This window comes from Trachypithecus francoisi, unplaced genomic scaffold (genome assembly GCF_009764315.1).
Source record: "Trachypithecus francoisi isolate TF-2019V2 unplaced genomic scaffold, Tfra_2.0 Lachesis_group7, whole genome shotgun sequence".
Lineage (NCBI taxonomy): Eukaryota > Metazoa > Chordata > Mammalia > Primates > Cercopithecidae > Trachypithecus > Trachypithecus francoisi.
The window spans coordinates 87,030,742-87,152,637 of NW_022681472.1; the positions used below are offsets into that span (position 1 = coordinate 87,030,742).

A 121,896-nucleotide genomic window follows, 5' to 3' on the forward strand; every position below is an offset into this window, starting at 1 on the left:
CCCACTTTCTACTTTACCCTGTCTTCTCTGATCGCCCTGGGCCTTGGCTGCTACTCAAATGCACAAGCAAGTTCCCACTACAGAGACTTCGAACTTATGTTTCCCTGTGTATCCAACACTCTTGCCCTAAATTGCCACTGAATTCAGTCTTCACTTCATTTGGTTCTCAGCTTAAATGTCACCTTCCCTGAGAGAAGCCTGACTACTCTATTTAACTAGAAAACCACCCATCTCTCCAACATACTTTTTGAACTTCTATTCTTGATCAGGCTGAGACCAAGGAGCGGAAAATTCACAGAAGCATGAGGCACTACACCAGCCCTGCCCAGAGGATCTTACAGTCAGGTGCAAACATCGTGTTAGAATAGTATAATTATATATATAATACTATAATGAATAAGTCCAGCCGAGCACCTGGTGGCTCACTCCTGTAATCCCAGCACTTTGGGAGCCTGAGGCGGGTGGATCACTTGAGGTCTGGAGTTTGAGACCAGCCTGGTCCACATGGTGAAACCCCATCTGTACTAAAAATACAAAAATTAGCTGGGCGTGGTGGCACACACCTGTAATCCCAGCTACTTGGGAGGCTGAGGTGGGAGAATTACTTGAACCCAGGAGGCAGAGGTTGCAGTGAGCTGAGATCACACCATTGCACTCCAGCCTGGGCGACAAAAATTAAACTCCATCTCAAAAATAAATAAATAAATAAATAAATAAATAAATATCATGACTAAGTCCTAGTAACAGCCAATATTTGTTGAACCATTCATGTTGAACTAGTTGCACAGTCATAAACGTGAGCACACATCTTAGAATAGAAAGGGAAAGAGAAGCAAAAAGGTGGAAAATAATAACCAATTCTCACGCTTATGTTTGTCAGATATCTGACAAACATCCACATCTCCCCAGCCGGCTACATATAGCAAGGAGGAATACTGAGCGCTAAGAATTAGATAGTGATACCTTGACAGACCCCCTTGCAGGACATTTCCTGTCTGGAAATGGGTCCAGGAACAGCCATGTGTTGGGAGCAGTCATTTAACATAGCTAAATAATTAGATTTCTAGCATCCCAGGACCCCGTGTTAGCTTCCTGTCATATGGGTCTCTGACACACCCTGGTAAATTGAGTGTGATTGTTAATTTTATGTGTCAACTTGACTGGGCCACAGGCTGCCCAGACATGTGGACAAATACTATTCTGGGTATGCCTGTGAAGATGTTTTTGGATGAGATTCACATTTGAATCAGTAGACAAGTAAAGCAGATTGCTCTTCCCAGTGTGTGGGGGCCTCACCAATCGATTGAAGACCTGAATAGAGCAAAAAGGCTGAGTAAGAAAGAACATGTCCTGTCTGACTGCTTGAGCTGGGATATCGGTCTTCTCCTGCCCTTGCACATCATTGACTCTCCTGGGTCTCTAGCTTGCTGATTCTTTGCAGATTGTGGAGCTTCTCAGCCACGCATGAGCCAGTTATTATGAGTGGATGAATGAATGAATGAATGAATGAATGAGTACTGTTGGTTCTGTTCTCTGGAGAAAGCTGATACAGCAAGCGTGGAATCTGATCTGACTTCTGTAGCTTCTGTGACCTATTCCCCATAGGAATAAGGGTGGCTGATGAGGGTGATTCTGTGAAGCCACATAGGGAGCTACAAGGACTGCCAATGACAACAGCAACCTCTGCTGTGGGCACAGTAAATCCCAGCCAGCCACTTCATGAGATGACTACAGCCCACTCGGTGCAGGAACTGTTCCATAGTACTTCATACCTGTAATAGCTTGGAGAAGGGGCCCCTAACCACATTTCACTGTGGAAGAAATAAGTCAGGTACTTATCCAAGGTCTCGCAGACCTATTCCTTGGACAAACTAACACTGAATATCGTAAGTCAAAGTGCTTAACGAATTCCCATAGTCCAGCAAGGAGCTTGACCTGGTGGTCTGTTGGGCGGATTAACTGACATGCACTGACGTGTGCAATCAGTGACTCAAAAGGAAATGAGGTGATAATGTTTAAAAATTGAGAAGTTTCACAAGAAATTTGTATTTCCAGCTTATCATGGAAAATGGGAAAATCTGGCAAATGCTCTCACAGTCTTCGTATAACAGTTGGCTGCAAACGAGTAACGGCTGACCTTCTGGGCACAGTTTTTGGACCTTCAGTTTGCCATGGGCTCTTATTTCTGTCTCATCTATTACTGTCTGGCCCTGCAGGCTTTTTGTTTGTGTGTGTGTGTTTGTTTGTTTGTGTGTGTGTTTGCTTTGAGACAGGCTGTCACTGTTGTCCATGCCGGAGTACGTTGGTGCGATCTCAGCTCACTGCAACTGCCTCCCAGGTTTAAGTGATTCTCCTGCCTCAGCCTCCCAAGTAGCTGGGATTACAGGTGTGTATCACCATGCACAACTAATTTTTCTATCTTTAGTAGACACAGGGTTTCATCATGTTGCCAGGCTGGTCTCAAACTCCTGGCCTCAAGTGATCTGCTCATCTTGACCTCCCAAAGTGCTGGGATTACAGGTGTGAGCCACCATGTGTGGACACCCTGCAGGTTTTTGAATTGACTACTCTTTTTCTTGCCTTCTCCCTCTTCATTTTAGCAATACTAACGCATTTCTCTCATGATCTCTGAGAGTTTTTATGCTTTTTCTTGCTGTTCTCTTTGCCTGATGGAGGAAGAATAAATTAACTCTTGCTGAAGGGGACTCAAATCACATTTTCAAGTGTGGAAGGATTTGGCTGGACAAAGCCATAGGACAAATGACACATCATCCTCTGGATAGTTTTAGCCTATTAATTCAAAAGAAAACAAAGGGGGGTGGTGCTTACTGTTATTGTTAAAACGGGAACATTTCTGCTTTTTATGTGTTGTTTCCCTCCAGGTGGAAGGAGCACCATCACAGTAACACACCTGGGGTCTCCCAACTTTCACTTAACTCTTTCAGGGAAGAGTGCATTTGGGTGAGTTAAGAAGGAAGACTTGCAAATTCACAGCCCAGCCCCTTTGTCTCCCCTTTTCTGCTATGGGCTAATTTGCCTACAGAAAGCATATGTTTTGTTTTGTCTCTGTCACATGGTAAAAGGAACTTACCTCAGGAAAATAAAAAAAAAAACAAACTGCAGGTTCCCAGTCCTCACTGTGTCTAGGAGGGCAAGGCTGTGTGGTAGATTATTTGCTAAAGTGGCTACAATTACTCCTTGCCCTGTATGCAGCCCTGTTAAATGGTCCACACACCTTCTTGGGGCAGAGAACTGGGGGCAGAGGTGCAGGGGGCGAGGGAGAGATCATGAGGTTTCTGGATATTACCTTTCAATTCTAACCTTATTTCTGTTTAGAGTGATTAGACTCTTCATTCTGAAGAGGACAATCTGTGGTCTTTACCCATCCAACATTTAAGCTCTCCACAGATGAAGAAGCAGCCACCTTCCACTCTGGAATCTGAAATGCCAAAAATTTGCTTTTCCTTCCTTCCCTGGAGCAAGATGGCCCTCCCCACTCCAGAATCTGAAACAAAAGTCTTCCCTGCCCAGCAGTGTTCTGCCAGCAGGTCCAAATAATTTCCAAACGCCTATTCATCATCAAACCATTACACTCCACATTGCTTCTGAACAAGAATCGTATTTTACAGTGAAAAAAACAGAGACATTTAAGTCCATGGGATTCACTAATCTTGTCATATACCCTACTTCCTGAGCTATCCTGACCTTCTTGGACTACCTTAAAAGACTGAGTTGCAGTTATGCGTATAAAATGTAGTATATGACTATGAGCCAGATAGTAATATATCAGCTGTTTCTTCTACAGTCAGAGTACATTGCATTCCATTACCACAACTCTGGACGTCAATGGTTTAGGAAATTTAGTGTCCAAGGAAGAATATTCCCCTTAGGACACATAACACTATTTTATGGGAAGCTGAGCTGCCACCTCCCTATGCAGGTTCCTTCACTGGAGGAGCAGGGGGAAATGAGAGTTAAGGTGTTGGTTAGGGTGATTAATTCTGTCAAGCTAAGCAAGGCGGCACTAATTACCCCACAATGGGAAATGGGAGATCAGAGGCAGTAGGAAATGTGTAGCAGAGAAGTCATAAATGCATAAACACCAAGCACGACCTTATAAAGAGTGACAGTAAATAGTTCTCAGCATCTACTGATACTTTTTGCTCGTTTTCTTGCATGTACAGAAATATATTGACTAATTTTCTTCTTTCTTCTCTGTCCTGCTAGTTTTATGAGGTGGATGAGTGATAGTTAACTTCAGCATTTACTTCCATGGAAGGCAGAATATTGAGATGGGATTGTGACTGGACTGGAATAAGAATAAAGAACCTTCAGACACCCTAGACTTGAAGTTGAATTCAGCAAGTTAAATGGCATTGTGTTGGCTTTTCCATGGGAGGAGATAAGAATGTTGTCAAGTTTATGAGGCATGTTTGCATTATATTAGGTGATATGTTTGTTGACTGGTTTATTTTGTTGTTTTCTCTTGTTGACAGTGAAAATGTAGAGAAAACAAAGTGGATGTCGTGATGTTGAGCAGTCAAATTGGTGTGCATTTGTCGTAATTTTCTGCTGTCCAGCATGTAAAGCCTCCTTTGTATAGAAAATCTGCCCTGGTAAGGCAGACCCCCTCTCCTGTTAGAATCTTAATATACCATCTGTGTGCTTTCCCACCATTCTTACAGCTAGGTACTTGACCTCAACATTACCTACCAGGTTTAACCACACCAAACTTTGAATTAGAAGATAGTGGAGCGAAAGAAAAAAAAAGGGCAGGGCCTCTCTGAATCTCTGCTTGTGATGGGAGGCAGCAGCAGTAGCAGCAGGCACCCTGGGTAGCCAAAGGCTCTAGGAGCAATGTCCAGTGTCAGTGAACAGTGCTAGTGACAACCATGTATCCATAAGCAGCAGCCCGGTGATGCTTCACAGCTCAGTCTCATGTAACTTGTCTATAGTCACTGAGCTGAAATCTCAGGCTTTCCTGACTACTCCAAGAGTTACCCAGTTATCATGTCCTGAATTCCTTTTTGGTTTCAATCAGTCAGACTTGCTTTCTATTGGTTGAAATTTAGAACTCTGACTAATACATATCATGTATTTAATGAAGATTAATTGAACTTTTATCACGTGCCAGGCACTAGGGGCTATCAGATGCCACAGATACGATAGTGAACAAACAAAGATGTGGTTGCTGCCTACATGGAACTTATAGGCTAGAGATGGAGATATTAATAGAATAATTATGAAAATACATTTGATATGAATTCTGTTGTTTTTTCCACATTAACAGTTCCTTGAAGTTCATGACATTACTTTCTCTTGGCATTAAAGCAAGAGTATTTAGATCAGATGGAAAGAGGCAAAATGTTGTTCATGACTAGGGGAGAGGTGAATTAGACATAACTAGTATTTTTAAAAATACTTTTCTGCATTTTACAGTTTCTCTATAATTGGCATGCGTGTCTTCTTAAAACATCATTTCCATTAGACAGATTGGACTTTACTCTCCAGCTAGAATCTTTGAAACCTGCAAAGATTTTTAGTTAATGCTATCAAAAACTGCTTTTCACTAGCCTGCCTCATTATAATAGCAATTGCAAACTGTAGTTGGTCTATGTGAGATTATACTAAATTTATTAACATAATATGTCTTAATATGATTTAGAAGATATGCTTTATTTTCTTGTTAGCACTGTTATAAAACAAGTAAAGCAGGCCAGAATATATTAAGAACAATTTTATTGAATATTGGAATAAATGACCATGGAGAAAAATTACTCTTAAAAGATTTGCAATTAAATTAGACAATTTTAGAACTGACTTATTAAATGTCTAAGCTCTGTCACCTGCTTAGTTATGTAAACTTGTATTACTTTACCTCCATGGTGGGAGAACAGTCATATCAACAGAAATCAATGACATTTTTCTCTCTTCTCTCTCCCCACAGCTCATTCTTCATGCTGTGCTTGTTTATTTGAGTCATCTAATGATCCCTTATGTTCAGACTTCTGCATCCTACCAAGCCTGCCTGTAGTGGTGCCATTTAAAAGTATACAAACTTCACTGTGGTTTTGGACAATTAGTTCAAAACTAAGTTTGAGAGCAAAGTGGGAAATTCCACTGGCCATATATTATGAGTTCATATGGTTTCCTTGAGACAACTAACCTCTTTGTTGGGAAATTAGATTCCTTTCCACTTTGCTGCTAAAATTCTATTTCTATAGCCTTCTTTCCTTCCTATCTTATTTCTGTTTCATTTATTTATTGTGAGTTACTCAGTTAAAAAAGCTCACTCTGTGGTTACCAGTAATATTTTTCTCTCTCTTTTTTTTTCTTTTTCTTTTTTTTTTTTTTGAGATGGAGTCTCACTCTGTTGCCTAGGCTGGAGGGCAGTGGTGCAGCCTCCGCTCACTGAAACCTCCGCCTCCCAGGTTCAAGCGATTCTCATGCCTCAGCCTCCTGAGTAGCTGGAATTACAAGCACACACCACCAAGCCCAGCTAATTTTTGTATTATGATTAGAGACGGGGTTTCGTCATATTGGCTAGGCTGTTCTCGAACTCCTGGACCTCAAGTGATCTGCCTGCCTCGGCTTCCCAAAGTGCAGGAATGACAGGCATGAGTCACCACATCTGGCCTCTCAGTATCAATTGGAAGTATTTAGCCATAGAAATCTGGGTGATGAATGGTTGCTTGCTGCATGATTCAGTCGCACCATCTCTCCTAGCTTTGAAAATTATCTATTATTATGCTCTATTACCTGTAATCTAAACAGATCTGTGATTTAGGGAAAGCCATTTTTTACTGACTTTAGGCTCACTGCCTGCACACACAATAACTTTTTGTTTAAATGCTGCATTATAGTGTGGTATTTTTGAACCAATTTAAGAAACAATTATTTGATTGAATTCAAATTTACATTAAAATTCAATCACATGTGACGACACTAGTGAAAATAACTGTTGGGACAATTGCCTGGATCTAGGCATGGTTGAGTCAGACAGTGACAGCTACAGTGCTAGGGCACAGAAATTTATACCTTTCCCTCCATAGCTGGCAAGTTTCAGCTGACATCAAATGTCAGGTGTATTCTTATTCCAGAAACATTTAAATGAGAAAAAAATACATCTTAGAATTGGGCAAATCTGGTGTTTTGATTTTACAACTTAACTCTTTGAGTTCTGAGCATCTCTTGTGCTCACATTAGACATCTCCACAGTAGGATACTGGCTCTCGGATGATTCCGTCACTTCCCTGTTACCTCAGTGCATGTTTCTGGATCTACCAAGGCAGTTCGATTCCTGCACTTGTCAAAAACATTGAGAATTTATTTTGCTGTGTTAGGCCTAATTCTTGCTCTTTTAAAACAAATACTTTGTTGAAAATCTAGGACACAAAGAGACTTATAGACCACTGAAAGTGGTCTATAACATAACAATGCCCCGCTTCTCTAATAGAAACAATATGATACAACAACCAGAATTCCACACTAGTGTCAGCAATCTGCTTGTGAGATGTATTTCTTCGTATTTCCAAGCAGGTCTACCACCTCTCTCCCTTATTTCATTAGGTATAAATAGGATTTGGTTGAACTGGGTTTCTGTTTTAAAGGTATTAAGTGTTCTGGCTTTACTTCTAACTACTTCCTACCCCCATCCCCCAACGACCCCTGCCAGTTCAAGATTCAAGGTAAATATAATTAGTAGTGATAATAGCTAATCATAACTCTATTACCTTATTTGAGGCAAATTTAATAACTATCCTCCTCCCACTCATCATTTACTAGCTACATTAAAGACCAAGATGGAACAATGTATGGACAAAGATTTCTCATAGGAATGCACAAGTATTGAATGTACAAGTATTGCAATATTTTAAAGTTTATTTTCTGAGAAAGATGAAGGTTGATACAATTAGAACTTGCTTGAAACAACAGTTATAGTTTGAAACCAATAGTCAACAGTCACAATTTCTTATTTCTATCTTTTTCCCAAATGAGAGAAAAACAAACGATTACATGGTGATTGTAATTCAGCTTCAAGCCTTTAAAAGGAGACTCAATACAAAACCTACTGGCATTTTTTAAGGAATTAGAAACATGGAAAGCATGATTCTTCCTCTGGAGGGTTTGACATTCTTTCTGCAAAACAGATTGGAAAAAAAGACAATAATTGCCTCTAAATCCACCCATTGTAAGTATGCATCTCCGACTGGGCCTTCTAATTTGCTCTTCAGATGACTTTGCATACTGTCTGTGGTGAAGATCTTGGGTTTGCTGGTGGGTGGAGGGGGCAGACAGGCCTGAGTTCAAATTCCTGGGTCATGACTGACTTGTGTGACTTTGGGGAAACTAACCTCTCCATGCTTCGGTTTCCTCATACTAAAACAACGGGTATACTGAAGCTTATCCATTCAGTTTTGTGAGGATTATGTCAGAAAATACACTTAAGGTACTTAGCATGATACTTGGCACATACTAACAGCTTGATAAATTACACCACCCACGATTACTTTTATATGCTAATGATTATTAGCGATAGTTATAGTGAAAACTAGTAATCGTGATTAGGGGATACATAACTAACACACTCCAAAACTTAGTGGCTTAAAGTAACAGCTATTTCTTCAGCTCATGCTCCTGTGTGTTGACCATTTGGACTGGTCTCAGCTGGATGGTGCTTACGTGGCTTTTGGCTAGGCTGACTTTTAAATCCTTGTTTAGCTGGGTGACCAGCAGGGGCTGGCTGATATATGGTGGCCTCATCTGGGATGGTCAGGAGGATTGGGGCCTCTGTCTTCGAATAGAAAGACCAGGCTTTTTCACCCTTTTGAAGTCTCTGCTCACATCATGTTTGTCCCTGTCTCTTTGTCAAAGCAAGTTACAAGGACAATGCAGACTCAGGGATGAGGAAAAAATTATCTCTTCGGAGGAGGTATCCCCAAATCAACTGCAAGAGTGTAGATACAGCCAGAGGTCAAAAAATTAAAGCCATTTTTCTCATCTACCACAAAGATCTCCTTTCAATCCTTCAGTTGACCTCTCTGTACTGCTTGTCTTGATACCCTTTATGTTTTTCCCCTTCCTCCCTCCCTCTCTTCCTCAAATTCCCACTCTTCCTCAAATATTTATTAAATAAAATATTTCATGTACAGGAGATACAGCAATAAATAAGATTTGATTTCAATTGTCATAAAAGTCATGTAAAAAATCTCACTGTCTAGAACGAGTCCATATTTAGAAGATTTTTTTTCTCTCCTTTTAGCAGCTCCCCTACACTCTGTGTTAAATGCTAAAGCTAGCTAACATTTTCATAAATAACAATGAGAGCTAATGCTTTCCTCTAACTGTTTAAAATGATAGTGTTTCTAAGGAAGGGTTTCCAGCTGTTTTGTCTGATTTAATCAAGAACTCTTAACCTGATTATCTCAAGATTTTGCTCCAACCATTTGCAAGTCTCTTTATAAAGCAGAGATGACTGAGACATTTGGCTCAGGGCATGATCAGGAGTGTCTACCTTGCACAGCATCCTAGTTGGCACCGAAAAGGTTGGGTAATGACCTTCTGGATTAGAGGCTGTTAAAAAGTAAGCTGGCTGGGTGTGGTGGCTCATGCCTGTAATCCTAGTACTTTGGGAGGCCAAGGCGGGTGGATCACCTGAGGTCAGGAGTTCGAAACCAGCCTGACCAACATGATGAAACCCCGTGTCTACTAAAAATACAAAATTAGCTGGGCACGGTGGCACATGCCTGTAATTCCAGCTAATTGGGAGACTGAGGCAGGACCATTGCCTGAACCTGGGAGACGGAGGTTGCAGTGAGCCGAGATCATGCCATTGCACTCCAGCCTGGGCAACAAGAGCAAAACTCCGTCCAAAAACAAAAAAAAGGGTTAACTGAGGCATAATAAAATTTTAAAGAGTTTATTTGCACAAATAGCGATGCATGAATAGGACAGCTCCGGAACCACTTCTGAGGGAACGCCACGGGAAGGTTTCTATAGGATGGACATAGAAGTAAAGCAAATAAAATATTTGATTTATTTTAATTATACAGTCTCCGTACTTGGTTTATTCTGTTAGAAAGTCCCTAGTTACATAAATGTGTCGGTAACTTCTGATTGGTTGAGCTTAAGTTCTGTTTTACTTGAATTTCAGCATTTACAAGAAATAGCTCAAGTTAAGTTTTACTTATGTTTGCAAATCAAGCAAGGCTTAGTTCACTTACGAGACCTACCTGGTTTTATCTGCTCAGGGGTTCTTTAGACCTGGTCTGCATCTTAATTTACTTTAGCAAGACTTACCTTTTTCATATGTTTTCGTAAGTGTTTCCAATTCCTTTGGGGGGAAAGCAGAATTCAAACTCAGGTTTTCTATGTCTAACGGGTGTTTTTTTATGCCTCATAACAACTGGAAAGCCTTAAGTTACGATTAATCAATGGCAAAATGAAATGGAATGAAATGAAACAAAAAGGGCATATTATTGGTATATACTGTGAGAAAAAAACTAAGCAATGAGAGCATCAAATTGCATCATTATGACTTTTTTGGAATAAGCTTTTAGGAGGAGTGAATGTATAGCCTTATTAGTTATTTCCTATAAACTGTAAATTTGCTGGCAATTACCTTTGAAGCACTAAAATGCATGCTAATTAAAAGTGAATTATCTCAGTGCAGGATTTAGAAATTGGAACAAATACTACACTAAACTGGAAACAGAGCTATTTTGGACAATTTGAGCTAAAAGCTAATGCTCTAATAGGATGTCAACAACGACATTTCTAATATTATTTTGACCTCTCATTTTCTGAGAAGGAATAAAAGAAGGGACAAAGAACTTCTATTTTTAATGGCATATATTCTGAAAATGTGCCAGAAAACATAAAAAAAGAAAGTACTCTCCTATTTAAGTGCTAGTGAATGTCTTTCTTGATTTGAACTCAACGTTGGCTTTTGAAGAGTTTAAACAAAATAAACAGGTACTATTAGTAATGATTAATATATAGGTCATGAGGTAACAAATGTTCCAGTCCTGACCAGCCTGTAGGTCTAAATAAGGACAAGTTAATGCCCACATTACCTTGGTTCTTTATCCCACCTGCACATGCAGGCCTCGGCAGCCCACCTTAGGATCCACCCCAGTTACTGGGAGTCCGCACTACCTGCTATGTACCATAAGAAGCACTAGGGCCCTTTGGAGACAGGATGGAGGTATGCAAATTAGCTCTGGATCTTGAAAGAAGCACCTCAAAGCCAACTTAGAGGTCTTGGAAGGTTTTTTTGTACTTAGTGATATTTGAAAATAATTTATTCCTTTTTTAAAAAAATCAGTTGCAAAGACTACAGCAATCTCACTCCTTTTTCATTGTACACTGTCATCTTTCTGTTCAAAGCCCTTTTTTTGTTAATTTTATTTCCCTATTCTCACTCCCTTTCCCTTTACCTCCTTATATATCATTGTTAAGATCCATGTTTTCTATGTGCATGTTTTTTAAAAAATTGACACAAATAGTACCGTGCTATAAATATTGATGCCTCTTAATTCTGCCTTTTTTCTTTTTTTTTTTTTTTTTTGAGATGGAGTTTCGCTCTTGTTGCCCAGGCTGGAGTGCAGTGACGTGGTCGTGGCTTGCTGCAACTTCTGCCTCCTGGGTTCAAGTGATTCTCCTGCGTCAGCCTCCCAAGTAGCTGGGGTGACAGGCACCCACCACCATGCCCAGCTATTTTTTGCAATTTTAGTAGAGACAGGGTTTCACAATGTTGACCAGGCTGGTTTCAAACTCCTGAGCTCAAGTGATTCACCCGCCTTGGCTTCCCAAAGTGCTGGGATTACAGGCGTGAGCCACTGAGCCTGGCCAATTCTGCATTTTTAAGATCAAGCCATGTTGCTGATGTGCATCCACAATACTTATGAATCCACCATGTTCTGCAAGTGACAAACGCCTAGGTGGCCTCCAACTCCCCATTAGCATGAACAACACTTCAATGAACCTTTTATCCATGTTCCTTGTGGACCCTGGTGAGAAATTTTCTGGGATATACTCCCAGGAGGATGATCTCCAGGTCATAGGGCATACTTAATGACACTACACACTAACAAGGACTTTGGAAGTTAGCTAGAGCAGGGGAGAGAAAGCCCACTCCAGCAGGGGAAAGAGCATGGACAAAAGAATGGAAGAGTGCTACAGCAGAGTGCTTTCTGAGAACTGTGCACCAATGAGTGTAAGTTGTGATGTGGGGGAACTGAAGAGCTCTCAATGTCAGACCTTGAAAGGCTTCCTGTGCTAAGCTAAGGGGTTTGAATTGTAGATTGAACACTCTACTGAGCCATAGACAAGTGTTAGCAGTTGAGAGGTCATAGTCCATTTCCATTCCTATAAAGGAATCCCCGAGGCTGGGTAATTTATAAAGAGAAGAGCTTTATTTGGCCCACAGTTCTGCAGACTGTATAAGAAGCATGGTGCCAGTGTCTGCTTCTGGTGAGGGTTTCAGGGAGTTTCTACTCATGGTGGAAGGGGGAGGCAGGCATCACATGGCATGAGAGAGGGAAAGGAGGTGCCAGACAATTTTTAGCAATCAGATATTGCAGGAACCGACAGATAACGTATTCATTACCTTAAGGAAGGCACCAAATTGTTCATGAGGGATCCACCCCCATCACCGAAACACCTTCCACCTAGGCCCCACCTCCAATTTGGGGGATCAAATTTCAATATGAGATTTGGAGGGAACAAATATCCAACCATATCAGAGGTATCATTAGATTTGCATGTTAGAAAGGGCACACTGCCTGCCCTGCACTCTGACAAAAACATCATCTCAAATACCAAGCTCAAACACTAAAGTGGCTCAAATGCCAAGACAGTGCATCTTCTCTTAAAGGGATCTGGTGGCTCATCTCCATGTCTACCACACACAACGTCCAGGACAAGAGCTGGGCAGTGTGGGCACCAAGGGAGATGGCTAAATCCTAGTTCCTGCCAGCCCAGGCTGGGCTCCAAGAGAGGAGCACTGACACATAGGGGATAGACAGGGGAAGGGTGTTTGCAAAAGGGGACAGAAGAAGGTGCCCCAAGAAGGGCTAAGACCAAGTATCAAAGATGATGGCAGACTCACTGCTCTCAGAAGTAGGGGGTGGAGGGCCAGGCGTGGTGGCTCACACCTGTCATCCCAGCCCTTGGAGAGGCCAGGCAGACCACTTGAGGCTGGGAGTTTGAGACCAGCCTGGCCAACATGGCAAAACCCCATCTCTACTAAAAATACAAAAATTAGCCAGGCGTGGTGGCATGCACCTATAGTTCCAGTTACTTGGAAGGCTGAGGTGGGAGAATTATTTGAACCCAGGAGGCGGAGGCTGCAGTGAGCTGAGATCGCACCACTGCACTCCAGCCTGGCTGACAGAGTGATACTCTGTCTCAAAAAAAAAAAAAAAAAAACCCAAATCAAAAAAGAAGCGGAGGCTGGCTGCGGGGGATACACCGGCAGAACTCTGATCCAGAGAATAGGTTAGGGAAAGGGTATGGTAACATTGCTACCGATATGCACAAACTAGGGGGAAAAAAACCCACGTAGGTACTGTATATATAATCAAAACATTATGACACTATTATTCCTGACATTCAGCTGTCCTTCCTCAGAATCTTTGGCTGTGGATTTTTATTTCTGGCAACAATACAAAACCAAAAGACCAAGAGGATTAAAAACAGGAAAAAAAAAAAACCCAAAAACAGTATGTGCAAGACAATTTCAGGGCCTTTGGGATCTGCATCTTTTTCAAGGTAATGTAAGCAGAGATGTCTGCCTTTTGGAGTTGTGTCTTCCTTGGCTCCTGGGGCACTGTGCCCTGTAGATCTCATCTCTCTCTGTGCCTTCACTGGCTCCACATCCTCCCTAAAAGGGCTCTCTTTGACACCCAGCTTCAGTTCCTGTCCCAGGACCGAAGATTTCCAAATCTCCCACCCTGAGATCCCTCAGCCCACCTTCATCCTGGCTTTCCCAGCTGCCTTCAGATTCATTCACTCGGATGTCTCCCTCTGATGTCACGTCAAGCTCAATATGTCAAGGAGAAACTCACATCCTTTCTTAACACCCCTTCCCTAAAACAGTATTTCTTCCTGACTCGTCTACTGCTCTCCAGCGCCACCACTTTCCTTGTTCCAACCTTGGAGTTACATAACTAACAGATGCCTCTCTATTGCTCCCAAGTCAGCAGCCAACAAATCCCAGGCATTCTTTTTCTACAGTAGGATTCAGTTCTTTCTTTTTCCAGAGCCACCACCAAGACTAAATACCTAACACTCTCTCCTGTATTGAGGCCTTCCGATTTGACTGCCTACCTCCACAGTTTCTCTACCACACACCATTTCCCCTGCAAGGCCCTGTTTCTGATCATTTAATGCTACTGTTATGCTTTTTGTAAAAATCACAGAACAGTTTCTTAAAAGACAAATTCCAAGGTTGAATGTAAAGTTGTTTATTAACTAGTTTTATTTACCTGTTTTTGTTTTCATGCTCTTGAATAAAATCCTTTATTTATACAGTTATTGAATTAATATACTCTGGCCCCCGACTGTGTGCCAGCCAAGGATACATAAATATGAACAGAATATGGCTTTTGCCATTTTCTGAAAAGCATATAGGCCCATGGTAAAACACAAGCACTCATGACAGTTTATTTAGGATGCAGTGGGAAAAGTGCTGTAGCACAGAGGAATCAAGATAATGCCAAAGTCTTAGGGAGAAAACCGGGAGCAGGAAAGATTTTATAGATGATAAAATATGCAACAGGGCATTGAAACATGAATAAGTGCTGGCCAAGCACTTGGTAGTTTGGTCTTTACTGTTAGCAAGGGACAGTCTCTTTCTTTCTTTTCTCTCTCTCTCTTCTTTCTTTCTTATTTTTGAGAGGAGTCATATTCTGTTGCCCAGGCTGGAGTGCAGAGGCCCGATCTCGGCTCACTGCAACCTCTGTCTCCCAGGTTCAAGCTATTCTCCTGCCTCAGCCTCCCAAGTAGCTGAGTGAGAATGCAGGCATGCGCCACCATACCCGGCTAATTTTTGTATTTTTAGTAGAGACAGGGTTTCGCCATGTTGGCCAGGCTGATCGCGAACTCCCGACCCCAGGTGATCCGCCTACCGCCCGCCTCAGTCTCCCAAAGTGTTAGGATTACAGGCGTGAGCCACCGTGCCCCGCTGGACAGTCTCTTTTATAGGTACAGTACACACGCTCCTCTCCCCAGCTGCTATGACTCACTCTAAATTACCCTCCGCCCTCTCTCCAGCCTCTTTCAGGTCTCCCTTAGGCTTTGCTAATTCAAGTTCTGCTTTCTTCCAAGTCCACCTCAAGCCAAGACTAATTTCTCCTCAGCGCTTCCTGGCTCTGATCTTCATCTTCTTCATCTTCTCCTCCCAGTACTGCACAATATCATTTCTTAATCAGAATGTTAGCGCTACTTTTTAGGACAAAGTTTCTCAAAATTAAAATTGTATTTAAATCATCTGTATATGTGTTCGTAGGTTTGGTTCAGCACCTAGGAATCTGCTTTACAACAGGTCCCCAGGGGATCCAAGCACAAAAGCATCCTGGACCACTTTGACCCACTTTGAGGAAGGCAGTGTTAGACCTCTGCGGGTGACTTTTATATCTCCATATGGGCTGTCCTCAGCCCACGGCGCCTAGCATAGTGTACGTGCGTTGCTCAGCTCTCTGGCTCCTGGTGTCTGCTCAACTTGGTGACTATTAGATACCTCAATTATTAATGACACCTAGAGTCAAGAAGAGTAGCTCAGCCAAGTGCACAGAGCTGCCCTCTCCAGGGAAGACTAACTCCTGAGGCGTAAGGTCGCTCTGAAAGTCATAAGAGCAAAAGGAAATTACATTTTCTGTCCTCTCAAAAAATGAGTAGCCATCACCCCAAATGACCTTAGTGCATCTCAAATAAACCATGCTTTCAGAGTATGCAAAACGCATTGCAAGTTAACCGATTGCAAAAGAAACAGCCCACAGGTACTCCGTGCGCTCAAAGCCATCATCCTCACAAACGTAAAGTGATGTACTCCATATAGAGATCAAGGAAAACGAATGCAACTCAGGTCACCAGGCTTTGGCAACAGAAAGCACCCGAAGTTGTTCTACGTGGCTGTCCCCAGTCACTCAGTCCATCCGCTAGACAAGGGATCCTGGGCCGAGCCCGGCCGTCCGCGGGGGCGGGGCCGGGACGGCGGCGGCGCGGTGACGTAACGGGCGTGGGTCGTCCGTCGCGTCGCCCGGCGGGGAGCGGGCTGGCGGCAGTAGCTGTCCCCCGCTCGGTTGCGTGACCGCGGGGTCCGAGTCCACGCCCTTCGACTCGTCTCGGCCTCCGCGGCCGGGCAGCGGCCGTCATGGTGCCGTCGGCGCTCCCTGCGCGACCCCGCTGAGCCTCGGTGCCGCGGCGAGCGCGGTCGAGGTCGCCATGCCTACCCGTGAGTGGCCGGCCGAGGGCCGGGGGCGTTGGGAGGCGTCTGCCTGGGCGACGCGCTTGGGCCGGGTCGTCCTCCTGGGGCGGCTGGGGAGGCTGGGCCGCGCTGAGCAGAGCCAGGAAGTGCCAGCGAGCGGCGGAGTTAGTTTCGTTTCCGCTCAGCCTTCCGGGGATGGCGTGAGCCCGTTGCACGGATCGGGAAACTGAGGCCCGAACGTTAAGGGAACTGCTGGGACGCGCTGTTAGGAGGCGGCAGAGCTGGTGGTAACCTAGACCCGTGGGATTTCAAAGTTAAAGCCCTTTTCCCACGGCCACACGGCTTTGTGGGACTTTATGGAAATACTGAAAATAACTGCGGTGCCGTTGTCAGTCCCTTCTCACTTCAGGGGCCGGATGTCGCTAGCTGACGCGCCGGCCCCGAGCACCTTCCCGCGGCCCCCAGACAGACCCCTGACAGCCTAACGGCGTCCGCATGGCGGCCGGGGCGGCTGACGTCGGCGCTCTCTGTGGAGCTTGTTAGGCAGAGGTGCCTCGAGTGTGGCTTTTTGGACCACACTTCGGGTTCACCCGGGCAGATGATTAAAAATGCTGGTTTCGGGCCCCTCCCTAGTCCCATGGAATTAGAGTCTGGACTTTGGGCCCCGGAGTCTGCACATCTAATAAGCGTCCCTGGGGTTACCAAGGCACCCCAAAGTTTAAAAGTCACTCCGTCTTGGAGGATTTTTAGACAGACGCGATACTACAGTACTACTAATGACCTATTTTAAAATGACCCAGATAATCGCAGTGTGACTTTATATCCACTGGTCAATATGTATATGTGCAAACTAGGGAAGCTCCTGATCTTGGGTAGAGAGGAAGCAACTTGGTCATTGATTTGAGAATCCAAGTAGGACTCTTTTGACTAAGTGTCCAATACCGTAGACTCTTTACATACTTGTGAATATATTTCCTAGAATTCATAACTACTTCTAGTTGTCCTTATTTTTGTAGCCATATGGGACACTGAATTTCCAGGTCAGTCTCAAATGCCGTTTCGTCTAGTGGTGGGAAAAGATGAGTTATTTCTTGATATTAGAAAGATTGATGTTTTCTTGATGTTTAAGGATGTTAAATTTAAATTGATACTAAAGATATTTAAATATCTTCTTGAGATTTAAAGATTTTCCTGTGGCAGATCTTTAGTCCTGATGTAGAGATTACTTTTAACTCCTCATACATACGTGGGTACTGTGGATTTTGTTTTCTTGACACACTACTGTGTGTCCTTAACTCACGTTCTTGGACTTTGTATCCAGTAAATATGTCCAGTTTATATTTGTTTTATTCCTTTTGGCTGGAGGAATATCATTTACAATCATCTTCATTGTTATTGCCGGTTTATTCTAAATTCATGTTCACGTTATTCAGTGAATATTTGAGACTAACGCTATGCTCATCTTTTATTTTATGAGAAACCAAAAGGGAGAAGGTAAGCACTTATTGAAAGTTGAGGCTTCGAGTAGAATTTATTGGTAACATGCCAAAATTATCCTGTGAAATAAAATTTTTAGTTATGTTCTAGGGTTATCTAGCTTCATAGAGTGGATATTGTAAACTTGTTTCTTTTCAAATGTTTAGTTTACTCTGCAAAATGATTTTAGAATGGGCCATGGTGGAGTTTGCATAGTTAAGAATGCAGATTTCACACCCTGACCGGAAGCCAAGTTTAATGTTTGCTTTATCTGTCATTGTTAATATTTGTCATGGTACGTTTTTTATGACTGAATAAAAGTGTGCTGTGGATTGACTGGGGGTACCCGTGTGAGGTGCGTAGTGTTCATATTTGCCTTTTCTCTTCTTTGGCTGTCACAGCTGCCAGAATTGCTGGGATAGTGCAGTGGACAAGAATATCTCTTTGAAATTCTGTTTGTAGAATATATATCCAACACAGAGATGGCACAATTGTTATTCTCTGAGGGAATTTAGGAAGAAGTTCACAGCTCTTAGGAGGAAAACTATGCTCAGATAAGCTAAGTGTTTTTGTTTGATTGGTGGTTTTAATGTTAAATGGTTGAGAGGCTCAGTGATAAGCCCAGGCCAGTTAATCCATAAGAGTTTTAATTAAAATCAAGGGTTGGAGGTGGTCACTATGGTCTCTCAGACTCTGCAATTCTGAGAGCAACCCTTGCTGTAAGTCGTAGAATTATTCGACTTTTGCTATTTTGTTGCTTATTTGGAATATTGGTACTCGTTGAAACTGTTGTTAATAACTAGAATCCAGTGGAGCATGCAGTAAGCCCACTGGCTAAGCAATGATATATCTCATGAATATTAACAGCCACTTCACTGGAATTATTTTGGAGATCCATAGACTCTTTGAGAAAGCAACCACCTGGAAGGATGCCTGACAGAAAACTGCCAGGAGACAGAAACAATTTTGTGGTCGTGTTACAAGCCCGTAGTCTGAAACAATCCTTAGGCACAGATTTCAAGACTATGTCACTGAATGCTATTTCAAACCTGTAAACCTAGAATTTGACACGTCATTTTTCTAGAGGCCTTTATTTCATTCTCCATTCAAAGGACCATTAAGAAGCATTCTATTTTAAAGATTCTCAAACTCTGAATCGGAATGTGAGTTGGAAGGACTGTTTAAGCTTCTTAATCATTTTATTTTGTGTATCGGTAAGCTGAGCCTTCTGTGAGTTTCCATGGATTAAAACCATGACTTAAACACAGAACTGGACCCTATAATCAGTAACCACAGCGAGCACAGTAACATTAATTTTTCTCTAGCACTAAATTGATGATAGTTTAGCCTTTTTTTCCCCTTGCGTTACTTTAAGACAAATGTAAGCTTGGTCAAAATTTAAATCATTCCGTGAACTTACAAGAATGCCTTTGCTTCCATCCTGTGACAGAAATCTTGGGAAAAGCTGTGGATCCCACTGGTGTGCTAAGTAGATTCTTGTTTACATAGACACGAACTTAAACTTTTAGTAAACTCCTTATGTGAAAGTAGCTCCTGAGGTCACAGATATTTTGCCTCAAAACAGGTCCAGTAAAATGTACTCTTTTATTTTATATGAGAATTTATTCTATATTTTCTAGGGAAAACCAAAACTCTCAAATATTGTTTGCTGTTAAACTATACTTTGATGTACTTTGAGTGATTGTGTGTGTTGAATGCTTTCTTTTCTCGTTTAGGTACTGACGTTGATGTCTAGGCAAATTTCTCAGGCTGTAGTAATAATATGGTTACTCTATGTTTGTTTTACTTTTGATGACGCTGATGACATTTAACTTATTTTTAAATTCATTTTTATGAAAGAAATGCAGAATGAATTGTAAAAGTGCTGATTGAAGTGTTTTCCTTTTAGAGACACATTACATGCAAACTTGGCCTACGCTTTCGTATTACTGGATTATTAGCCTTTTGTGTTCATTCATATTCTCATTCTTTCTCTCCTCTTTTCCCCTCTTCCCCCCTTTCCTAGTTGTCCCCTTGCTTCCTTCTCCCTTCCCCTCCCATCTCCTTCCTTCCTCCCTTCTTCTGTCCACCACCTATGTGTCCTGCCAGAGCTGTAGCTGATGAATTTTCTTTTTTGCAGTGACCTTTGGCTTGACACTGCCCTGTTTGCTGCCCAGATCTCTTCTTTCAGTCTGTCCCCACTCATGGGGACATGGAGCTACATTAAAGATTATGTAGGTAGTAGGAGATAATGCTGGAGAAAGAGAAAGCTAGAATTTGAGGTTTTTGTTTTTCTTGAAACAGAGTCTTGCTCTGTCGCCCAGGCTGGAGTGCAGTGGCACGATCTCTGCTCACTGCAGCCTCCAAATCCTGGGTTTAAGCAATTCTCCTGCCTCAGCCTCCCAAGTAGCTGGGACTACAGGCATGTGCCACCACGCCTGGCTAATTTTTTGTGTTTTTAGTAGAGATGGAGTTTCACCATGTTAGCCAGGATGGTCTCAGTCTCCTGACCTCATGATCTCCCCGCCTTGGCCTCCCAAAGTGCTGGGATTACAAGCATGAGCCACCGCTCCCGGCCATTTGAGGGGTTTCTGTGCTCTCACAATCGCAGTTATAGTGGCTTTTTTATAGGCCTAGTAGCAGTTTCCAACTTCTTGATTGCTTTATGAAGACTTACAGTTTGCTATGCTATTAGTAATAGGAAGTAATTACTGAATACTGATTGTGTGCTAGGCAGTATGCTTTGTGCTTTACCTGATTTATCTTATTTAACTCTTGCACTTTGAGGGAGGCCCTATTTGACTTGTTTTAGAAGATAGACAAATTAAAGTTCAGAAAAGGTAAGTAACATTCCTAATGACAATAAGTGGTAGAGCTGGGATTGCAACTAGATGGGGTCTGACCTCTAAGTCCCAGCTCTTTTTTCATACTATAGTGCTGTGAGCCAGACAGGAGTTGAATGGGATCCCATCAGTTTAACACTCACTTTTGCTGAACACTGTGCCTGGTTATATAATAGCTGCTTGGTAAATGTTGAATAAATTAATAATTGAATCTTTAAAAAATTTTTAAATTGATACATAATTTCACATTTATGGAGTAGGGTACATGTGATATTTTGTTAAATTCATACAGTGTGTAATAAGGTCAGGGTATTTAGGGTGTCCATCACTTTGAGTGTTTATAATTTCTGTGTGTTGGGAACATTTCAAGTCCTCTCTTCTGGCTACTTTGAAATATACAGTACATTGTTGTTAACTATAGTCATCCTCCCCTGTTATCAGATGTTAGAACTTACTCCATCTGACTGTATGATTTACCTATTAACCCACCTCTCTTCATCCGCCTTGCTCCCCCACACCCTTCTGGCCTATATGTAGAATGGATTCAATTGTAACTGGAGTCAGATAAGTTATTCTCTGGATACCATAACTGGAACTTTTTTTTTTCCCATAAAGTTAGTATTATAAAAGTTTTACAGTTTGGCGAGGCGCAGTGGCTCACACCTGTGACCCCAGTACTTTGGGAGGCCAAGAAAAGAGGATTGCTTTTGGCCAAGAGTTCTAGACCAGCCTGGGCAACTTAGACCCTGCCTCTACAGAAAAATGAAAAGTTAGTCAGGTATGGTGAAGGGGTGGCCTGCCCCTCCACACCTGTGGGTGTTTCTCGTTAGGTGGAATGAGAGACTTGAGAAAAGAAGACAGAGACAAAGTATAGAGAAAGAAAAGCGGGGTCCAGGGTACCGGCACTCAGCTTACAGAGGACCCACGCCGGCACCGGTCTCTGAGTTCCCTTAGTATTTATTGATAATTATCTTTACCATCTTAAACATAAGGGAGTGGCTGGACAATAGGATCATTGTAGGGAGGAAATCAGCAGTAAGACATATGAACAAAAATCCCTGTGACATGAATAAGTTTAAAGGAAAATGCTGTGTCTTGAGATGCATATGCAAACTCTCCATAAACCTTTTAGCAGCATTGCTCCAGCAAGTCCCACCTTGTTCCTAAAGGCGGTTTTCTCCTTGCTCAGTAAACAAAGCATACAATCGGGTTTTACACGGAGATGTTCCATTGCCCAGGGACGGGCAGGATTTTTAACCAGCAAGCTGCCTTCAGGCACTTGTTTAACAAAAGACACATCCTGCACAACCCAAAATCCTTTAAACCTTGAGTCACCACAGCACATGTCTCTTGCAAGGACAAAGTTGGGGGTAGGGTCACAGATTAACAGCATCTCAAATACAGAACCAAATGGAGTCTCTTATGTCTACTTCCTTCTATATAGACACAGTAACAGGCTGATCTCTCTTTCTTTTCCCCACAGTGTGGTGTTACTTGCTGTAGTCCTAGCTACTTGGAGACTGAGGCAGGAGGATTGTTTGAGCCCAGGAGGCTGAGGCTGCAATGAGCTATGATCTCACCACTGTACTCCAGCCTGGGCAACAGAGTAAGACCTGTCTCTAAAAAGGAAAAAAGTATATGTATATAGTCTGTGATTGTGTTCTTTGCAGGCCTGTCTGTACCATACTTGAGGTCTGAGACAAGAATACAAATGGAGGTCTGCAAATCATAGTTTAAATCAGGGGTTTTCAGTCTTTACACTATTGATGTCTGGGACAGGTTTAGGGGTTTCAGGGGCTGTCCTATGCACTATAGGACATTTAACAGCATCCTTGGCCTCTACCAACTGGAGGCCAGGAGTAACCTTCCTGCCCCAAGCTTGTGACAACCAACAGTGTCTCTAGACATTGCTAAATGTCCTCTGGGGGACAAAATTGTTCCTGGTTGAGAACCACTGGTTTAAGTATTTAAATGTTATAGATCATACTATGCCCGCAGCCTGACCTGCTTTCCCATGCAGGGTCCCCAGACTGCTCCACAGACATTGCCTTCTCAGTGCAGAGGTCCAAGTAGCTTGTAGGCTTGATCCAGTCAGTAGCAGTCTGTTGGGGTACAGCAGAGTCTTGCCGGACCCTGACCTGGGATTGACTGTCAGTTACCTTCAGGAAGCCAGGGTGAGCAGGTTCCCTCCTTTGGTACTGTAGTCTTCCATCTCAGGATTTCTAGATAGTTAGTTCTAAGCACCTCCCAGAACTATACTAGCTGAGTAGCTGGACAGATGGAAGGTGGAAGGAAGCCCAACTTTCTGGGGAACTCAGTCTGCTTATACTCCAACTTTAGGTGTCATGGAATGGGAAACTTGAAGCAAAAACAGCTGCAGCCATCTTTCTCTGGTGTTTTGAGATGGAGTCTCACTCTAGACCAAGCTGGAGTGCAGTGGTGCGATCTCGGCTCACTGCAACCTCCGCCTCCTGGTCTCAAGCTATTCTCCTGCCTCAGCCTCCTGAATAGCTGGGACTACAGGTGTGTGCCACCACACCTGGCTAATTGTTTTGTATTTGAGTAGAGATGGGCTTTCGCCATGTTGCCCAGCATGGTCTTGAACTCCTGAGCTCAGGCAGTCTGCATGCCTCAGCCTTCCAAAGTGCTGGGACTACAGGCGTGAGCCACCGTGCCCAGACATTCTCTGGTTTTCTAGGGCAGTGATTTTCAGTTATCACTACCGCATGCACTGTCCCACCCCCACACACTCCTGTAAAAGGAGAGACAGTCCTCTGTGTTTTGCAGGGCAGAGGCCCTTTTTTAATGGGTCAAATAAGATACTGATTTTTAGGATGAAACCACATTTTACTCATTACATGGCTCAACTCTGGTGTGGAATGATCCAGTTATCATTTGCAGTGTATCTGTTGTGGGATGGATTGCAGTGAATGAATCTTCATCCTATAGTGGGAGTAGAGAGGTTTTTATTGGTACCATTGAAGGAAAGGAGTCCCAGACAGTCTCAGAAATAAAGAGGAGGGCACAGAAAATCCCAATATGGCCCCCACCTGCTTCAGAGAAGAAAGGGTGGACCAGAAGATAGAACATGAGTCGTTTGTCTAGGTTAAGGAGTCTTCAGTTTTTTTGCTAAATGAACCCTTTTGAGAATCTGATGAAAGCCATGATTATTCTTCCCCCAAAAAATGCAGATTCTTGCCCAAAGTTTTGCATATAATTTGAAGAAATTCAAAGGCATACTAAGATGGAAAAATGAAGTGAATCACCACGGTGGCAGTTCTCTGAGAAAAGGACCCTAACTGAGGTTGTGGAAGAATATCATTTGCCAAATATATGATGCCAATATAAGTATGTCTTTTTTCTACTTTTTTGTCTGTTTTCCCCCTAACCTTTTAACATTATCTTGTTTTTTCTTACCTTCTCTGTTAGCCTATTGAAATCTTTAAAGTATTATATAATATATAGATGGATATTCAGTAAGGCTTTTCTAAAATTGATATCTATGAAGAGAGTTAGTTTAAGAATTGCAGGATCACCAGACGGAAAAATTAAATTGAGTAGAATTTGAACTTAAAAGGCTGTTTTATCCAATCATTAAGGGGAAAGTGAAACCAAAGTAATTTTGAGGCCAAGGGAAAAGTTCCCCTTTGCCCTCTGAAGGTTCACTGAAAAATCAACTGACAGAAGGCAGATTAATTGGAGAAATACATACAAATTTATGTAATGTATATACACACGGGCGCCTTCAGAGTGAAGACCCAAAGATACAGGAGAAAATGTCCATTTTTATGCTTAAGTTCAACAAAGTATGTACATTGTATAGAAATATTGGCCAAAATACGAATGATCTAATGTTAACAGACTGAGTGGGGAAACTCAGCAAGGCCCATCTAGATTTTTCTGGGATTCTCTGCGCATGCATTCCTTTCTTCTCGGTATGCGGCAGGACCCTGTCTGGCTTGGGGTCTTGTGACCCACAGTCAAACAAGATAGGTCAGGTAATTTCTTTATGATCAGTTTTTACCCAGAAAGACCGAGGGAAAGTTAGAGTAATATTTTTCAGTTTTATGACTGGGTTTGGGGAAAAAGGATTCTGGTTTTTGTAACCCACCTTGGGGAATAGTGATTCTGGTTTCTATAGCTAGCCTTGGGAGAAAATGGGACTGAGAGACAGGAAGGCAGGAGAAGATCAGAGAAAAACTTGATTTTGAGGCCTTCATTTTGGAGTATGTTTTCTGAGGCCCAGCAATAAGTTAACTGTGTCATTCAGCTAGGTAATGGTGTGGTACTAGCACCCAGCTCATCTGAATCCTGGGTGGGTGTGCTCACAGCTACGTACTTCCTATAATCTGCGTGGCACATGGAAGGGGTGGGAGATAAGCATGATAGAAACCATGGCTGACAGTATGAAGAAGGATTCAAAATTAATATCAAATAGGAAAAAAATTATTATTTACAGCATTTGTACAAATCTGAAAGCAAAATACTATGAATACTACGAAGTGGTTGGAATATATTTTTGGTCTCTTAGATTACCAAAAGACTTAACAATAACATGCAGAGGCAGTGAAGTACAGTAGAAAAGGCAGAAGTTTAAATTGGTACAGCATTTTTGGAAAGCATTATAGCACTATATTATCAAATACGCAAATGATTCTTAAACTATTGACACAGTAATTTCACTTAGGGGATCTATCGTTTTTCTTCTCTATAATTTGTGTTTTCCTTCTATAGTTAGCATTCTACAAACAGAGAAGAAGATTCTTAAGATGTTTTTACAGCTTAACATAATTTTTTCGACATTTTTATAATTCAACATTTTATAAAACTTTTTATAGTTTTTTTCAAAACCTTGAAATGACATGTTAAAATGCTGCATTGAACTGGTTTTTCTTTAGCCTGCAGAAAAGAACTTTGAGTTACCGGTCTAGTAGTTTTGACCATAGTGGGTTAGGAAAACAGTGCATTAGCTGTCTGATTGCTGTCATGTAAAAATCTGTGAACGACTTTGAGCAGGCATTGGTGGATTATATTGTTCAGGAATAGGAATGGGGCTTTTTTCTTATCACTTGTATTTTTTTTTTTTTTTTTGAAAGGAAGAGGAGGAAATAATTTCTGCCTTATTAAGTGGTGGTTTAAATCATGAAAACCTGAAAGGTTGAGATGAGTCATGATGTGGGGTTCAGTTTATTGGGAACTGGCAGGTTTTTTTTTTTCTTTTTTTTTTTTGAATGATCTTGTGTTGTAGAGTTGAATTGAATACAGTTCTAGGGAAGTATGATCACGAAATGAATGTTGGCAATTCCTCCTATGATTAATATGTCAGACTTGTCAAAATTCTCTCATCATGTGTATTTGCCAGGTTTATGCAGCTCTTGAAATGAGGCAGCTCTCAAGTATATTCTAAAGCAAGCAGGAACTAGTATTTTTCTTCTTTCCATATAGAGTATTGTCTTCTCCCTTTTGCATATGTATTTCTTGCTCTTTGACTTTAGGTGTTCATAGATAGTGTGATTCTAATTTTTATGGAGGAAGGAAACACTAGTCAGGTTTTGTTTTGTTTTTTAATTTTACTTCTGAATCAAGAGTTTTCTGTATTCTTAAATTAGGCGTTAAGCCATTTGCTTTGTGGTCTTTAAGAGGAATTCTGTCCTCCTAAATGCTACTTTTGTTTTTATTCTTAGTTGGTGAGTTATTCAGCTGTACCTTTTTATTGTTATTACCTGAACTCCAGGGTATTTCTGCTGCAGTAGTTTTCTGGATAATGCTAAGTGTTCTTCACATCCCCGCTATTTAATTGGTGTTCTTGAACACCTGTCTTGGCAATTAACTACCAAGTTCCCTTGCTGTGGTTACAGTTAACTTTAAATGAATTTCACTCCTGATGAGCCGAGTGAAATGTAAGATGTCCAAGATTGGCATTGTCAATTCCTGGAATCTCATAAACTTTGCAGAAGGTACTGTGCCAGGCTAAAGGAATGGCCCATTTATGACATCTGACTGGGATTGTTTTATTAACTTAATTAAAAATAATTTTATTAGCTTTTTAACCCACTAAATGGAGAAGATTATATCTCCTACGGATATTTAGGTGCAATAGAATTTGCGTAACTGTGCTTTAGAGGTGGTAATGCTTTATGAACATGTTGTTGGAATCAGCAGGTTATCAGTTCTTGCATTATCATCCCACCATCTGCTGCAGCTGGCTCTGGAAGGGCATCTACAGCGGGGAGGACACTCTGGGCAAATGTATATAACACCTAAGATTCTGGCTCTAAGTCCCTATGGCTTCTCCTGTTTTCTTAGCTGGGCTGGAGTTTGTGAATTTCAGAGGTCCGATTACTTTTCATTTCACAACTCAAATTGGAAGCAGACTTAAGTGACTTGTCATGACCCCTTTTCCCTTAGTTCCATCTTGCTTCTTTGTTTGGTCTTCCAATGATGGGGATATCTGCCCCAGGACAGTTCTATCTCTAATACCTATACAGAAGCTCCTTCCCTGGCACAGCATCCTCATTGTTGGTTCCTGAGGATTCCATGTTGCTCTTGACCCACATTGATGCATACAGTCAGTGAGGGTGGCCCAAGGGAAGCTTGAACTGCCTTTAGAGCCAGATTTTCAAGATTTCTTCCACAAATCATAATAAGGACTGTTGTATGGGAAGGATCCCGACAAGACTGTGCAGGTGGCCCTCTCTATCTGACCACCTTCAGCTGGAGCAGCTCTATTTTTTTTTTAACTTTTATTTTAGGTTCATGGGCACATTTACAGGTTAGTTAATAGGTAAACTCGTGTCACAGGGGATTGTTGTAGTATTATGGTATTGTGGTAATATTATTGCACCCAGGTACTTAGCCTAGCACCCAGTAGTTATTTTTTCTGCTCCTCTCCCTTTTCCCACCCGCCACCCTTAAGTAGGCCCCAGTGTCTGTTGTTCCCTTCTTTGTGTCCGTGAGTTCTCATCATTTGGCTCCCACTTATAAATAAGAACGTGGTGTTCGGTTTTCTGTTCCTGTGTTAGTTTGCTAATGATAATAGCCTCCAGCTCCATCTGCTCCCACAAAAGACATGATCTTCTTCTTTATTGTGGCTGCATAGTATTCCATGGTATATATACACCATATTTTCTTTATCCAGTCTGTCATTGATAGGTATTTAGGTTGATTCTATGTCTTTGCTGTTGTGAATAGTGGAGCAGCTTTATTTTTATCTCTTTTATTTGTGACATTCTGCATTTGGTTTCAGTAGGGAAATAATGTTGGCTACTTTTAAAAAGTTTGAGGTTTATAGTATTAGATATTAGAATATGCCCTCTGACAAGAATTTAAGCTCTTTTATAATCAGTAGCTCGGGAACCTAGAGGCAAAAATAAAAGCTATTTAGCTGATAGTGCCTCACCTGTTTTGCTCTCATGCTCTCCAAGATTGGAGATTTTATAATCTCTTCTTGCAGTCATTTCAGTCATAGGTACTGTCAGTATGTTCCTAGATTCACAAATGTTCTTTCAGTTTTTCTTGTTGTCCTATTGGATTTCTCTTAGCAAATATTTTTGGGCCTACATTTGTAAGGCAGTGCTGGCTGGAGAATACAGAAGTGAATGAAGCAGTCCCTAGCTTCAAAAAGTTTACCTTATTTATAGAAGGGTATAAATTGCTGTAACACAGAGAATGGCAAGTGCGAATAGAGTGGTGCCAGTGGGGGCCCAAGGGAGAGACTGCACCTCTGATTGGAAGAAGACAGCAAGGGGAAGATGAGTGGAGGACAGCTTTCTAAACCTGAGTGCCTTAAAGTATGCTACAGATACAGTGGTCAAAGGAGAAATGCTGATTTGGGGAAAATGTTTGAGATGAGTTATGCAGGTGGAAATAACCATTAAGCAGCATAAGTGAGACAGTAGTGCTAGGGAAGGTGAAGAATTTAAGGCTGTGTATGTGTGCACACATGTGCGTGGTAATTTTGTCTTTTATTCACATTTATTGAATGCTGTGTGTCATTTATTATGCTAGACACTGAGGATACAGTGGTATCCTCATACAGGACATATGGACACCAACAGGGACGTCATCCCTGCCCTCATGGAGCTTGGTCTGATGGGGAAGAAAGGTGCGCAGCACGTAGTTACGCTGATGAGACAGAGAGCTTTAGAGGGCCTGTGGTTTCTTTCCTTTACTGCTGTGTTGGTAGTTTTGGTATAGTGTCTGGACCATGGCACACATTCAGTGTATGTTTATAGAGTGAATCAAAGAATTGTAATAGATGTTACTAAAAAAAGAAACACAAGTTGCTATGTAAACATGTAAGTGAGGCTGGAGGGAGAGCAGTTAGAGGTTATTTGAATACAGTAGTCTAATTGGTGGGGTTTGGACTTGGATAGTGGTTGTAGGAAGGACTGCAGTGAACAAATGTGAACACTTTTGAGGAAATACAGTTGATAGAATTAATTGGATCAAAGGATTGAGGGAGAAAGGGGAGTAAGGATTTACTCAGGTTTCTGGCTTTATCATATAGGTGAATGGTTCTGGTTTGCTACAGGGACTTTTTGGAGGAGGAGCAGTTTGGGGAAATCGAGATGGAAGATGAGTCCATTTTAGGATATGATAAGTATAGTGCCTTAAAGACATTCAGGTTATGTTTGTAGGAATAATAGTGCATAAAATTACAAAAGGATAGGTTGTATAGAGGCTAAAGAAGCTGAAGGCAAACTCTTGAGGAACATGCTTATTTCAAGATGGAGTGAGGCACAAGAACGGAAGAGGGAGCAGGTGGGTCATTTTTTAAACAAATACCATTGCAACAAATGTTTGCAGGATGAGAGTTATGCAAGACTCAAATGACTCACACTTATTTTTAGTAGCATTTGAATATTCCAATGTAGCAAGAAACAGAAACACTGGACAGTGTCTTACAGTTTGATCTGCTACGATGACAATAAAGGTAATTTATGAAACATTTTTTTTTAAGCTTTAGGACTTAAGAACAATTGTTGTGTCTCATCCATGGCAGTTCTGTCCTATACGTCTGGCCTTAACTATCTTTTCACAGCTTCCTGGCTGGGGGAGGTGATTGTCAAATTATAATTGGGTGAGAGGATGTAAACTGTAAATTGTGCAGTTTGCAAGTAGAAATTAGGGTGGCTCCATATATGTAAGCTAAAATAAATAATATAGAACTAAACTGTTAGTAATTTATCAACCCCTTGCCATCTTGAGAATCATAATAATGTGTATTTGTGAAACAACTGAATGATTTGCAGGCAGCAGATGTAATGCTTATGCAGAGTTGCTGGGAAACTGCTTTATTCACACAAGGAACTGAAGGACGTTAGAGACTTGAGCTGTCACCTGAGAGTATCAGTCAGCTCTTGGAGTTTTCAGTAAGATTTCTTTCCGCTTATACAGCGAATACTGTTCTCCTTTCCTCCGCATCCATTGATTTCTGGGTTTCTACTTGGTCTGACACAGTAAACAGGCTCTATTCTCTCTTTTCAGCAACACAGAAATATTGTTCAGCGTGTCCTGATAGAGTACAGCAACCTGCTGATTAAGGGATGAACAATTTTAAAAGTATTTTGTACAGTGGTTCAGAGAAGATTACAGAGGATTGAGTATAATAGTGTGGTTTGGATGCTTTGCTTTTGCCAAAATTGGCAGTTGTTTCAACCATTCTTAATTTTTTCATCTAAAATTGCACAGTAATTCTACCCTGCATAGTATTTGCATAGAGGTGAGATAATTTTCTATTGATTCTTTTAATTTGTAAGAGTAAATTAAGTTTATTTTTATAGTTTCAGTAATAAAATGAATTCTACAAATATATACAGATTTCCAGGTTCTTTGTGTGTAATGCTACAGAAAAACTGGTTGGTTTGTCTTTTTCCCAGTGCATCAGTAGTAGTAACCCTTAGTTTGAACTTGAGGTAATTTTGTCAGTTGGTAATACATTGAATTCTTAGGGTAGCATCAGATTTTGGTTAATGAGCCATTTAAGAATATTGGTTAGAAAAGATTTTATTTTCTTCTTAGAGGCATATGATTAACATAAAAATACCTTGTTCGCGTTGTGACCACACTGTGTGTTTGTGATAAATTAAAAGAATAGGGGCCTGGTGCAGTGGCTCACTCCTGTAATCCCAGCACTTTGGGAGGCAAAGGTGGGCAGATCACAATTGTGGTCAAGAAGTTGAGACAAGCCTGACCAACATGGTGAAACCCGTCTCTACTAAAAATGCAAAAATTAACTGGGTGTGGTGGTGCGTGCCTGTAATTCCAGCTACTCAGGAGGCTGAAGCAGGAAGGTGGAGGTTGCAGTGAGCCGAGATCACCCCACTGCACTCCAGCCTAGGTGACAGAGTGAGACTGTCTCAAAAAAAAAAAAAAAAAAAGAATAGGTTAAAATTTAAAGAAGTTTCAGGCTTTTGACTTTGTGTTATTGTAATTTAATGTATAGAGTGAGTATAAAATCTTTAGGGTTTCTTGGTTTTAGTTGGAAGATTGGAGAGAATATATCAGGCATTGAACTTTGAATGTTTACATTAGTAGAATAATTTTTTAATTGAACATTTTACTTAACTAGTCCTGCTCAGCAAATCCTGTGTTATGTGTTGCTATCTTCAAATGTTGGATAGAGAAATCACTTAAAATATATTTTATTTAGATACGTAATTAGACTGCTACTTATCTTTTCAGTTACTGTTTAATCGGAAAATGTAATCATCTCAGTTCAAATGAAAATCTCTAACATATGGCATAGATGCTGTGGGTGTTATGGAATCTATAAGAAGAATCAATGCTGTTGGTATATTAAATGTATTTCCTCTAAAAATAATTTTGGAAGTTACAAACACTCCTACAGATTTAACACTTTTGTTGCTCTGTGACTAATGAGGAAATAATTTTTTTTAAAAAATTTATGTAGTTAGGGTTTTAAAGCTGTTTTAAATTTTGCCTGAGATAACTCATATCCTATTTGTGAATTATTTAGAGGACTTTTAATTAAAGTAACTCAAACCAACTTGGTTAGCTAAGAAAGATCCTAGTCTGTGCCTGTGATAGATTCTTTATGCTCATAATGGTAGCAAACTAATATTTTTTGATTTAGGGGTTTTTCTAAACGATAGTGCTTTACTTTGTTTAAGCAGACACTGTCCTTTGTCAGTGATTGTTTTTTCTAAAAGCTTAGCTAAAAATCTGCGGAAAGCCCTAAATGTTTTTTTCCCTCCATATTCAGCTTTTCATTTTGGACAATAGGCTAGTAGAATTTTAAACTGTGACCTTAGTATTACTAATGCATATTAAGGTCACAGCAAGTATACAGAAGGAAATGAATGATTTTTTTAAAAAGCTTTTTTGAGATATAATTTGCATACCATAAAATTTACCTGTTTAGCCGGGCGGGTGCGGTGGCTCACGCTTGGAATCCCAGCACTTTGGGAGGTCTAGGCGGGCGGATCACAAGGTCGGGAAATAGAGACCATCCTGGCTAACACAGTGAAACCCCGTCTCTACTAAAAATACAAAAAATTAGCCGGGCGTGGTGGCAGGCGCCTATAGTCCCAGCTACTTGGGAGGCTGAGGCAGGAGAATGGCCTGAACCCGGGAGGCGGAACTTGCAGTGAGCGGAGATCGCCCTCCAGCCTGGGCGACAGAGCAAGACTCCGTCTCCAAAAAAAAAAAATTACCTGTTTTAAGGATATGGAGATACTTGATTTTTACGTTAAACAAAATCCCTGGGAAATCACCTGGACGGTTACTTTTAACAAATGTGAAGTTTCAGATGCTCCACCTTTTCTTCTCCCTAGAGTTTGGTTCATCAGGACTCACACTTTCGTAAGTATTAGGAGACTTGTGAAAACGAAAGTCTCTGAAATCCCCGTTCTTTTTAACCTTTTAATTGTGAGGAAGATACATCTATTTCTGGATTTTATATATATATTATATTTAAGTTTAAAAACCTGAAAGCTTCCGGTATCAGATTACTGTAGTGAGAAGCATTTTAATATGTGCAGGAAAGTGTAAATGGACTTTTCTGCATGCTGAAGTTACAGTACAGCAGAGGATTCTCACCGTAGTTTTACAAAATAAAAATAGGCTTTAGCTTCAAAACTGGATTTTGCTTGGGGATGGATTTACTGCTAGAATTTTGTAAAAGATTATGTACAAATATTTCCATTCTTTTCCTTGTCAGTTTTGTGATACTTGTGCCGGAGTGCTTTATTACTGTAAGCTGAAACTTCAGTGCACAGTGCACTGTGGGTGGAAAAGCTTAAAGACATTCTAGACCCTAAACAGCCATGGCCATTTGGCTGTTGAGTTTGTAAACTAAAAACGTTCTCTCCCACATTTCCTAAGATGTGCCTGTAGCAAGGACAGCAGAGTCCTCCCTGTAGCTCTTGCTCGTGGTCTTGGTATGCGGAGAGTTTACCTGGAACTTCTTATGTGGACCCTCTAACAGCATAAAAGCTTCTTTTTTCTTTCTCACATGTTCTTGTATTCTTAGGGACATTTTTTAGCTCAGAGTAACCTATGATAGGAAAAGAAGATAACTTCTAGAAGTGGGAAGTTTTGTAATATGACAGATTCTCAAGCAGGATGTCACTTCCTCATTCTCTACCATCTGATTTAAGTTTTGTACCTCTGGAGAGCAGTGGCAGTAATTGTATAATTTTTTGGCAGCTGCACAATGTTTTGACTACGTTGCTTTAGTCTCCAAAGTAGACAGTTCAGACTTTTTTTGAAAAGAACTTTCTCAGAAAGGCAGTATAGTGTATAAAGTGTTGAGAGTACAGGCTTAGAGGCCCTTAAAGAGGTCTGTGCTCCATGCTTCTCGTTGTATGGTCTTGGGGATATTATTGTCTTTCTGATTCTCTATTTGTAAAGTGTAAATATCAATACCTACCTCATAGGGTCATTCTGAGGATTAAATAAGACCAAACCTAGAATTTAGTGGACACTCAAATATTTGCTAAATACATTTTGAAAGAATCAGACTGGTAGATGAGGGATAGATAGGAGCAGGGAATTCCTGGAGTAGATTGGATCTTGTTGCCATTTGGTTAAGTCCTCTGGTTTCCCACTGTATTTGCACAATATCCATGGCCATATTTTGTGCCTTTGAAAAACACTTGGATTAGAATTTCGTTTATAAATTTGCTGAGCTGTTGTAACGAAGTGCAACTAACTGGATGATTTATACAACAGATATTTATTGTCTCACTGTTCTGGAGGGTAGACCTCTGAAATCAAGGTGTTGGTAGGGTGGGTTCTTTGTGAGGGCTGTGAAGGAAGGATCTGTTGCAGGCATCTCCCTGACTTTTAGATAGCCATCTACCTGGAGTTCTGACTCTAGGAGTGTCTGTCTCTACATTTCTCCTTTTTATAAGAATACTTGTCATACTGGATTAGGACCTACCCCGATGGCCTTACCCTAACTTGATTGCTACTACAAAGACCCCCCTCTCTCTAGATATGGTCATTTTCTGAGGCACTGGAAATGATGACTTTAACATATGAATTTTGAAGGGACACAATGTAATCCATAACAGATATATATCAGACATGAAAATGAAACAGACTTTTACTTCCAACATTTTCATTTTTTAAATTGTGCTTATTTATTAAACTTTGATGTAAATTAATGGTATAATCTTTTTTCTTTTCCTGAGACCAGACATTCATTTACCTAAACTTAAGTGTATGTAGCACTTGAAAAAAATTGGTAGAATTGAACAAAAATTCCTTATTTCCTTGTCTTAGTTACTTTGTATGTTACTATTGAGATGAGAGAGGAATGTTTGAGTTTGAGTGACTGAAATATCAAGGAAGGAGTTGAATTCTCTGGAGGCTGACTTAAAGTCATTTTGGCATTTAAACTGGTTTCAGGAATGGTACATATATACTAAATATAGAATTTACTGGTGTACGTGTTGTGTGAAATCTTACGTGTATTAGTTTTCTAGGGCTACCATAACAAGGTAGCACAAACTGGGTGGCTTAGGACAACAGAATATTTTTCTCTCACAGTTCTAGAGTCCAGAAATCCAAAATCAAGATTTGGGCAGGATCACGCTTCTGAAGGCTCTGGGGAAGAGTACTTTTTTGCCTTTTCCAGCTTCTGGTATTTACTGTAGTCCTTGGAATTCATTGGCTTGTGCAAAATAATTCCAATCTCTTCCGCTGTCTTCACGCGGCCTTCTGGTGTGTATCCATATCTTTCTTTTTCTTATATAAGGATACCAGTCATTGGATTTAGGGCTTACCCTAATCTAGCATGACCTCATCTTGATTATATCTGCAAAGACCCCATTTCCAAATAAAGTCACAATGGCAGGTTATAGGCTGAATATTCCTAACCTGAAAATCTAAAATGCCCCCGAATTTGAAACTTTTCAGCTCCTTTTTGAGCTCTCAAAAGAAATGCACTTTGGAGCAATTTGAATGTCAGATTTTTTTATTAGGGTTGCTCAACTAGTATGTATTTTGCAAGTACCCTTAAATAAAATAAAAATAAAAATTCTGAAACATTTCCGGTCTTAAGCATTTTTAATAAGGTAAATTCAGCCTTTACTGGGGTTAGGACTTTAACATATTTTTGGGGGAACATAAATCAACCCACAACACTTGTCCATTGCTTCTTAAAATCACATTTACTCTTAATTTCTCTCTTAAATTCTCCAGTTGTTCTGACTAGTAAATGGACAGCCTTGTTCCCACACATTAATGTACTTGAGTGTGACAACTGAGAACTCTCCCACTTTCCTGTATGTTAACCTATTGGCTTGGTTTTCCAGGTACATAATCACGCTTCATGTTTTCATTCTTTGTCCTTCTGTTCCAACAGTTTGTTGGAAATTCTTAGGTGGTTTTTGGTTTCTTGTTTGCTTTACCAACTCAGTATCATAAGTTGTATTTAAAATTATTGAACTTCCTATTTTATGACTTATAATAGATTTTTATCTCCAGGAACTTTTTTGTAATTGGAATGCATATTGACTTACTACTGAATACTTATTATTAATACCACTTTCTGTTGAGACAACAATATTCTCCACAGAATGAATGGTATGAGCAAATGCATTGGAATGAAAACGTTTGAGACTTGATTTGAAAGCTGTATTCACAGCTTTTGCTGTGAAAAATGTTATGCTTTATTGGGAAGTAAGGCTGAAAAGGTAGAGATTTTGCTTAGGTTCACCTCCAAGACCGGCCTGTCAATGAAGCATAAATAAATTGGGGAGATCGTTATTTTGACAAAGTATTACGTGACTTTACTGTTTAAAATATGTTGGTGTATGTGTATAAAGCGAAAATAAGCTATTGATCATGTATACTTTTTAAAATAAGTGATTTGAGTTTTCGTGGGTATGCACTGAAGGAATTATCTTTTAAATTGTCTAATTGTGGATATTAATTATCTTTTCCATTCTCAATATTTGTGTGACATATAATAAAATGTTTTGTACTCATTTTTTCTAATGTGTTCATTTTGCTCTTTATAAACTTCATGGCCTTTTAAAAGGCATCTGGGAAAATGTCAGGGCTGTTTCTTTTTTTTTTTTTTTTTTTTTTTTTACAAATTGGAAATGCCACATTCAGATGCTTCTTAGGAAGAATAAAACGTTGTTATTCTGAGTCTAGGTTTGAACTTTAAACATTCATCTCATTTTAGTATAAAGTGTTTTCTTTACCAAGAGCTTCAGGAGGCTTTCTTGTCACCTGAATGGCAAGTTAATTCAGAAGGAACATATCAAAATATTAAAATGAGAAAAGTTGGGAACCAGCATTAGCTGAGTCACAATCTCCTGCTTAACCTCATTTGCCAGTGTGCACTGAGAAGAACTGCTTCTTGCCAAAACATCTGTCTCTTCAGCTTTCAGTAGGAAGCAGTGTCCTTTGGCTTACAAAGAAGTGGTAACAACTAAGTGAAGACGAATGAAGCAATTTGAAATTGGCATTGGTAGATTTAGTTTCCTCTTTTTTTAAGCAATTAAAATTAAGCCTGCAGCACTGTGATTGGCATTTTTGACATTTAGCTTGTGCTGAACTAAGTATCAGGGACTTAATGTAATTGCTGTATCTTGCTAAGACCTGCTGTACAGATAGTTCTTAGGTCATAAAATGAATGCTTATTAGATTGTTTCTCATGAGCACTAAGGACCAGTGTAGAGATCATTTATTACCAAAGTATGATTATTAGCATTTTATGCCAAAGGAGTTATTTCTGCATACCCCCTTCGGTATTTTTATATACTCAGAAATAACATTAACAAATATCTAATTAAACAGATGAAGGCAATTTCAATAGAAATCTGAAAAGCTGGTTATATTTTATAAAGTTTACTCCTTATGCTATATTAAGTATAGTAAATCCTTTTAGGTAAAGTTGTCTTAAAAGAGATTTTTAATAGAAAGATCTCCTTACTGTACTTTGTCCTTGACTCTGCATTTTTCTTCGTAGTTATTGATATAATTATCTTTAATTTTTTCAACAAGTAATTTTTTTATCCTTTGACACGTGAAAAGACTAATCACATAATTACAGTGTTTTCATCATGCTACTGCCCTACTCTAACATTTTGAGTTGTTTACAGTGCCTACAAAGTCCAAGCTTAACATCCATATATGTACAAGGTTGTCTAAAGTTTTGAGGAGAGAGAAGTATATGTTATCATATATGCTTGTACAGCTACTGCCAATTTGTCTTTCCGTTTCTTCTTCTCTAGGCCCCAGAGCTAAATCTGCAGTTGAGCTGGGCTAGTCATTTTATTACTGCAGAACATCCTGTTTCCCTCAGCCTTTCTAGAATACTCTGTTCCCTCTGTTCGTTTTCTTCCTTTCTTCAAATGCTAACTCAAAGCTCAGGTTTCTTGAAAGGAGAAACTTGTCCTAATCAGTCCAACTCAGAAAAGTCTTTTCATCTTCTGGTCTCTTAAGAAATAATCTGTTCTACTCATTTCGTGTTCATGCTTGGCTGAGCTCATCTTTTACATCCTCTAAGAAGCTTTTCTAGACTTTGATTTTTCTCATTTATCTTATATCTTATTTCTATTGTTTATAGGTGGGTCCTTCTACTCTTTCAAGCATGTAAGTTCTTGTTAAATAATATTTTGCATTACGGTTTTTTTCTTTATCTTCCACAGTACCTTATATACTACTTTCAACAAAAATTAGTTAATGTTTGTTTGCATTTGAGTTGGAATGTCGTGTGCTTGAGAGAATGAACCTTAGAGAGATTCCTTAGTCTAACCTCTGGTTTGAGTCTCAGGAATATATTTACATCCAGGTTCTGTCCTTTGAGGATATCACAGACTAGTCCCTTTTTCACATGATGTCCTTTAAATATCTGAGTAATACCTGATACTTACATTTACTGTGTGATATGTCCTGTGCTAAGCATTTTGTAACTAAAATAATGAAGATTTTTGTTATGCATTATAAATTGTACTTAGTAGCCTTCAAATACACCACAATCTGTGCAGTTAGTCAAATTCAACAGCAGTTCATTTTTGCAGAATCTATGAAGTGGGGCAAAACGTCCTTCAGTTATCAGTAAATTTAGCTCTTGCAGGCAGGTAATGCATTATACTCCATTTCCAATCAATAATATGTGATGAAGCATCCAGAGAACTATATAAAAATGATTATGAAGAAATATCTTGATTTGATTTGAGGACATTAAATATGAAAACACAAAAGTATAAAAATGATACAAATATACTGGCTTCTGCAAAAATCTGAATAAGGAAGTTCTTAATAAGTAATATGTTTCCTGTGGCACAGGGAAGTAATTTTTTTTTTAATAAGGTCTTCTCTCCCTGAAGACCTGATTATAATTTTTAAAAGATAAGTCTTTATGCTATATTAAGTATAGTGAGTGCTTTTAGGTGAAGTTGCCTTAAATTGGGTTTTATTAGAAAGATCGCCTTCCTGTACTTTGTCTTTGATCCTGTGTTTTCCTTCACAGTTGTTAAAATAATTATCCTCGTCCCAAATGTTGCTAAGGCCTAAAGCAGAACAGTAGTGTATACAGTAATGAATATGCCAGGCCAATGTTGGTATTCATTGTGGCTAGATTTTTTTATTTTAATTTAATTTTATTATGTATATTTTTTGAGTTTTAAAATAAATGCAACAAGGTCAGTAATCACACTGTCAAGGCTAAAACCAGATCAGTCAATGAATAAAATAGTTAAAATCTATTATAGGGTTATAGTTGATTATTAGCTTTCTTGTGTTGTAAGACTAGAAAAAAATGTATACTATTAGCTTCATGTTATAAAAATTATAAACAATATACTTCAAATATTAATGTGAATTGGCTGTCTCAAAGGCTAATTCATTGATCAAGAAATCTGGTGGTATATTAGTCACAGAGTTTCAGAATGTATTATGGTGACTTTAAAAACCATTTGTATTGTCTATGATTTCAAATTTCTTTGTAAATGTCTATGATGTACTATATAGTTAAAATTAACAGACTGAAGTATTTTTTTTTTAATAAGGTCTTCTCTCCCTGAAGACCTGATTATAATTTTTAAAAGATAAGTCTTTATGCTATATTAAGTATAGTGAGTGCTTTTAGGTGAAGTTGCCTTAAATTGGGTTTTATTAGAAAGATCGCCTTCCTGTACTTTGTCTTTGATCCTGTGTTTTCCTTCACAGTTGTTAAAATAATTATCCTCGTCCCAAATGTTGCTAAGGCCTAAAGCAGAACAGTAGTGTATACAGTAATGAATATGCCAGGCCAATGTTGGTATTCATTGTGGCTAGATTTTTTTATTTTAATTTAATTTTATTATGTATATTTTTTGAGTTTTAAAATAAATGCAACAAGGTCAGTAATCACACTGTCAAGGCTAAAACCAGATCAGTCAATGAATAAAATAGTTAAAATCTATTATAGGGTTATAGTTGATTATTAGCTTTCTTGTGTTGTAAGACTAGAAAAAAATGTATACTATTAGCTTCATGTTATAAAAATTATAAACAATATACTTCAAATATTAATGTGAATTGGCTGTCTCAAAGGCTAATTCATTGATCAAGAAATCTGGTGGTATATTAGTCACAGAGTTTCAGAATGTATTATGGTGACTTTAAAAACCATTTGTATTGTCTATGATTTCAAATTTCTTTGTAAATGTCTATGATGTACTATATAGTTAAAATTAACAGACTGAAGTATTTTTTTTTGGGTGTAAAAGTGGCACATTTTAAACACAAGAACCACATAAAAAATGATGAAATTGAAGAAATAAAAAAATTTGTATCTTATTATTTTGTGTAGTCAAAGCTTTATTGTGACACAGTGATACAAAATGACCTAGATTATTGTGGCACAGTGATGCAAAATGACCTAGAATGCCATATGTGTGGTACCAGATACTAAAAATGACATTTTAAGATGTAAGTCTACTGACTGCCAAAATTTATTTATAGCTGAAGAAACACACCTGTAAGTTGTTTTTTTAAAAAAAATTTTGGAGGGTTTTTTTTGAGACAGGATCTTGCTCTGTTGCTCAGGTTGGAGTGCAGTGGCGTGATCATAGCTCACTGCATCCTCAATCTCCTGGGCTCAGGTGCGTCCTTCCTTAGCCTCCCAAGTAACTGAGCCTTATGAGTGTGTGCCACCATGTCCAGCTAGTTTTTATGATAATCAGTTTAAACTTTCTATGTATTTTCAGTGTGGGAGTCAAATGTTTTCATTTTTTATTATAGCATTTTGACTGTAACTAATTGCAACTTATAAAATGATTAATAGTTTAGTCTAATATATTAGAGAGGACCTCACATTTCCAAGGTTGCAATTTTCTTTCACAGAGGGGAAAGATGTACATGGTAACTGTGGACTTTCTTATCAGTCATTTCTGGATTCCTTTTCAATGTAACATTTCACCCTCTGAGTCTTTCAGAAATGAATAAACCACAGCTCTGCCCTTGAGGAGCTTATAGACCTCTGAGAAAAACAGATCAATAGGTTATGAACCCAAATGGTAATCGTCGTGGTAGTAGAGAGAGTAGCACCTGCCTAGCTTTATGTAGGTCGTGGTTAGGGACAACTTGAAGAATTGTGCTGGGCTGAGGCTGGGAGGTAAGTTAGCTGAAGACAGGGACAACAGCAGAAGCCTGGCCTATTCTTCATACATGTTACTTTGCCACTGCCTTTTTTTGTAATGTGACAGACAGAACATTGCCTATTTGCTTGGTATCCAAACTATCAAATTATTAAGCAAAAGCACTAAATGCAGAGCTTTTTGTGGCAGTGACTAGAAATCTTCCTCTAGGTTACTGTTCCCCAAACTTGAGAACTCCAACCATTAAAGTGTTGTCACACTCTACGTCAAAAAATTGCTGCATGAAAAGTTAAATATTGTTATTTTTGGTGATTATTTGGTGCTAATATGATTTTAGACACAAGTGAACATGGACAGCAAAATCGGTATAGCATTACATGGTTCTAAGGTGGTAATCCATATACTCATATACAAAATGAAATGGTTTTTAGCAAGACATTTTTTTAGGAACCAGAATGTGTGTGCCAATCAGTTACCAGCTATCAGTTAATTTTTTGGTGTTGAATTTATTCATTTACAATTTACAACTTCTTTTATCTCTTCACTTACTGGAAATTGAATTATCGTTTATTATTTTAGAAAAAAAAAACCAAAAAATTAAAAAGTGAGAGTACAAGAAGATGAGTGAGAAGAGCCCTTCCCTTATGAAACTACCTGGAAACAAGTTAAAGAACAGATACAGGTGTGATGAACTATGAAAGCCTTGTAAATTCCCATCCTTTTAGAACTTCCTGTTCGTCATGATTTTGAAAGCATTGGTAGTAATTCTGCAGCTATAATCTTAAAATTGTCTGCTGACTATGAAAAATAAAATCTGACAACTAGAATTTTTTGAATTTTAGTCTTTCTAGTTTGGGAACTTCTTGAAGACATACATGTTGCATTCCTGGAACTTTGCATGTAGTAAATACCGTATAAACCTAGTTGATTTGTTGATTAGTCATGAAATACTTAAAATGTTCTTGGAATGTCTCTCCTGTAAGAATGCGTCAAATGTGGAACTTTTGTTACTGTGTGTATTAGAAGAATAAGACCACTGCCCAACTCTTGATCCTGTTAGAACAAATCTCTGCTTTTCTCATATGTTCCACATTAAATGCTACATGAAGGGTGGGGTTTCTGCAGACAATTATACAGATTTTTTTCTTCAGATATTTATCTTCAAACTTTCCTTTTGTTGTTATTCTAATCAATTATTTTATCCTTCAACATTTACTAGGAATTGTAAAATGTAATCTTAAATTCTGTTATTTAGGTAGAAGACTTAACCTTTCCAAAAGCTGATTAAAGTGGCAATAAGTTAGTAACTCCTCGTAAGGGAAATTTTATATTACCTAAATAATAATCTTGTTGTAAACTATGTTATCAGTCTCTCTTTTTTCCATGTCAGATGTGGTCTATAGAACAATGATTTTCAATCTGGGTATTCTGAAACTGCCACTGTTGTGATTTATTTTGGTCACAATATTTAGTCCATCTTGAAATTTTAAATTACTTTATTATAAAATCATGTTTTCCTTTTTACTTGCGTTTTAAAATGTTCCTAATTTCTTTTTCTGATGTTTCCTCATTACTGGAGCATTTTTTAAAGTCCATGTATCTTATCTGTATAATTGGTACCTTTGTAAAAAGTACACTATTTGAAACATTATTCTTTGCGTTTTCTAACACTATTCTTTTGTAATTTTCTTTCTGTTTATTCAGAGGTCTTCTCTTTCTGCTTTTATTGTGCTGATCATCCCTTAAATGTTTCCTTTCTTTGGGATTCTCTAAGTCTCTCCTATGTGCCCTTAGTGATCTCAGCTAATCTAGTTGCTTTTGCTATCACTTAAATGCTTTTGTTTTTTAAATTTGTTTCTAGTTTAGATCAATTATTGCTACAGGATATCCCACCTTCAAGTTTACCTCAAATTTAATATGTGCAAAACAGAATTCATTATCTCTTCTTGATATCCTCCTTTTACCCCAGAGTATATCCTCTTGTGTTTCTTGTTGGTCAGTGACACCGCCATCCAACCAGTTGTCCAAACTTTCCCATCACCTCCTCTTTACCTTCTATACTCAGTTGTTTCCAAGTCAACTTCCTGCAAGTTTGCCTAGGCGTTTTTCTCATGTTGCAGAACTTCATGCTTACTTTCAAATTAAAACCACATTGTTCAAACCTCTAAAGAGCCTTAATGTGACTCCTTTTGCCTGGGAATGATAATCCTCTCCTCTTTGCCTAATTTCTACTTTTTCTTCAAGACTTAATTTAGTCATTACTTCTTGCAGAAAGGTTCATTATCCCATTAGCTATCATCTCATAGCAACCTGTGATAGTTGTTGTCACAGAGATAATTCTCTCTGTATGTGATTATCTTTTCCCACCAGATTACAGCTCCTAAAAGGCCAGGATTATGGCCTGTATTTGTATTCCCTACATTTAGTTTAATGCCTAGGGCATGGTAGGCTTCAGTAAATGCTTGTTAAAAGAATACATTAGATTAGGTATTGTTTTTCCCAATTATATGTATTTCTGAGGCACATCTGTTTTTTGGTTTTCAGAGCGTAGCAGTTTCACCTTTGTCCCTCTCTTGAGTTTAGAACCAACTGAAATGTAGAAATATAAAAGTCAGTCTGATACAAGTCAAAATATCAGTTTTACTACTAGTAAAGCTGGGTTGGAGAGTGCATCTTGACCTTTGTCCATTATCAGTCTTTCCGTTACTTTTTCTGCAAATCTCAACTTCCCAGTGGTGTATCTGAGGGACACCCCAAGTTAGCAGAGCAAACGCATTGATCAAGCCTTTTGCAAGGAAGGCACATTGATTCAGACTTCCCTGTAACCCCATAGAGATCACGTAAAGATGCACGCTTCCAGACCCAAGTATGCTTATAAGCAGGAAGAATGAATTGCAGACTGCAGATCTGAAGGAGAAACTTTTAAGAGTTTGTTTATTCATTCATTTAACAAATAGATATTGAGCTCTTACCATGTGCTGGATGGACATTGTGCAGATGGTGCAGATATAGATTTGATGCTTGTGTTTTAGAGCCTACTAGGTTCCTTTTTCCAGACTCATGAGTAAAATAAGTCACTTTTCTTCTCTTATAGCAGAAGTCTTCTCTAGGGAAGACAGGAACAGGTGAATAGAATAGTTTATCCAAAGGTATAAACTGTTCTCTAGTCATTGCAAGTAAAATAAATCCCAAGGACTAATAATTTTAAGAACACAATGGAATGAAATACAGAGAAACATATTAGCACAATCTCAAGAAAAGAGAAAATTTCTAAGGTCTGGTCATGTTTTAGAAAAACGTGGAAAATTTGATCATGATAATTTCACTTTTCCTTTACTGAACTTGAAATACTTGGCTTAGGATTTTAAAGACCATTTAGTCCTGATTTATTTCTGATGTGAGTCTGCCAAGTATTCATTTATTCAAGTTACTTAAGAAATCTACTCCCCAGTGAGGTCTGGTGGCAGCATTTGAAAATAATAGGGAAATTCTAGTGGTCTTAGTCACAAATACCAGCTCCCTGTTGCCAGTGATAGTTCTTTATCACATCAGCATCTCCTGTGAAGTCTTTTCTGAATGTCATAGCATTCGTTATTTTTCTCACTCATTTGGTCTCCTGGTTCTTTATAGTGCTGTTTATGATTCAGTCATTATAATATATAAGATGATCTTATGAGGTGCAATCTATATTATAACGTATCTATTGCATGACTTAGATAAAGACAGTTTCCCGCACACCTGAGGTACACAAGAAAAAAAAGTGATATGCTAAATTCTCTACATCGTTATACAAGGGGAGTGGTTCTCTAGAACAATGGCTGCCGAATGAACGTGAGTGTGCATGAGGGCCATGGTGGGAGGGGAGGCTTATTTTTAGAAAGAGGAATTCTGGTATCGCATCCCAGGGATGGATTCAGAAGGTCCTGGGTGTGGGTCAGGGAGTATTCTCTTTTGAAAGTACTCTAGGAGATTCTACTTCAGAGGGCTCACAGGCCACCCTTAGAGAAGCATTGTACTATGGAAACATAGTTTGCTTTGATTGTATTTATTCCAAGGTAACCTTGTACAATGAAAGAATAAATACGAACAGTAAGAGAAGATTTTTATGAATGTTGATTTCGTTAGGGAGTTAGAAGTGGTGGTAATTGTTTCTTAGAGATGTGTTAAATGTTAACAGTTTGATAGACAAATCGGTATAATTAGGTATATATAATTACACCCAAAGACTGAGGGTAAATCCAATCATTTCCTGTTATTATTATTTTGTTTGCATCTAGCTTTGTTTTTAGTAAAGGAACTATATATTTTGTTTTCTGTAGTATTGATTTCTTACAATCTTGATATATATTAAACTTCTTGATACCGGGAACCAGTTGTATGAATATTTGCAAATTTCACAATGCCTATCTTGGTGCCTTATATGTAGTAGACATTTTATAAAACATTTTCATGACAAATGTTGAGTAAATGAGCTTTCTATAAAAATTATTTGATGCACGGTAAGTATTATGGGTATAGTTATTATATATGAAAAAAAGCCAGGTAACATCTTAGGTTTTTCGTTTGTTTTACTGGTCTTCCATGTTACTCTTTGTCTTTATCTTTATCTGCCCTGACTGGATTATTGCTGCTTTTCTTCATTTTGCAACTGTAGCCGAAAATTTGACTATTTGATACCTTTAGACATGTTCCAATATGCAGGAGAATAAGTAGGATTATCCTGGCTCCTGGTTTGCCCAGGATGGTTAAAGTTTATGCCACTGGTTCTGGCATAATTAATAATAGCACCCCCTAGCCACTCTCAAAATGCCAAATTATATAAATTCCTTTGAAGCTTGAAACCATGTAAATAAGTGATTTGCAAACTGAATTCTTGCCTTCACATATTCTTGCCACAATCCCATTTTTTTGTTGTACTAATGTTATTGGTTCTTTCTGTATTTTGATTTCTAATTGTGAACATTTTGGAGATCCCCTAATTTGAGGTGTCTTTATTTTTTATGAGAATTTTTCTGTTTTGTATGTGGAATTTTTAATTTACCTTAATAGTATTTTTGAATTACAGAAGGTTTTGGTTGTCTCAAAATAATTTGTTCTTTTAAAGTGGTTTAGAAATGAGTGACAGTTCCTGGGTCATTAGCTTATGTTCAAGCATTGATACAACAAAAGCAGTTTTCAAAAAGACAGTTTAACAGTGCTCCTTGGTGTTTCATGAATATTTGTTCAGGTTGTTAAAAGTCCTTTACAGGAAATATTTAGCTTATAAATAGGCTAATAAAAGGGAAGCTGTTCAGTTTCTTTTGTCCTCTTAGTATTAAAGGAAGCTGTTACCAGAAACACAGATCTCAGTTTTTAAGGTAAAATACTCCTGTACATGTTGGCTAGCTTTGTTACTTTGTGTATTTACCAAGATTTTCTCTGAGACATGGAAGTAATTTCCTATAGAAAGCTCCAAAGATATTGATTGATTGGTTGAAATGCACTCTAGAAATGGAAACTGTCTCCATAATGACTTTGCCAACTGTTTTCCCTACAAATATAGGGAAACACTTTATTTTTGCCAACAAGTGCTTTTGTTGGACTGCATTTTAGTAGGACTCTCAGAATATGTTAGTGCTTAGTACTATTGTAAATTCACGCGCAGTTCTATTATGAATTGTGGATAATCTGATTTGCCTTACGCCTTTCCTCTGTTTTCCTTCGTCTTAATTATGATCCCTAACATTTATCTTAGACCACTACATAATTACTACCATCCTCAAAAGCATATTAATTATGCAGGGTAAATTTCAATGTAATAGTACGATGGTTTGCATTAAAGAAGAAAGTCTTTTTTAAAAACAATTACAACAATGAAAATGTTCTTTTTTTAACTCTAAGAGTACTACTGACATTGTAGAAGACATTAGTCAATCTTTTATGTATTAAAAAAGGGAATCACATACTGTTTCAGTTTTTATTTTTGCATCATCTGATTACTTACCTCTGTAGATTGGGACACTGAGGCGTTATAGTCTCCTTGCCAAGACTCTGCCAGCTGAGCACATTGAAGATGGTCTGTGACATGCGGGGTCCAGGGATATGGTCTTGAAAATAGGGATGAACCATGCAGTGTTGTACAGTGGTGGGGTAAAGGTATGAGTACTTTTCTCTCCTGGTTGCAGCTCTGGTTTCTCTTTCATCCATTGGGTTGTTTCCTATTTTGCAAACTAAGCCAGGATCAGATGAAATGAAAAGGGAATTATATTATCTGATTTTAATATTTGTGTTTTTTTTTTTTTAATGATGATTCTAGAAGCTTTTCCAATGAAATCTCTCAGAATAATATTTTCCAGAAGCCAGGATTACTCTGTATTTTATTGCTCTAGTCTTTGCGTAACTCTGCTGAGTAATATTTATTTTTTTCCAGTAAATATGATAAAATACAGTCAAGTTAAATCTAAATGTAAGTCTGTAACTTGACTACTAATAAGTAGGATAATGTCTAAAATTAAAACTTTTTACCTTAAAAATTGTAATAGTGGGAAAAAATCAGATACAGGGTATAAACCAGTTAGTTGCCTCAGGAAAAAAAGGTGCTGTTTTATTTTTTTCTACAGTTTCCCAGAATTGTTTGGAGAAGTGTACAAGAGTTTTGTCTGTGTTATGCCTGTTATAGAGCAAAGTATTGCAATGTAAGGAGAAGACCATCTTTTAAAACAGAATTGGAGCTTTAATTCCATTTATTGCTTTGTTGTCCTCTTTTTCCATAAGGTTTATGTGCCTAGGAATTAAAAACAAGTAGTGAAATTGAGAATGAAAGGAGAGAAGGTTTACGATTATGTGTGGAAAGAATCGTGTAATAAAATACTCCTCTAATGGATTAAAATCCTTTTAAAAGGAACACTTTTCTGAAGATAAGATTATTTTGTTCCTTTTCTTTTGACCCCATATCTAATTAGTCACCAAACTCTTTTCATGTGTTCCCACTTTTCTTTCAAAGCTCTGGGATATGCATTTTGTTTTTCCCATGTGCCATCCTGCCTAGTGTTGCTTGTGTTGTTCCATTTGATTACAGTTGTCCTTCACTGTCTCTAGTTGATTCCTTTTAGTTCAGTCTTCCTCGTTCTTCAGGGGAGTCCTCAGTATCCAGTTCAAGTTCCATGTCCTTGGTAAAACCTCTTTTCACTTTAGCCGGAAGTTGTTTTCTCTCTCCTCTGAACCTCTGTGGTGCTTATGGCCGTGCAGTTTATTTGACATGGGAGAGCCTTTGTCCTAAATGTCCAAATTTTGTTTCAAAACTTAATTTTTAAACCTTTGTCTTTTAAAGTATGTAGTCACCTTTTTAAGTCCTTGTAGTTGTCATTTGTAGCATAGTGTGCTAAAATAACACCTATATAACAGGCTTTATATAGGTGTGTGTGTATATATATAAGTACAGAATTATATATAATACGTGTGTGTGTGTGTATTGCTCTTGTCTTTGGGTAGCTCTGCTGAGTAATATTTAATTTTTTTCCAGTAAGATAATATGCAGTATACATACATATTTAGCTTTACTGCATATGACATATATGTGTATATACACACACATATTATATGTAAATTGTTTTGGTACCTGGAAAGGATATGTGTGAGTGGAACTGTAATATTGCTAAATATTTTTGATTGTATGAAGTAAATGTCTTGTTCTCACATCAACTGAATGAGTAACTTGACTTTTAATTTTAACCTTGCAGGGAATATATGTGAGGCAGACTCTTTTAAAGGGTTTTGGACACCACAGAGCTAGAGTTCTTGAAGTGGTTAATTTTAGAAATCTTCTAATAGAAAGTCTGTCTCTTTTCACCTTGATTACTGGTGGCCTCTGCTAGACCTAAAAATAAAACATGAATTGTTCAAAGTGATTCATTTGACATTGTCCTCTGTTTGTTGGAAAAAATCATATCATTCTGGCACCTATTTAGTGTTTTATGGTGGGCAGTGTACTTTATTGATTTTTATAGCATATAGGAGCAGATGTTAAACTCACTTTATATTTTGTTGTCCTTATTTATTTAGGGAAAAGCATTTTTATAAATGTTTGCTTTATGCCTGACATGCATAACAATGAGTAAGATAATATGGGCTTTGCATTTGAGGGATTCATATTCTGGTGGTGAAGACAGACACATATATGTAAATAAGAGCGGTAGATTGTTACAGGTGCTATGATAGAAATATATAGTGAGGGCATAAAGGACCAAAATCCAGTAATCATAGGCACTGTCATTTAAAAGTGTGAAATCTAGTGAGCCATACATATGTCAGTGAATTTCTATTATGTTACATGTTAGAATTAAATGAGGGAATTGCTACATAGAAGGTATAGATACTATTATTGTATGCTTTTATAGATTATGACACACACTTAATTCAAAGCCATATAGTCAGTTTCCATAATATTAATACAATCTAAGCATTCTTCATCTCCAGTGAACAGTGTTACTAACTTAGCATTTTTGTTTTGGAGGATAGCTTTATCCCAAGTATAGCCAGTGGCATGGTGGCAGTTAGTGATGGAGACATCAATATTTCCAGTTAAATTATCGTTGAATAATATAGTCCCTTGAAAGTGGAAGTTGCTTATTTTTAAAGGGGCCTTTTTTTTTTTTTTTTTTTAAATGATCCAAGTCCCCAGATTTATAGAGTTGCATAGGAAAGCAAATGTTGTCACAAACCAGAAGTACTCACTGGTCAACCAACCACTTACTGTATTGGTTCCCGGTATTCAGAATTCTCCTAGTACCTTTGAGTGCCTACCTGCCTAATCCCCACTATCAGTTTCACCTTGAGGTTCTCTATGCAGCTGCTCAAGTCCTTCTATGAATGCCTCTTTGAGGCAGGATGGATTGGAAATTAGCTCTAATACCTCATTATTGAAGGAGGAGGATGTTTCCTCTTCTAGAGGTCAATTGGCATCACTACTGTTTCAGGACTAAGAGGCATTGCTGAATCTATATGAGAATGATATTAGGGGAACAAAGGAGAAGAATTTTCTTGGGGTGTCAAGTAGAAAAAACAAACTGCTTGCTTCTTTACTATACTGTCACAACACAGAACACTTCTGTGATCAAATGTGTGGGAAATTTTCCCCAAGCACTGAGCCAGCAGTTCCCCAACTGAGTGTCCTCTAACGTAATTCAGTTCTTAGTAGTATTTACCTGGAGGTAGTGTCACAGCCCACAGGTTGAGGGCTCTGTCCCACAGGATTGCCTCCCCCCTGCCCCCCTCCCCCCCAGCACACACAGACACACACACACCACACACACACACACACACACACTGTCTCTCTGTCTCTTTGTCTCTCTCTGTCTCTCTCAAGATGCCAATTGGAAGCCCCAGGTTGTTTTTCCTGTACTTCTGCCAGCTATAAATCAGGATTCCCACACTCCCTCCTTGGGCTCAGCTAATTTGCTAGAGTGGCTCACAGAACTTAGGGAAATACTTTACTTACATTTGCCAGTTTATTATAAAGGGGATTAGGAAGGAGACAGATGAACAGCCAGATGGAAAAGATACACAGGTCCAAGTATCGGAGAAGGGGTGAGGAGCTTCCAAATATATTCTCTCCAGGTAAGTCACCCTCCAGGAACTTCCATGTGTCCAGCCACCTGGAAGCCCATCCACACCCAGTCCTTTTGGGTTTTTTATAGAGGCTTCACTATAAAGGCGCTATTGATTTAAATCATTGGCCACCGGTAACCAACTTAACTGTCAGCCCCTCCCACATCCTTATTGGTTAGGGGTTGTGGCTGAAAGTCCCCACCCTCTGGTTATGCCTTGGTCTTTACTGTGACTAACCCACACCGGAAGCTATCCTTGAGCCCCCAGCCATCAGTCAACTCATTAGTATGCACAATGACACTTAGCACTTTGGAGAACCTAAGGCTATCAGAAGCTGTTTGTTAGGAAATGGGAAGACTAAATATATATTTCACAATATCACAGATGTCTTTAAAGAAATGTTACTTCAGGAGTATGTAAAATTTGCTCATAAAAAAAGAGCATATTAAGTGTGTTTAGGTGGCTTCTACACTCCAGGCGTTTTTTATGTATCATTAATTTAATACCCTTAACTGCGAGAAGTAGGTAGTAGGATTTTTGTGTTCACTGACTAAGGCTCAGAGAGCTGTATTGAATAGATTACTCCTGAGCCTATGTGTACACTACTGTAATATTCAGCCTGGCACTTTTTTGGTTATAATTTATCCACTGTGTCTGAATTCTGTTTTCCCAAAGTTATCCCACTCGAGCCTTCCTATTTCATATTTTTCTAATGTGTCATAATCAGAGTTCTGAATGCTACATGCTGTAGGGGGAGAATAGTGGATAACTTTCTCCTTTATGTGCTGGAATTAATTTATTTTTACTGATAATAGTATTTATTGAATATTTCCTAGGTGACAAACACTGCAAAGGCACTAGACATACAATTGGGGAAAAGAACTGCAATATAGAATTAAATTTAAAGGAATAATTTACATTGCTTAGATGTGCCAGTTGTTGGAGACTTTCTGTGATATGCTCATCTTCCTCTTTTTTTTTTTTTCTTTTGGGAAAGAGGAATTTGGGATGAGGTCACAAATATATTAGTTTTAGGACCTAAGTGAGTTTGTTGGAAGGGATCAGAAGCTAGGATGAGGAGGAAGTGAAAGAATGCCTTAAGGAAAGGGGGTATATGTAGGCTTGCTTTCTTATTTAACCTGTATGAAAAACCTACTTTTATTAAGCCAGCAATATAAGTACTTTAATAGTATCTTATTTAAGCTAGTTGGCTTTGCTAGCAGAACTTGATAGGGATATTACCAAGTTCTTGATAGCTTTATATTTGATGTCAATGACAAGTTAGATAAGTTCCAGTACTTTTGTGTCCTCTGCTAATTAATTAGAAGTAAAGTGAACTAGGCACTTCCTCAACAGCAGGTAAGAGGATCTACAGTCAGAAAGATCGACCAGAAAATAGTCTGATACAACATGAAGGACTATGTCCAGGTACCTGCAGCTGAACTCGAAAAGCCCTATGAATTTACTTCAACAAGGGAGTCAACTACATTTCTATACTTGAGTAGGTCCAATGATTTTATTTTACTTGTGATATTTGTAAGTAGAGTATTCTTATTTATTTAAAAGTCTATATAGTAATTTCTTTTGTGATTATTATTGCCAATTATTTAAACCTTATATTGTCTTTGATATAATTTTATAAAAACCTGAAATTGTAAATTAAAAATTTCAACCTATATGCCTTCTTTATAGTGGGTAGTTTTTTGTTTTTGGTAAGTGGTCAAAAAGGTGTTTTTGTTTTGTGTTGGCCTTCCCGAGAAACTCACGGTGGTCATTTATTTCCCTATATGACAATGCATCCCTCATCTGTTAGGCACACACATTTCTGCAATTATTTTCATTGGTCATGATTTATAGAAAGCTAAAATATTTAAAATAATTTAGAAATTTGCTGGTACTTGAGTTTAGTGTGGCAGTTACTCTTTGAAGTCATCAGATCTGGGTTGGAATTGCAGTTCCTCAGATCCTCCCCAGCTGGGTGTTACTGGACAAAATTGGCCTCTCTAAGCTGGTCTCCTCATTTATTCAATGGAGATGATCATGACCCTCAGAGAGCTGCTAAAGGAGAGTGAATAGTGTTGTAACGTCCTTAGTACAGTGCTGCACATGTCATCTTCAGAAAGTGGTAATTGTCCCTCCTGCTGCTGATATAGTTACAGTTGTAAACCATATGTAAAATTTGTGATTTTTAAATTATGGGTTTACAACAAAGGTTTTTATGCTATTGGAAATCCTATCTTAAGGGCCCTTGATCATCATCTGCTTGCCCTGATTGTAGTACTCTTCTTACTGCATTACTAATAATAGTTACCATTTTATTGAGTGTTTGCTTAATAAGAGCTTTATATACAATTTTATTTAATTCTCATTATTATGAAGAAGACATTATTACATCTGTTTTTACTGATGGGGAAACTTGAGTGTAGTAAGACAACCCACCCAGCCCAGCTGGACAGAGGGAGACTCATTCGCTTCAGATCTGTCTGTTCCAAAGCCCATGTTCTTTAACCCGTGGCTGTCCACTGGACACTTCACCATTTGCTTATCTGTCTCTCCTGGTAAACCTAAGCTTCCCAGAAGTGGGAACTGGACATTGTTTGCGTTCCAAGATTACATTTATATTTCAAGCTCTTTTAAACTAAAAGCAGTTTATAGTGTATAACATCAGAAATGTTAATGTAAGTGAAATGTAATAGCTTATTAAGAATCTTTCTTATTGAAAATAACAGCATTTCCCATTCTGACAGAAAACTTTAAGCTTTAGGACTTGTTTTTTAGACGTATGGCCAGTCTCTGCCATGCTAACAATTTGAATTTACTATATTTGGCTTTGCATTAGTGTTCACTAAGTACTCACTTAATCTTCTTTTCAGGTTATAAGCTTCTTTCATCATTGCAATACAGGACCTGGCTCAGTGCTTGTGTGCTTAATACATATTTGATTTTAATTTATTTCAGTGTCAGTATTAATGTTGATCTGAAGTATTTTTAGATTATTTCAGTTGTTTGGAATTCATCAGCGAGCAAAACAATGATCCCTGCCTTCATCTGAGTTTATGTCCTGGTGAGGGTGCACAGATGAGGACCAGTAACCACAATAGAAAGTTTATTTAATGTGTTAGGTGATAAGTGCTATGGGAGAAAAAGGTAGAGCAGGGTAAGGGTGGTCAGAGAGGCTTCGATGAAGAATTGAAGAAGGTGACAGAGTTATTACAGCTGTTAGTAGATACTTGGGCATGCCCCAGGCAGAGGGAACAGTGAGAGCTAAGATCCAAAGGAGAGGGCTAGCTAGTTAGAATTAGCAGGGAGACCACTGTGGCTGGCGTAGAGTGGATTGCGACAGGTGGGTGGGGGTATGACGTAGTTGTGGGGAGATGACATCAGAAAGGAGGTAAAGGGGGCATGGACGTTGTTTTCACTTTGTCAGATGAATTTGGCAGGATGTGTATGCATGTTAAACAAAAATTCTTAGAAGCTGCGTGTCTTTGGAGTAAGGATAAGAAATTTAACTTACTCATTTCTTAATTCCTGATTACATTTGTATATCTTTATTTGTGGCAGTTTGAATTTTGTATTTTATATAGCCCGTTAATATTCAGAAACTTGAATTTCCAGGTCAGTTTACAATATTAATAATCTCTCTATTTCTTGATTTTTTTTTTTTTTTTTTAAAACAGGAGTATGCTGTTGCTGTTCCGCTTTGCGTCCTCGCTACAAACGCCTGGTGGACAACATATTCCCTGAAGATCCAAAAGTAATTTGATCTACATCTACTGATCCTTCTCTTTGCTGACCCATTCTGCCCCCCGCTGACCTCCCTAAGGTTTCCCCAATTTCGTTTCTCTACTTTTACCCCTACATCTCATCATTTGTACTACTTTTTTTGTACTTTTCCTTTTTTAACTCTTAAATGACCCATGCTTGCTTGTCTAGTTTTCAGATCCTTTTAGTAGATTAGGCAGAAATCTGGAAAAATGGGTAATTGATGTTCTTTTATAGTTTATGTAGTGTCTAATTTAAGTAACACTGTCTCATTAATTTATGTTCATTAATTTATGAACCAGTACCAGATTAAACTAAGTGCTCATGATACCACTATGAACAGAGAGAAGTTTTTCTACTCTCATTATGCACATATATAAGTAAATTGGTAATTACAATTTGTTGTGAAAAAATATTGTACTAGACTAATGAAGTATGGGCTGCTACTGGAGTAGATAGGAGTGATACCCAATTTGGGTTGAGAAGAAAGCCTGGAGGAGATAAAAATCTAAGCTAAGATCCAAAGAATAAATAGGGATTGTCCTCACAGTTTTTAGAAGAGAACTGAGAGGTAAAGAAAGATGGTTTCAGGCAGAGTTTTTCTTTTTGCTTAAATACTATTTAATTTTTTAATAACAGTTATTTTATTAGTGAAGATTACTGGTTTCAAGGCAACTGGTTGGGGTGATTTTGTTTCACATTGCCTCAACCTTTCTAAGACTGCTGTAGTCTCATATCAAATGAATATGAACAAAAAAAAAGTTACATGGCTTTTGACTTTCAAAATTTGCTTTATTTTAAAATGTAACAACCTGTATAAAGCTTTTGGTTATCTTAACATTAACTTAATGTTGATATATCTTATTTTTAACCAAATCTGTTTAAACTTTCAGTTATGTAGAGGAGGTTAATCAATTAAATATTATTAGCTGCCAAATATCCTGGATAATTTGTGACATATTAAAAATCCTAAGATACAGTACCTGCCTTTAAGGACCTTTCCATCCAGTAACTGACATAAAGCAGAAACATACTAAATATGAAATTACAATGCATAAATCGTCAGTAAAGTAAATCAGGTGGAAAGTTTTTGCCTCTAAAGCAAGGAGGTATCACTGTGGGTTGGGAACCTCCAGGAAGCATTCACAGAGGAAATGAGATTTACTAAGCTTTGAAGGATGTATACCATCTGGAGAGGTAGACAAGATTAGTCTCTTTATTGCAAGTGAGGGGAAAGAGAAAAGACATGGGAAAGCAAGACATATATTTGAAGCCTAGAGCAAGTTATCCATCAGACTTCAAGCAAAGGTTGACATAACCTGATTTTAGAGTGTAAGGGTGGTAATCATGTTGACCATGATTTCTCATTTGAAATTTCAAATGTTATCAGTTAGTACGCTGAATATCCAAATAATTATTCTCCTGAGAAGTCTGGGATATATGGTTACTGAAGGTAAGGTGGAGGCCAGATTTTAGAGGATTGTGAATGACAAGCAAGGCCTCTCTTTAGTCAGTTTATCTCGTAGGCAGTGAGGGAGCTTTGTACACTTGATCATTGAAATGACCACAGGTAAATTAGAGAAAGAATCCTTGTTTTTGGCAAGGATTTATATAAAATTTATTTAAATAGCAGTCTTTAAAATTAGATTTTAAAAAAGGAAAAGATCTGCATGAACCTTGAATACATATGGCAAACATTACTCAATTTGCCATATTTCTTATTTTTAATTTATTAAAACAAATCTTGTGTTACATCCATAATGGGTCAGACAGTAGGTACCCAAAAGCAGAAGCAAACATGTCATAGGCCCTGCCTTGAAAGAAAAATCCAGTAAGGGGGACAGATAAACAATTTCTTAAAATTAGTAGCCAGATGATCTTGGGCAAGTCCCTTGGTTTCTCATCATGTAATGGAAGTAATAAATAGTACCGGTCTCATAATGTTCTCATGAAGACTAAATGAGTTAATGCAGCTCTTTGCTCACTGTTGCTTTCCTAATGTCTGTCATAGTGCCTGACACATTGTTGGCACTCAATGTTTGTTTAATGAATGAAAAGATGATCTGATAAAATATAATAGTGGAGATAAGTACTGTGAGCTAAAGGAACATACAGTTGGAACATCTCACCCAAACTTGAAGCGGGGGTTGTTGGGAGGGTGCAGCACATTTCTGGAGGAAGCTAAGACCTAAAGGATGAGTAGGAATTATCCATGTGAACTGGAGAAGGGTTCCTGGGCAAAGAGATGAGTTGAGTGAAAGAAGTCTTGCACAAAAGATATGATTTGTAAACTGTGTGATTCTATTTATGTCAGATGCATGCTGATTCATAGTGATGAAAAGCAGAGCAATGGTTGCCTGAAGAGGGAGAAGTGGCCTGCAAAGGACATAGGGAATCTTTTGTAAATGATGAAAATGTTCTGTACATATTGAACATCCCTAATCCAAAAATCTGAAATCTGAAATGCTCCGAAATCCAAAACTTTTTGAGCACTGACATGATACTCAAAGGAAATGCCCACTGGAGCATTTTGGATTTTGAATTTTTGAATTAGGGTTATCTAAGTGGTTAAGTATCTGCAAATATTTCAAAATCTGAAAAAATAGCCAAAGTTGAAAGCACTACTGATCCCAAGCATTTTGGATGAGGTATCCCCAACCCGTATCTTATTTTTAGCAGTGTCTTCACAGTTGTATACAACTGTCACATTTGTCAATGCAGTTATTTATATATGGATTATCCCTCAATAAAATTAGTAAGGGATTAAAAATATAGGAGAGACACAATTGTATTTAAATGATGATGTGGAGGAACTGATACAGAGGGAGAGGTCGAAGAACTAGGAATAAGTGAGGCCAACTGATAGAGCCAGATCATGGAACTGTGTGTGGAAGACAGCTAGAGCAGAGGCAAACCAATTCCTCCTAGACAGGAAAACTAGATTCCTTCACTTTGCCTAGGGCAGGGTTTCTCAACTTAGGCTTCAGTTGACATTTTGGTCTAGATACTTACTTACTTTTCGGGGCTATTTTGTGCATTGAGAGGTATTTAGAAACATCCCTGGCCTCTACCTATTAGGTCCCAGTACCCACCTTCACCTATCTATGACAACCCGTAATGCCTTTAGACATTGCCCTAGAGGGGCTCAGTTACCCCTGGTTAAGATCTGCTGGCCTAGCAGGCATTGAGAAAGCAGGGATGTTTTGCCAGTAAATACTAATCTGATGGCTTCCACCTTCTCCGAGAAAGAGAAGAGCTCATTTGCCGTCTGAGAGAGGAGAGAGGCACAAAGTAGCAAGTTTGAGGAAAACGGAGTAGGTGCAGAATATGAGGGGTGACTCAACTAGGAAAACAGCAAAATAGCCAAAGAACATTGAGGGACCAGTTGAAGGTGAAAACACACATCTACACAATTTTTGTTGTAGATTCTAACATAGTTTTCCCTTTTTCTCTTCTCACCTATTCCAATATTCCTAAGCAACACTTACTTGGGTTATATATGGCCAAGAAACTTATGTGGTAATTGGGGAGAATGTATGCACCTGTTGCACATCATCTTTTAAAAGGCAGCGACAAATGACCATTTTAGAATCCCATATCAGGGACCTGTTGTTGCTTTTTAAATATGTTGAATAAGTATAGATTCTACAGCTCTGAATACCTTCTCGTTTATTAATTACAACAAAAACTTATAATGATATCACTGACTTCTGAATCATTAAAAAAGCCATATGTTGACTATCGTGTAAGTAAATGAGTAAAACAAGCTAAATAACATTTCACATTTTTAAACTGAAACAAATTTTGTTTGAAATCTTTTTACATCTATATCCCATTGCCTAGATACTACAGATAATTGAGCTATGTCTCTATAAAGGAAGATGTTAAGAGTCTAATTTACTGTTTGTGTTTTACATAAATGGGGCATTTAAAAAGTGTTTTGAAAGTTCTATGTATCCATCATGGTGAATATTAGCGCTAAGGAGGTTATGTACAGAAGGGTTATTCATAAATACCATTTAATCCCCAATCCAAAAAGGGAAAATGTAAAGCAGGCAACACTTAAAAATAGAATAAGCATGAAAATATAATCTATCTTGTTATTCTTATTATTTTTAGGATGGCCTTGTGAAAGCTGATATGGAGAAACTGACATTTTATGCAGTATCTGCTCCAGAGAAACTGGATCGAATTGGTTCTTACCTGGCAGAAAGGTTAAGCAGGGATGTTGTCAGACATCGTTCTGGGTAAGGAAACTAAAGGCTGCTAAAATAGTATCTTTGGAAAATTCTTTCTAGACTTTTAAATCATTCTATAGATTATTTTGCAGTTTAGTGCAACAAAGATAATATATAGAGGATAAAACATTGTAATATTATACAAAGAAATGTATAGTACTCTGATAGATGCTGTGGCTTTTAGTACTTTCCTGGTGGTCAGGTTTTGTGAGTAGACTATGTTAGTTTCCTGAGTTACCTTTAGCTTGTGACTATTGATTTTTGAGACTTTTCCAATGGGAAATAGTAGAAATTGACTCACTTAGTCTATCAGTGCAATACTGTAATTTAAAAATCAATCTCTAAATTGAAAACAAACAGAAAGATCCTGTTAACCAGATGATTTTTTTTTCCCACACAGCTTCAGTTTTACCTCTCAGAGGAGTAATAAGAAAGAACTGTGTTAGGCTTAGGTATCAAGGCCCAGGAAATTCAAGCATGCTGATTTGGAACTGTGCTAGCTGTACTCCTACTGATAAATAGAAGTCCACCATCCTACTATAGTCTCTGTGGTCGCACAAGAATAACTTTGCAATTTGGATTATAAATACTTTCTCATTCTGTCATTTTATGGTCCAAGTTTATTGGAGTATTCTATTCTCCAAGTGATATATTAGCTTTCTGTACCTTTGCGTTGTTACCACTTAGAACATTTTAGTAAATCATGGCACACATAGCTTTATGGTTGATTGTTGAAGGAAAAGGGTCTAAAGACTGAATTTTAATTGTTTTTTAGATTTACCCTTTAAAAATTGATACATGATATTTTACATATTTATGGAGTACATGTGAGTATTTGTCACATGTACAGAATGTGTAAAGATCAAGTCAGGGTATTTGGGCTATCCGTCACCTCAATTTATCATTTCTGTGTGTTGGGAGTATTTCAAGTCCTTTTCTAGCTACTCTGAGATATACAGTACATTGTTGCTAACTTTAGTCACCCTACTGTGCTATTGAATATTAGAACTACTTCTTTTATCTGATTTTGTAAGTTTGTATTCATTAATCAAACTCTCTTCATCCCTGCACACCCTGCCCCCCCAGCCCCACTTACATGCCCTTCCTAGCCTCTGGTGTCTGTCTGAATTTTAAGTACAAGATGTAAAATCTGATGAATTGTAAAGTAATATTTATGAGGTTTTTAAAATAATGTTCTGTTGCTGATTGTGTTTTATCTACTCACATTTAGACATATAAGTAGATTATATTGGAAACTGTCACATTACTATAATAATTATTTTGGGTCAGATACAAGTAAATATGGTTGAAAGTCTGGAAAATAGAAAATGTCCATATTTACAAAGAAAAATATACACAAAGTTAATGTTAAAGAAGCTCAGATAGTTAAGGAGAAAATGGAGGAATACAGTGTATATTTTCTGTATACTTTGATAAAAGGATTATTTTATAACCAAGATATTAGTGCTGAGAATTAAGATTTTACTTAGGAGTTACTAAATTTGGATTTCTTTCTTCAGTGTATTTCAATAGAATTATTTCAGTTCTTCCAATGGAAAGCACTTAGGAGAATTAAGAGAGGTAGAAATGCTTTGACATTATTTTTCTCCTACACGTAGGTATGTTTTGATTGCCATGGAGGCACTGGACCAACTTCTCATGGCTTGCCATTCTCAAAGCATTAAGCCATTTGTAGAAAGCTTTCTTCATATGGTGGCAAAGCTGCTGGAATCAGGGGAACCAAAGCTTCAAGTTCTTGGAACAAATTCTGTGAGTAAAACTATTCTGTTGCTAAATTTATGCTTAATTAGCATATCTAGAATTAATTGCTTCTTAGAATGACTTTACCTGGTGAAGACGAATTCCCTGAATAGGGCATTTGAACAGTCAAAACAAATTAAGATAATTAGAATACTTTGCCGCTCACTTTTTCTACTGTTTCTTGTAAAATCTGTGGTATTAACTGATAGAATATCTGCCTGTAAATGAATACATACCTGTCATTTTTATTTTCTCTTGGTCTTTTATTGCAACACTCACTTTGTGTTGTGCATTCCTTTTGAGTTTCATGCCTTTTCATTAATTAAGGTTGTTTACATTTTTATGGCTAGTATGAATAATGCTGCTATGAAGATTTGTGTACAGGTTTTTGTGTGGATGTATGTTTTTCATTCTCTTGGGTATATACTTAGTAGTGTAATTGCTGAGTCATGTGGTAACTGTGTTTAACTTTTTTCCAAAGTGGTTGCATTATTTTACATTCCCACCACCAACATGTGAGTGTTGTTTCTCTACATCCTCATCAGTGCTTGTTATTGTCTATCTTTTTTTATTTTAACCATCCTAGAGGGTCTGAAGTGGTATCTCATTGTGGTTTTGATTTCATTTCCCTAATGACTAATGGTAAAACTTTGCATGTGCTCATTGACTCTTGGGTATATTTTCTTTGGAGAAATGTCTATTCAAATCCTTTCCCTCAAAGGATATGAACAGACATTTCTCAAAAGAAGACATCCATACAGCCAACAGACACATGAAAAAATGCTCGTCATCACTCGCCATCAGAGAAATGCAAATCAAAACCACAATGAGATACCATCTGACACCAGTTAGAATGGCAATCATTAAGAACTCAGGAAACAACAGGTGCTGGAGAGGATGTGGAGAAATAGGAACACTTTTACACTGTTGGTGGGATTGTAAACTAGTTCAACCATTATGGAAAACAGTATGGCGATTCCTCAAGGATCTAGAACTAGATGTACCATATGACCCAGCCATCCCACTACTGGGTATATACCCAAAGGATTATAAATTACTCTACTACAAAGACACATGCACACGTATGTTTATTGCGGCACTATTCACAATAGCAAAGACTTGGAATCAACCCAAATGTCCATCTGTGACAGACTGGATTAAGAAAATGTGGCACATATACACCATGGAATACTATGCAGCCATCAAAAAGGATGAGTTTGCGTCCTTTGTAGGGACATGGATGCAGCTGGAAACCATCATTCTTAGCAAACTATCACAAGAGAAAACCAAACACCGCATGTTCTCACTCATAGGTGGGAACTGAACAATGAGATCACTTGGACTCGGGAAGGGGAACATCACACACTGGGGCCTATCAGGGGGAGGGGGGAGGAGGGAGGGATTGCATTGGGGAGTTATACATGATATAAACGTTATGCACATGTACCCTAGAACTTAAAGTATAATAAAAAAAAATAAAAAAATAAAAATAAAACAGAGAATATATATTTTTAAATGATAGAAATGTACAATATTTTAAATAAAGCTTAAAGTTCTCAAAAAAAAAAAAAAAAACAAATCCTTTCCCTCCTTTTTTCAATTGTCTTTTTATTGTTGAGTTGTAAAAGTTCTTTATATATTCTTGGTAAGAGTTATTTATCAGATACATAATTTGCAGATATCTTCTCCAATTCTATGGTTTTGTCTTTTCACTTTCTTCATGGTATGCTTTGAGTCACTAAAGTTTTGATTTTGATGAAGTTCAATTGCTTTTTTTTTTCCTTTTGTTGTTGGTGTGTGTGGGTGTGTATGTGTGTTGAGGGGGTGGTGGACAGGTATGCTTTCAGTTTCATATCTAAGAAACTATTGCCTAATCGAAGATCACAAAGGTTTACTCCCATAGTTTCTTCTAAAGAGTTTCACAGTTTAGGTTTGTATTTAATAATCCGTTTTGAGTTAGCTTTTTTATGTGGTGTGAATTCAGCATTCAGCTTTATCCACATTTTGCATGTGGATATTTAACTATGCCATTACTATCCGTTGAAAAGGCTCTTCTTTTCCTTTAAATGGTCTTGAATGGTCTTTGAATGGTCTTAAAAATAAATTTACCATAGAAGTTAAGGTTTTGTGTGTTTATTCTTTTTTAGACTGCTTCTGAACTGTTTCTGCTCGCCACATTCATTTTCTTCTCTCTTGAACCATTGTCCCTTAAAATAAGTTTGGGGAAAGCATACCTACTTTAAAAAGAAAATACAGTGGTAATATTTATTCTCTTGTCTTTAGTTTCATTGTATCACCTTCAGTCTTTCAGTTCCAACTTCTTCTCTGAGAAGCTTTAAGGCGTTCAACCTACATGAATACTGTATGTTTCCATTCAGAGTTTTAATAAAAAAATAACAGAATCATATATTACCTGCTATTGTTTATGGATAACTATTTTCTGGTATAGGACAGGAAAAGGAAGTATACAAGATGCTGACAGTACGGATTCCAGAGTCTGACCACCCCAGTTTGAACTACGCCTGTACCGCTTTCTAACTGTATACCTTGAGCAAGTTACTGATTCTCTCCTTACCTTGGTTTTTCATCTGTGAAATGAGGATAATGAGAATACCAGTCTCACAGGATTGTTGTGTGACATGAGTTGATATATATGAAGCTCTTGGAAGAGTGCATGGCACTGTTATTACTGGTAGCAAGAGCATTAAATAAGCCCTCATTGAAAACTCTTAATATGATTTTTTTCACTTACTTCAGCAGGAATATATTGGGTATTTCCAAATGCATTTAGATGATGTGACAAGCTTAGTTTCAGGCAAGGTAGCTACTTAGGCTTCTCCGGTTTTGTTTACATTAAGTGAGGAACATTTTGGGGAAGTGGCTTACTAGCTAGGGGGAGAATTTTAGTATACATTTCCAGGAATGTCTTTCCTTTCACCCAGCAATGCCGTTAGATTGTTTTAATGAGTCGTTTGGGCAAAAGGCCAAATTTCCCAGTTACCTACCTTAATTTGAGTGAATTTTATTAAATGAAATGCCATATTATCTTGACCAACATTAATTACCTAATATTTACTAGTGGTCTACTTTTCTTAGTGGTGCTGAGTGCCTTATGTTGTCGAACACGACCAGTACTAATTTAAAAATTATTAATGGTCTTCGTACAGTTTAATTTGTTGACATTTTCCTCTTCATGCTAATGCCAACTCAATATGACAGTAATAGATGCAATGTATTTCGGTTCTCCTTTGTTTCAAAAACTGTGCTAGATACTTTTTGTTTTTACCTCTTTTTTATTGTAAACTGTTTCAAATATAGAAAAGTGTGGAGCATAATATAGTATAGCTGTATACCTACTGATTCAAGAAAGAAAAATATTAAATAATATCAATAAATATATAATTTTTGTTATAAATAATAATACATAATGGTAATACATGTTAATGCCATGCAACATTGGTTCATGTTTTTAAAGAAATAATACAGTATATGCTAGATATTTTACATATATTATGTCATGATTTCGAAAACCCTTCAAGCTTAGAAATACTATTTTCATTTTATAGATGAGGAATTACAGCTAAATAACTTGTCCAAAGACACAGTGAAGTAATGCTGTATATAATAGGGGGATTCAATCTTAGGCCTTTCTTACTTCAAAGCTTGTGTTCTTTGTGCAATGATAAATACATTGTCATTATTATGGTTTAAGATTTAGGGAAAGCATAGATTACGTTTCTTCTTTTTTCTTCCTCTTGTTTTCTAAAAGTTTATTATTAAAAAGTTTCTTTTGGATTGGGTGCAGTGGTTTATGCCTTTAATCTGGGTGCTTTGGGAGGCCAAGGCAGGAGGATCATTTGAGGCCAGGAGTTCAAGAGCAGCCTGGGCAACATAGCAAAACCCCCATTGTTACAAAAATAAAATTAAATAAAAAAAATAGACAAGTTTGGTGGTGCATGCCTGTAGTCCTGATGCCGTGGGAGGCTGAGGTGGGAGGATTACTTGAGCCTAGGAATTCGAGGCTCAGTGAGCTATGGTCACACCACTGCACTGCAGCCTGGGCAACAGAGCAAGACCCTATCTCAAGGAAAGAAAGTTTCTTCTGTATTAATGTCGTATTTGATATTTTGTTTGTTTCTTGTTTTTATATTGCTTGTTAATATGGTGGTGTATGAAATTAAATGTATTTGGTCCACACTTTCAAGAAGGTAATATATATTGTTTATATTATTTGTGTTTTTTAGTTTGTCAAATTTGCAAATATTGAAGAAGACACACCATCCTATCACAGACGTTATGACTTTTTTGTGTCTCGATTCAGTGCCATGTGTCATTCCTGTCATAGTGATCCAGAAATACGAACAGAGTATGTATTATTTTACTTTATGATCTATAGTCAATAATTTAGAGATGAATATTGTGTTTCTATGTTACATAATAATTACCAGAGGAAACAGGAATATGGCTGAAATACGGCTTTCCATTGCTGTTAGAAGCTATAATTACTGACTGAAGTAGCAAAATGGGAATGGCTTTCCAGCTCACTAAAATGCAGTCTTTACTGTTGCCTGGAATGTCTCCTCATGCTCTGCTTACTCTGTCAGATCCTGTCCTTCTATCATTTCTTCCTGCTTGTGCTCTAATCCTGCCACGTGGGTCTCCTTGCCATTTCTTGAACACTTTAGTCACACTTCTCCTCAGGCCCTTTGGACACATTGGTCTTGGTCCAAAAAACAATTCCCTAGTGCCCACATGGCTTGTTACCTCACGTTGTTCAGATTTCTGCTCAAATGACACCTTATCAGAAGAACCCTCCCCAGCCACCCTTTATTAATGTCACCCCTCTCATTCCATCCCTAGTTATCTTTATCTTTTTTATCATGTATCTCTTTGTTTCTTGCTCCTCTATGGAATATAAATTCCAGGAGGGTGAGGACTTTGGTTTGAGGACTGCAGTATTGCCAATACTTTGAATAGGGCCTGGTACATAGTAGGCTCTCAGTTGGTACTTTTTGAGTGAATAAATAGATAAATGGAATGAATGTATGTTACTGAATCACTATCCATCTGAGGTTGTCATGACAACTATCTTGGACATTTTTAAACTTTTCTTCTAGATGTATCCTACTAAAAATCTGGAGTCAAATATTTTATAAACTCAATCTGTAGGTGGATAGAATGAGAAATACAGAAATGAGAAACTTTAAGAATTAAAGTCAAAATGACTTTGGGAAACGTAGAAAGTAATTTGAGCGTTACTATCTTACATCTAAAAACCAAGAAATCAGCCAGGATTTAAAGTTACTGTGGGCAGTTGATAATCAAGATATAGAATGCTTTATAATTTTTACTTTTATTTTAAAATAAAGAAAGGAATGTACAGAAATACTACTAGCTTTTAGTTAAAGCATACAAGCTACAGTGCTGGTTTACATGAAACAAAAATAAGTATAAATGTTATTTTAACTTGGAGAAAGAAAGTTTAAAGGTGATTAAATAGTTATTTTCAGGTATAAGATTTATTTTTGTCTGTGATGCTGGTGGTATAATTTTTGGTCAGTAGAGTATAGGCCATTTAGAGTCCTGCTATTTTTCCTTTATTATGAAGTGTAAAGCCTTCTCAGAGGTGAAAAACACTATAATTACCTTATAAGAATTAGTTTTTCCGTCACCAGGAAAATTCTTTTTTCTCTCTCTCGAGGATATTTTTTAAATGTTTATGAGACTGTTCTCTCTCTTGAGAGGCTAATAAGTTTTAAATGGGGCAAAAAGATACAAAGATTAGCTAAAGAAAATGGCAATTTTTTCAAGATTTTAACATTTTTGCTTTCTTTCAAAATATAGAAAATATCTGGAATGTAGTATGTTTTTTCTAAATATTTATCATTCCCTAGTGAAATATCTTGTCTTTTGAATGTATTTTTACCTGTTTTTCATTACTGCTTCCAAGAAAAACTTTCATATTTTCTGTAAACCAATGAAAGGACTTATAGTACGTTTTGCTAATTCTATGTCTTTCCAATATTATATCATATTTGAAGTTCCATAATACCAAAATTTTATTTGAATTCCTGTAAAACAAATGAGTAAACTAAAATGCTATTTAATATAAAATACTTAGTTTGATTATTTTTGCTTTACCTTAAATAAAAGCCCTTTTGATTTTCTTTAAGTATTTTTATATTCTGAGTTCTAACTTAGATAAATCATTAGTCCCTTTATTTTTTTTACCAAGCTCTTATCAAGTAGTACTCCAGGGGACATGGACAGTAGGAGATGGAGCTGGTGAATATTAGGATTTTCTTATTTTCCTTGAAGAACTGGTTCCCACTTGTAGCATCACAATCTTAATCTCTAACTCTGATTTTCTGAAGAAACTTCAGCTGTGGTAGAAATTACCACCACCATCACCATCATTGTCATCATCCTCATCATGGTTAGCAGCAAACAGGAACAGCTAACACTTAGTGCTTACTGTGTGCCAATTATTGTTTAACCACTTTACATGAATTAACTCATTTAAATTACTCAGCATTTCTCTGCTGTAGATGTGGCAGTTGTTCTATTTTACTGATGGGAAAGCCGTAGAATTCCTTTTGGGGGATCATGGCTAGAATGTGCTGATTAGTCTAGACGTTAGATCTGGATAGGATGAAGCTGTGTAGCTGTAGTAGCTATTGGTAGTTACCACCAACACCACCCTTTAACCTTGAACAAGGGCACCACTATCTGCTGCTGCATCATTTAGGCTGCTGTCTCACAAGGCATGATACAAGTTTCATCTTGTTTGTTCATGTGCTCCATGCCACCTTGTGCTTGGCCTTCTCATCACCCAAGGTGTAGCAGCCAGTATGTAAAGCAGGCACCTTTTGGAGCAGTGTTAGGCCTTGCCCACTGTGATAGCTGCACCAGAATCTCTCTTATAAATCTTCTTTATGTTTTAAAAAGTAGCATGTATAGACACAGCTTTGAAATAGGCAAAATTTGCCTTTGTGTCTTCCAATTCATTTTTCTCACCTGTTCAGTATCATATTATTGCCACCTCCCATTCTCCATCTGCTACTCTTGAATGCCTGCATTATTTTGCCATGGGGATGTAAAGCAATGTCACCTCCCTCCCCATATCTTCTATTCTTTAAACCTATTTACTGTTTTTGGAAGACAATGCTAGGTAAACTGAATAAACATCTAATTGGTGAGTATTTTAGACAATAGAAAGAAAGGAAGTAAATAGCCATCATATTAGACCAGAAGGAAAATGTTTTGAGACTAATTGGGCCACCAAGTTAACTCTGCCAGAGATTTTGTTCTGTTACAGTTTTTAGAAACTGTTTACAAGTCACTTTTCTTCTCATTCTTGAACCTATAGATTTTTATTTTCTTTTGCTTTTTTGAAGAAGTGTAAGGAAGAGCTTGAGGAGGTTTGGTGCTATGATCTGGGATGGGAGGATAAGGCAGCATTCTGTCACTACTATATTGATACATTTTAAGTCACATCCGATTATATGATAATGTATATGTGTTTATAGACACATTTGTATATATATGGCTGAGGTTATCTGTGCTCCATTTCTATAGTTCTTATTTGTAATACCTTTTAAAAGAACCAGCTTAGTCTTCTGTCTAGGTGGACTAAGGGAGTTGAAGGGCTGTTAGGGAGGAACAGTGAGAAGTCTGAAGAAGCATGAAGGGTGTTCAGAACAGGGAAATCCTGTTTTCTCTCAGCTCTTAAGACTTCCAGGTAAGAAATGGAGTATCATTATCATTTTAAGAAAACCTATGTTGTTGATTTTTTAAAATAGAAAAATAGATATTTCTGTATTTTAGAGTCCTTTTAACTTTTTAAATGCTGATTTTAAAAACATGATATTTAAAGTAAGCCTTTTTGGGGCATATCTCTGTGTCTGTTAAATTTTTGAGATTTACTTTCTTAGACTTGTGTGTTATTTTAAGATATTTTATTGATAAGATAACAGTATTTACTTGATATCCATTCTCTTAGGCAAACAGACTTATTCAAATAATTTTTTTATGGCTCATTTTCTTCCCTTTTTTTTTTTTATAGGATACGAATTGCTGGAATTAGAGGTATTCAAGGTGTGGTTCGCAAAACAGTTAACGATGAACTTCGGGCCACCATTTGGGAACCTCAGCATATGGATAAGATTGTTCCATCCCTCCTGTTTAACATGCAAAAGATAGAAGAAGTTGACAGGTATTTAAAAAGATACTGGTGTTGAGACTGTTACTTTTATATATATGTATGTGTGTTTGCTAGGATAAGAATGTTTTGTCTTTAGTACTCTGTAAAAAGTCGTCTCATAAAGTTAAATGAGTTTAAAAATATGTACCTTTCTGAAAAAATTTTTAGTCTGTGGTGATCACATTAGGCTTATAGTAGACTACAGAATATTACTCATACACTTAAGCCTTTCTTTTAGAATAAGTTTACAGTTTATTTGCCACTAGTTATTGAATATTCAAATTGCCGTTTTAATGAATACTACTTAAAGTTACAAATGTGAGAAACAGAAATTATAACTTTTGTTAATCTGAAAGATCCAGCATACTTTTGCACAGGGAGTTAGAACTAACCAAAATAATAATGATAATGATAATAATAGCTACCTAAACTGTATTTTATTTTTTCAACAAAATGGTTAGACACTGTTCATACTTGATTTGTCCTAAGATATTTTGGAATTGAATATTGTTTTGGGATTTATGCTCATTTTTTCTTTTTCCCCTAGAACATTCACTTGCAGTTAGAATTCTGTACTTTATTCCACTTTTTCAAATACTAGAAGCATGCTTATCCCCCATATTTTTGTTGCCATACACACAGATAATGAGTTAATAAACGAATAGTAAAATCTTATAAATAATATTTTTAACATTTAATATAAATAATATATTAATAAATATTTCAGAAGCAATATTCTCCAATGGCTTATTATCCTGACTTTCCTGGTTCTTGCAGTTTGAGGAGAAAAATTTGAATCAAATTTAAAAGTGATTCAATCTGTAGTTCTACATTTACATTTTATTTATGATTTTAGTGATTATATGTGTAGTAGCAACATAAAAGTAGTCTAGAAATGATATGTAGTTGATAACTGTATGGTAACACTTAAACATTGATGATAATTTACAGTAATTACAGAAAGGATTCATGCTTAATTCCTTAGATGTGACTGTCTCCAGTTTTGGGAACCTTTCCTAAAGTGTGAAACTTGATGTATTTTAGCACTATCTGTATTTTCCTATTCTTGGTACTGTAGCTGAGGTGAAAGTTTCCTTATCTCAAATATTTACTATTTAAAGGATCACTAGCTAGTTGGGAACCCATTTTCCATAATTATGGCTCTTGAAGTCCAGGATTAGCATAAGTAAAATACAAGAAACAGCTCATTGGTTGTCAATTCTTAAGAAATTACATTTTTTCATGATATAATCCCAGTGCCACATATACATTTTTAGAATTATTATTCATAAATTCATTAGCCTAAAATAATGTTTCAGGATGTGAATAGAATATTGTCTGCTGAAGACAGCTACATATACAGATATTCTAATTAGCTTTTAAATTTTATTTTTTATTTACAGGCTATGTCATAGTTTTTCACTTTATTTTTGCCCATTTACAGTTAAATTAAGGATACCTAAAGACGGTCTCTGGGCCCTATGTTCTTTCTAAGATTTTGCTGTAAATATAGAAAAGTTGAATGAAAGTGAATAGCAAGCTGCTGAGTATAAGAGACATTCTGTTAGAAATAATTTGCACAGCCAAGTTTATTTCTTCAATTTGAAAGAGTGTATGATTCATTTTGGTGGTGTTAAATTCATGAAATTAGAATTAAGCTTTATATTTGCTGGAGGATAAAAAGAAAATGCCATTTTAACATTTCTAAAAAGTAAAGTGTATTGTTTATTAGAACTAATATTAAAATTCTTGTGTTTTTCTTTATTTCTCATTCTTTTTTAGTCGCATAGGCCCTCCTTCTTCTCCTTCTGCAACTGACAAAGAAGAGAATCCTGCTGTGCTGGCTGAAAACTGTTTCAGAGAACTGCTGGGTCGAGCAACTTTTGGGAATATGAATAATGCTGTTAGACCAGTTTTTGCGTAAGTAGTTTTTCCTGGTTATTTGTGACTTTGCTGTATTAATTCTGTGTTAACTTATTTATAGAGGACAACTACTTTTTTACTTGCATGAGTGAGTTATTAATGGAACCAGTGTAATGTTGTAGAAGTAATACAGGACTGAGTCATGCATGATATGTTTGAACAGTGGTTCAATTACTTAATTAGCTTTTTCCCTTTAAGTATGAAGTATAATAATATGTTTAATATCATGGGCATTGTTTAACTTGAGTATCTATTTACAGACCTTGAAATGCATATGTGCAGTGAAATATTTAAACAAACAGTGTCTAAGTATGATGTATCTTCTTCTACTAACTTTCATGGTCAGTTTTTCCTGGTCACTGGCTTCTATTTATTAGCTGTCTTTTTGCCATGGCTGGGCTGCCTTAGATCACATTCCCATCCCTGAGTAAATTCATCTTTTACATAGTGATTAATCAGAGCAAGAATATTAAATATCTCATTGGTACTTTCATGCTCTCCTCCCGGCAAAATACGTTAATGAGCTTTGAGTTTCTCCACGTAGACATGATCTCTCAAGCCTTGTCAAGCCGTTGTGTTTCTAACTCAGTCACCAGATGATAGATCTACTATAAAATATTCTATGTAATTTCTAGACGTTTTTGCTAGTCTTTCTTTTGTTAAAATTCACCTTGTCCTTTTCTCCTTCTGACTGTAATAGTGGCTTCGTAGAATATATACGGTATTCCTAGTGTAACATCCAGAAATCTTTAGGACAGATGGATGTTCGTAGCCTGGGGTTCAAAGTTGAACCTTAGTTACAAGAATCTATAAATCACAAAATTATATTAAAAATTAGAGAATCATTAGATTTTCAAAGGGATCTGTGTTTCCTCCCACCTCCAAAATATTGAGATCTACTGTTTAAATGTTCTGTAAACTTATGGAAATGCTACTAAAAATTAATCAGAATTACGCCAGATATACCAAGGGCAAATTTATTTTTTTAATATCCAGCTAGACATGCTGACTTAACATCAGAATTCCATTCTTTTATCTTAATACTCTTAGAACTAATCTGTAAGACCTTAAAAATCTAGAGAGCCAGCTTGGAAGAAAGAATTTACCAAATAAGCTGTACTTGAGTTGAATAACATGAACAGAGTTATGTTCTTTTCTATATAGAACTTAAAATTTCTGATCATGTATTAGTTGATTAAATTAATCTTAAGTAAACATGCGATTACACATTAGCTGTTTAGTTAATTAAATATTAAATGCCCTCTGCAAGTGAGGTGCCAGATATTTTGGGAATATATGCATTAATAACAAATTTGATGGGTGATTGACATGTATAATATTTATAAAATATATGGATTATGAGAAAAGGAAAAAAGTGCTCTAGTAGTTCAAAACAAATAATTCATGTCTAATTTGAGAATTTAGGGCCAGTGTCTTTTTTTTTTTTTTTTTTGAGACAGAGTTCGCTCTTCTTTCCCAGGCTGGAGTGCAATGGCATGATAATTGGCTCACCACAACCTCCGCCTCCTGGGTTCTAGCGATTCTCCTGCCTCAGCCTCCTGAGTAGCTGGGATTATAGGCATGCGCCAGCATGCCTGGCTAATTTTGTATTTTTAGTAGAGATGGGGTTTCACCATGTTGTTGAGGCTGGTCTCGAACTCCCAACCTCAGGTGATCCACCTACCTTTGCCTCCCATGTGCTGGGATTACAGGCATGAACCACAGCACCCTGCCAGGGCCAGTATCTTTTAATGTAAATGAAGGTAGTTATCAAAAACTGCTCTGGAAATTGTATTTTATTTGTAAAGAATGCTTTTGTTTGACATTGAAGTAGATTTTTAATTTCAATTATTATTTGAGTAAAGAAAATCAAGGATTTAAAATAAATTTTGAATATCATATTTTTAATCAACAGTAAGTACAAGACACTGATAATGTTGGCTGGAGTGTTGTATATAGTTTAGGGGTTACAGTGACATAAGAGGGAAAACATTTAGACTGTACCATAGAGATCTTAAAATTTTATATTTAAGTTTATAGATAATCAGTGGAGACCTTAGCTCAAAGTATAAAGTGGCTTAAATTTCCCTTTGAGAAAGTTAATCAGATAGGGCTGTATAGGACAAATTTGAGCCAGGACCAGTATGTTAGCAGGTTACTGTAATAAAATTCTTGACAAGTAAATTTGCGAACTCGAAGTAATTGGTAGCATGCTTGAAGCGGTAAATAAAGTTTGTTTTTCTGCCTCTTAGCAGATAAATATTGTATTGGACAATATTTAACTTGACTATTGGGTAAGAATCCATAAGATCATGATAATACAGGTCATATTAGCATTAAAGATTTATTTTATATCTTCTGAGAGCGAAGATGGAAGAATTTGACTCAATTATAAGACATAAACTACCCAGTTTATCAGATTCAGGTTAACTGTGCATTTGTTTTCTGCATTTTGTTCTATAAATTTTTTGAATGTGTTTGTATCACTGCCTCTGTCCACTTTATTTTAATTAGTGGGTTTCATTTCTGCCTTCTACTCTTCATTCAGGCTTCTTCAGAACAGGTAGCCATGTTCAAATGCTTCTTTGAATGTATAGAGCCTAGAGCATAGTATGTAACACATAGTAGACCTTAATAACCATGATGATTCAAGAGGGATTTCATGTCTTTTGTTTTGTACCATTTCCATTTTTAATGACCCAAAAAGTAATTATTACTTTCAAGGAAATATAGGTCATATCAGGATGTGCCGTTTATTAGTTGTATGAACTTGAAAAACTCATTCAACCTCTCTGAGCTCCAATTTTTTCACCTTTGAAAAGATTTGAATGCATGCATTAAGTGGTTTATTTATATATTAAAATAGAAGCTACCACTTATCAAGTGCTGCCGCGCCCTGTGACTATGCTAACCTTATATACTTTATCTTACTTAATCCTTTTACCCTATGAAATGGATGTTGTTATTATCCCCATTTTCCAGGTCAGAGAACTGATCGTTAGAGAAGTCAAGTAACTCACTCATGGACAAGGACATATAGGTAGAAAATGAAGTCAGAATTCAAATTCTCATCATTTTATTCCTGAACCCATGGTCTAGATTAACCATTAAGATTGATAGTATATGCCTAGCATAAAGTATATTTTCAACAAATGATAGCTATAATAAAGCTGGCTTTGATGTGGAAGGACAAAATTTAATTTTGATATAGTAGGTGAGAAGTAGATCTGGCAATCTGTGAATATAATCTAAGGCTGTTCCCCTGGTGTTTTCCAGCCTTATATTTTTCCTTCCTTCACCCTCTTTCATTCAGATTTACTTGTTAGTTAAAATTACCCTTTGAGAGAAGTAAATTAATAAATCACAACATTAAAAAAACCAGTGAATCAATAAATATTTGTTGATTAAATGTTTATGAAACTATTTCTGGTCCACAGCATTGCTTTAGAAATAGCTTTAATTGCAACATATATTTCATGAAGTTCATTAATTAAGAATTAAATTGAAATCTTGCTTTTCTTTTCGGTAGTAGTCTCACTATTAAGCTTTTCCTATTGAGGTTTCTAGAGGAAGAAAGTATAATAAAATAGAGAATTTTAAAGTAATTTTTGTTATTTGCAGGCATTTAGATCATCACAAACTGTGGGATCCCAATGAATTTGCAGTTCACTGCTTTAAAATTATAATGTATTCCATTCAGGTAAGGTTTGATTAGCTATTTACTATATATAAGTAATTTTGGTTCTGTATAGATAAGCACATTATCAAACATGTGGAAAGCTGTAGGATATAAATCATTGCTCTTAATTTAGCTCTTTTGTCTCATACATTTTCATTTGCTACTTATTTTCTTATTTGCTAAGATGAAAAGATAGATCTAATAATAAGGATAACTAAGTCATTCTGTCATGGTTCCCCTCAGAGCCAAGGCCAACACAGACAAGCTTCTTGACAGTCTCCTGCTATCCCCTGATTCATTGAGGGTGTTGTCTTTTAGGGGTTCTGAATTGTCACAGGGATATCTGATCTCATAGCCTACCTTTCCTGGATGGCTCCTAAGCTTTATATCTAGTCTCCTATGTATACAACCATTTAAATGAGTAGCTTTGGGCACTGGAGAGCTGAAGATGTGCCTGGGACTGCTGCTGGCCTCAGTGTGCACTCTCCTTTCCAGATGCTTACCTTCTTGTGGAGTTTAGACTAAGGGACTTTCCTTTCTTGTCGCTTTATCTGGATATCAGAAAGTCTTATATATAGCTGACCCTTGAATAACATGAGTTTCAACTGTGCAGGTTCACTTACAGTATAGATTTTTTTTTCCCAACAAAATGCAGATCGAAAATCTATTATTTGTTGGATTCAAAACCCCACGTATATGGGGGCTGATTTTTTTCCTCACAGGGCCAACTGCAGGATTTGAGTATGTGCAGATTTTGGTATGGAGTGGGGCTGGAACCTATCCCCAAGTATATCAAGGGATAGCTATAGTCTAGTATTTTACTCTTGTGTTATGACAGGGTTTGACAATTTGGGAAACCATGTGTAATATTTCTGGAAATGGTAGTATATACTAGAATAGAAATTTCTGTTTATTATCATTGTACAATGAAAACTTTGGATAGCTTTGATTGTTTTAATTGCCGTTTACCGTAAACTTGGTGTAGGTATCACTCTTAGGTAATATTTCACCCTCTCTCCATAAAACAAACTAGCTAGTCTTGACCAGGATTTATATCCTTAAGGGTTTACATAGACATAGTTTCAAATATAGTAAAGCATTTGTGGTAAAGGGAAAATATTTTACTTAAAGCCTGTCTTTTATGTTTATGCTAAATTTATTTCTTGAGGGTAACAAGATGTGATTAAGAGTTGTACTCTGAGATCAGACAGAATTCACTTTTAGGCTCTTCCTTAAGAATTTCTGCATGACCTTAGACAAGTTACTAAAATGTGCCTTATTTATACTGGGAAGGGCATGGAGTAATTGAGGTGAACCTACCTCCTAGAACTGTTTGCGTATGTAATACATATAAAGTACTTAGAAGAGTGCCTGCTTCTGGTCACTTCTGAATGAAATGCTCTTTTGTCGTCATTGTTATTATGTTCAATGTTATAGTCATATATTAGCTCAGGAGTCACCAACTGAAAAGTAGTAATAATAACTAATACATATTAAGCATTTGTCATATAATAGACACAATTTGGGTGCTTTATACAAATGAACTCATTTAATTGCCCCAAGAATCCTATGAATAATTGTTATTGTTTAAATGTTATAGATGAGAGAAACTGAGTTACAGGGAGATTAAATAATGCTCTCTTAATCTGAGAGTTATTTAGCTATTAAATCATAGAGTCAGAATTTGAACTTGGGCGAGTTTGACTCCAGTGCTTATGTACTTAACCACCACTGTATTACGTTGTGTCTTAAAGCGATTCATCTGTTAGCATTGCTTTAAACTTCGGTGTAAGGGCAAATTTTACCATAGATAAATGAAACCTCAGTACACGTGACTTCAACATACTGTATAATATCTTCGCACTTTTTCTTCCTTTCACTCCATATTCTTTTGTTTAATACATGATATCGTTTTTGAGTTGTCCTTTATAAGTAGAATGAACACATGCCCTGGTTTGCTTAGTGTACTCATACTTTATAATTATTGACAATACCTCCTTCACTCTCTGCAGTGTCCTCATTTTGACAATAAATCAGATGGCTACTCTTACCTATAAAGGCAAACTAATAACTGCACAAGGTTCACACATCAGAAGTGTGCAGCTTCCTGGACAAGAAGTTCAGTTTCAGGTTTTGTGTGTGTCTTCCTGCCTAACATTCATCTATTTTAACATAGCTTTAAATGAAAAAAAGTAAAGATGAAAACACAAACTTAGTTTTTACCTTGGGTGGTTTTAAAAGTAGATGTGTATTATGACAAAAATTTGAGAAATACCTAGAGATGAAATCTGTTACTTGATAGAGAAGGAGGGAAACTTTTTGCTTTTGAGCAGAGTAGCCATTATGCTTAGGGCACTCCTGCTTCTTATCAAACCACACATTCCAAAGGAGAGAAAGTAACCAGCCTGAAAACAGGGTGGGGGGACCTGTCTGAAGGCAAATACAGACAGGGAGATTGAGAGCCACAGGCGCTTTTTACAGCTTGGTGCTTGATAGTAGACTGATCCTTACTCATGGGTATAAGTGTAGGTTTTAAAAAAACAAAACTTAGCTACTCTTCAAAAAAAAAAAAAAAATCTATTCACTGGAATTAAAAATAAACATTTTTTTGGCTATCGTTTTTCTGTTTTAGGCCCCAACATCATTCACTACGGTTGATCAGATATATTTATATGTGATAAAATTGCCTTTGTTAATTGCACATCTTTTGATATCTCCTTGATTTAAATTTTGTCAGGTACACATCGATAATATTTTCATTTTGACACTAGCTCTTGATTAGGTGAGTGTTTTGACTGTTTAGATTTTTAGGTGTCCATGTTAAATAGTATTTATCCAGTTTGGGTATAGAAAAATATTGTGAATGTCATAATGTATGTTTTTTACAAAATTTTGTACTATTATCAAAGTGTATAAATGCACTTTGTGAAATTACAGAGAATATAAAGATAATAAAAATTTCTCATAAATCGCTTTCTCAGAGGTGGTCAGTATTAATCTTTTTATATATAATTCTAATTTACTGTTTAAAAACTAGATTGAATTGTATTAAACATAGTATTGTGCAGTATGCTTTTTTTCACTCAGAGTGTCATAAATATTTTCCAGCATCTGTGTTTATTCTTCAAAAGAATGAGTTTGTATTGTGGCTATTTATTGTCTCATAACATTACCACCAGTCACTAATTGGACATTTATGTGTCAGGTGGTTTTTTTCAGTCTTAGGAATTCTGCCAAGGTACATGTACTTGTTTATACATCTTTGTACTGTTTTGTCTCATTCAGGCTCAGTATTCTCACCATGTGATCCAGGAGATTCTAGGACACCTTGATGCTCGTAAAAAAGATGCTCCTCGGGTTCGGGCAGGTATTATTCAGGTTCTGTTAGAGGCTGTTGCCATTGCTGCTAAAGGTTCCATAGGTGAGTGCCAGTAAATAAAATGTGCATTAATCTGGTTCAAAGTGTTCTTTCAGTAATTATAGCAGTGTGTGAAGAACTCTTTAAGAATATTTCTATATGTTTTTAGATGTACAATAATTTTTTCTTTTTGAAATTTGGGTTTGTGCAATTATTTTCAGGCTTCTTTAGTGCACAGTTAAGTATTTTCCTCCACATCAATTCCTCCTCCCTTTCCTTCTTCTAATAAAGGTGTTTGAGTATTCGCTATATACTGAACATTGGGAGAATGCAGAGACAAGAAACTGATAGTGTACTTGTGATTAGACAGCTCCACCTAATATTGTAATATGTGGCAAGCTTTGATCACAAATCACAAAGCCAGGGTTTATAGAAGGGAGGGAAAATGGATTAGCACAAGCAAAAATTTTTGTGGCCCTTTTTGGGTAGAATGTATAGTGTTAGTTTAGAAGTCAGAGAAGTGGCTTTAAAATTAAGTCATAGCCAAAATGTGGACATACTCCTTTAGCTGATTAATAGTCCTTAAAGATTTACTGTAATCTTCATGAGAAATGTGCTATAGGATAATTTTTCTGGCAGCAAAATGTAGGGCACATTAGAAATAACAAGTTAAGTGTCATTGTGTCCATGAGGGAAAGAACTTGCCCTTGCATGGAAGCAGCAGGAATAACAATGTCAAGTTGATAGGATTTGATAATGGGTTAATGAGAAGAAGGGGTAGTTCAAAAATTATGATATTATACCTACATGTAACTACAAAAATGGAATAGTGCATATTAGAAATACAGAAGTTTGAAGGAGAATCTGGTTATGGTTTCTTTGCTTGAAACTCAAAGTAGATATATATTATGTAATGATATAGTCATCCCTCGGTAACTGCAGGGGATTGGTTTGAGGACCCCTGAGAATACCTAACTCTGCAGGTACTCAAATTCTGTGTATAAAATGGTGTAGTGTTTGCGTATAACCTATGCACACCCTCCCATATACTTCACATCATCTTTCGATTACTTACGATACCTACTGCAGTGTAAATGCTATGTGAATAGTTGTTACACTGTATTGCTTTTTTATTTATTTATTTTTTTATCGTGGGTTGTATTTTTCCCCGAATATTTTCAGCGCATAGTTGGTTGAATCTGTGAATCCAGAACTGCAGATATGGAGGACCAACTGTATTCTTTTGTTCTTTTATTGTCAAATAAAGGTGGGCATCTTGGATATGAATTTTCTATTTTATCTTGTAACTTAGAGAGATAAAACAGGTTATTTAATTGCAAAGTTATTTAATTGGAAATATGAAATAAAACATAGATGATACATTGAATCATCACATTGATTAATGTCTACTGTGTGTTAGGTACTGTGTGCTAGGCTCTATACATTTGAAGAGGCATTTAAACATGGCTACCTGTCCTGAAGAAGCTTGAATCAAGAGTAAAAGGCAGAAGTGAAACCCACTAATTAAAGTGGACAGAAGCAGTGGTAGAAACATATGCAGAGAATTTATAGAACAAAAAGCAAGAGAACAAATGCAGTTAACCTGAATCTAATAAATTAGGTAGTTTCTGTCTCTTAATTGAGGCATATTCTCCCTTCCTCAGTCTCAAAAGATACAAAATAAATATTTGATGCTTCTGTGAGCTATATTATATAATTTCATGGATTCTTACCCAGAGGTTAAGTTAAATAATGTCCTAGTACACATTATTGTGAACAGATAAGATTAAATAGGTAGAAAGTTGTTGGTAATTCTTGTATGCACATACACGTTTTTTAAGGGTGGAACCAGGGATTCAAACAGTGAGTTACTCATAAATGCCCAGTGTTTGTTGGTATAATGAGGGGGCTTTCTTAATTATTTCTCATTTACTCTTTTTTAAAAAAATGAAATAGTTTATAAATTACTATGGAGTTTTGACTAGAAAATTACAAAAACAATCTGTGGAGAAATAAGATAATTGACTTCAAATATGCAATACTAGAAACATGTATCTTCTCACATAAGTGATCCTTTATAGGTCCGACAGTGCTGGAAGTCTTTAACACCCTTTTGAAACATCTGCGTCTCAGTGTTGAATTCGAAGCAAATGATTTACAGGGAGGATCTGTAGGCAGTGTCAGCTTAAACACAAGTTCCAAAGACAATGATGAGAAGATTGTGCAGAATGCTATCATCCAAACAATAGGTGAGTACATTTCACTTTTCAAAACTGTCATGTAAAATAGCGATATACAAAGCTCTCACGTAAAGTCCTGGACTATTATAGTACATTTGTCAAAGATGAATGATAGCCTAAACTTTTGAAAACTTTATTTTCGAAAATAAGCAAGCATGAGAATGGAACAAAGAACACTATGTTGTTCCATTAAATCTGCAGGACACGAATCCATCTACTATTAACATTTTATGGCATTTACTTTTTCATTTGCATTTACTCTGTCTTTCCTGCATCTCTTCCTCCCTTCTCTCTCTCCCTCTCTGTTTCTTTCTCTCCCTATATGTGTCTCTTTGTGTATGTATGTATATGTGGGAATACACACATACACATGCATATTTTTTTCTAAACCACGAGATACAAGAAGTTGCATACATCATGGCCTATTACTACTAAATACTTTGATGTATTTTTCCAAAAAATAAATGTATTTTTTAATATAACCAGAGTTAAATTGTCAACATCACTAAATTTAACATTGATCCAGTACTTGAATCAACCTTTCATATTTCAGTTTTATCATTTGACCCAATAATGTACTATATTGACTTTTTTCCTTGAGTCCAAGATTCAGTCTAGGACCATATATTGCATTTAGTTGTAATATTTCTTTAAGTCCATTAGTCAGGAACATTTCCATTATGACATGGACATTTCTTAAGAGTAAAGTCCCCCTCCCACTTTTTTAAAAATAGAAAGTTCTTCATTTGGTTTTGTAATGGTGTTTCCTTGTGATTAAATTCAAGTTAAATATTCCTAGCTGGAATACTACATACGTTATATGTTCTTCTCAGATTAGCACATCCAGAGGTACACACTGTAACTTGCTCCTTTTTCATTAAATTAATTTTGATCACTTAAGGCATTATTATATTCCTCCACTATATGGTTTTAGTTTTTTCCATTGTAAATAATAAGCAACCTCTGAGAAGGCACTTTCAGACCATGGGGATATTCTGCTTTTCATCCAGACTTAAGGTTAGATTTAGCATTCGTTCATAATTCTTGTCTGAATTAGTCTTTACCATGACGGCTGCAAAATGATGGTTTTTAAACTCTAGCACTCCTTCCAAAACTATCAGTTGCCTCTCAATGTTCTATTGTAAGCGGGAGCCCCCTTTTCTACCTCTCTATGTATGTAAGAATGCATGTATTTGTGTATTGGTATGAACTCAATGGATTTATATTTTCATGGTTTATAATTCATTACTATAGTTCATCATTTTGATGCTCAGATTGTCCCTGATTTGGCTCATGGGAGCTCCTTCAAGACATCCCCCAACCCCCCTGAATCTTTTTTTTTTTTTTTTTTAAAGCACTGCCTTACTTGGGTAAGCTGTTCCAGACGAATTCTATACTTTCTGCCCCAGCCCTGGAATTAGTCATTTCTCCAAAGGAGCTGTGGTTGCTTTTAGTGGGTAATAGTATTAGAGACTAATATCTGAATGCTAATATCTTGGACTTTAATATCATATGCTTTTCTTTCTTTCTTAAATTTTCTTCTTTTTTTTTGTCCTGACGATGGTCAAAGTACAAAGAGTGAAGAGCTTCCTTAAGAAAACAGCCATGATAATTTACATTTCTGGAAATGAAATAATCTGTGTATAAATACAAATTCAAGCAAGCAAGCTATTTTTCTCCTCTAACCTTCTTTCAGTATTTTCTTCAGGATAGCCAGATCATATTTTAATATAACCACCTGGTTGCGATGATAATTTCACAACTTCACAATTGCATTCCTGGGGTTTAGTACCTAATTTCTAACCTAATAATAGTTTCAATTAGTAGTAGAGTCATATATATATTTCTTCTGAAACTAGGCTTATGCCTTTTATCTGGGTAATTTTTTCACTTGTGGGCTACTTATTTATAATAATCCTCTGGGATACTTAATGCAGAGTTTCTCTTGGTCATCTTGTTTTTAAAGTTTTCTGGATATGCCTACATGGATTGTGCATCTCCATTGACACCACCTATTTATTTATTGGACATATGCATACACCATTTCTTGTACTAGGGCTTCATGATACATGGGGCTCTCACCTTGTGGAGGCATTTGTTGATCTGCTTGGAGTGGTACCTCTATTTCATCTAGCTGCTGTCTCATCACATGTCTAGAAATTGTGCTCATTAAGGAAAATACCCAGGAGTGTCTCATTCAACACACTAACACAGAGTAGGCACTTAAGATTTTGAGACTGACTGAAAAGACAAAATGTAATAAACTCCAGCGTTACCATGGAGTCATAATAAAGCATAGACACTCTAGTTATTGCTTAAAACAATTAGTATTAATGTATAGTGAACCTCGCTTCTGTGGTGACTTTTACATTTATTTGGGTTATTTATAGATTTTTTGTGATATTTGAGGATGTTAAATCAGCTAATCTTGATTTCACAGAATCGATTTAAATTGCTTTAATGACTTCTAATTAATTCAGTGTTACTGTTTCACTCTAGAATATTTAATGTATTGTTTCTTAAGTATTTTATTATAAAGTGTATATACGGAAGACTCAAGCCATATTTCTGTGATACAACACATTCAGAATAACATGTAAGAATTTAAAAATGAGAGGAAAGAAATGCAGTGTGGCACAGTAAGATTTCTCTTTCAAAATCAAACTTTAACAAAAATCTGGTTTCCTTATTAGTTTCCTTTTTAATTTTTCAGTATTCTGGCAGTTGTCAGATCGTGTGGTTATTCCTGTCGGTGGGCCATGGAACAGGGCTGCTGTAGCTTTTGCACTTTTAAGTTATCAGCCTGTTAGCCAACTCCTCTTTCTTTTAAAATAGTGAAGAACATAGCTACCTGCTGTGTTCTTTTCTTCTGGACTCATTTCTGTTCCGTAGTTCAAATACAAACAGTAGGTATAGATAATGAGATGCTTTTGGTGACTCTGTCCTTAGAGCTAATCATATTGAAGACTCCTACCCAATTTTAAGTTAAAAAAAATAAAGCAATTCTAAAGCATACATTAGTTGCATTTCTTTCCTACTGTTACTATTTTTAGGTCTTTAATAGTCTTGTGTCTAATTAACATCAGATATAGTGGACTCAGTTGACCGTATGCTTGGGAGACAAAAATAAGAGTTTTTCCTTAGGACAATGGTTCTTAACTTTGTTGCACATTGAAATTACCTCAGGATCTTAGAAAAGCACTGATGCTTGGACTTCCACCCCCAGATATTCTGACTTAATTACTTTGGTATGTAGCCTATGCATCAGGATGTTGAAAGCTCCCCGAGGTAATTCTAATGTGCAGCAAAGCTTGGGAACCACTGAATTAGAGAATACTATTCCATACAGTTGAAAAACATGAAGAATGACCTTGAATCAGAGATACAAATGTTGTTGAATACAGGGAAGTATGATAGTGCTTGTTAACTCCAAACTTTTACTGTAGTTAGGTGCTATGGTAAAGAGAAGTGCAGGGTACTTTATGTCCTTGTGGTAATAACTAACTTGTTTGAAACAGAAGGTCAGTGTCCAGTTTTCTGCAAGACTAGGAATGTATCTAGTTGTATGGAAGAATTATAGAATAATAATAATAGCATAGGCTTTGGAAATAAATAACCCTTATCTCAGGCCCTAATGTTAGCTGTGTAATTTTTTGGTAAGAGTTCTTAACTTCTCTAATCCTCATTTCCACAAGAGGAAACTGAGCCAAATAAGAGAACTTAGACTCATAAGGTTATTTTGAGGATCCAAGTACAAAATAGTTTCTTATTTCATAAATATGTATTCTGTAAGTGTTAACTACAGTAATATACTTTATGGAGATGGAGTCATGTTAAGGTTACAAGAGTTTTGACTGCTAATGTACGTGGTTGTGGGAAATGACTTGTACCCCTAGGTCCAATCAAAATGATGAATAGAACAGTTTGAGTTTGTATAAACAGATCATTAACTCCAGTAATAGAAGCTGAACAGTTACATTGAAAAGTCAGCTTATTCTTAAAAAATATTAAAAATGCAGAAAGTTTCTGTAATGACGACATTGAATTTTAAGAAAGTAACATAACAGCCATGATTTGATAGTCTGTTCCAATCTTTCAAAGAAATAAGAAACTTTTAAAGTGTGAGTAAATAATTAAAGGTTATAAATCTTTTGTGACCAGGAAGTAAGTATCAAAAGCTACAGCAGATAAATTTAAAATATTCTCAGAAACTAGACTGCATAAGAAAAATGACAAGTAAGTTATTTACTTATTTTTTACATCAGTTGAATTATGTATGTTGCATTAATTCACAGGGTTTGTAAACTGTAAATTTGGCTTATTATAATGACATTCAGATATTTGAGCAATCCTGGAAAACCAGAGTAGTGACTAATTATTGACTTCTTTACCAATGTGTGGCCTGATTACTGGAACAAAAATCTAGGCTCACAATATGTGGACTAGAGTTTCATCAGAAATAGTACCAAAATATTTTTCCTTTTTTTTTCTTTTCTTTTCTATTTTTTTTTTTTTTTTTTTTTTTTGAGGCAGAGTTTCACTCTTGTTGCCCAGGCTGGAGTGCAGTGGTGCGTTCTTGGCTCACCACAACCTCCACATCCCAGTTTCAAGCAATTCTCCTGCCTCAACCTCCTGAATAGCTGGGATTACAGGCATGTGCCACCACGCCTGCCTAATTTTGTGTTTTTAGTAGAGATGGGATTTCACCATGTTGGTCAGGCTGGTCTCGAACTCCCGAGCTCAGGTGATCCGCCCGCCTCAGCCTCCCAAAGTATTGGGATTACAAGTGTGAGCCATCACACCCGGGCAATATTTTTCCTTTTTCTAAAACTCCAGTCAACTCAAGTCAGTGCTGATTTGTCACTGTTATAATTATATAAAAAAGACTTTGATATATTTATCATTTTAGCTATCAGTCCATTATACACAGTTTATATTGTACCTAACTAAATGATTTTGTGCAAATGAAATTGTAATATCCTTTAATGTTACATGTAGCATACAGACTTGTCAGTGATTGTTTTACCACATGTTGAAAACTTTGGCTAAAAATAATTTGTATTACATGGAAAAGTAGATTTTTTCAATTTCTAAAATTTATCTTAATACTTTCATAGGATTTTTTGGAAGTAACCTACCAGATTATCAGAGGTCAGAAATCATGATGTTCATTATGGGGAAAGTACCTGTTTTTGGAACATCTACCCATACTTTGGATATCAGTCAACTAGGGTATGTTCTCAGACTGTAAATTTGAACTTAATCTTGAATTACATTTTATCCTAATGAAATCTAGAAAATGTTTAAGTTTTGTCTTTTTAAAAATCATTAGTAATAAAATTCCTATGGAAAGCAGTTAGTAGTAGTATGACAGTAGATTGCTAAGCAATTGAATTAACATTTTTAGGCCTTTAGAATCATTTTCAGCTTATAAATTCTGAGCTTTTTCCATCTTTAGAAATTGTTTGACCTGGACATTGTGTGTGTGTGCATACACATTCAGGGTTAAGCTTCAAGTTTCCTGTATAAATTTTAAAAATTAGTATCAGTATATCAGAAATAGTGGCTTATTCCTAGAATTTTAGAACTGAAAGTGATTTTAAAGATTATGTGCTCTGACCCCCTTATTTTATACATTTTATTTGGTTTTATAACATGCTAAAGTTTTTGTTTGTGAATGTTTTTGTTTTTTTAATTTAATAAGGAAGTAATAGTATCTTATTCGGCTTACATTTCTTTGACCATTAATTTGTTATTTTTAAAAATTGTTCTTACCTGTTTATTCATATTTGTTAAAGAGAAATTATACTCATCAGCTATGTTTGTAGTAATTATTTTCTCCAATGTAAAATGTCTTTTAATTTGGGTTGTTTAGTTGTCTGTTTATATGATTAAATTTTCTTGTCATCACACGCATAGGACTGTTTTGAGAGCCAATAACAAATTTTTTAGTTTGATATTTTTAAAGATAATAGTTTTAATTCACATGAATTTTACTTTGGCATGTAAAGTGAGCCATGACTTAAAACTGTCATAAAAATAAAATCTATTTAGCCAATAAGAATAGAGTTTTAAAATCAGTAATTGGAGTAAATGAAGTAATACAAATGCTAATTAGTATAATAATTCCAGCTTTTTGTATATTTTAGGGATTTGGGAACCAGGAGGATTCAGATAATGTTGCTGAGATCTTTGCTTATGGTAAGGCATTTAAGACAAATAAAGGACACACTTCACCTTAAATTACTGTAAGCATTAATTGAATAGCTTCATGTTACAACCTTTCTTTTCTTAAGTAAGTTACTGTTTATGGTTAGTATTTTATTATGTTCTTCATTTTAAAGATTATCCTATAAAAAATATATTTATTTCTCACTTCTTCTGTCATCGTGTTTGATCTTCATAATGATGAAACATACAGAGGGCAGAAACTATCGCCATCTTCTAGATGAGGTACCTGGGCTCAGAGGCTGTGAGGGCAGAAACTATCGCCAGCTTCTAGATGAGGTACCTGGGCTCAGAGGCTGTGAGGGCAGAAACTATCGCCATCTTCTAGATGAGGTACCTGGCTCAGAGGCTGTGAGGCAGAAACTATCGCCATCTTCTAGATGAGGTACCTGGGCTCAGAGGCTGTGAGGGCAGAAACTATCGCCATCTTCTAGATGAGGTACCTGGGCTCAGAGGCTGTGAGGGCAGAAACTATCGCCATCTTCTAGATGAGGTACCTGGGCTCAGAGGCTGTGAGGGCAGAAACTATCGCCGTCTTCTAGATGGGGTACCTGGGCTCAGAGGCTGTGAGGGCAGAAACTATCGCCGTCTTCTAGATGGGGTACCTGGGCTCAGAGGCTGTGAGGGCAGAAACTGTCGCCGTCTTCTAGATGAGGTACCTGGGCTCAGAGGCTGTGAGGGCAGAAACTGTCGCCGTCTTCTAGATGAGGTACCTGGGCTCAGAGGCTGTGAGGGCAGAAACTGTCGCCGTCTTCTAGATGAGGTACCTGGGCTCAGAGGCTGTGAGGGCAGAAACTATCGCCGTCTTCTAGATGGGGTACCTGGGCTCAGAGGCTGTGAGGGCAGAAACTATCGCCAGCTTCTAGATGGGGTACCTGGGCTCAGAGGCTGTGAGGGCAGAAACTGTTGCCAGCTTATAGATGAGATACCTGGGCTCGGAGGCTGTGAGGAGAAGGAGTTGATGAGGTCCACCAAAGCCGCCGGGCTGAAAAACAGAACTCATATTTGAAATCCAAAGTTCTTTCAACATATTATGCTAATTCTTTCTCATACTGACCAAATCCTTGCTTCTGATTGGGAAAATAATTCATTAAAATGAATATTTGCCATTTAAAATTTGAAGTGGCCATCAATAGCTGAAAAGGAAAAGTATACCCAGAATGAAAGATCCTCTGGTTATTTTCTAGCAATTGTACATTTGATTCAGCCATTGCTAGCACATATGTATCCTTTCGAAATCAGTATCTTTTAGATTTATCCTAGAAATGTTTACTACACATGATCTCATGTTTTAAATGGACTGTCTCATACCTAAGTGCAGAAGTACCTCGTATGGTTTTATTTTTAATTCTTTTTAATTCTGTTTATGGCCCTTATCATATAGAAGTTTTGAATTCTAATATAGCCAGATTTATCAGTTTGTTCTATATGTTTTGTACTTTTTCATTTGTATCTTATATAAGAACTCCATTCCTCCTCTGATGATATAAACACTTTTGTTTGTATTTTCTCATAGCAGTTCTAAAATTTTAGCTCTCTATATTTAGAACTTTAATCTGAAGTTTATGTTTATATGTGGTATGAATTTCCCGGGTGGGTAGACAGCTGTCCCACCGGTTTCCCAGCTGACTTATAAAACTACCTCCATCCTATAATAAATGCCCGAATGTAAATGTTAAGTATTCCATATATGTTTATAATCCTGTAAATATGTTGAGATCTCCCACCTGCAATTTAATTTGATCCTAAGCCTTTATTTATATTAGACAAATTCACTAAGTAAATTATTTTGCCTTGCCATCCTGATTATACCATATAGTCAACTGAATGAATATCTATGTGGTATGCTTAAAATGTTTAATAGCAGCTGGGCACAGTGGCTCACACCTGTAATCCCAGCACTTTGGGAGGCCCAGGCGGGTGGATCACGAGGTCAGGAGATCGAGACCATCCTGGCTAACACGGTGAAACCCCATCTCTACTAAAAATTAAAAAATTAGCCTGGCGTGGCGGCAGGCGCCTGTAGTCCCAGCTACTCGGGAGGCCGAGGCGGGAGAATGGTGTGAACCTGGAAGGTGGAGCTTGCAGTGAGCAGAGACCACACGCCCCTGCACTCCAGCCTGGGTGATAGAGCGAGACTCTGTCTCAAAAAAAAAAAGTCAATCAAGTAACTAAGTACAACTTCCCAAAATGAAAATGTATTCCCATTAACCAACTGCCTAATTTAAAATGAGAAAATAATTTGCAAACTTAAATTTAAAATTTGCAGGTCTTACTTTTACCGTTTGTCACCTAAGCTCCTTATATCTGTGTCATACTAACCTTAACTTCTCTGAGCCTCAGTTTCTCCTTATGAATGAGATTGACTAGGGTCTACCTTACAGGGATATGGTGAGGACAAAGTTAATACATATGCAGTGCTTAGAATCATGCCTAACACGTGGTAAATGTATGCTATTACTAACTTTGTTCTCCTTATGAATGATGTTTTTGTAAATTCAGCAAAATCCTACATTACTTTGTTTTTTTTTTTTTGAGACGGAGTCTCGCTCTGTCGCCCAGACTGGAGTACATTGGCGAGATCTCGGCTCACTGCAAGCTCCGCCTCCCGGGTTCACGCCATTCTCCTGCCTCAGCCTCCCAAGTAGCTGGGACTACAGGCGCCCGCCACTGTGCCTGGCTAATTTTTTTTTGTATTTTTTAGTAGAGATGGAGTTTCACCGTGTTAGCCAGGATGGTCTCCATCTTCTGATCTCCTGATCCACCCTCCTCCGCCTCCCAAAGTGCTGGGATTACAAGCGTGAGCCACCGCGCCCAGCCAAAATCCTTCATTACTTTGCACATTTCCTTTATGTCTTCTCTGCAGGCTTCTGTCCATATTTTCTTTCCTCAGTTTATGGTTCTTATAACAATATGAGAATGTTACAAAAAAAGGACTCATGACAAAATTGTTTGTTTTCTTCCCAATAATCAGGTGACCTCTGGATACAAAGCAAAGACGATTGTTACTGCACTTCCAGGGTCTTTCCTGGATCCTTTGTTATCACCATCTCTCATGGAAGACTATGAACTGAGACAGTTGGTCTTGGAAGTAATGCATAATCTCATGGATCGCCATGACAATAGGGCAAAGCTTCGAGGGATCAGGTAGTATGCCATTTTGAAATGTATCTAATGATAATGTTTTTAAATTGCTAAATTAGTATATGTAAGTACTGTGATTTTTAAAAATCTAGCATGTTCAGGTTTTATTAATCCAGAATTTTATTTAATTGGTATTGAGATAATATAATCAATATATTTTAAGATAGCAAATTTTTGGAGGGCACATACGTACTCTTCAGAAGCAATTCAGTAGTATTACAGGCTTATCAAACTCTTAAGTGTAAATACAATTTTCCATATAAGATGTGACGTTGTAAATAAATGTGCTATTCATTAAAAATGATATATTGATTGTCTCTAGAATAATACCAGATGTAGCTGACCTAAAGATAAAAAGAGAAAAAATTTGTAGACAAGACACAAGTTTCATGAAAAAGGTAAGACATCTTCTAAAAAAAAAAATGCATAGTGTAAATTACAGCCATTTGAATTGTTAGGTGGTTTTGTATTGATCTGTGACCTTGAAATGAAGCCATAGAATTTTGAGATTGAAAGACCTCAAGATGCCATCAACCTCCCTCAAGTATAACATCCCTGGTGGTGTCTCCTCCAGCCTGTGTTTGAACATTGTATTGTTGGGCTGTTGTAGTAGTTCTTAATTTCTTCTCTGAGTAAAACATGTTCCTATAATTCTTGCCCTGGCAATCCTCTCCCACTGGAAAACACAGATACTGATTCCTCTTTCAGCGGCTCTTTTGTAGACAGCTTCAAGTTTCTGAAAATAGCTGTCACCATCGAATACATTAACTATGGTGAGTTTTTATTGTCTATTAGGCGTTGTTTTCTACACTATTTGGGATATAAAGATGAGTTGGGCAGGATCTCTGCCCCTAATAGTAGTTTTTGCTGGATTTTCATGATGATAATTTAAATTCTGTAGGTCTACTGGCAAATGGCTGAATTTGGAAAATTATGATATTTATGGTTATTTGCATATTGAGTAAACTTTCTTTGCAGTTATTATTCGTCCAAAGCTTGGGCACCTAATATTTGCCAGACACTTAGTCAACATTGAGAGATACGATAACCATGACACTGCCAGCTGCCCTTACAACAAACACAGTATTGCCATCTAAGGGAGCCTGTTTTTAGAGGTACGAGGAACAGGAGACAGCCCCGTAGGAAGCTAGGTGCAGAGACCTGTAATCCATGTTCTTTTTTGCCTCTTTACTAGCCCATGCTTTCTCCTGACACCGTCTTTAGTGTTACTATCTGTACCTATACTATTGATTGCTGTGTTTCAAGTTAACTCCATTTTAAAACTTCATTTAAAAAATAATTTACAAAATATCACCGTTCCTAAATTAATGTGATTCACTGAATAAAATATTTTAAGTGAGGTTGGCCGGGCATGGTGGCTCACACCTGTAATCCCAGCACTTTGGGAGGCCAAAGTGGGTGGATCACAAGGTCAGGAGATGGGGACCATCCTGGCTAACACAGTGAAACCTCGTCTCTACTAAAAATACAGAAAAAAAAAAAAAAATTAGCCGGGCATGGTGGCGGGCGCCTGTAGTCCTAGCTGCTCTGGAGGCTGAGGCAGGAGAATGGCGTGAATCCTGGAGGTGGAACTTGCAGTGAGCCAAGATTGCGCCACTGTACTCCTGCCTGGGTGACAGAGTGAGACTCTGTCTCCAAAACAAAAAAAAATTTAAGTGAGGCTATACTGTAAATCAAAAAACTGGTTAATAAGTAGGACAGATACATTAATTCTTCTCAATTTTTATTTTTTATTTCTTTATCTCATCTAACTAATGAAGTTATTCTACATAACTGAGGAACTTCAAACAATTTTTTAAAATATTTTTTATTAACAAATTATAAATATACATTTATGGGATACAATATGGTGTTTTGATTATATATATATATAATGTGGAAAATTTAAATCCAGCTAATTAACATATCCATTTTCTTGCTTACCTATCTTTTTTTTTATGGTGACATATTTGAAATTTACTCTCTTAGTTATTTTCAAATATACAATACACTGTTATTGACTATAGTCACCCTGCTGTGTAATAGATCTCAAAACTTAACTCCTTCTATCTGTCTGAAACCTTGTAACCTTTGATCAATAATCTCTCCATTACCCTCCTCCTTGTTCTCAGGCCCCCGCTCTTGCTAACCACCATTCTCTACTTCTGTGGGTTCAACTTTTTTAGATTCCACATACAAGTGAGATTATGCAGTATTTCTTGGGACTGACTTGTTTGACTTAGCATAACGTCCTCCAGGTTCATCCATTATTGTCACAAATGAAAGAATTTTCTTCTAGTGTAAGGCTGAATAGTATTTCATTTTGTGTGTGTGTGTATATATATATATATATACACTACATTTTCTTTATCCATTCATCTGTTGATGGACACTTAGGCTGATTCCATACTGAGGAATTTTTAATCATTACTGATATAATGAATTTTGAAACTCAATTGATAACTGATTTTTGAGTTATTGACTTTATACAATGACATTAAACAGTCATGGACATTGAGACTGGATTTCATTTTATCCGTTATGAGTTATAGAAATAATACTTCTGCTGTTTATTTTGCTAGTCAACCAATTTGAAAGGCTGTAATTTAACAGCAAGATTAGACTATTATTCATGTTAGATTTGGAATCCTTAAACTCTTTTCTGAATTAGTTATTCCTCTGTTTTATAATTCAGAATAACTTTCCTTGCTAAGCATTTGTTTTCATTAATGTAAACCATTCCTTTTTGGGTCTTTCTCTTTAGAAGCAATGTGTTCACACTTTTTTTCCTTTGTCAAAATTTTATTTTTATAGTTTGACACCATTTTTCATTTACCTTCCAATTTGTTTTATCAGTAAAAATGTTTGATTTTCATATGAAAACTAGCAACTGAGAGAAGTTTCTGCAAAGAACTAAAGAAAAAAAGATGGGTTCTGTAGCCACAGGATAATGGACTGGCCTTTAGTTAAGAGAATCTTAGTTTAGCATAGACAGTATATTTTCTGTGTTAACATTGTTTGTTCAGGCAACTGTGTCTCAGATTACTACCCAGCCTAAAAGGACTCCATCTGAATGTTTTAGGGACGTCTTCTATACGGAGTCTGTTTGAAAAATGGTTCCAGGGCTGGAATCCCTTATACATTGGGAGGTATCACTTCACCTGTAATTTCCTAATGAAGTGTATTCTTCCAGAGAAAACAGCGCCCACCACTGAGTCTACAACTCAGTATATGGTATATAGTTTCTCACCATGTGAAAGGGCTCTTGTTAATGTTTCACCAAATCTAGGAATTATGTAGAAAAGAGTACTTTTTTTATGAAATATAAAATATACGGAAATTATTACTTTAGTTATTTTAAGGTGAACAACAGTATAAACAAAAGCATCCCACATGTTCTGTCTTCTTCATAACTCCATCCTCTCTCCTACAAGTAATCACTATCATTGCTCTGACTTTGATGGAAATTGACTCCTTTGAGTTTTTTTTACAGTTTGATAACCTAATATAAATTACCTCCTTGAACTATATTGTTCAGTTTTGCCGGTTTTTGTTATTTGGGTGAAAGGAACCATACATGTGTATTCTTTTAAGTATAGTTTTTTTAATTCAGCTCTATTTTGGTAAAATTCATCTGTGTGTGGCTTTAATAGTATTCCATGATATGAATATACCACAAGTTTTCTTTTGTTGGCACCCATTTGAATTGTTTCCAGTTAGTGAGTGTCATGAACTGTGCTCCTGTGAACATGCTCATACATGTGTTATGCTGTGTATTATAACTCCCATTTCTCCAAGGCCTGTAGGAGAGGAATTGCTGAGTAATAGGTTATGTATTTTTCAGATTCACTGGATAATGCCATACCAATTTGTAAAGTCATTATACCTATTTGTATTTTTACATTACATACTACAGATTTTTTATTTCATCTAATATGGTATGTAGTAGGTAATTTTTAAAAACAAAGTTACTACTTAAGGAACCTGAAGTCTAAATTCTCACATATGTATGCACCACTTTAATGTTTGTTAGTGATGTTTAGAACCATAGAATTCAAGAATATTCTTAGGTTTTGAGAGGACCCAATACATAGTTTTCTTTTCCCCACCCAAGTATAGAAACCGTATGTGTTTGAGAGAGAGAAAGAATGAGAGAGACAAACTCTGGATTCAGAAAGGTGGAAACCAAAATAACAACTTCAGAAATAAAGGAATCTGGAGGGTAGCTTTATATCTGTAGCCAAAAAAGTCTTACTAACACTGTACCACAGATATATGCAGACTTAACCAGTGAGTCATTGTCACAGCTGGAGAACTACAGGCCGCCTTACTGGGATGGGACCTTAGTGCATATTAAATAGAGAACAGAGCAGAATGCATACTTGTTACAGGCAGGCTGGCTTCAGAAGAGTCTGTGCTGCTCTTGCCCAGTTTCTTTTCCTAAAATGATCAGAAGAACCTTCTGAGAAACAGGCTTGGAATATTAAGCCTGAAGTCTCTCCACATGGGAAAAATGAGTGTTCTTAACCCTGCCTGCACATTCTAACCACATGGGTAGCTTAATACTTGAAAAATACTGATACTTTGCCACTGGCCAGTTACATGATATTGGAGGAGGGTGGACAGTAGTGAGAAGTGGGGAGGGCAAGAGCACGGTGGTCATTCCAGTTGTCCAGTGATTCCAGTGGACAGTTAGGGTTGAGAGCTAATTGAGTTAATGTCGCCACTGTGACTGGAAATGGCATTGCACCTATATCCAGGAATGCTTTAGAAAGGAAAGGCTTTAATAATCTTTTATCATAATAATAAATAATAAATCTTTATTATAATGATATTTACTTAGATCAGTCTAGTTGAGGGGAAGCCTCTATGCAATACCTGGGAAGTTTCTGTAACCTCTTCCCTGTTAATAGGCTTTAGACTTGCCTTCAGAGACTCCATGCCAAAATGTAACAGAACCTGCAGATGCTCTTCTCTGTACGGCTAACCCACAGCACAGGGATTGTTCCCCAGTCAAGAGAGCCTGAGTACATTTCCTCTCAGCACAATATTCTTTATCATTGCTGAGGCTGTATTGCCAAAGTATCTCTCAGGATTCTGCCATCCGTTTCACTTTTTTTCTCAAGTCAATCCATAATTTGGTTTTGTTTTTTCAAATTACTGTTAAAAAACATTTTCATCGTTAGCACAGGAACTATTTTTTACTGATTGTTTTTATTTAAGGTTTCTCTTCAACTTTAACGTTAGCTTGTAGTTGTATATTAGCATGTTGACTGATATTAATAATTGGAATTTGACCATCTGATCATCAACTTAAATTTCATTTCCATGTTAAGCTATATAATAACATAGCTATACTGTCAAAGGGTATGCATGTGAAATCTGCCTTTTTTACATTTTAAACATAATTACCTGTTTCCTCTGTCTTTTATCCTCAGAATGGGCAACAGCTATATCGGCACATATATTTGGGTTGTAAAGAAGAAGACAACGTTCAGAAAAACTATGAACTACTTTATACTTCTCTTGCTCTTATAACTATTGAACTGGCTAATGAAGAAGTAGTTATTGATCTCATTCGATTGGCCATTGCTTTACAGGTATGCTTTCATAACCATTCACTGCAGAATACATTTTTTATAAAGCAGACACCGTCTTTGAAGTATTGCCTTTATCCAAGGACATGAATTTTAAAAGGGAGCTATCTAGTTGTAAATCTAAAATACCGAAGACTATGATCACCTTCTTCATTTATTCCTTTTACGTATGTTGCATGAGCATCAACTTGTGTGCTAAATATCCTTCAAGGCCATAGGGATATACTGTGATGAAGAAGACAGACACAGTCCCTGTACCCCTGTACCCACACTTCCTACCCTGGGGGGATAGTCATTAAATAAGAATGACATACATGCAGTTGTTTAATTAGAGTTGCATAAGTGTTATGTAATAGAAGGACAGTATGCAGTGGCTCTATATGCGCACACGCGTGTGTGTGTGTGTGTGTGTGTATGAGAACAGGAAAGGCTTTCCTAGGGAAGAGAGTTTAAGTTGAAAAATCTTGTAAATGAACATTTATTTTCCTTTCAGAATTGTTTTAGAAAATAACTTCTGATAAAGTGGCATTTTTGTTAGCTTTCCAGACTACCCGCAGTTTTCCAGTGTAATCAGAGAAAATGCTGGTGGAGCATAAGAACTTGATCTCTCTGATGTGTTTGTTTCTTATTAAAGGACAGTGCAATTATCAATGAGGATAATTTGCCAATGTTCCATCGTTGTGGAATCATGGCACTGGTTGCAGCATACCTCAACTTTGTAAGTCAGATGATAGCTGTCCCTGCATTTTGCCAGCATGTTAGCAAGGTAATGTATTTAGAAAAGTCCTTAAACTTGAATTTTGTACAAAATTGCTAATTTTATTCCAATGGTGATTATTTTTAACTTTGGTGATTATGTATAATTCTATAAAAATATACAGCCAGTAAACTGAAACTACAGCTAAAACTGTAACTACTGTTTTTATATTTTCTTAGATGAATGTTATTTTATTATAATAGTTTAATGTAGTGGTTGAATGCAATATATGGTTTTCTTCTAGAATACCTTACGTAATTTATTCTGTGACTTTTTTCCTTTGAACCCTTATAAATCTTAGTATCTAAATTTTCTTAAATTACACTCTTTTGTTGTTTATTCTAAACTACTTGAGGCAGATCTCAAAAGTTGAATAATTAGTGTGCATCTCAGAGAATTGTCCTATGTCTTTCAAATATAGTTTTCTTTAGCAGTAACTCTTTACATCGTTATTTGCATGACTTAATAAACATTACAGTGCCCCCAACTTACCTAGCAGAAAGAGTCCACTTTTAAAGACATCTGTAAGAGAGAACTTTATTTTTCTTAAATTGGAAGCACATCGTTTAGTCGTTACTAAAATGTAGGCTTTGAGTGTACTCTAAGAAACAAAACTCATCCATTCATTAATCAGATATTTGAGTGAATAATTGATGCCCACCACTAGAGAATTAAGTATTACAAAAGCAGAGTACCTCTTTGCTCACAGTTCATTGGAGGAGCTAGACCACACAAGTGCCTGGAGACCTTGTACACAGGCTGCAAAAGGTAATGCAGCAGGTGGAGGATGGTGATTTGTAAAGCGATTTACAAAATATTCTTGCTTTATCATACTAGGCTTAATCAAATGTAATGTGTCATCATTTTTTGCTTTATATATTATTTTATTGTCACAGTTTTATCTGTTAAATTTTAAAAATAATAGATGTGAAAACAGAACAGACTGTACACTTGGGCTGTAAACTTAGCTTAAATTCAAAAACAGTGATGATGGTATTTCTTATAAATGTTTAAAGTTGTTTTGTTTTTAAGCTGTTTTCCAAATTTTTATAGCAAGGTCCTGAGGGGTGGGATTTTTTATTTTTGTTCTGTTTTTGAATATTTTTTAGGTTATTGAAATTCGAACTATGGAAGCCCCTTATTTTCTACCAGAGCATATCTTCAGAGATAAGTGCATGTATGTTAATCTTTATGTTTTAAGGATGGGGTACTGACTTGATAAACCAATCAGTAATAATTATAAAGGAGTAAATATTGTTTACAGTAATTCCTGGTGTTTTATACTAATCATCATTTTTGTCTGTCATTTAATTATTTCCCTTGTTATAAAAGGACCTGCGCATTATGGATGTTGACTCATGCACAACATGGAGTCAATCTTGAGAAAGTTTTTTAAGAGTAAGACTTGGCCGGGCGCAGTGGCTCATGCCTGTAATCCCAGCACTTTGGGAGGCTGAGGTGGGTGGATCACCTGAGGTCAGGAGTTTTAGGCCAGCCTGGCCAACATGGCGAAACCCTGTCTCTACTAAAAAATACAAAAATTAGCTGGGCGTGGTGTCATGTGCCTGTAGTCTCAGCTACTCAGGAGGCTGAGGCTGGAGAATCACCTGATCCCAGGAGCCGGAGGTTGCAGTGAACCAAGATCACACCACTGCACTCCAGCCTGGGCGACAGAGCGAGACTCCATCTCCAAAAAAAAAGAGAGAAAACCTACCCCAGTTTTTAAAAAATGTTGGCTATGTCTCTTAAATATAGCATATTTTATGTTCTCATATGTAAATGATCAAACCTTTAAGAGAATACAGTATCCTGTTGAAGACGTTCAGTAATAGGTAACAATACTCAAAATATTGTGGAAGAAAGAATGTATTAAGGAAAATCAGTGTTATTTCCTGCATTATTTCTTGTTCTCTAAAGAAAAGTATATATATGAATAATAGTTTGTTTGAACTTTTGGGCTATAAAAGCAGTTTATATTGAAAGCATCAGTAACATAATATCAAGCAGTTTGAAAGGAAGGTAAAACCTTATGTGGGTGGGCAAGTACTTCCTAACACTTAGCTGGCTAATATGGTTTTCATTAACAGTCAGTGGGCTGCATTTTTATTTTGTCTCTCAGTACACTTTTTAGTTAACATGACAATAAAAGCTACATTTAGTGTTCTTTGTTACTTAACAAGTGAAGATCAACAGAGTCATATAAGGCTAAATTCACTATTGGAATGTTACTGGGCGAAGAATCACTGCAGAATGGTTAATATATGGGACCGCATACTATGTGTTTTTAAAGAGCTCAAATTAGTTGCCTAAAATATACTGATTTTTCTGTTACTACAGTTTACATTGTGTTTATATTTAGAATATTGAGGCTTTTGCTCTAGAATGTTTTCCATAGTAACTTATTTTTGCTCAGTAATTTAATACTGAATGATTGTTGCTTTGATGAAATTGGCAGGCTTCCAAAATCTTTAGAGAAGCATGAAAAAGATTTGTACTTTCTGACCAACAAGATTGCAGAGTCCCTAGGTGGAAGTGGATATAGTGTTGAGAGATTGTCAGTTCCGTATGTACCACAAGTAACAGGTAAGAGGAGGATAATTAGAACTCTCACTCTGGTGATTGCTTATGTTATAGTAATTTTTTCATTACCCAGTTAGCAATGAAAATTAATTCTGGTGTGTGTCCTTACTATAGCCCAGCCATTTTCAAATGCTTCAGAGTATTTACTTCTGTTTTTTAATTTTGCTATTGAAAACCTTCAGTAAATCTCTAACAACATAGATATGATTTTACCACAAGCAAATCAAGTCCTTGAATATTTATTGTTATAATACTTAATATTTTATTTAATAGTATATTTTAAAGTGAGATCTTTTCTCATTAAATGATATTCTATTTAAGTTATGGAAATTGATGAAAATTGTTTAATGATAAGTGATTGTTGAGGTTAATGAATTAGACAACTTTTGTTCTTTGAAAGAGTACAGACTGTTGTTATATAAATAAAACTACAAACTTTTTGAGTTAGGGATTTTTTTTTCTCTGTGACCTATATAGTTCCTTCTATTCTTCCCATTGCCTGAAATAATTCTGTTTGAAGGTAAAATTGCATAGTGTCTTGTATTCAACCTTTACTGTAAAAATTAAAATCAAAGAATTTATGTCTTATACTTTCATTTTCATTTGGTGACTATATAAATAGTAAATTTTGTGAGTTAGTTCTTCCTTTGGGGATACCTCTGTTCTACAAGAGAACCATTTGATTTCACTTAGAAAGATTTCTGGATTAGTCACTACAAGTAGCGCAGTCTTTGTAAATGGCTTTTTTTAAACAACATGGATCCAAAATACATACATTTAGTACAGTAATAATTGTTCATAACAGTCTGAGATGTTAATGAGTGCTTTTGCATTTTCTTTTAAATTTTATGCTGTAAAAGATTGTGTTCCTCAGGAACTCCTTGAGGAAATAAAAGTGCTAAGAATAAAACATTATTAGAGCTTTATAATTTAAAAGATTAAAAAACATTTAAAATATTTTAACTCTTATAATTTGAATTTAGCTCTCTTTCCTTCAAGCAAAAAACCTCTTAAACCCAGGCACAAGCACAAAGGTAAATCCAGTTGTCAGTTTGGCCTGCCCTTTCCCTCACCTGTCCTCTAGGAAAATAGCTTAATAAAATGTGCCTTTTAGAAAATGGGGCCAGTGGCCTGCATATTTTCTGTAATTAGTTTAATTATTATTTTCCTTTATCTTCCTTATAGCCATAGTTTATTTTTACCCCTGTTATTTCTCTTTACCCTGTTCCTTTAACTCTTAACAATTTTTAATGAAAGCTCTGGTACTTTTAAAATTTTTAACAAATGGTCTGCACTTCCCTGATTCCTCCCACCCCTAAAAAAGATGTATTCTCTCATAATCCATCTCTGCCAATGACTGGAAGAATTCTGAATGTTTTAGTGTCTACTTAATTGTATAACTGCATAGAAATCATAGATTTTTCTGATTTGTAAAGACATAGTTTAGAACCTGTCTGTGGCATGAGTATCCTACCTTAATGCAGAAACAGAATAAACAGTGATATTTTATGGGATACTGAATCTGTAATTAAATTTCCTTTTGCTGTGTAACCATCAGATAATTCATTTAAAAACTTGAAGGGATTTAAGAACAATATATTAAAATAAAAAGCAGAACATATTTAGTTTGTTGTGTATCATGCAATACCCATCATCATCACAATAGTAGCTACCATTTATTATGCACTGTGTGCTAGGCATTGTGATAAGTGCTTTGTATTCATTTTCTTATGTAATTCTCATAATGGTTTGGTGAGGAAGGTAGCATTATCTTTGTTTACAAATGAGGATAGTGAGGCTAAAATTGAATTAAATGATTAGGTGACACCACTACCAGCCTCTCCAGTTAGTTGCTTAATAAATTATTTGATTTCACTATTTTTCAGGGGCTCAAGTATTGCTCACGCATCCAGAAAGATCCAGATTGATTTTTATCATTTATTTCTCTAACTTCTACTGGGTACCTACAATTTAATATATATCAGGCACTGTTATGACTTTCATAGGGTAGCAAGATGTTAAGATGCCATTCTTATCCTCAAGGAATACAATCTAGTGGGAAAAGCAGATGAATGATTGAAACACAGTGATAACTGGATCTAGAGAAAGAATGATGATCTAAAGTTTATTGAACTATTGATGCCTGGCATCATAATAATGTGGTTGATAAATGTTAGCAGATTATTGTATTTCACTTGAATCAACCTAGAATTCGAATGAATAGTGTATGTTTAGGCCTGTGCCAAGTACTGCTTTATGAGGGGAAAACAGTAGTGTCCCCCATCTGAATCATTCAGAGGTATCAGTGGCTTCAGTCAACTCATACAGTTATTTAAATATTAAGTGAGCACCTCCAGTGTGCTAGCTGCTGTGCAATCAAAAGCCAGAATGAACAAGACAGGTAGTTCCCTACTTTCACAGAGCTCACAGTCTCTCTTAAATGTATTGTTTACTTGAACCACAAAACACAGCAGATGATTGGTATTATTCTAGATGCATAGGAAATAAGTTAATTTCATTATATAATTTTTCTCTAAGAAGATAAATAACCAGGCAATTGTAATATGACTATACGGCTATGATTAGGGACATTTTGGGTCCTCCAATAGCAGGTAAAAATATTTAATCCAGGTTTGGCAGGCCAGGCATGTCTTCCAGAGGAAAAAAGCCTCTAAGCTGAGCTTGAAACAGGTGTTAGGCAAGTGAACTGTGCTTCATATGGTAGTAACAACATGTGTGAAGGAATGAGGTAGGCAAGAACAGGATTTGTTCTGTGAATTAACACAGAGTGATGACAGACTTCAGGGAGTGGAGGTAGGAATTGTAAAGCAAGGTGAACTAGTTTAAACTCTGTTCTGAAGGCAGTGGGGAAGCATGAGTGATTTTAATCAGAGGATAACATGATCAGAGTTGCATTTTAGAAATAGTACTTTGGTTGTAATTTTGCAAACTGGGGATGGGGTGACTATTTATTTTGATGGCATGTTAGTCATCCTTAGGAGAAATGACAGTGGCCCATAATAAAGAGGCATTAGTGAGAATATTGATTGATATGGAGAGACAAGGAGAAAGCCAGGGATTTTGTCCAGGTTTCTGGCTTGGGCACTTGAGTGGATGATGTAAAACTGAGGGGACACATAGGATTTACTTACCATTTCATTTGCTTGTTTTTTTTGTGTATATGTTTTGTTTTTCTCGGAGGGATGAGAGATAAAGCTGGTGTATTAGTCCATTTTCACGCTGCTGATAGAGACATACCAGAGACTGGGCAATTTACAAAAGAGAGAGGTTTAATTAGACTTACAGTTCCACATGGCTGGGGAAGGTCTCACAATCATGGCAGAGGGTGAAAGACACTTCTTACATGGCAGTGGCAACAGAGAATGAGGAAGAAGCAAAAGCAGAAACCCCTGATAAACCGATCAGATCTCATGAGACTTATTCACTATCACGAGAATAATGTGGGAAAGACCAACCCTCATGATTCAGTTACCTCCCTCTGGGTCCCTCCCACAACAGGTGGGAATTCTTGAGATGCAATTCAAGTTGAGACTTGGGTGGGGACACAGCCAAACCATATCAGCTGGGCTCAAGTGAGGAAGGAAAGAAGTACATATTTCAGCTGAAACTCTCTATAAGTAGTTTTGAATCTGGGGTGGTAGAAGGATAGAGTTTTTGTTAACAGAAATAAATAGGAAAAAGTGGCTGGTTTTGGAGACAATCCTCTTGTTGAGTATCTTTGACAGTGGAGCATGCAAGTAAAGTAGCTTGAGGCAGTTAGGAGTTAGGACTGGGTTTTGTGTGAGGGTTAGGAGGTTATAATGAAAATTTTGAAAAAAGCAACATAGGGGATTTTGCTAAAGCCTTCAGGGAGGATGACTTCTCACAGTGAAGGCATGGAGATAAAAAGGATGGAATGGCTTTAGACAGTTCTCTTTTCCTGAGGAGAGGCTGTGTTGGGAAGGAACGTAAAGCCCCAAAGCTGAAAGTCTCAAGAATGTGAAAGGAAAGTAAGGTAATGTTGGAATGTGGGTGCTAGGAGGTTGGGGGGTGAGAAGGCAGCTATAGAGGAGCTTCCAAAAAGGGAAAGGTAACTTGGCACAAATTGCTGAAGCTTCAGAGAAGTAGAAAATTGATTAAGACCTTTCTTTGGATTTTCCTGGAAGGTGATTATTGATCACCTTTGAGACAACACTCTATTTCCTTTTTGTTCTCAATGATTTTGCCGCTCAGTGACCCCTTTCTGGCCCCCATACTTCTCTTTTCTTTTTGTATTATTGGCTTCAACATGACTCTCTTTCTGCAGCCCCTCAGCTTTCATAAATTAACCCAGAAATTCTTTTATAGCCTCCTTTGAGAGAAGTCCTTATTTTTACTTCCGGAGAGACCTTGAAAGTTAGTGTACCTAGATGCTATAAGCAGATCAGCATGGATGACCGCATACTGCCTTGTGGCAATTCCATTGATGTGTTTCTGTCCAGTTACTTATATCAAAGCATATGATTATGAAGGAAAAACAAAAATTACAGGGTCTAGGTTAACTCAGCAGTAGCCACATGCAGGATATAAAATATTCTCATCCTGAAAATTCTTGAAAAACAATGTGTCCTGTTTTGTTGCAGTTGAGTATGTACTGATTCTGTACCTTCAGCCTTCATGCAGTAGAACCTGAGTGACTTTTTTATGGTAGATACAAAACCCAGAGTCTCACTGAATTTCATGCATGGGTATATAGGTCAGACATCAGTGTACATGACGGTAGTACAAGGCTGAAGGATGATGGAAGGGAACTTCATTAATAACCGATAGTAAGTTTTTGTAGCTCAGAAGAAAGAGGGACAAGTAGAAATAATTGGAGTAATATTTAACACTTAAGGAAGTGATGTGATGTTCAAATAGGCCTTGAAAGATAAGAATCTCTATAGTGAGGAGGATGGCAAAGAAGGACAGATAACAACATGTTTCTAGAAAGCAGATATCCCACAGCATGTACAGAGGTTAGAAAACAGGCATTTTTGAGTTGAACACCAGATTAATTAGGGAAGGCTGAAGTTACTGTTGGTAAGATCTGATGAGAGAGCCTAGAATGTCCTTTTAATTCACAAGCAGTTGGGGAGCATAGCTTGGGGAATTATGTGGTTAGTGTTTTAAGAAACTTAGTTAACATGGTGGTGACATACAGGTAAAATTGTAGAAAAGTCTGCCATTAGGATGCACTGCGTTACTGGTTCTCAACTAGGGGTGAATTTTGCAATCTTGGGGAAATTTTTAGTTGTCACAACTGGGCCGGAGAGAGATGGGATAGGCCTGTTGGCATTTAGTGCGTAGAAGCTAGGGATGCTGCTGAACATCTTATAATACAAGGGACAGCTTCCCACAACAAGAGTTATCTGGCCCAAAATGTCCATAGTGTCAATGTTAAGAAACCCTAGCTAGGTTATGCTATAGTAGCAAACAACCCCAAGTTCTTAATGGTTTGAAACAGTAAAGATTTATTTATTGCTCAGACTCTCTGTACATAACTGCATCATCCACATTCTGGAATCCAAGCTGATGGAGCTACCACTGTCTGGTACGTTACTCATACTGTATTGGCCAGGACTTATTACAGAACCCCTCCTAACCACAGAGAGGACAGGAATTGCAATCCTGTCACATCCCCAGAAAGAGGAAAACTATAATATTGACTGACAGCATTAGTTACAACCATGGAAGGCTACCTTGGAGTAGAGGCGTAGTCAGTAAGAGAGAAACCAGTTTCTTGCTGATTGCTTTTAATTTATCAATCTTTGCTTCTTCAGTAAAGTAAAATCACAGTATATACAGAATGGAATTAGAAAGATGGAGCATAGGCTGGGCACAGTGACTCACACCTGTCACCTGGCACTTTGGGAGACTGAGGTAGGAGGATTGCTTGAAGCCAAGAGTTCGAGACCAGCTTGAGGAAAAAAAAAAAATACCCCGTCTCTACAAAAAGTTAAAACAAAAAATTTAGCCGGTTGATTCCATGTCTTTACTGTTGTGAGTAGTGCTGCAATGAATATACACATGTGCAAACCAACACAGGAACAGAAAATTAAATACCACATGTTCTCACTTGTGAGTGGGAGCTAAATGATGAGAACACACAGACACATAAGAGGGGAACAGTACACACTGGGACCTGGTGGAGGGTGGAGGGTGGGAGAAAGGAGAGCATCCAGAAAACAACTCATGGATACTAGACTTAATATGTGGGTGATGAAATAATCTGTACAACAAACCCCCATGACACAAATGTATGTGTATAACAAACCTGCGCATGTACCCCTGAACTTCAAAGTTAAAAAAAATTAACCGGGCATGGTGGCACGTGCCTGTAGTCCCGACTACTCGGGAGGCTAAAGTGGGAGAATCACCCGAGCCCAGGAGTTTGAGGCTGCAATGAGCTTTGATCACACCACTGTACTCCAGCCAGGGTGACAGAGAAGAGACACTGTCTCAGGAAGGAAAAAATAGAGAACAGTGAAGTGTTGCCAGACGATACAGTAACTGTGCTGTTGGGCTGATTCTAGACCTGAACTTCCCTACTGTTTTGGGGGAACTTTATGGGTGTGTCTGGGTATTGTTCTCCTTCGCTCTTCAGGTAGCTGGAGAGGGCCTGGGGCAGTCTGAGCCTGCAATATGAACAGGCCCTTCCATTTATCTCTGTGTACCATGCATGCATTATGATTTAATATGTGCAGTGAGGTAGAAAACCTTGGGAACTCTGCATTAAGCAGTGGGCTGCATTTGTTTAACAATTCTAATTAGGGCTGAAAATGATCTGTTTTTGAAATAACTCTATTGGTAGTACAGAAGGGAGAAACATACTAGGAAGACCCACTTGAAAGCTGTCCTAAGAGTTTAGGTAAGAAAAGATGAAGATTTTGAAAGATGGCATTCCTGAAAATAAATAGGACAATGTGGAGATAAAGATCGCTTATTTAGAGATGCGGAATTGGATTTAGAACATGTCAAATAGAATTGAATAATAAGAAATTGGAAATGTTGAACTCAGAAAAGGAGGCGCCAGAATCCTGCTCAGTCAAGTGTTTATAGAGCACCTACTAGGTGCCAGCTGCAACCCTAATAGTACCTAGGAACTCTCTGAGAGAGTTAGAGGTCCTGGGATGTGACCTGGGTGAGTACATTCCTTTTAGGACTGGGAGAACAGTAGCCAACTTGGCATCATTGTCACCCTTCCTGAATTCTCTTCTGCATCGTAAAGGAAAAATTGGGAACTATGTTTTTTCAGAACCAGAGACTGACAATGAAAAGCACTCAGAACAATTTGCAAGTAGAAGAGGAGAAACTGTTATCTTTGAAAGACAGTGTAGCATTCAAATGGGTGGAAATCAGACTAGCAGCTTCCAGAAGCTTCTTGAGAATTACCATGTCCATGCTGCAGACTGAGAATATCCGATGGCTAGCCTTTTACTTGGCTTTCCAAGGGTTGAATAAGCCTCTAATTCTATATATTGCCATACACAAAGTGACTTCCTTTTTTCTGTTGTAATCGTGATTATTTGATATTTTCCTAGCATCCTGTACTCTCCATCACACTTTAATAATTTGTGTGATTTTATTGTATATTTTTCCTGTTAAACTGTAAGCTGCATGGGATGTGTAATATCTGTTCAGCAGACTGTCCCTAACACCTAAAAGGGTCTCTAATCACTTCCTAGATTTGTTGAGTATTGAATGCTAAAGTAGAAAAACAGAAGTAGAAAAGAATGTATATAAGGACATTGTGATTAACAAATTCAAATGTTCATGAAGTGGTTAAGCAGAAAATGGGCTAGGAATAGCTTTTGAATTTAGTGATTTGGGAGACCTTGGAATTTTATTTAAAAGCGCTGTCAGAAGAGTTGTTGGGGTTGGGATTATAATTACGGGACTTCGGCATAGTCAGTAGTGAAAAATCAGAGCAATTTGTTCAGACTGTACAAATGAATTGGGGGCAGAAAAGTAAATTAGCTGGAGCACTGAGGTAAAGACAACATCTTTCTGGAGAAGTGGTCAGTTATAAAGCAAAATAACAACAGCTGATGGAGATGACTGAACGGACAATGCTGGAGAAGGAGATACTAATTGAAACAGCAATTTCTTTCAGTCCACAAATTGTAATGCACTGTAAACACCTTTAGACGTTGCTTCCCAAACTGTCATCCTAGAACCAGAGTTAGTTGACAGCTTTCACTGTTTGGTAAAAATATTAGAGAGATAAGGGCAATATTAATATTGTCAGGTTTGAGTCAGGATGAATGTATTAAGTTTAGATTATGTACTTCCTTCATTCGCTGTTACACTGACTTGCTTTCTTAAACTATTCGGTAGTGGTTGTTGATGTTGCTGTCCTAAATGCCCCTTTTTGAAAAATAAAAATCTGATAACCTTATTTCAGTTCACCCCATCAATTTTACTTTTTAATCTGCTTCACGAAATGTAAAAGTGTGAGAACACACTGCTTTATGTATTTAGAAGGAACAAAAAAGACAAACTGTCTTAATTTTTTGACAGTTTTTTAAATCTGAGATAAGTAGAGTTTATAAACGAAAACCAACATAACATTTCTAACAAATAATGGGAGGAAAACAATTTTATTTTAGATGAAGATCGACTTTCTAGAAGAAAAAGCATTGTGGACACCGTATCCATTCAGGTGGATATTTTATCCAACAATGTTCCTTCTGATGATGTGGTAAGTTACTGAAAGTTTATGGTAGAGTATGGTAGAGTACTGTCTTGGTAGACATCATTTAAAAGAATTTTTTGCCTTCCACACTTTCAAACAGGAGAAAATACAACTCTAAATTATCCTCAAATCAACTAAACTATTAGTAGAAATTAATCTGATTTAGCTTTAAATTTATTTATTTATTTATTTATTTATTTAAATTTATTTATTTTACTGAACTCATTTCAGCTGTCTGTAAAGATACATAAACCTGACATCATATGTTACGATGTTGTCAGATTTCACATTATAATTTAGTGTAATAAAGGAACTGTAAAGTATAAGATTTTTTTTTTTTGTAAGAAACTTTATACAAAGCCTGTCATTAAATTAGTGGGCTGTCTAGATCCTGCTTATTTTAAAAAATTTAGGAAATGCAAATTACAGAAATAAATACAACTATACATCCTCACGTGAAGCCAAATGCTCACTACCTTTACAAAGTTTTAAAAGTTCATCTATAAGGTAAAATGTTTTAATTATTTTGGATAGTAAGGATGTAGTTTAAGCTGCGTTAGTGAACTTTGTACTCTGTAAGGACTGTGGCTTATTTAAAACATAGATTTCATGCTCTCCTCCCGTTTCAGAAGAGCACGAGAGTGTACCCTCCTGAGTTATAGGGGAAAAATCAGCCAGTATTCTCTAGGACTTATTCTACACAAATCACCAGAGAATTTTTTCATAGTCAAATAAAAATGCCAAAATGCCAGCATGTCAAGTCAACCTCCACCTTGTGGTTTATCCATTGTTTGCCTTCTGAAGTATTTATTTCTCATTGGTACACTATGCATAATTAAAAGAATATCCATATAGGGAAAGGGAAAGGAAGTTATCTGAATTTATGCTTTCTCAGCCTCCCTCCTACCCCCTTCCAATTCCTATTATTTGTCTTCAGGTATTAAACGTATTTGGTGGCCAGAGTACAGCCAACTGACTTATGTTTTCTATGCCATTCAACTCCCCATTACATAGAAGTTATCAGTTTTATTAAGAAATTATCAGCACGGCATCAAGAGTAGTTGAAGAAGAATTTAGTGTTCATTTTGAAACTCGACGCATTAAGGCTAAAGTTTCTTACCAATTTAAGGCTTAATAACCACCTTGCCTAAATTCACCTCTTTCTTCAGAGCCATTTAAGTTATACACCCCTTACTAGTAAGAACAGTATCTTGCTAGTTCTGTCCTTTTAATGATTATGAATTTGCCGCTGTTACCTTTCTAGGGAAGAAGTTCATCCAAAGTGTTAGTTTATAAACTTAATTTTGTTAAGAGTACACTATATGTTATAGACTGGTATTTTCACCTTTCTCCTTTTGTTAACTATTCTTATTTTTTTCAAAAATATATGGAGAACACTTGAAACTGTTGGAGTCAGTCTATTTTGATAAAATCAACTGAAAAAACATTTGCATAAAGACCTAGTGTAGGGGAAAGATTCTTATCACAAATCTTACATTAAAAGTCTGTTAATATTTTTATTAACTTTTACAAGATCCTGTTGTTTTTCGTTTACTATAAGTCCTAAGTCAAATATGCCTCACACCAAGCATCTGAAAAGTTAAGTATGGTTTAGTATCACATTTACTTGAGCTCATTTGAGTTTCGGACTCATTTACCATTGTGGAATCTGCTTTTGGATATTAGAAATGTTTGTTCAAATACCAGAAGACAGAATAATACTATCTTCTAGGCTAAAACTGATTAGTTACTTTCATATAACGGACAGGAGAAATTCACATCAAATAGATATTTACCAGTTAATGGTGCAGCAAAATATCAAACTGTTTTCTTACAATGACTCAGATAAGAAAATTGCTCATAAAAAAATAACTTTTTTATTTGATCAAAATTATAGTTTGTATGTATAATCCTAGTTTATCCTCAGATGTATTTGCTTTTGCTTTTTAAACTTACAATTTAAAAAAAGAGAGAGAGACAGAAGGTTGTTTAGATGGAGACCATCACAAACTTTTGTTTCCCTAAACTCAAATTGTTACTCTAGTCTATTGAAATACCTGGTCCACTTGAGATGTACCAGTTCTGACATTTGCAGTTCCGACCTTGGCCTACTGAGAATCATTTGGTGAACTTTTTCTAAAACTTGCCATAGATAAAAAGATGTATATTATTATTTCTTCTAAAAATGTGCTCATGGCATAAAATGTATTACTGATACTTTTATCATAAAGCAGTTGATTTTATACCTTTTACATATCTCAAAGCAAAGGGAGATTTGAGAGACTCAAGGTAAAAGGTGTTTTTAGAGAATATAAATTGGTGGTTGACTTTAGAGGAATGCTTCCCAATGCATATATATGTGTGTGTATATATATGCATATATATATATGCATATATGCATACACATATATACACATGTGTATATATACACATATATGCATATATACATACATATATATGCATACACACATTTTGATAACGATACCTAATTTAAATTAACATATTCAAGAAGATAAATGACTAAAATAGACAGAGGCATCTCTGTCTCCCAAGATAAAATTATCAGCTTGACTAATAGAATAAAGCACTATAGGCATGATTTTTTGCTTCCTTATGTATGCATAATTGATATGAGTAAAACCTGAAATCATCACACTACTCTTCTTTCTAAAAGCTTATAGTAAGTGCTTGATTATTTAAGGGCATGGGTAGGATGTTATATATATTAAATTTTGAGTATATGTTAATTTTTTGGTACAAAATTAAGTCACTGGTTGACTGCAAAAGATTGTTGTTTATTCTAGTACAAATAACAGATCTTTGTTTTATATCCATGTATTCCTGTCTTTTTTCCCAGATACAACTGGAGATACTTGTGTGTATGCTAGCATCTAGTCAGTATTAGTCACACTGTGGTGCTAGATGCTATCAAATTACTATGATATTTGTGGAAGTGACATAGCAACTACTATAGTTAGAAAAAGATGAATGGTAGATTTTATGTAGGCCCAAGGGCATTATATAGTCTAGGTTAGTGTTGTAGATCATAGATAAAGCAAAAGTCATAGATTATAAAGGGAATGTTGAAATTCCTTTAGGATGGTGCCTTTGCACCACTTCTCTATGACTCCAACATAACCAGTTTTTCCTCTAGAGTTGGAAGAGATTGTAGTTTGGTAGATCACCAAATAAAGTATGTAGCTTGTATTTACCAGCTGTGGTATATAAAAACAGGAATCATTAAATGCTAGTATAAAGCAGTTAGTCTTTAAAAAAAAAAAAAAAGATTCACAAAAGGGACAAGTGGGAGATAAGATTGAAGCAAAATGACAGAAAGTTGTATACCAGGCTGAGGGCTTCGTATGTAACTTCATAGGAAGTAGGTAAACACCGAAATTTCGTCACTGTCATGATTAGAGTTGTGCTTTCATAAAAAGAATCTCTCAAGTGTGACAAGGCTAAATTAGAAAGAAGAGACTGGAGGTAGAGGCGTTAGGAGATCCTTGTAATAGTCCACAGTTGATGGAATGAGGATCTAGAGTAGCCAGGCTGGAGGTAACAAAGAGGGACAGGAGGGCAGGAGTATTCTACCTTAAAGTAGAATGAATAGGACCAACAAATGACTTGAAGGGATTTAAAGAAAGGAGATGTTAAAAAAAAGAAAAAAGAGAAAAAGTGGACACTGATGGCATGAGTTGGGGTTCCTCATGCTAGGAAGCTGCATCATAATTATCTGAATTAAGGCAAACAGGGAAAAAAGAGAAGAGTTAATAGGGTAAGGTATTTTAGCTCTTTACTTATCTGAGATTGACAGGTAATAAGTAAAAATTACATATATCAAGAATGCTGGCCTTCTAACTTCTCCCATGTTCTTTTTCCTATACTGGAGTTGTATCTCAAAAGTCAGAAGCTCTTAGCCAGTTCTAAGAACAAAAGCAATTTCTTTTCTTCACTGAAGTACTAGAATGCTTATAAGTACAAATAATTGACCAGCCAGAGCCTAATCTTGTATGTCTGCTCCAAATATCTAGAACAAAACAACTGAAGATTCCCAAGTTTAATCTGACTTCAACTAGAAATATGAACCCTCGGTAGCAAAACTGAGGGAGTGGAACTCTTGCTGCTTGATTTCCAGCTAAAGCCTTTGTATTACAGAGAAGCTAAGGTGCAGAGAATGAAGTCTTTTGCTTTCGTTAGTCTTGCTGCCTTAGACTTAGCCAAAGAAGCTCATGAGCTAAAATTAGGGATGACCAGATTCCCAGGCAAGTACCCAGGTATCGTTTCTTAATTTTTATTCAGAGATACTATAGGAACTAGATAAATTATTTTTCCTAAAAATGTTCTGATGCCATAAAATGTATTTTTGCCTTTTTTTTTTTTTTTTTTTGAGACGGAGTCTCGCTCTGTCACCCAGGCTGGAGTGCAGTGGCCGGATCTCAGCTCACTGCAAGCTCCGCCTCCCGGGTTCATGCCATTCTCCTGCCTCAGCCTCCCGAGTAGCTGGGACTACAGGTGCCCGCCACCTCGCCCGGCTAGTTTTTTGTATTTTTTAGGAGAGACAGAGTTTCACCGTGTTAGCCAGGATGGTCTCGATCTCCTGACCTCGTGATCCACCTGTCTTGGCTTCCCAAAGTGCTGGGATTACAGGCTTGAGCCACCGTGCCCGGCCGACTTTTTTTTAAAAGCAGTTGTTTTCATACCTTTTTACATATCTCAAAGCAAGAGAGACTTGAAAGACATAAGTTAAAAGGATAGTTTCAGAGATTATAAATTGGTGATTGACTTTAGAGAAATACTTCCCGAAGTAGTGGTTTTTACTTTTAAATCGTTTAAAATCTTAGTTTTACTTTTGATTTGTAAACTGTGTGTGGTACGAAAATTATAGAGGCTGTAGAGTACTTAGTTGTTTGTTATCACTTGTCTAAAAATGTATTTATATATAATCTCAGCCTTCACTGTCTCAGAGCATCGTTTACTTACAGCACAGTGTTCAGTCAGTGGGACTCAAATCTTCTTGTGCATCACCGTAGTGGAGACTGAGTTCTGTAATTCAAGGGTGGTTTTGTTGCCTATGGTATGTTAATTATTGTAGTCTAATGCTAATCTATAGACTTGTTTTGGGGAACCACTGCAGTAGGCCATTGTTAGAACCAGTGAAAAAGTGGAGATTATTTGGTACTGCAGAGTATAATCACAGCTCAGACTAACACAAAGAAGAAAACAAATCTGAAAAACTTCTTAGATGACTTGTAACTAGGTAAAGGTATTATTTATATGGACCCTTTTTAACTCTCGATTTCACTTATAATCACTTTTCTCTAGGTTAGTAACACTGAAGAAATCACTTTTGAAGCATTAAAGAAAGCAATTGGTGAGATATTTTGCACTTGTTAGTACTACCAATATTTAACTTATCTTTATCTGCTGCTTTTTTCAGTGACAGAATAAGTAGAGGGGACATTACAAAAACAAAACCAAAAAAACTTGTTGGCTTCTATAGAAATGTATCATTTATTTAGCTACATGTTTTAGGCTTCAAAATTGTCTTGTCCCATCAGGGTCATATTCCTGAACAAATAGACACAATTATGGCAGTGATATAAAAGAAGACATTTATTAATTTACTTTCCCACAGACTTTGGCCAGACCATACATCATCATAAGACCAAGAAAATTCCTTCCCAAATTATGATAAATAAATGGAAAAAGGCTACAACAACATGGTTCCAAATGACCCCGTTCGTATTTCAGTTATTCCACTCAGTACCAAGATTCAGTTTAGCAAATATTTTATGTAGTACCTCATATATGCAAGAATATTGTTATATAAAAGAATCATCCTTCAGAAAGGACCGTGAAGTAGTTCGACTTGTAGGAAGCTCCCATTCCCTTGCTGTTTTTTGGTAAGAGAGACAAAGGCATTAGTCTATGAAAGGGAGTCTTGTGCTGTGTAGTATTAACCCTTAGTTTTTTTCTGTTTTGTTTTGTTTTTTGTGTGTGTGCATGTGTTTTCTAGCCTTAAGGTATTTCTTGGATGTTAGGCCTTTTTATTTTTTTCTTATAAAAGTAGCCCTGTAAATTGCCCTTAATTTTGGGTGATATATCATTAGCTCTTAATGGTTATTGACTGGGTTCTGTGAAATTATGTATTCCCTTTAATGAGTCTTTATAAATATTTATATAGATACCAGTGGGATGGAAGAACAGGAAAAGGAAAAGAGGCGTCTTGTGATAGAGAAATTTCAGAAAGCACCTTTTGAAGAAATAGCAGCACAGTGTGAATCCAAAGTAAGTGAACAAACGGTGAAGGGATTGTGGGTGGACTGTTGTTTTGTGGAAACTCTTACTTGGTGATTGGTTGATAAGTTCCAAGCTTTAGTCAAATCAATAGAACACAGGAATATATATCTGATAAGGACTGAAAACTCTGAAGGCATATCTATGAGGCCTAAATAATTTCTTTGTGTGATGTAAGCTGATGGAAATGGTGGAACTGGTTTCCCAAATTAAGTATTAGTGATTGTTATTCTTTTGATAGTTTTTTCCAGTGGTTTTCCATGATTTTGCTGCAGGTATTTTGTTTTATGTGTTAGTTGATTTGTTTTTAACATTGATACTAGGAAAGGGAGAAAAAGACAACCCTTACATTAAATTCTAATAGATAAGACAGATCAAACCAAACGTTAAAGCATTGTGTACTTAATAATTAATCAGCTTAATAGTCACAATTACACTTTGTCTCTTAAATTACATTGCTGTTATTCTATATAGATACTTAGAAAATAATCCGTTCTTAACATTTTTTTCTTTTTTGCAGGCAAATTTGCTTCATGATAGACTTGCTCAAATATTGGAACTCACCATACGGTAAGGGTTTTGTTATCACAGTAGCAATAACATACATACACGAATAGAAGCTATCGGACCCCTGTGAATTTGTGGTTCATTATGTTAAAGTTAGAAGTTAAAGTAATGCTTTGCATTTAGGATTAACATAAGGTCATATAGGTGCTCCTTTGCTTAATAGTGATTCTGTTTTTTAGGCAGAGTCTGATACTCTTTCTTGACTAGTTGTCCTCTAGCTTTTTAGCTGCTTTTTTAGATTATTCATTCCTTCCTGATGATCTCATATAAGGACATCTGGGTAATATGAAAGACCCATATTCTAATATTATGCTTAATTAGGAAATTGCTCATATTGAATCGTTTTGTCCTGCAGAAACTGCATTTTAATATGTCAGCCTCGTGGTTCTTTTCAGGGCAGTAATAAGTCTACCTATGCAGATGGCTCACTTGAATTATCGAACTTTCCTTTAGCTTTTTTACATCATATTCATTTCAGTTCTGTTGTGAATTATTGTGCTCTTTGATTATCCTATGTCTATACATATGTAAGAAATGTAGCACCTGAAGGAAGGAGAGGCAGTGTGGAAACCTGCTTTTGTGAGAGGCAGCCAGTAGAGATGTCTATGCTTCTGGAAATTTTTTCTGTATCTGCCATACCTTTTATATTTTTAGCTTAATTAATTAAGTCTGTTTTGCTTCAACCCTGTATTAATATTAGATAGGTAAATGCTCTAGGCAGCTTGCTTTTTTATTTCAGTCTTTTTTCTGCTTTGATAAGCAAGGCATATTTTTGTCATTATATATCTTACTCTAGACTTTCCCTCTCATACCTGCTACACTCTCTTAAGTTGAGAATCACTCATTTACAAAATTTAAGAACAGAAAATCAGAATAAAATATTCAATATGTGCTAGAAAAGGGGTCCCCAACCCTTAGTCCAGAGACCTGTACTGGCCCATGGCCTGTTAGGAACCAACCTCCACAGCAGGAGGTGAGCGGCGAGCAAACGAACATTACTGTCTGAGCTCTGCTTCCTGTCAGATCGGTGCGACATTAGATTCTCATAGGAGCAGGAACCCTATTGTGAACTACTGCTCATGCAAGGGATCCCATTAGATTCCTTATAGGAAGTCAGCCAAATTCACCACATTAATTAAGAGAGTAAAGTTGCATGATCACAGCAGTAGCAGAAAAAAAAGCATTTGAAAAAGCTCAATGTTCATTTAAGACAAAAACCATCAGAAAATTTGGAATAGAAGGGAACTTAATCTGATAAAGAGTAATTACAAAAAAATCTATTGCTGGTGTTACATATAATGGTGAAAGTCTTATGCCTTTCACCTAAACCTGGGTCAAAAATGTCTACTCTCACCATGTCAGCATTGTATTGGAAGTCTTAGGTAAGTAAAGTAAAAAAAAGGAAAAATATAAAGATGAGAAAGGAAGAAATGAAACTATCTTTTCACAGATGACGTGGTTGTATATGTGGAAAATCTTAAGTAATCAAGACAAAAAAAAAAACCCTACTAGAATTAATACATGAATTAAATGAATTTTAGTAAGGTCACAAGATTCAAGGTATTCAAGGTCAGTATTCAAAATTCAGTTGTATATCTATATGTTAACAACAAACAATTGCAAGAGTAAATTTTTAAACACAGCATTAAAAAAATATTTAGCCATAATTTAACAGTATGTAAGATTTCTGTTATGAATGTAAACCGTGAATGAGGGAAATTAAAGAATACCTAAACAAAGGAGAGATATACCATGTTCGTGGACTGAAGGATTAAATATTGTTTATATGCTGTTTCTTTCAAGTTGATCTGTAGCCTCAATAAAATCTCAATCAAAACCCCAACAGACGTTTTTTTTTTTGTAAAAATGTATAAATTGATTTTAAAATTCAGATGAAAGTACAAAGGACCTGGAGTAGCTAACTGTAAAAATAAAGTTGAAGAATTTACACTGCCTAATTTCAATACTTGATTTATAAAGCCAAAGAAGTCAAGACATTATTGATACAAGAATACACAAAGAGATCAAGATAACAGAATGGAGAGTCCTATCAAAAACTTGTGATTTTTGATAAAGGAATCAAAACAATTTAATGAGGAGAAGAACATATTTTAAAGAAATGTCCTGGAACCACTAGATAACCTCAGAGAAAAATACTAATCTCAATCCCTACCTTCCACCAAACACAAACATTAATTATTAAGTTGGGTAATCAATGTCTATGTAAAATCTGAAACCAAAACTTCTAAAACAAAACGTAGGAAACAGTCCTTTCAGTCTTAAAATGAGCAAAAAGATTTCTTAGGACACACAGAGTACTAAACAAAATGGGTAAATTGGTCTTCATCCAAATTAAAAACTTACCCTTAAAAGACTCCAGTAAGAAAATGAAAAGGCAGACCACAAACTGAGAAAATACAGTATACACTGTACCGATATCTGATAAAGAACCCCTACAACGGAAAAATAAAAAGACAATTTTCAAAATAGCCAAGACAGTAGACATTTTACAAAAGGAATGTTTGAATCGCCAATAAGCATGTGTAAAAGTGTTTAAAAGCATTAGTTAACAAGGAAATGCAAATTTAAATAGCAGGATATGACTTTGTGCCCATTAAAATGAGAGAATTGAGTATATTCACAAAAAGACATGTGAATGTTTATGACAGCTTTATTCATAGTTGCCAAATGTCCATTATCACAAGAACAGACTAATGATGATAATATAATGAAATACTATTCAGCGATAAAAAGGAACACAATTTTTGGGATAAATCTAAAAAACATATTAAGTAACAGAAATCAGACATAAAAAGACAGTTTGTTGGACTGTTCATAGAGCCTGTATAGACCATTTACATGAAGTTTAAGAACAAGCACCACTAATCTTCAGTGATGGAGATCAGAACATAGTTTTTGCATGTGGATGTATGTGTATGGGTATGTCAGAGTGGGAAGAAATTGACTAGGTAGGGACATGAAACATTTTGGGGGTGATTGAAAGTGTTCAGTATCTCTTGAACCCGGGAGGAGGAGGTTGCAGTGAGACAAGATCATACCATTGCAATCCAGCCTGGGTGGCAAGAGTAAAACTCCATCTCGAAAAAAAAAGGTAAGTGTTCATTATCTCTATTGGACTATGATTTACGTGAGTGTGATTTACATGAGTGTGTACATTTGTCAATTTTTGTCAAACAGTACACTTAGGATCAGTGTATTTCACTCTATGAAAATTATCCCTTAATAAAAAATTTAAGTGTATTATAAATACTGGAACAATTCCAAAATTATTATTAGTTACCAAAAATAGATATATCAGGAAAATAGAAGAAAGCCAACTGAATAATTTAACAATTGAGGATAATTTACAGTTAAAAATAATTATATGAAATTAATATTTGTGCATTTATTAATTAAAATGAAAACATTCTTAACCATGAACTAATAAATTCAAAGAACTTTATAAGACTTAAATGAAGAAACTATGTATCTCTGAGATATGCTTTAGAGTATTTATATAAATGAAAACATTCTTGAATAGGAAGTTAATATAGACATCAGTTTTCTGTAGATTGAGCTATCATTTTAGTAAGATAATTTTTTTTAAGTATTTGAACAAATGATGCTAAGGGCAATGTGAAAGAATCCACATGCAAGAACAGTCAGGAAAATGCTGTAGAAAGAAACAAGGGAGCATTTGCCTTGCTTGGTAGAAAAACATATGACAGATCTTTGGTGCTTACATCAGGTTGGACCTGCATATGGGTAAGTGGAAGAGAGGAAAATTCAAGTATAGAAGGTATCTGTGGTAAAGATAAGATTTCAGATTTTCAAGGAAAAGAGCAACTGTTGAGTTAATCTCGTTTGGACAACTGCTAAACACTACTGACCAGTGAGAGAGGGTTGGGGCAAGATTTCCACCTCACTGCTTTTACCAAAATAGACAACTTCACTCATAGTTTAGAAAAATACATAAAAACACTAGAATTAATACAGGAGTATTTCTTGTAACCTTGGCATAGAGGGAACGCTGTTCTTAGCATAACTCAAAAACTAAAAATTATAAGGAAATAATTGATTTTTTGGTAAGGTTTTTAAGCATTTGGCAACAAAAAAAGTTGAGAAATAATGAATTGGAGGAAAGCATTTATATCATATGACAAAAGGTTAGTTTCCCAAATTGATAAGAGAAAAATATCTGAGTAGGATTAGAGGCAGTGGACTTAGGCAGTTTACATTTTCGAAGAAACCTAAAATGGATACTACAAAGATATTTGCCATTAATAGTAACAAAAATTAAAAATGAAAATAAGAAAGAATTACCTCCTGCCTCTCAGATTGGCAAAGCTTATTTAAAAAGACTGACTATATCTAATATTTGTAACAGTGTAAAAGGTACACTGAAAAGCTGAAAGTGTAAATTGCTGGTATTCCGGCCATATATATGTACCAAAGTCAAAATTTTGAATACACTTTGATGCAGAAATTCTGCTCATAAGACTATAAACCAAGGAGACAACCAGTCAGAATAAAATTATGTATGTATAAGAACAGACTTGTTAACATTATTATGATGAAAAAATGAAAATGAACCTGTTTTTGTTCTCTGGATTAAATCAAGTATGATATATCTGTGTCATGAAATACCATGCTATCATCAAAAACATAATATCTGTATACATGAAATAATTTTTTACTAATGAAACAAAGCAGCTTACAAGAATGAGTATAGAGTATAATCGCATTTAAAATTGTATATACATATTTTCCAAGGAAAATGTCTGCTTTAGACTTAAAAACAGTTTGACACTACTGTGGTCTGTTTCCCATGCAGCCTTGTAGCTGGCCAGTAACTACAATGTCATTGATCTCTGCAGTTGAGGAGTCTGACTTTGATATTTGCGGATAGTAAACAGAATACTCGGTGACTCTAACAGCTTGTGAGTACACCTGCTGACCATGTTCTTTTGTTCTTTTACAGTCCTCCTCCCAGTCCATCAGGAACACTGACCATTACTTCTGGGCATGCCCAATACCAGTCTGTCCCAGTCTATGAGATGAAGTTTCCAGATCTGTGTGTGTACTGATTGGCTCATGAAGACCTCAGCATATGATTTGTAAAGCCTAAAAATTACGGCCAAGCTGAGCTTTCAAGGTTTACCTAATGTGTATTAACATACTTCTTGAAAATAATGATGGAACATAACCAAATGTTTGGCATACCATATTAGAAGTTTTGGAGCTATATATAATTTCAAGTACTTTTGAAGATAGATTTATGTCATGTTGATTTGCTTTGAGGTTCCTGTTGCCTTTTAAGTTGAACATGTTTTGGTTTCACTTAATTCCACTGTTAAGTAGTATATTTTAAACTTTTCACAAATGTAATGTTTTTTCAAAAGTAAGCCTTCAGAGGATTGAAACTGTATAAATTGTTTCTCTCTTAAACATCTACACAGCTGCTTAGATGTAGAATTTTTGTTGTTGTTTTCTGCAAAGGCAGATACATTTAAATATATTCCTAGTCCTGGGGCTGCAAAACTGTTCGGTGGCTTTTTGTCCCCATGCTTTAGATAAGCTGGGATAGGCACCCTGCTATTCAGTTACTGTAATAATATGTGATAGGCATTCCTTATCTTCACAATAATAGGACATCTGTTGAATAGCATTCCTCGAATATGACCCTAAAAACGCCATACTTTAAATTGTCCGGTTCTTGTAATACTGTGTTTCCTGCCAAGAGTTTGACCATTCTGCTTGAGAAGTGTAGAGCTTACTCTTGGAGTACCAAACTGTGCAATATTTTTACATCATAAGATGTATTAGTTTACAGGCTGTGCTTTGAAATTATAGTAGTAGTTTGCTGTGGCTCCGTTAATTAAATGAGATATATATTTAGTGCAGAAGAAAGACATTTAAAACAGCTATTAGTTCACCTGTGAAGAGTCTGTACATTTTGATTTCCATTAAGAGTACATTTATTTACATTTGTATATTGTGCATTGTTTTAGATCCTCATAGTCAAAAAATTCTCCAGATGGACTTTTAATTTGTAAGATTTGAACTGTGACTTGTATGCATCTGTTTAGAATCAGTTATATCATATTTGAAAAGCTGCCTGTGTTTTAACAATCAAGTGTGCTAAAGTTTGTCAATTTAAGCTGCTTTTGATTTCAGCTACCAAGATCACAGGTGCACTCTACACATACACTGACAGACCCATAAAAGTACTTACATCTTAGTGAATTCTATCACATGGTAAAATGAACAGCTTTCTTTGTAACTCAGAAAATTCTCTTAGGACATTTTTATAAAGTCACCTGTTTATAGTTCTATCTTTTCAGATTCCATTTCTTTTTACATAAAACAGCATACATATCAAAAACTGTAGCCTAGAAGACAGTTTAATTTTTGGCTTTTGTTTTTGTTTAAAAAATTGCAGTGAAGAATGGGATGTTTGTGTTTGTGGCTATTTGGGCACCTGTAGTAGAAACGGAAAAAAGTAAGGAAATGATAATGGGACAAGCATACTTGAAAATTTCTGAATACTTAAACAGAAGCGCAACATCCTGAAAACCAGTCTAGTCATTGAAACCTATGAAATGACACTGAAGGATCCTGGGCTGCTTCTGAAATGTAGATCAACAAGACTTGTTTCAGAGTGCCAGTGGAGTCGCTACCACTGGAGGACTGAAGGGCCCTGTGGCAGTTGTCACTGGAACTTTGTCTCTTGATCAGGTAAAATGCTACACCAGTCAGTAAAGCCAAGTTGTATTTTTTTTATTGCCCTTTTTTCCTTCTGTATTTTTAAAGAAGGATGTTAATTTTTGACTATATATTTTAAAAAAATCTAAGCAGGGGGACATGCAAAAACAATCATCATCCACTTGGATGTCATTTTATAGATTAACACTGTGTGCTTTTGTATGGAAATATATATATAATTTAATAGTATAAAAAGTAAAATATTCATTTGCACTTCTGTGAAACACAAACTTTGCTCTACAAAATTTCGTGTTTCTTAGTGATTTTAAAATGCATGTATTGCATGTAAAGGAAAACCATTACAATTAATGTTGATCACACCTTTATCTTGGTCTTTGTTGATTTGGGTTTTGTCGGGGTTTTTGTTACTGTTTTTAAATTACACTAGGCTTCATATCGTGGATTTCTAAACTGGTCTTGTTGACAAGGATACCCAAGAAATGGATCTGTTCACTGGCTGCCTCTCCCATACCTGCAGGAGATTCTGCAGGAACAGGGTGTGCACATGGTGTTGTAGCCAGTTCAGGTACTGAACATTTAGGATTTGGTGAAGTTCACTGTATTGCTATATTTTTGTAGATATATAAAACTCAATAAATTGTTAATCATTCTCTTCTTGCTGTATCGAGTTGCTTGTATCACTCTTCCTTTCATGACATTAAACAGTTAACATTTAAATGTTCCTCCTGTACTTGTGTTGTCCGTGACCACTTACAGAGTTTTATTGCTATTCGAGTTGACACACACACATACTTTCTTAATACTTCTGAACTCATCATCTTTTAGAATAATAGTACTACACTTTACCAGCAATTAACTTCTGCCTACCCAAAATGTTTTTCTTCCTGTCTGAAAATGGAACTAATTTGTCTTACTCGTGCTTATATCTGTATTAAAGTTAGTTTTTGAAATGTAAAAATTCACTGTGCAATTCGTATGTAAGCAATAAAACATAAATCAGATTACTTGTATTTAAGTTCATTTTTTATAATAGCTATTGTTACATTTAATTAAATTTATTCAATATTTGCTTAAATTAAAAACGAAGAGCTTCTTTTGAGCCCAGTAGTTCAAGGCTGCAGCGAGCTAGGATCATGCCACTATACTCCAGTCTGGTTGACAAAGCATGACCCCATCTCAAAAACAAAAAGTGAAGAGCTTTAGTAGAAATGAATTTGCCAACTGGATTCATTCCCATGTACATTGGAATATCAGAATGATAACTACTAGTCATGACAAGACATAGTAAGGTAAAGTTCACAGTGTGTGCTTGTGAAAATGTAGTTGCCATCTCCGTGTCAGTCTTAATGATTGTCTTTTCAACCCTACCTCCTTGTCCTATAAATTACACAAAGCAGCTCTTAAAAAAATAAGAAAAAAGGCCGGGTGCGGTGGCTCATGCCTGTAATCCCAGCACTTTGGGAGGCCGAGGCGGGCGGATCACAAGGTCAGGAGATCGAGACCACGGTGAAACCCCGTCTCTACTAAAAATATAAAAAAATAAAAATAGAAAAAATAAGAAATATATATATATATATATATATATACACTCTCAGTACCCTATCTCCCCCAACCCCCAGTTTGCTTATTCTACCACTTACAAAGATGTGCATCATAGCCTGAACCTTCTTTGTTAGGCAATGTAGCATAGTGGTGAGGAGCTCCGGCTCTTGTTCACA

At 36.7% G+C, this 121,896-nt stretch overlaps 1 protein-coding gene and 1 long non-coding RNA gene across 12 annotated transcripts in view; both read left to right on the plus strand.

Moving 5' to 3' along the window:
- Positions 1-10,291, plus strand: part of LOC117079463 — an 18,201-nt gene extending 7,910 nt beyond the window's left edge. The window contains exon 3 of the long non-coding RNA XR_004435455.1: positions 10,154-10,291. This is a non-coding gene — a long non-coding RNA (uncharacterized LOC117079463). The remainder of the gene's footprint in view (positions 1-10,153) is intronic.
- A 5,956-nt stretch (positions 10,292-16,247) lies between these two features.
- On the plus strand, positions 16,248-121,179 carry EFR3A (EFR3 homolog A). 11 transcript variants are annotated; one of them, XM_033203339.1, is made up of 24 exons: positions 16,248-16,456; positions 54,080-54,156; positions 58,284-58,411; positions 60,022-60,172; positions 64,408-64,529; positions 68,229-68,378; positions 70,149-70,286; positions 73,911-73,989; positions 77,254-77,389; positions 79,408-79,575; positions 84,684-84,798; positions 85,716-85,767; positions 88,769-88,941; positions 89,261-89,336; positions 94,377-94,538; positions 95,170-95,301; positions 96,402-96,469; positions 97,748-97,875; positions 98,856-98,906; positions 106,503-106,594; positions 111,911-111,959; positions 112,773-112,876; positions 113,406-113,455; positions 118,434-121,179. In XM_033203339.1, the coding sequence occupies exons 1-24, from the start codon at positions 16,447-16,449 to the stop codon at positions 118,537-118,539; spliced, it is 2,517 nt and encodes an 838-aa protein (XP_033059230.1). In that variant the 5' UTR covers positions 16,248-16,446; the 3' UTR covers positions 118,540-121,179. The 11 variants fall into 11 exon arrangements, with proteins under 11 accessions (XP_033059230.1, XP_033059240.1, XP_033059237.1 ...); XM_033203345.1 differs by having other exon boundaries at positions 16,327-16,456; positions 54,080-54,225; XM_033203344.1 differs by lacking the exon at positions 16,248-16,456 and adding an exon at positions 16,661-16,716.
- Positions 121,180-121,896: the final 717 nt, after the last annotated feature.

Bases quoted from the DNA above. Each gene is read 5' to 3' on its own strand.
- EFR3A (XM_033203339.1), top strand. The intron at 60,173-64,407 runs GTGAGTAAAACT...TGTGTTTTTTAG, and splicing joins AAGTTCTTGGAACAAATTCT to TTTGTCAAATTTGCAAATAT. The intron at 85,768-88,768 runs GTAAGGCATTTA...CCCAATAATCAG, and splicing joins TGCTGAGATCTTTGCTTATG to GTGACCTCTGGATACAAAGC.